This window comes from Eleutherodactylus coqui, chromosome 1 (assembly GCF_035609145.1).
Source record: "Eleutherodactylus coqui strain aEleCoq1 chromosome 1, aEleCoq1.hap1, whole genome shotgun sequence".
Classification (NCBI taxonomy): Eukaryota; Metazoa; Chordata; class Amphibia; order Anura; family Eleutherodactylidae; genus Eleutherodactylus; species Eleutherodactylus coqui.
Genome location: NC_089837.1, coordinates 329,629,585 through 329,773,763, shown reverse-complemented (window position 1 = coordinate 329,773,763; position 144,179 = coordinate 329,629,585). Strand labels below are relative to the sequence as shown.

At 44.0% G+C, this 144,179-nt stretch overlaps 1 protein-coding gene across 2 annotated transcripts; it reads left to right on the top strand.

Moving 5' to 3' along the window:
* Positions 1–38,010: 38,010 nt before the first annotated feature.
* Positions 38,011–136,128, top strand: RASL10B (RAS like family 10 member B). 2 transcript variants are annotated; one of them, XM_066592293.1, is made up of 5 exons: positions 38,011–38,056; positions 113,498–113,933; positions 116,174–116,520; positions 125,432–125,556; positions 134,919–136,128. In XM_066592293.1, the coding sequence occupies exons 3-5, from the start codon at positions 116,305–116,307 to the stop codon at positions 135,187–135,189; spliced, it is 612 nt and encodes a 203-aa protein (XP_066448390.1). In that variant the 5' UTR covers positions 38,011–38,056; positions 113,498–113,933; positions 116,174–116,304; the 3' UTR covers positions 135,190–136,128. The 2 variants fall into 2 exon arrangements, with proteins under 2 accessions (XP_066448390.1, XP_066448398.1); XM_066592301.1 differs by lacking the exon at positions 38,011–38,056 and adding an exon at positions 40,558–40,629.
* Positions 136,129–144,179: the final 8,051 nt, after the last annotated feature.

Here is a 144,179-nt window from a genome sequence, read left to right as displayed (position 1 = left end):
TGTCCGCAATTCAATTCCGCCCGTGGACATTGGGCCTTATGGTATCTAGTAACAATTCTGATATACACTATGTTATGGTGAATGTATTAAACAAACTGCAAGGTCAAATGATGGCACTTTACTGATTGCATCAATGTTAGTAAACTCTCAGAGGTAGAGTTATCAGTTCATTTTAATTGAGTTCCATTTGCTCAACCTAATCACTCAAGCTGCAATTATCCCTAAATAAAGCTGTTGCGCTGTCATTTGTATCGTTACAGATTGTCTTGTACTGAGTGATTTTTATTGTCCCCAGATATATAAAGTAGAACGTATGTGATACATGTTATGGCTATATACAGTATATAATAGTACATTGCATATTTGCAGAGTATGCATGTAAAAACATGAGCCGTGAATAAACCCCTACTATATTGTAGTGGCCCAGAGTTGGGCCCTATAGCACTTTTCAGCTACTTCCTGTGGTTTATATGTTTGTATATGTGTATGTACGTTTACTCATGTTTTGTCTTTTTGTATTGGCTATTTCTGGTCACTAAACAGTTAATGTCTGGTATGTTTCTGCATGACTTTGCAGAATTTGTCCTGTCGTCTGTCCATCATCCCTGTAAAGCCCTGGGATTGGATAGAGAGATTTCCCAGGATTGGTCAGTGAGGATGATATAAGGGGCAGCGCCTGGGTGTAGAGGGGAGCTGGAGCCCAGATATGGAGGTAAGTGGGGGAGTCTATCCAGGGAAGGTCGCGTTGTCAGCAGGAAGGAATTCAGCTGCAATCGTGAGTTTAATCTGTCTCCATGCAGTCAAGAACCAGAGTGTGTGCAAGAGAGTCTGTGCTGCTCCCTCCATTTCTCCACCAATAACCTCCCGGTCTAGCCGCCAGATAACGTAGACTAGCCAGCTCATTTTTGTTTGCAGTAGAGAACTAAATAGTAAATGTCCAAAGTTTGTTGGACCTTAACCTGCTTTCCAAGTTGCCAGTAAACTGTATGCCTTCGGTTTGACTAAAGCACTTGGATTGGACTCTTTATTTCACCGTCGCATCACACTAACTTATTCAAAGGCACTGGCGTCACATCAGTTAAGACCTGAACCACTAATTGTTGTTTCCAAGAACTCAATTGCAATCCACCTGCTGCATAAGCCATTATCACAGAGTAGCCACGACAATTAGAATTGGTGCAAACACTCAAACTACCCTTTTGTCGACTTCTGCTCACTGCAATATCTTCATTGGTGTTTCACATCTGCGTTGGGGATTCTGCTTTCCTGCTCCGTTCGGGGAGCAGAAAATGGGAATCCCCATAGCCAAATGGTTCCGTCTCTGGACGGAAGCAAACAACGGGGCCCGTCTGCTTTCTTCCCAGATGGTCGACTTTTGGACAGAAGAAAAAGTGCAGCACAGCATTTTCATCCAGATCTGTGATGCAACCACCGGACAGAGGTTCTGACACAGATGTAAAACCTCCTGATTTGGTCAATATTAACCAATAGTGATTTCATACTGTCTATACTAATAATATGCATGTCCTTAGTAAGAAAATGATCAGCCAAATATACAGTACATCATATAGTCAGTTAAACCAACATGACAGTTTGATGTTTACGTGCATTTGAAATGTATTGATGCATTGAGAGCAGGGTTCTCTAGAAGTACAACTAAGATTAATAATAAATATCCTATATTGAACTAGCTCTGTCTATGTCAGTGTATGACGAACAAAGTACAATTGCAGTTTTTAGTGGGATTTGAAGAAAGCAATTGCAGCACGCAAAGCCATGAATATTAGTGAACTGGAGGCCATTGCCGGCGAGGAATGGGCTAAGATTCCTGGAGAATGCTGTTAGTAGCTGGTGTCTGGCTATGTATCATGTTAGCAGCAGGTCGTAACAACAAAAGGGTGCTCTGCTATGTACTAAAGATGCTTGTCTTGAAGAGGCTGAATTCTGAGACTGAAGTTGTTCCACACGGGCGATTGAGATTTTTCCATGAGAAAATCGTGGCAAAATCATGTCTTTGTTTCCACAATTTTTGAGCATCAGCGATGCTTTTTTTTCTTTATCCTGAAAGTCAATAGGACTTTCTAATGTTAAAATATGGGAGATAAAAAAATAAAATAAATCGCACATCACAGAAAGATAGAGCAATTTTTTTTGTTTTCGCAACATCACATCAGTGAAAACATTGCTAATGGGAAGGAAACCATTGAAATCATTAGTATCATAAATCTGATTTTTTGCTCTCGCATGGCGCGAAAATCGCACAATTTTATTCCCCGGGTGAAACCACCCTTAAAGTGGCTTTTGTGTTAAATTTGGAGAAACCGCTTATTATATTAGTTATGTTGAGCTATTACATTCTTCTTTGTTAATTGTTTCTGTGCAAAAAGGCTGAAAGGTTGTAAACTTGGCAAATAAACCTATTTTGCAATGGGGTTGAATTATTTTTACTGCAACTGCAATCATCAAAGTGCTAACAACCACTTGTCTGTCCATCCGTTAGTGACGTGTGAGTTGCTCTGCCCCTGATCACATGGTTGTGATGTCATTGCAGGTCCTACAGCATAATAAAACATGCAGAGTCTGAGAGCAGCCGTGTGCTCACAGAACCTGTGATGATGTCACAGTCATGGGATCAGTCACCTGGGCTCTGACCTCCACCGCTGATGATCACATGATGGTGACATCATCACAGGTCCGTCACTTTGCAGAGTCGTGCATGTAGCAGCAGAGCCGTGCACGTGACAGATGGAGGAGCAGGGCCATGCATGCAAATCCTGTGTGGGAGGAGTCCAGGGTCCCATGACAAGGAGGTGATCAGTGTATGCAGGACTCTGTTGTGTCAGTTATGATCCCTGTTGTGAAGGGTGAAGAATGTATGTAGCAGAGCTGTGTGTGTGTGACGTGCATGTAGCAGAGCTGTATGTGTGTGACATGCGCATGTAGCAGAGCTGTGCATTGTGTATGTGTGTATGGGACACACGCCCGTAGTAGAGCTATGTGTGTGGCGTGCATGTAGCAGAGCTGTATGTGTGACACGTGCATGTAGCAGAGCTGTGTGTGCATGATGTGCATGTAGCAGAGCTGTATGTGTGTGACATGCGCATGTAGCAGAGCTGTGTGTGGTGTATGGGACACACACACGTAGCAGAGCTATGTGTGTGTGTGACATGCATGTAGCAGAGTTGTGTGTGTGTGACACGTGCATGTAGCAGAGCTGTGTGTGTGTGATGTGCATGTAGCATAGCTGTGTGTGACATGCACATGTAGTAGAGCTGTTTGTGTGATGTGCATGTAGCAGAGCTGTGTGTGATGCACATGTAGCAGAGCTGTATTTGTGACGTGCATGTCAGAAAGCTGTGTGTGACATTCATGTAGATTAGCTGTGTGTGTGTAAGACGTGCATGTAGCAGAGTTGTCTGGATGTGTTAGACGTGCATGTAGCAGAGCTGTGTGTGACACATGCATGTAGCAGAGCTGTGTGTGTGATGTGCATATAGCAGAGCTGAGTGTGTGCAGTGCATATAGCAGAGCTGAGTGTGTGCATGTAGCGGAGCTGTGTGTATGTGATGTGCATGTAGCAGAGCTGTGTGTATGTGACGTGTGTGTAGCAGAGCTGTGTATATGTGACATGCACGTAGCAGAGCTATCTATTATCTATCAAACACCCTAGAGGTGCAATAATGGTGACATCATCACACGTCCTAAACCTGCAGCCATGTGTGCACTTACAACTCCAATCCCTTTTACTATATTATATCAGTCAGTGGCGCATTGTGCCACCATAAACACTGGTACCATAATTTCCCAATAATTACTAGTCAAACTGCTAATGACCACTTGTCTGTTCTTTTTTTGTGTGTGATGTGTGAGTTACATGCAGAGCCTGACAGCACCTGTGATGTCAGTTATTATCATTTAGCCCCGCCCCCTGATCACATGATGGTGATGTAATCACAGGTCCTTTATTCTCCTTCTGCAGCAAATGAGGAATTATGGGCAGACTACATCCCTCACAAACCCCTGCGGCCTCAGTTGCTATGGATACTGCACTACTCAGTCTGCCAGTTTGTGCCTGGTTGTCAGACTGTTGCACACCTCCAATAAATGACACCTCACAAATTTACATATACTGGCTCTTAACTCCACCCCCCGATCACATGAGGGTGATATAATCACAGATCCTTTACACATACATAGCTGGCGATGCATACTGACCAACAACATTGAAGCATTGTCCTTCACCACTATCTTTACTACTCCTGAACGTGATATCATGTCATCTCAGGTGCTAATGCTGCCAACACCAGTCCAGCCTTCATCTAATCTTCAACCGTTGGCCAGTGTTGGAACAAACAGTCGCTGTCTTACAAACATGTCACCACGTGGGATGTGATGACCTGTGATGACGATGATGTCATCACAGGTCCTTTATCTCAGACACATTTTCATCTCAGGGAGCAGCTGAATCACTGGAGCCCTGAGCTCTGCTCCTGATGACATAACAGTGACGTCATCACAGGTCCCTTAATATTTTGACCAACTTAAACCGTCATCACAGGTCCTTCAGTGAGTTACATGTGATGATGTCATTCACTATATTATATTATAAGTGGCGCATTGCGCCACCAGAAATACTGGTACTGTAATAATACTAATAACTAGTATGTATATATATATATATACATACAGTAGCAATCAAAATTATTCAACTCTCATTGCAAAATAGGTTTATTTGCTAAGTTTACCAACTGTCACACATGTTGTCAAAAAAATCAAGTACTTAAAAAGATTTGTAGGGCTTCAATACAACTTTGTGATAGTGACTTTAATATAAGTAACTGAGTACAATATCAGCAAAAAAGATGCTGCAAGTTTAAAAATTGCCGCATGTCCTATTTTTAAAATGCCTCCCATCCGTGTGTAAAACGCACATTGGCAAGTGCAGTATCAGGCGGAGATTGCCTAAGGCCTAATTCCCACGGGCGGATTTCCGTCGCATACTACGTCATATAACACTGCCGGCGCATCATGCGCTCTACTGCACATGCGAGCCGGAGCGTCATGAGGGACGTCGAACGGCAGATCCGGAGGTAAGTATGGGGTATCTCTGGGTTCGTCGTGACAGACTCTGCTGCAGAATTCCGCTTGCGGAGCCCATCACGGCCGTGGGCACTAGGGCTAAGTGAGGTAGTGCCCTATGTGTGGGATAGGCTATTTATTATTCCCATAGCTGCAATCATCTAAAGCTGATGTGGCAAATTGGAGTTATTCGCCTACAGATCGCCATCTTTCTGTCAGGATTGTTGGCACACGTGCATAAAGGCTCAGGAGACTTGCAGCTCCTTTATGTTCTGTCACAGCCCACAGGGTACCCATCACTATCCTCCAACCGGGGCGTCAAGAGGCCGTCTTCCTCTGTATGACTGTTGTGATGGGCCCAGACTACACAGTCTTTCACTCTGGCTGGCAACCAACTTCCCCCTGAGTGTGACAGAAACCCGTACTTTTATGTTACTTCCTGCCACACCCACAGGTGTTTTCCTTCATCTACAGCACCAGAATGCCTGTCTGCACTATACTGAATAAAGTAATTTCTGTTGGATTGCCATTGTTTTCTATGCTATTTAATTGACAGCCCACATCATAAAACCCCTCCATAGAGTTCTGGAAACTGCGATCCTAAATTACCCAAAATGTCGCTATATATAGATCCTTGCAAAGGTATTCAAACCTTAGGGCTCAGTCACACAGGCGTTTTGCCGCACAAAGTTTTGTGCGCATAACTGATTCAGTTATTATTCGAGCATGCTCGCTCATCTCTACCCAAAACCCCTTTGCTCTGAAGTTTAAACACTCAGTAGCCCCAATAAGGACAACATCATCAGCCTTTGCTATTTAAAACTCTCTCACAAAGAGAGGCTCTCATAAAGAGAGAGATTTCTCTCACTCTCCCCCCTGCTACTCCCCGCCACCCCCCGCCGCCCCCCGAGCCTGCTCGGACCAGTAAGCAGTTACTAGAGAAGAGCGATGCTCGCTCGAGTAACTGCTTTATCCGAGCGTACTCGCTCATCTCTACCCAAGACCCCTTTGCTCTAAAGTTTAAACACTCAGTAGTCGCATTAAGGACAACATCATCAGCCTTTGCTATTTAAAACTCTCTCACAAAGAGAGGCTCTCATAAAGAGAGAGATTTCTCTCACTCTCCCCCCTGCTACTCCCCGCCACCCCCCGCCGCCCCCCGAGCCTGCTCGGACCAGTAAGCAGTTACTAGAGAAGAGCGATGCTCGCTCGAGTAACTGCTTTATCCGAGCGTACTCGCTCATCTCTACCCAAGACCCCTTTGCTCTAAAGTTTAAACACTCAGTAGTCGCATTAAGGACAACATCATCAGCCTTTGCTATTTAAAACTCTCTCACAAAGAGAGGCTCTCATAAAGAGAGAGATTTCTCTCACTCTCCCCCCTGCTACTCCCCGCCACCCCCCGCCGCCCCCCGAGCCTGCTCGGACCAGTAAGCAGTTACTAGAGAAGAGCGATGCTCGCTCGAGTAACTGCTTTATCCGAGCGTACTCGCTCATCTCTACCCAAGACCCCTTTGCTCTAAAGTTTAAACACTCAGTAGTCGCATTAAGGACAACATCATCAGCCTTTGCTATTTAAAACACTTTCACAGCATAGAAGACTATGCACTTGTGCACATGACGGGAGTACAGTGCGGCGTGGTCGAAAATACACAATAGCAGGCAATTGCAATTTTGGTGTTTTAGCGCAACGTCCGTCAAAATGCAGAACACGTTCTGCGAATCGGTGACCTATCATTTTCGCTGCATGTGTTTGTGCGCATGTAAAATTCGCACATGTGACCACTCCCATTGAAAAGCATTGGTTCTATATAGATGCAGACCGCAAACGCAACTGACAGACGCGCACAAACGCCTGTGTGACTAAGCCCTTAGGCCGCTTTCACACAGCCAAAAAAATTGCGTAAGATTTATGCACTGCGAGGCGCATAAATATGAAACCCATTCGTGGCATGTCCTATCTTTGGGCGTTCCCTCAGAATGCATCGTCCATAGTTTTCAACCGGGCCAGAAAACACATCGCATGGCGTGCGATGCGAAATTTGATGGGAGTCATTTTTAATGAAAAACGCCTCGTATCCACGGGTAAATCGCACGTTGATGAGCGCGATAGTGATGTAACGCACACTGACCTGCAGGAAGGAGAATACAGAGAATGGACGCTACATAACAGGAAAAAGAGGATCCAGACAGCTACAGGTGAGGTGACCCAGGGGACTGGTGGAGCCAGGATAAGATCGGTAAGGAGAAGATGCATAAAGAAGACAGAGGAGGAATAGGGGAGCACAGAATTGTTTTTTTCTAGTTACAAAACCCCTTTAAAACTTTTCTGCTGTGGAATTTAATCTAGCGGCTTAGAACTTAGGGCGCCCACCCACTGGCGATTTTTTTTCCCTGCGAAATTCGCAGCATTTTTTTCTCTGCAGGGGTCTATGGGACTTGTAATGTTAAAATCGCGATCGCGCAAAATCGCAATTTACCGCGAAATCGCGATTTTGCGCGATCGCGATTTTAACATTACAAGTCCCATAGACCCCTGCAGAGAAAAAAATGCTGCGAATTTCGCAGGGAAAAAAATCGCCAGTGGGTGGGCGCCCTAACGGTGCATTGTTTTTAACAGGTGCGATAACATTGTCATACAAAAATATTCGCGCAAACTAATTCTGTCTTACCTGAAAGGTCCCTTTGGTATTTTTCCTGGTTTTCTGCATTACAACCACCACTAGAGATGAGCGAACGTACTCGTTTAGGGCGATTTCGCACTCGAGCACCGCTTTTTTCGAGTAACTGACTACTCGGGCGAAAAGATTCGGGTAGCAGTGGGGAACAGGGAGGAGCTTTCTCTCTCTCTCTCCCCCCCCACTCCCCTCTGCAACCCCCTGCTCACCCCCGAATCTTTTCGCCCGAGTAGTCAGTTACTCGAAAAAAGCGGTGCTCCAGTGCGAAATCACCCTAAACAAGTACGTTCGCTCATCTCTAACCACTACTCCTTGTGCAATTAAAGTGTCACATGACGTCAGTATAAATACACCTGTTCTGAAAAACAAACACTTAGCAAGTAAGGGCTCCATAAACAGGTCAGAATCAAAGTTGAGGAGATGTATAGACCAGGGTTGTGTTGTATAAAAATATAGCAAACTTTGAACATTCTGAGATAAAACAATAAATCCATTATAAAACAATGGAAAACTCACAGACTGGGCAAAGAGGGCATTAATCAGAGATTCAACAAATACACCATGTCTAAGCAAGAGCTTTGAAGCTCTATAGCAGAAAATTACGCCAATTGCTATAAACATATTTAAAAAAATTATTTTCACAGAATTTTGAAAATATTTAGAAAAATACAATGAAATTAGGGATGAACGAACATATTATATTATTACTTATAGTATATTATAACTTCGTCGCGTGGTTAACACAGTGACTCTACCTAAGGTATCAAACAAGAAGATGCTGGGTTTGACTGGTTTGCCTCTATTGATGCAGGTAATTTCAGTCATAGACTACTGAACAACATTCCATTGCAAAGGGAATTTCTGGTCTTATGTTAGTAAAAATTATGTGTTAGAATTCCTCATCATTGTAGACAACTAGTAAAAACCACCTTTACCAGCAGCACATCCCATAAGATCCAGAACGGCGAGTATAAAAATAACTTTCATTTACACTCAATAGGATTGAAGACAACAGAAAAACCCATTTAGGACCAGTAAGTGATCCTTCCTCAGTAAGTTGTCACCAGGATATTCGTCATCAGGATCTGCTACCGAGCAATACAATCCAGAACTACCATGTTTCCCCAAAAATAAGCCCTACCCTGATATTAAGCCCTAACCCGATTTTTAGGGAATTGAAATATAAGCACTCCCGGAAAATAAGCCCTAGCTAAACTATATGAATAAAAAAAAGCAATACTCACCCACCTAGCTGGCGGCGTCTGAGTCCCTTGTGCTGGTCCCCGGCGCTGTGGTAGGCTGCCGTGTCATCAGCATTAACATAGCACTCTCTCCCTGGTGACGGGGCTTTGAATACCCTGCCTCCAGTATCTCTTTTCTTTGATGATCCTTGACATGAAGCGCTTCTTTTGATTTCTCTGTACATGCATACTTTGGTAATTTCTCATCATTATCGAGCATTTATTTTTAGGGGGTGTAAGAGTTGCGGCTGGTCCCATGCCATAGAGCCTTTGGAGATCGAAAAGTTCCATCATATGAGGAGACCACTATTATGAATTACATATGATAGTTCAGGATCCCTGTTGCATGTTTTGAATTGGGGCCCAGAATTTTCAAATTAGGCCTTTGATCTTTATCAAGATCTTGGTTGCCAGTACATGGGAACATCCAACAACCCGAAAACTCATCTTAACTAGTGCTAATTTATAAAGCTCAGGGTATAACAATCCAGTCAACTTCATAGAGCACAAGTCTCTTGTGTGTTCCGACACTAGCTTGAGTACTTGTGCCATGCCCCTCCTACTACGTAGGGTAATAATGATCGTTATGTACTCCATCTGTGTTTGTCTTATTTCTGTCCCTCATCAAGTATGTTTCATCCCCAACAAATTATACTATCTTTCTTACTGAGGAGTCAGACATTATATGTTAAACAGATATTGGGCTTAAAGGGGTTGGCAAGCATTAAACAGTCGTTGACCTATCGTCAGGATAAGACATCAATAGCTGATCGCCCGTGATCCGATGGCTGGGTCTCCTGCTGATTAGTTGTTCATCTGGGTCAGTGAATTTGTGCACTGATCTGCTTGCTCATACTGCTCCGTACACATTGTAGCAGCCCAGGATTGTTTTGCAGGCAGAATTCAATGACAACTTTTCCTTGTAAATGTTTGATAAGCTTGTATTTAAGGTGATGGTACAATAATCCAATAAATATATTATAACAGTTACACTGTAACAGATTTACAATGCATATCCTACAGGCTTCTGCAAACTCTGCATCTGTGATGATTGGCAAGACCAAAGAGAGAAGGAAGATTTTAAAGCTGCCACATTTCCATCTCAGTCTCACTACTCAAGAAGCTGTGTCATCTCGACTCTTTTGTTTTCAATGACATTTTTCTTTCAAAGAGTAAATGGTCCACCCCATGGCTTCTACAGACGATATCCAATGAGCTGCTTGCCAGATGTTTCTCTAGGATCTATAAAATGACTGCATTAGATGAAAAAAGCATAAAAGTTTGAAATGTAGGTATTGCTCAGAGAAATGGCAAAATATTAATGACGTTGCAAACACTGCCTGGTAATAACATAAAGTGTCATCCTTGTGACAACCCCAGCTTGCCATGTTGCCATAACAACAAAATTATAACACCTCATGGTTGTGAAGTGCTTGATTAAAATTACAGATCATATGCATAAAGTGTGACACTTCTGGCATCCTTAAATTTTCTTTTTACATAGCAGATATATATTTGTATGTGTGTGTGTGTATATATATATATATATATATATATATATATATATATATATATATATATATATATATATATATATATATATATATATTTATTTATTTATTTTATTAAAATTACAGGGAGAAAAAAAAAAGAAAATACTGATGGGGGTTTTCTACAGGCCACCAAAAGTAACAGAAGGAACTGAAATCTTATTATTAAGGCAGATAGAGGAGGCGTCAAACCGCAATGAAGTAATTATTATCGGGGACTTGAATTATCCAGATATATTATGGAAAAACAAAACCTGCAAATCTCACAGGGGTGATAACTTCTTAAGAACAATTAAAGATAACCTTACCCAACTTGTTCAGCAGCCAACTAGAAGGAGGGCCACTCTGTACTAACTAACAAACCCGACCAAATAATGGGGGTGCAGGTTGAGGGACATTTGGGAAATAGTGACCACAATATAATTAATTTCCAGCTGTCATTCAATAAGAAACCTTACCAGGGAGCAACGAAAAAACGAAACTTTAGTAAAGCAAAATTTGATCAGCTCACAACTACTATCGGTAACATTAATTGGGACAACATCCTCAGTACAGACAACAAATGGGAAAAGTTTAAAAACATCCTAATTTCCTCATGTGAACCGCAAGTAGAAGGAAACCAATGTGGCTTGACAAGACTATAAGGGGGGCAATAAAAAAAAGGAAAGTGTTTAAACTACTAAAACAAGAAAGCAGTGAAGAAGCACTAAAATCATACAGGGAAAAAAACTAAATATATAAAGAAAAGATCAAAATTGCGAAGGAGGAGGCAGAAAGACTGATGACCAAAGAGAGCAAAAACAACCCTAAACTATTCTTCAACTATATTAACAGCAAAAGGATTTGCCCTGAGAGCACTGGGGCTTTAACGAATAATACAGGAGAAATCATTGAAGATGATGGAGGGAAGGCAAATCTATTAAATGGGTTCTTTTCAAGTGTATTCACAAACGAAAAGGAAATGTCACATGAGATGCAGGGGAATAAAACAAAACCCCCGCTAAATATTGCATACCAAACACAGAAGGAAGTACGGAGATGGTTAAAGAAGATTAAAATCGATAAATCGCCGGGCCCAGAAAGAATACACCCAAGGGTTCTAAGGGAACTAAGTGATGTGATAGCTAGACTGCTATTTCTTAAATTTATGGACACTATCAAGACCGGGGTTGTACCATTGGATTGGCACATTGCCAACGTGGTTCCAATTTATAAAAAGGGGTCCAAAATAGAGCCTGGTAACTACAGGCCGGTAAGTCTCACTTCAATAACTGGAAAAATATTCGAGAGGTTTCTGAGAGACACCATCCTAGAATACCTCAAGGAGAACAACGGAATAACTTCTCACCAGCATAGGTTCATGAGGGGTCGATCATGTCAGACCAATCTGATCAGCTTCTATGATGAAGTAAGTTCTAAGCTGAACCCGGGAGAGTCTATTGATCTCATATATCTGGATTTCTCTAAGGCATTTGACACTGTGCCGCATAATAGGTTGATATATAAAATGAGACAGCTCGGACTGGGTGAAAAGGTGTGTATCTGGGTAAACAACTGGCTCAGAGATAGAAAGCAGAGGGTGGTAATAAATGATTTGCACTCTGATTGGGCCACCATCGCTAGTGGGGTGCCACAGGGTTCAGTACTAGGCCCCACTCTGTTCAACATATTTATCAATGACCTGATAGAGGGACTGCACAGTAAAATATCAATATTTGCAGACGATACAAAATGATGCAAAATAATTAATGCATCGGAGGACAATGTGCGGCTACAAAAGGACCTAGGTAAGCTGGGGGCTTGGGCAGAAAAATGGCAAATGAAGTTCAATGTTGATAAATGTAAGGTTATGCACATGGGCAGGAGAAACAGATGTCACCAATATACACTAAATGGGGTGCTGCTAGGGAAAAGTGATATGGAAAAAGACTTGGGGTACTAGTGGATTGTAGATTTAACTGGAGCAAACAATGCCAGTCAGCTGCTGCAAAAGCTATTAAAGTCTTGGGGTGCATTAACCCCTTAACGTCTGCCCCATCGGGAAACTACGTCCTCAGAAAGTGGGCTTTAATCTCAGAGGACGTAGTTTTATGCATCCTCTTTGGATTAATGCCCACTAGCCTCAGGACGTGACAGCTCCATGCTGTCGGTGCCCGCAGGTAGCCGACAGCATGGAGCTGTCATCCCAGGATGCGGGCAGTCACCCCCGGCATTGTGATCGGCACTGTCCAATGGATAGCGCCGATTGCAAAAAAGTAAATAAAACACTGTAAAAAAGTAAAGATCCAGCTGCCCTGATGGATCGGATCCATCAGAGCAGCTGAAAATACTCACCCGGCTTGTCGGCGGTGTCCCCCGGAGATATGGTCCTCCCGGACCCGCCGGCAGCCTTCTGTGCACGCGCGCCAGACGATGACATCATGCGCATGCGCAGAAGCCCGGGAGCCCCCGGCAAATTTAAAATCTTCTGGCTCCTGGCTCCTGAAGGTAGCCGGGGGTCAGGAGGTGTTACTGGGGCCCGCGGTGAGCGGTCCCCGGGCCCGCAATCCCGCTATCCACGATCGCGAAAAAGTTGGAAAAGTTAAAAAAAAAGTTAAGTTTCACCTCCCCTCATGGATCGGATCCATGAGGGGAGGTGAAAAAAATACTCACCCCCAGTCCTTGCGATGTCCCGATGTCCCGGGACCCGAAATCCCCGTCTGCGCATGCGCGCCCGATGATTGACATCGGGCGCGTGCACAGAGGGACTCGAGCCCCAGGAAATTCAAAATTCCTGTACTCCTGGCTGCCATGTGTAGCCTGGAGCAAAGGGATGTTACCAGGGACATGACCACTGTCATCCAATGGATGACAGTGATCATGTAAAGTTAAAAAAAAAATGCAAAAAGTAAGAATAAAAAATAAAAATGGGGTAAAAAGTAAAAAAAAAAAGTGCAAAAAGTAAAAAAAAAGGTTTAAAAAAGTTTTAAAAACTTTAAAAAACTTGCGTTTCATCTCCCCCCACGGATCATATCCGTGAGGGAGGATGAAATGACGTACCTAAGGCCCGCGGATTTATCCGTGGACCTTACCCCAGCTTCTGCGCACGCGCCCGTCGCCAATATGGCAGGCGCATGCGCAAAGCTGTGGTAATTTAAAATCTCCCTACTCCTGGCCACAAAACTTAGCCAAGAGCCTGGAGATTTCACGGAGAGCCGCGGTGAGAGGTTCGTCGTCACGTGTTCGCCGTTATCCAATGAATGATGGCGATCACGTAAAAGTAAAAAAAAGGTCGCCGAGAGCCTGGAGCAGTGACGGGTGGCCTCGTTGAGCGGTCCCCGGTCACGTGAAAAAAAGGTAGCGATCTACCTTTGGCCGGTCTCACATGACCAGATAGGAATTACGGATTCCGCATGCGTCTGATCCACGGTAATACGCAGATCAATCGCATTGGATTACACAATTCCGCTCACATTAGTGGGTCGGAATTGCGTAATCCACTCACAGAAAAGAGAACGCAGCAGGTTCTATTTTACCGCGGATATTCGCAACATAGAGCCCATTGTGCTCTGTGGTCGTGGATATACCTGCTGCCCATACGCAACTACGTTGTATATGGGCTGCGGCTACCCATGTCATCGCTAAGCGATGGTGCAGGAAATACAAACAAAAAAAAAAGTACTGCGAATGACTGCCTATGTGAGTAGGCAGTTATGCGCAGTAAATTACGCGGCCGTACGCAGGTTCACAGCCGGGATCCGCTGCGGGCCTCCGCAAGTGGATTCCACCTACGGCCATGTGAGCCCGGCGTTATTCAGACCGCTACCTGTAATACGCAATTTACAAGAAGCCCCGGGAACGCTCACCTTCCTGCAGTTCCAGGAGCAGCTTGCTGAGCGCCTTCTGTGTGAGACCGCCGCACCTCAGCAGGCTTACGGAGACTCACAGTGCGCCACTTTTTACACCCCATACCTGCCACTGAAGTCACGAAATACCCCCAAAAAGCATGAGAGGAGGGAGGATACCCGGTTTTATTGCCCCATGTACCCATCCCAACCAGCCTCCGTAATTACCCCTGTCTTTGGAAATATTACACAGTTCACATTATTACTTTTATCTAAGATTTGGGGAACGCCGAAAATGGTGGAGGAGGGGGGGGATTTTTTTAAGGTGTCAATTTTTATTCCGTACAAGTGGGCAATGGGTCTTGGAATTTATTCAGTTGTGCCCTGCAATCCAACGGCTGTTCCCTCCATTATAGGCCTTGCCATGTTTCCTGTAAGTAGATTAGGGCCACAATGGGTATGTTTTTGAACATTGGATAAACGGGGGTATCCATTTTGGGGTGAACGTCTTCATTCCTATGTACACTGTACAAAAAAAACAGTTTTTAAATTGACAAAATTGCCCAAAAAATGAAAATCGTAATTTTTTCCTTCTGCTTTGCTTAGATTTATTCAAATACTGTGGGGTCAAAATACGCAATACACCCCTAGATGAATTCGTTAAGGGGTCTAGTTTTTAAAATTGGGTCATTTGAGGGGGTTCTTTATTGTTTTAGATGCTCAATGGCTCTATAAGTGGGCAATGGGGCCTGGAATTTATTCCTTTGTATCCTGAAATCCAACGGGTGCTCCTTCCATTACAGGCCTAGCCATGTTTCCTGTAAGTAGATTAGGGCCATAATGGGTATGTTTTTGAACACGGGACAAACGGGGGTATCCATTTTGGGGTGAACGTCTTCATTCCTATGTACACTGTACAAAAAAAAAGTTTAAAAATTGACAAAATTGCCAAAAAAATGAAAATCGTAATTTTTTCCTTCTGCTTTGCTTAGATTTATTCAAATACTGTGGGGTCAAAATAAGCAGTACACCCCTAGATGAATTCGTTAAGGGGTCTAGTTTTTAGAATGGGGTCATTTGTGGGGGTTCTTTATCGTTTTGGACGCTCAATGGCTCTATAAGTGGGCAATGGGGCCTGGAATTTATTCCGTTGTACCCTGAAATCCAACGGGTGCTCCTTCCATTATAGGCCTAGCCATGTGTCCTTTAAGTAGATTAGGGCCACAAGGGGTATGGTTCTGAACACGGGACAAACAGGGGTATCAATTTTGGGGTGAAAGTCTTCATTCCTATGTGTGCTGTACAAAAAAAAAAAAAACTGTTTTTAAATTGATACAACTGCCAAAAAAATGAAAATTGTAATTTTTTTTCTACTGCTTTGCTTAGATTTATTCAAAAATTGTAGTGTAAAAATACACAGTACACCCCTAGATAAATTCGTTAGGGGGTCTAGTTTTCAAAATGGGATCATTTGTGGGGGTTCTCTGTCGTTTTGGGCTCGTCAAGGGCTCTACAAGTGGGCAATGGGGCCTAAATCACCTTCATGCTAAATTTCTGTTCTGAAAGCCACCGACTACTCCTTTCATTTTGGGCCCCGTTGTGCATCCAGGCAAAAGATTAGGACCACAATGGGTATGTCTCTGAACACGGGACAAACAGAGGTATCTATTTTGGGGTGCAAGTCTTCATTCATGTGTGTGCTGTACAAAAAAAGCTGTTTTTAAAATGACAGAATTGCCAAAAAAACGAAAATCACAATTTTTTCCTTTTGCTTTGCTTCAATTCATTCAAAAACTGTGGGGTCAAAATGAGGAGTACACCCCTAGATAAATTCTTTAAGGGGTCTAGTTTTCAAAATGGGGTCACTTGTGGGGGGTTCTCTTTGGTTTTGGCCGCTCAAGAGCTCTAAAAATGTGCTATGGGGCCTAAAACGCCTTCAAGGAAAATTTATGTTCTGAAAACCACCAACTACTCCTTTCGTTTTGGGCCCCATTGTGCATCCAGACATACGATTAGGGCACAATGGGTATGTCTCTGAACACGGGAGAAACAGGGGTATCCATTTTGGGGTCCAAGGCTTCATTCATGAGTGTGCTGTACAAAAAAAGCTGTTTTTAAAATGACAGAATTGACAAAAAACGAAAATCACAATTTTTTTCCTTTTGCTTTGCTTCAATTCATTCAAAAACTATGGGGTCAAAATGGGCAGTACACCCCTAGATAAATTCGATAAGGGGTCTAGTTTTCAAAATAGGGGCACTTGTGGGGGTTCTCTTTGATTTGGGCCGCTCAAGAGCTCTACAAATGTGCTATGGGGCCTAAAACGCCTTCAAGGAAAATTTATGTTCTGAAAACCACCAACTACTCCTTTCGTTTTGGGCCCCGTTGTGCATCCAGACATAAGATTAGGGCCACAATGGGTATGTCTCTGAACACGGGAGAAACAGGGGTATCCATTTTGGCATGCAAGGCTTCATTCATGTGTGTGCTGTACAAAAAAGGGTGTTTTTAAAATGACAGAATTGACAAAAAAACGAAAATCACAATTTTTTCCTTGTGCTTGGCTTGAATTCATTCAAAAACTGTGGTGTCAAAATGGGCAGTACACCCCTAGATAAATTCGTTAAGGGGTCTAGTTTTCAAAATGGGGTCACTTGTGGGGGCTCTCTTTGGTTTTGGCCGCTCAAGAGCTCTACAAAAGTGCTATGGGGCCTAAAACGCCTTCGAGCAAAATTTATGTTCTGAAAGACACCGACTACTCCTTTCATTTTGGGTCCCGTTGTGCATCCAGACATAAGATTAGGGCCAAAATGGGTATGTTTCTGAACACGGGAGAAATGGGGGTATTCATTTTGGGGTGTAAATCCTCATTTCCATGGGCTCTATAGGAAAAAAATATGTTTTTAAAATGACATATTTGCAAAAATATGAAATTTTATTTTTTCTCCTTTAAATTGAATTCCTGAAAAAAACTGGTAGGGTCAAAATACTCATGACCCCCCTCAGTGAATACATTAAGGGGTGTAGTTTTTAAAATGGGGTCATTTGTGGGGGTATCTATTCTTCTGATACTTATGAGCCTTTGCAAACTTGGCTTGGTGCAGGAAAACAAAGTGCTCCTGAAAATGCTGAAAAGTAATGTTAAATTTGTACGTCCTCTAAATGGTTAAAAAAACACAAATGTTTTTCAAGTGTGTATTCAGAATAAAGTAAACAGATAGAAATATATATCTTATCAAAAATTTGTACAGTATGTTTGGACATATTTGAGATATTACGGTTGAAATTGTGAAAAAATGACAATTTTTTCAAAATTTTTTCAATATTGGTACTTTTAATAAATATACACAAATTATATCGGTCTCTTTTTACAACCTAAATGAAGTACAACATGTGGCGAAAAAACAATGTCAGAATCACTTGAATATGTAAAGCCTTTACGGAGTTATGGTACGTTGAACGACGCATGTCAGATTTCCAAAATTTGGCTCCATCACTAAGGCGCAAACAGGCTTCGTCACTAAGGGGTTAAAAGAGGTATAGGGGCGAAGGAGTGAAACATTATTCTTCCACTATATAAGGCACTTGTCAGGCCTCACATGGAATACTGCATACAGTTCTGGTCACCGCTGCTCAGGAAACATGTTGCAGTGCTTGAGAGTGTTCAAAGAAGGATAACTAAATTGATAAATGGAATGGGAGGACTGGAATACCCAGAGAGGCTATCAAAATTAGGATTATTCACCCTGGAAAAAAGACGGTTAAGGGGCGATCAAATACCTATGTATAAATACATTAGGGGACAATACAAGGATCTCTCCCATGATCTGTTTATACCCAGGACTGTGATGGTAACAAGAGGACATCCGCTATGCCTAGAAGAAAGCAGGTTTCATCACCAACACAGAAAGTGGTTCTTTACCGTAAGAGCAGTGAGACTGTGGAACTCTCTGCCCGAGGACATGGTGATGGCAAAATCCATTGCGGAGTTTAAGAGGGGACTAGATTTCTTTCTTAAGCACTATGATATTACAGGATATGGATATTAGGTGACCAGCAGATTGTTGTTCTGGGTCTTGCATTTAGGTAGGAACTATCAAAGATTGATCCAAGGATTATTCTGACTGCCATTTTGGAGTCGGGAAGGAATTTTCCCCCGAACGGGGTGATTGGTTTCTGTCTCTTGGGGCCTTTTTCCTTCCTCTGGATCAACAAGGGTGTTAAAACAGGCTGAACTCACAGAACCTGTAAATAACACCTGTGTAGGGAACCGCTTAATACCTGGTTGTCTTCGTGATGCCAGTGCCCCTTTCAAATGGTCAATGTAAATAACAGAGTCCACAGTCAAAGGTATAATTTTCCAAAACCAAAGGCACACGGTTTTTCTCTTTACTTGTAAATCAAATCCATTACACAGCATTAATAGTCTTAAGCATAAAGATACAAACACTTGTTCTTAGATTCTTCCCTCAACTTGTTTGTATCCAGAAGTCACTCTTTCATTTTGTACATATGCAGTCAAAGTTATCTGATGGACCTTTGCTGGAGTCCTTCTGTTGCTAACTTGGCACATATCACAAAAACATTTTTCTTCTTCATTAAATCCACACTCTTTAACAGTAGTTACACAGTCTCTCTCACATGCACTTATTATTGGAGCAGATGTACGGAGGAACCATGTGCACACCACCGCTGACTCCAGGAAAACAGGATCTGCTCCCCGCACTCTCCCAAGGAAAGGCATTCCATTACTGCAGCAGTGAGCCCAGGACACGGCATGGGTAAGCTCTATATCTCCTGTCTACTCACATGGCCCTCTCCCTCCATTGCATCTCCACTCTCCAACCACCTCCTTTCACGTTCTTCTCCCGACTACCATTCTACTACTCAACTCCTCCCCCAGGCACCTGACTCATCCCACACATTTCACACACGCACATCAGGTTAAGAAAGACGAGAATACAAGTAAATTCAGGAAGCTTGGAGTTTGTGAAACAATCCTCTTGGCTTTATTACATAAACGTGCTCAATACATCATGGTTACTTCATACTAGTGGAGAACGCGTTTCAAACTCGTGTGAGATCTTGTTCACCTAAGAAAGACGAGACACATAACCAGACTAGACTGACACAACACCAGACATTAACCTTTTAGTGACCTGTCTGGACCAATACACATAACATCACACAGTCTACAACATTGAACAGTGCCAACGTTACAAACACATACACACTACAGAGACAAGTACAAATGCACTCTAACTCTGGGCCACCACATAAGCACCTAATTACCAGTTCATTCAGTAAAGCACATTTTTATACAAAACGAAATGCTGTCTCCACCTCCGTCTGTCATCGCTGTGCCATCCTGAACTTATGATCCACCACCATCTGCACAACAGCTGTATTTCTTGCAAGGAGCTATTTTAGCATTATTGACATTAAAATGTCATTGTGAAGATATCGCATCCCTCATGTGAGGATTGGTCATTCAACCTACTGGAAAAATTCCCACTGGGCCGGTCAAGTCCTGGGGCTAGTGGGGGGGGGGGGGCAAAAAATTTTTAACATTTATTTTGCTGAAATGTCAAAAAGTGTGATCATGGGACAAACATGTAATCGCTCAGCAAGGAACTTATCACATGATCGCTCTACCGGAAGTCAGTGGGTGAAAAGTGTGACACCGGACGTGGACTGCAGGGGCACTAAGTTGGAGGAGTGACATAGGTGAGTATAAGATTTTTTTTATTTTACTATATATAAAGGTCATTTTTACTGAGTTAAGGGATGAAGACTATGAGGGGCATCAGGGTCTAAATGGGCACTATTACAAGTGGGGGACCCTGTTGGACATTATGACAATGTGGGTCCGTGAGGAGCATTATCACTGGGTGTAGGCCTATATGGGGCATTATTACTGAATAAGGGCCAATATGGGGCATTATTACTGAATAAGGGCCAATATGGGGCATTATTACTGGGTGGGGACATGTGGGGGCATTATTACTGAGTAGGGGCCATAAGAGGCATTATTACTGAGTGGGCGCATTACTAATGAGTTGAGGCCTATATGGGTATTATGACCGAGTGGTGGCCTGTCAGGGGTATTATTACTGAGTGGGGGATATGAGGAGCATTATTACTAAGTTGGTATCATAAGAGTAGAACACTCACTTTTGCTGTGTGTGGGGCGTAAAAAGTGGAACTTACTGTGTGGGGCCTACAGGGAGCACAAAGAAGGGATACTATTACTGTGTGGGTCACTTCAGGTGGCATAACTACTATCTTGGGCACTATGGATGGGGTGATTATGTAGAAGTTTGGAAAACAAAGCCAGGTCCCTGGAAAATCAAGGAGTCAAAGATGTCTGTGTCAAATTTTACAGAGACAAAGTTGTGACAGTGAGAAGTTGTTATGGCAGTCTGGGCCAGATAAAAAAAAAGGGAAAATCCAGTCAGAGGTGATGTGATCTATGATCACTGCATATAATGGTACTGTAATCATTTATAAGATCTGCAGTGTGCCTAAACTACGGTAATACTGCTAAATAGTCACTGTTTTTTACAGCAACACTGGTGGTTTTATGTGGTCACGGTCTGGGGGTATTATTTGGCCCTCATATAGTGTTCTTATTGGTAATATTTATCTCTGTAGTGGTTATTCAGTGCAGTATGTTGGTATTAATCCCTATCTGGTGGTATTATGCAGTCACGATGTCGGGTAATATGTGGTCATGATGTGGCGATATTATTTGGCCCTTATATGGTGTTGTTATCGGTAGTATTGATCTTGGTATAGTGGATTTTGTGCAGTGATAATATGGGGATAATTATACAGGCCATGATGATTACAATGATACTATATGTGTGGTTTATTTTTCTTCCCTTCTACAAAACAGGAAAAAAAAAGTTTTTTTAAAACTGTGTTCATTTATTTTTATTATTTTATTAACATTTACCATATTTTTTGTTCTATTTGACGCACCGGTCTATAGGAAGCACGTCTTATAAAGCGAAAAATACGGTACTTCATTACCTATTTAGTCTCACTAGGGACGTCACAAAGTGATCTTTGGTATACTCAGTATAGTTATATAGCTGTGTCATGCCTGGGGCCTCTGGCTGCCATTGTTACCCATCAGCATACCGCAATTGCATTTGTGTGGGGCGGTGGGGACAGACGGAGCTCCCTCTATCTAATCACCTAGATACCATGGCATCTAGGGAGTTAAATGAGAGTGATCAGCGTTTTTCTGATCCTGGCCATTACAGTGAGAGCTCGGCTGACATAACACAGTGATCATGAGGATGCAGGGCACAAGATAAATGTCTGTCATAGAAGCTAAACACAAGCCAGTCTATGATGTTCATTTATGTCATTGCGGCTTAATGGGTTAGAAATAGGCGGCCCCCTAATATATACAGTACTTCCAGTTCTAACATGTTCCAATTTACCGCATAGACTCCCCCCTCCTACCACCTTTATGGCTGCTGGTGATTTTCTGACCCCCACCTACTTGTTTGTGCACTTGCTGCTGGTTGGGCCTAACTACAACATGGGGCCACCTTGTTTTTTTTTCCAGGTCCACTCTGATTTCTCAATCCACCCCTGCCAGGACTGAACCGATGTCCATTGTTTGTATTATGGTCTGCCTGTGTCTGATAAAGGACACGTTGGATTAAGCTGTCATATAATGGCAAAGATGCAAAATGTGTGGTACATTATCAAAAGGCCAAAACTACAAGGAGTTTTAGATCGAGAGCAATGCCCAACCAGGGCTTTTGGAAATCTGAATGATATCATCTAGGGCAGTGATGTCCACAAATTTTACCCAGGGGGCCCAACTTAAGGGTGGCAGATTCAATGCAGATTTTTTGCAACAAATCTGCACCACAGTATGATATTATGCCCTTTTTTTTCTGAACATGCCATGCTTGTGGTGAAACGTTCCGAGAGGGGATCTGTTTATCTTTTAACTGCAGAGGCTTTCTAGGTGACTCTTGTGCTGCAGACTTGAGCCGTGTTCTTACACCTCTAGTTTGGGATACTAGTAACATACTAACCAGACGTATGAATACATTGCAGAATCTAACCATTCTATTTGGCACTTGTTGGACACTTGAACAGTGCAGCGTTTGAAGAGCAGGAGACAGAGCGGTAGAGAGATAACCTTGTCATGGGGCTGTACCGTCTTCCACTCGTTACTGCTGGGGGAGTTTATGGGTAACTGTGGTAACCTGAAGTCCCGTTTGTCATTGGTGACGCCAATGTTCCATCCTCTCCGGTGAATCTCCCGGATGTAATTAAGTAGTCCACACACACAGAGTGTCTTTTCTGGATGAGAACCGGGAACGTTCAGTTCTGTCCGTTTACTGGAAGGGACCCCTAACTCTGGACCACTACAACAGCACATGTATGCCTGGTAGTTCATTTTATAATATTTACAATAGAGTTTTATGTTTCATGCTAGGATAGACAATAATTCTGGGTATTTGTTGCCCTCTAGGCAAGCTTGGTATAACCTTTTGAAGTCCTGTCTCTCTAAGCATCCTCTTTTCTTTTTGTTGTGTGACAGTACAGAAATGTAGCACCAGAAGCAAGTTCATAACATGAAAACGGCACCAGATCCAAGCTCATAACATAAATACAGCACCAGAACCAAGCTCAAAACATAAAAACAGCATCAGATACAAGCTCATAACATAAACATAGCACCAGATAACCAAAGTCTGTGGAACAAATATAGAACCAAAGTCTGTGGAACAGTTATAGGGACAGCAACCACCATGAGCCCTGACAACATGAGGGTGAAGGTGAACAACTAGCCGCATCCTTGTGGTGAAGCATCCCACAGCGCATGGGAGGAGAGAGAGTCCCTCCCTGCATGGCTGGTCTCCGCGGCAGAAGAATCACAATGGACGCTGCAGCTGGGAATCAAAATGGACAGAGACTACTACCCCTGGTACTGTTTGAGATGAAATCCCTGGCCAGGGTGGGGGGTTAGTGGATTCATGGGACTTATTAATCTATAAAGGTTTAATGACGACAGTGTAATATACCTGATGTCATGTAATAGAGTGAAATAATGATGAGGTGTAATGTTGCAGTTAGACACATGGCATAAAGTATATGGAGTCGGGTAATGACTTCTGGACTTAAGTCCATTTATGATGTGTGATACGTTTAATGGCCAATTTGTATAACAACACCTCTGCACAGTAGCTGTATTGAAACAAGTGTAATTAAAGACCGATTTTTAAGACAAAAATTAAACATGAGTTATAAGTGTTTCACATCAGGAAGATAATTTGTAATAATCTTGTTAATATACGTATACTGATATAACACATATTTATATAATAAGACTATTCATTTCTAATTTTTCTAAGGATAGATAGATAATTATCTATATATTATAATGGATAGATCTCATTTGAGAAATTAGAAATGAATAGAGTATGCAGGACAGCTCACCGATGTCGGAGGCTGTTCTGCATATCTATATTACACTATGGAGGACAGCACAGCTCCAATGTTGGAGGCAGTTCTGCTTGTTTATAGTACACTATTCAGGACAGTGCTGCAGCGCTATCCTGCCTAGTGTTAGAAACATATGTCAGACCTAGTCCGATATCAGAGAAATTCAGGGAAATCTGAATGTCAGATGAGGTCCGACACTGGATTGGAAAGAGTTAAAAGACATCGCATGGCACTCACATGCTGTGCGATGTAATGTTTCCCATTAAAAATCAATGAAAAACTTTTGTGATCTTTTGATGCACGTGAAACACGCACCTAAGAATTGCTATTTCACAGAAGTGATGCAAGCCATTTTTAAATTAAAAGTCCTCGCATCTGCGTGAAAAAGGGCCGCGTCCTTAAAGGGTTAAAGCCAAAATAGGCTATGTCCTTAACCCCTTAGTGACCACCCCATAGTGTTTTTATGTTCTGGCTTGCTAGCCTTTAATCCCCAAAGATGTAAAAAAAACATGCTCCCTGCGGGGATTAAAACCCTGCAAGCTGTGGACATCACAGCTCCATGCTGTCAGTTACCAGAGGTAGTCGATAGCCTGGAGCTGTCATCCCCGGCCATGGGACCATCCCCCCCGGTCACATGATTGATGGCATTTACTGATGCCGGCGATCATATGAAACTCCATTAGTTTAGTTAAGTACATAAAGATTCAGCTGCCCTGATGGATCCATCAGGGCAGCTGAAAGCACTCACCCCCATCCCCCATGATGTCCCACGGAGTTCTGGCCTCCCGGTCCCGACAGTGCCTTCTTCGCATGCGCATCAGATGTTATACGTCGGGTGCATGCACAGAAGGGCGCGCGACCCAAGAAATTTAAAATCTCTCTGGCTCCCGGCTAAGATGTGGAGCGAGGAGCAGAGAGATATCACCAAGAGCCGCTGTATGAGCCGGTCACATGATCGCTGCTATCCCCTCATATCCATAAGGGGAGATGAAATTAAGTACCTAAGGCCCCCTGAAATTATCCACAGACCTCACCATGGCTTCTGCGTACGCACCCGCGCCAAAGTGGCGGACGCATGTGGAAAAATCACGGACTGCCAGGGTAATTAAAAATCTCCCTGCTCCTGGCTACCGAACATAGCCAAGAGCCTGAAGATTTCACTGGAGCCATGGTACTTGGTCCCTGGTCACGTGATCGCCGTTTTCCAATAGAAAACAGCGATCACATAAAAGTAAAAAAAAGTTAAAGTTTCATCTCCTTTCATGGATCCGATCCGTGAGGGGAGGTGAAATTACTTACCTAAGGCCTCCGGCGATGTCTCTCGATGGAATCTTTATCCGTGGACCTTTCACCTTTCCCCAACTTCGGCGTATGCGCTCATCGACAAAATGGCGGACGCAAGCACAGAAGCTCGGGGTGGCCTGGGAAACTTAAAGTCACCTTGCTCCTGGCTACTAAAGGTAGCCGAGAGCCTGCAGCAGTAACTGAGGGCCGCGGGGAGCTGTCCCCAGTCACGTGATCACTATTATCCAATGGATAATGGCAATCACGTAAAAGTTAAAATACAGTTGAAGTTTAATGTTTCTTTTAGTTTGGGCCCCGCTGTGCTTACAGACATAATATTAGGGCCACAATAGGTATGTTTCTGAACACAAGACAAACGGGAGTATCCATTTTGGGGTGAAAGTCTTCATTCCTATATGTGCTGTAAAAAAAAACCTGTTTTTAAAATGACAATTGCCAAAAAATAATTTTTTCCATCTGCTTTGCTTAGATTCATTCAAAAACTGTGGGGTAAAAATATGCAGTACACCCCTAGATGAATTCGTTAAGGGGTCTAGTTTTCAAAATTGGGTCATTTGTGGGGTTCTCCATTGTTTTGGCCGCTCAAGGGCTCTACAAGTGGGCAATGGGGCCTAAATCACCTTCAAGTAAAATGTTTTCTTTGAAAGCCACCAGCTGCTCTTTTCGGTTTCGGCCCCGAAGTGCATAGAGGCACAAGATATGGGCCACAATGAGTATGTTTCGGAACACAGGACAAACAGGGGTATCTATTTTGAGTGCAAATTCTCATTATCATTTGCACTACAGAAAAAAGTCCTGTCTTTTAAATTACATATTTGCAAAAATATGAAATTTTATTTTTTTCTTCTCCAAATTGCATTAATTCCTGAAATGCTATCATCCTGACACCTATGAGACTTTGTAATCTTGGCTTGGTGCAGTGTGGGGTCCCAGCAGCTACCTAGACACAAGGCCCATGCTGAGGAGTTGGAAGGGTAGAGTTTGCACTTGTCAAGGTGGCTCTTACCAGACTCCTCCCCAGAGGGGTGCATGCAACCTCAGCCTAAGTACCACTAGGCCTCTTCCTTGCAATGCTGGGGTAGCGATTACCTATATAAGTGTGGTGGACTCTAGACTTGTCACGTGTGACGCCACAGTTCCTTACAGACCGGTATGATCCTTGGTGGAGAAATAAAGGGAGTCCACACACAATTAAATTTTAGTACCTCAGTCCCTGGGAATGAACAAGGGCTGGAAAACTTGACTTGCAGCTTCACAGTATACACTCCAGTGCAGGTAGGACAGTAGACTTTAGGTCAGGGAGGAGACTCAGGATGATATAGGTCCTACAGTCCACATTATCTGTATGGAACAGCTCCTGGAAGGGGAACTCTCCAGGGGAGTCACTCACTTGACTCAGGACTTAGATCTCTGCACGGTGGACTCCTCTCTTCTCTCTCACTCTTGCTCTCACAAATGGTTCCTGGCATTGGGGACCTCAGGATACCTCTCTTTCTCCTCCATCACTCTTCACCACATGAGGGTTGAAGGTACCCTCATGTGGCCAGCACTCCACTCCGCTCACTACCGTTGGAAGATGATAGACTGACTGAAGAAGACCCACACCTTGCTTTCAAACACTCATACTTAAAGTGTCTAGCATACCACGTGACAGGACATAAATTGATACTTTTCCAGACATATCCCAGTCACATTCAGACATTAACCTCTCAGATGCTGCAGCCGTGTAATATACATAACAAGAGACTAGACAGTTTACACAGTGCATCTACACAAAAGACATGACATGTATGACAATTATGGAGGGGCCAGAAATATAGACTTCGGCCCACTACAGTTGCAAAACAAAATGTTCCTCAAAATGTTAACAATCAATGTTAAATTTGCACATCTTCTAAATAGTTACAAAAAGTGAAGTTTTTCAAATGTGTGCACAGAATAGAGTAAACAGATGGAAATATATATCTCATCAAAGATTTGTACAGTATGTTTGCACATATTTGAGATATTGCATTTGAAAATGTGAAAAAATGACAGTTTTTAAAAAATGTTTCCAATTTTGACACTTTTAATAAATATACGCAAATTTTATAGGTCTATTTTTACCACCTGAATGAAGTACAACATGTGGCGAAAAAACAATGTCAGAAGCACTTGGATATGCAAAACCTTTACAGAGTTATGCTATATTGAACGACACATGTCAGATTTCCAAAATTTGGCCTGGTCATTAGGGTGCAAACAGGCTTGGCCACTAAGGGGTTAAGGGGAAAAATATAAGCAGTTCAGTAGAAGAGGGGTTCCATATCATTTCATGTGCAATAGTTTGTGATGTGCAGGAGTCACAAGGGGGATATATAGGAGATATTTATATCTTCCAGTGCTTGTGGTGTGTGTAACTGTGTATGTGTGTATGAACATATGAAATTGTACATAGAGTATTATGTGAGTGCGGAGGGTCACATACATCTCTTTCATTGGCAGAGATGAGAAAGATAGGCTGCTTAATTAGGATGTGCCAGACAAGGTTCTGAAGAAGAAGAGAGAGGAAATGTCATGAACTTTCTTTGCATCTATCATGTTCTGTGTGATAGATCTCATATCTGTGGAGTAAACAAGAGGTGTATTAGTTTCCGAATGCTCAAGCGGGGGTCCAGGGTATTTTATATCCTGTATCATCACCTGATATAATGTGTGTAGTAACAATTGGGTGGGGCAACTAACCAGAATTTATTTTTTATAGTATAGGCCAATACTATAAGTAGATTGTATAATTTAAATGGATTTTTAAATCATAGACAATGACACCACACTGACTGAAATGAACTGCCAAAGTGTTGGCATAGATAACTGTCCCATCAATCACGCATATTTGATCGCTATACCATAAATATTTATGACAAGAAAATACACTTTTATCTTCTCATACTTCCCAAATAGTATTTCTCAGGAATATATTGTCATCAGTTTGGGCCAAAAATGGAATTTTAAGAGTGAACTCATCACTGTGTTAAATGTGACTATGCTGGGAACAAATATAACATGTGAGTGGATCAGAACTGAAGAGGATTAAGGGAGCTGTATCTCAAACATATAAGGCTGCTTTCACATTTGCGTTAAGGCTCAGTAAGACTGCGCTATTTCTTAATTTTGCCTATGTTTACAATGATATGTCCTCTATCAGGTCCCATTCTATGGCTGCTGCCAGGGAAAAGCCTTTGAGAATATGTTAACATGTATTTTGTTGCATTTGGACAATGTTTAATTGCAGTTCTATATTGAAAAACAAATAAATAAAGAATTTGAAAAAAGACTGGAGCAATTTTTAGGTCCTAAATAGGAAAAGTAAATTGGTCACAACTTAAAAATTCAATGCTAAGTGCAAAATTATTGGCGCCCCTGTGTAATGTACCAAATCTAATTCTCTAACTTCCCGATGTCGTGCGAACATGAAATTTGAGATGATCATTCTTTAGGTCCTAAATAGGAAAAGTAGAGGGGTCACAACTTAAAAAAATTTAATGCTAAGTGCAAAAGTATTAGCACCTTTGTGTAATGTACCAAATCTAATTCTCTAACTTCCTAATGTCGTACAAACATGAAATTTGGGATGATCATTCTTTAGGTCCTAAATAGGAAAAGTAAAGGGGTCACAACTCAAAAATCCAATGCTAAGCGCAAAAGTATTGGCACCCCTGTGTAATGTACAAAATCTAATTCTTTAACTTCCCGATGTCGTACAAATATGAAATTTGGGATGATCATGCTTTAGGTCCTAAATAGGAAAAGTAAAGGGGTAACAACTCGAAAATTCAATGCTAAGTGCAAAAGTATTAGCACCCTTATGTAATGTACCAAATCTAATTCTCTAATTTCCCCATGTCGTACAAACATAAATATTGGCACAAGAATTTTTAGGTCCTAAATAGGAAACGTAAAGTGGTCACAACTTGATTACTCAATGCTAAGTGCAAAAGTATTGGCACCGCTATGTAATGTAACTTCCCGGTGTCGTACAAACATGAAATTTGGCAGGAGCACTCTTTAGGTCCTAAATAGGAAAAGTAAAGGGGTCACGACTAGAGATGAGTGAGCGTACTTGCTAAGGCAAACTACTCGAGCGAGTAGTGCCTTATGCGAGTACCTGCCCGCTCATCTCAAAAGATTCGGGTGCCGGCGGGGGAGAGCAGTGAGTTGCGGGAGTGAGCAGGGGGGAGTGGGGGGGAGAGAGTGAGAGAGATCATCCCCCCATTCCTCCCCGCTCTCCCCGCCGCTCCCTGCCCACTGCCGGCACCCAAATCTTTTGAGACGAGCGGGCAGGTACTCGCATAAAGCACTACTCGCTCGAGTATTTGCCTTAGCCAGTATGCTCGCTCATCTCTAGTCATAACTCAAAAATTCCCTGCTAAGTGCAAAAGTATTGGCACCCCTTTGTAATGCAACTTCTCAGTGTTGTACAAACATGAAATTTGGTGCAAGCATTTTTTAGGTCCTAAATGAGGAGACTGGGAGGGGTGGCACTTTCTGCAGAGGGACATCTGTACATGCAGCCTGAGGAGAATCTAACACTTCACTATGTGTATACATATTTTATTCTTCGGTCACTCTAAAGTAACCTTGACTTTATCTGGTTTTTCTTTGTCTGTTTTTCTCTCTGTTTGTTTGTCTCTCTGTCTGTCTGCCTCTCTGTTTGTCTCTCTCTCGGTATCGCTCTGTCTCTCTGTCTCTTTTGTTCTCTTTCTGTCTCTCTCTCTATCACTCTATCTTTCTGTCTTTATCGCTCTCTCTATGTCTCTCTATTGCTCTCTCTATGTCTCTCTATCGTTCTCTCTGTCTGTCTATCACTCTCTCTCTGTCTGTTTCTCTCTGTCTCTCAATTGCTATCCCTCTTTATTTGTCTGTCTATCACTCTCTGTCTTTCTCCGCTTTCCCTCTATGTTTCTCTGTCTCTCTATCACTCTCTGTCTCTATCGTTCTCTTTCTGTCTGTCTATTGCTCTCTTTGTTTCTCTATCACTCTCTGTCTGTTTCTCTATCGCTCTCTTTATCACTCTGTCTGTCTCTCTATTGCTCTCTCTCACTGTCTGTCTCACTATCTATCTCTTTCTGTCTATCGCTCTCTCTCTATCTCTCTAACGCTTTCTCTCTGTGTTTCTATCGCTCTTGCTCTCACTGCCTCTCTCTCTCCATCGCTCTCTCTGTCTCTATTGCTCTCTCACTCTGTCTCTCTATTGCTCTCTCTCTCTGTCTCTTTCTCTATCACTGTCTATCACTTTTTTCTCACTATCTCTCTATCACTCTCTCACTCTGTCTCTCTATTGCTCTCTCTCTGTCTATCTCTCTACTGTTGTCTCTCTCTCTATCGCTCTTTCTCTCACTGTCTCTCTATCTCTTTTTCTCCCACTGTCTCTATCGCTCTCTCACTCTGTCTCTCTATTGCTCTATGTCTTCCTATCGCTGTCTCTCTCTCTGTCTCTCTATTGCTCTTGGTTGGGCAGTGTATGGTGCAGCTTAGCAGTGTATGCTGCATTGCTTAGCAACGCTTCACTCATTCCAGTGCATGCCTGAAGCATAGCAGCGCGTGCCAATACACTTAACATTATAACTTTCAACCCGGCTGACAGGTCCCTGAATGAATTAAACTCACATTTGATGTTTTTTCAGCATCGGTGACATGTGTGTCATCTAATGACACCAACATCATACACCAAAGTTACCTCAAAGGGGTCAACGTGTGGTGCAAGAAAAAGCATGTAGGCTTATTTATATTAGATTTACTATTAGCTGCAGGTACATCTGTGTGAGTCTTTCCCTCTACTGCTCACTGCCCACCTCTTCAAAGACTTCTAGGGACGAGATGACAGGATCAGTAATACCTCTCCTCCACTTTTGTTCTCCATCTTGTCTCTTACTAGAGACGGGCATCACTTGAAAACAGGCATTGGACAAATTAGAAGGAAGTGATACCAGTGGCATGCTGCCAATAGAGGCAAACCATGCAACTGGTATAGGGGGTCCATGGGGCAGGGAGGTCCTGCAGCCCCATCCGACCCCCAGTAGTACATCTTCTTCAGAACTTAGACACTATTAAACCTGATACTGGCTGCATGCTCAATGTGTGCAGGAGATGGGGAAGGAAATGGATTATGCACAGAACATGCATCTGATAAGATTCTTGTAGTGGTGGCTGGAAGATTGGAAGCAGGGGCTAATAGCTCATTGTGTAGGAAGGGGGCAATGGGGAATGGGGAGCTATCTTACTAAGTGAGGCCACACAAAGGAGGGCAATATTACTAAGTGGGGCAACAGAGGGTGGCACTATTAGTAAGTGGATCCACAAAGGAGGCACTATTCGTAAGTCAAGTCCCAGAAAGAACACTATTAGTAAGTGGGGCCACATAGGGGGCACTATTGCATTGTGGAGTTACAAATAGGGCACAAATACTTTGTGAAGCTAGGGAGGGGGCGCAATTGCTTTGTGGGGCCATGGAGGGAAAAATATTAGTGGGGGGGGGGGGGGGGGGCAAAGAGGTAGCACTGCTAGATTGTAGGGCCAAAGAGGGAGCACTGTTACTTTATGGGGCCATAAAGAGGGGCACTCGTACCATGGGGGAGCTCTAAAAGGGGCATTGAGGGTAGCAGCAACATAGCAAGAGTTTGTAGAGATGAGAGTCTTCATGGTGGTCTGGATCCAGATAGCAAACAAAAAAATCATAGAATCAAAGAGTTAGAAAAGACCTCCAGGGTCATCTGTTCCAACCCCCTGCTCAATGCAGGATTCACTAAATCAATTACTTCCACTATGTATATACTTTTTCATTTTTCTTGCCCAGATGTAGGACTTTGCATTTACCCTTGCTAAATACCATTTTGTTAGTCACTGCTCACTGTTCAAGCTTTTCAAGATCTTTTTGAATCCTCTCTCTCTCTTCTCTTCTCTTGTGTTAGCTATCCCTCCTAGCTTTGTGTCGTCTGCAAATTTGATCAGTTTCCCCTTGAAGGGGTTGTCTCGCGAAAGCAAGCGGGTCTATACACTTCTGTATGGCCATATTAATGCACTTTGTAATGTACATCGTGCATTAAATATGAGCCATACAGAAGTTATTCACTTACCTGCTCCATTGCTAGCGTCCCCGTCGCCATGGATCCGTCTAATTCTGATGTCTTCTTGCTTTTTTAGACGCGCTTGCGCTGTGCGGTCTTCTGCCTGGTGAATGGGGCCGCTCGTGCCGGAGAGCTGGTCACCGCATCGTCATCGTAGCTCCGCCCCGTCACGTGTGCCGATTCCAGCCAATCAGGAGGCTGGAATCGGCAATGGACCGCACAGAGCCCATGGTGCACCATGGGAGAAGACCCGCGGTGCACCATGGGAGAAAACCGCAGTGCATCCCTGGGAAAGGACCGGCGGCCATCTTTGGGAGAAGATTTTTTAAAGTCTTTATTTCATTGGATCGGTGAGTAGCAAGCGGTTTAAAAACCGCTTTAATTTGCTATTTTATGCCAGGGGGGTGACAGGGGGAATGAGGTAAGGTAAAATTTTGAGGTTTGCCGTGAGACAACCCCTTTAACTCTCTTCTCCATATCATTTATAAAATGTTGAACAACGCTGGGCCTAGGACAGAGCCTTGTGGTACCCCACGTGACACATTCTGCCACTTGGATGTGCAGCCATTTATGACCACTCTTTGAGTACGATCACTCAGCCAGTTGTGAATCCACCTAACAGTTGCCTTGTCAATCCCATATTTGGTCACTGTTTCAATACGTATGGTATGAAATACTTTGTCTATTACTATACTTTACTAAAGTCAAGATATACTATATCCACCACATTTCTCTGATCAACCCAATCAGTGATTCTGTTGAAAAATGAAAGCGGATGGCTTCAATCAGAGGAGAAGCCACTCGTGATTACTGGAGGTAACTGCACTGTAGCCACTATCACTATGTAGAATTGGAATCTGACTACGTTATACAAGTGAGGAAAAACAAATTCTGTATCCTTAGGGCACTCTTTTCAGCGTGGCACTCCTGGCTATGGGTTACTATAGGGATTACACAGAGCTTATTCATGATTGCAGTTATTATCCCTCCTGCTGGATTTACTGAATAGTATGTGCTCTTTGCAAACATTTTTGGAACATGTAATATTGTTACTCCCCTATTCTAGAGAATGTCACTAAAATAGAATTTTTTAGATAGAGAACTATTACTAAGCCAACCATAATACAGAATTAGTGCTTGAAGATATCCAGAAATCTTTGGCAGATCTAGTGCAGAATACTGTGACCAGATATCCCGATTTAGGAGGGAAAGTCCCGATTTGGGACCCCAGCGAGACAGGCATTTGTTCCGCTTTCTGGTGACGTTGGGGTGCCACGGTTCCCCAGCCGGTAATCACTCTGCAGTGCCACGGGGCGGATGCACACACTGATGGCAGTGTGTGCATCCGTGATCTTCCACCCCCTTCCCCTCCCCCCTCCCTCCTCTTTGGTTCCGCAAGAGAGAAGAGGAGCAGGGAGGAGACGCTGCGGGCGCACACACTTCCAGCCGCTGGAAGCAGTGCTGAGAGGAGTGTCGGCGTTGTGAAGACCGGGTGGAGGGTAAGTATATGGGTCACTGTGGGGAGTCACTATTATTGCTGGGCTGGTATAGGGGAGCTCTAATACTATGGGGCTACTGTGGGGGTCACAATTATTGTTGGTCTGCTATAGGGGAGCACTAATACTGAAACACTAATACTATGGGACTACTGTAAGAGGCACTATTATTTCTGGGCTAGTATAGGGGAGCACTAATACCATGGGGCTACTGCGGGGGTCACAATTACAGCTGGCTTGGAATAGGGGAGCGCTAATACTATGCGGCTATTGTGGAGGTCACTATTATTTCTGGTCTGGTATAGGGGAGCACTAATACTATTGGAGCTACTGTGGAGGTCACTATTACTGCTGGCCTGGAATAGTGGAGCGCTAATTCTATGGGACTACTATGGGGGTCACTATTATTTCTGGTCTGGTGTAGCGGAGCCCTAATACTATGGGGCTACTGTGGGGGCACTCTTATTTCTGGGTTGGCATAGGGGAGCATTAATACTATTGGGGCTACTGTGGGGGGTCACTATTATTGCTGACCTGGAATACAGGAGCGCTAATACTATGAGACTACTGTGGGGTAACTATTATTCCTGGGCTGGCATAGGGGAGTGCTAAAACTATGGTGCTACTTTCGGGGGTCACTATTATTGCTAGCCTGGAATAGGGGAGCGCTAATACTATTGGGACTATTGTTGGGTTTACTATTACTGCTGCAGCTACTGTGGGGGGGGGTCACTATTATTGCTGGGGCTACTGTGGGGGGGTCACTATTACTACTGGGGCTACTGTGGGGGTCACTATTATTGCTGGGACTACTGTGGGGGCCACTATTATTGCTGGGACTACTGTGGGGGCCACTATTACCACTGGGGCTGCTGTGAATGGTGATTATTATTGCTGGGGCTATTGTGGGGGTCACTATTATTGCTGGGGCTACTGTAAGGGGTCACTATTATTGCTGGGGCTACTGTGGGGGATCACTATTATTGATAGGGCTACTGTGGGGGATCACTATTATTGATGGGGCTACTGTGGGCGGTCACTATTATTTCTGGGGCTACTGTGGGGGTCACTATTACTACTGGGGCTACTGTGGGGATCACTATAATTGCTGGGGCTATTGTGGGGGGTCACTGTTACTACTGGGGCTGCTGTGGAGGGTCACTATTATTGCTGGGGCTACTGTGGGGGTCACTATTACTACTGGGGCTACTTTGGGGTCAATATTATTGCTGGGGCTACTGTCGCGAGGGTCACTATTACTACTGAGGCTATTATTGGGGTCACTATTACTACCACAGCCACTCTGCATGTGGCAGCATACCTCAAGCTGACTTAGATCTTTACTCATGACGGAAATACTGTGGAATGTCCTCAGCGAAAATTTATGCAGCAAATCCCGCATCTGAGAAAACTGTCAAAATCTGTACCATTGGTGCAGATTTTAACTCGAAATCAGCTGCATACCTATCAATAATAGTGACCCCCCACAGTAGCCCCAGCAATAATAGTGACCCCTTACAGTAGCCCCAGCAATAATAGTGACCCCCACAATAGCCCCAGCAATAATAATACCTGCAGCTGATTTCATACTGTTTGGCGCTCCTCCTCGCCTTTTCCGAAGGCTTCCCGCTGTCAGCGCTCCCCAGCTTCCAGTTCCATGCATCCTGGTCAGGTGATCAGGTGAGGCCACTACAGGTCGCATATTATTATATTCCACAACACGATTCGCAGCCTGATTGGTTGTTTGGGTTGGCTAATTCACAGTGATTGGTTGTTTGGGTTGAGGGATTCACAGTGATTGGTTGTTTGGGTTGGGTGATTCACAGTGATTGGTTGTTTGGGTTGGGTGATTCACAGTGATTGGTTGTTTGGGTTGGGTGATTCACAGTGATTGGTTGGGTTGAGCAGAAGTGTTGTGGAATATTAAAATATGCCTACAGGTCGCTGGGAACCGGAAGCCAGGGAGCGCTGATAGCGGGACGTCTACGGAGGAGGGGAAGGAAGTGCCGCATAGTATGAAATCAGCTGTGGAAACACAGCTTACTTCTAGTCAAAATCAGCACCAATGGTACATATTTCAGGTACTATTGTATCTTGTCTCTACCACAAGTATGGGTGGAGACCCAGTGATGGGTTGTATCCGCCCAGTGTACGCCCACAATCTACTGATTGGCTGCCTGGAGCAAAGTCGTAACAGCGTGGGGATTGAGTTTTGCCTTGGATGGATGGCTAGAGCTCCTTCACACGGCCGTAGGCGTTTTTACATGTGCCCACCAGCGCCGTAAAAAGACGTGAACGGGTGCACAAATCTAACATTTGTGCACCCGTTTAGACAGCACCGGCCTTGCGCATACACGCAGAGCCCGCAATGCTGTTGGGCCTCCCCTCCCTCACCAGCTCACCTCATCTCTCCTTCCGCCCAGCTATGTGCAATGGGAGGGGGCAGGGCAGAACTAAGCTCCCATCCCTCCCTGCCTCTTGTCTGCAGCCAGCAATGGGTGGGGGTGGGAGGGGGCAGAACTTAGCTCCACCGCGCCCCCTCCCATTTCAAACAGCCGGAGGGGAGGAGAGAGGAGAAGAGAAGAGGGAGGGAGTTTAGCATTCATGCTGCTAAACTCCCTTCCATCTCCCTTCTCCGGGCCGCTGTCATTGGCTCCCATAGGAGCCCATGCAGCAGCCAACGTATTCCGACCTGGAAGATAGTTCCAGGACTATTTTTGTGGGCCAGTGTGAAAGGGGTCGGTGCCATATTGGCCGGCCAGGAGCTTTCACGCAGCGGGAATATGGCCATGTGATCTGATGCATTGGAATCCAATGCATCAGATCATAGCGTATATCGGCCGACCGTGAGAACGGCATATGCTTGTGTGACAGAGAGGCCTTAGGGTTAATTTAAGTGTTAGGCTTACATGATTAGCTGTAAATGTTTCCATTTGAGAGTGGGGCGGCATTCACATCAAAGCATTATCAGCTAATCATGTAAGCCTAACACTTTAACTAACCCTAGCCCTCCGTCCAAGGGAAACCTCAGTCCCCACGCTGCTAAGACCTTGCTCCAGGGGACAGTGACCGGGTGCCCTGTGATGGGACTGCTTACAGCGGTGCATGCTGTGGCAGACAAGGAAACTGCACGCTGCGGCTGTGTCCTCCCTGCTTGCCCTGGTGGCTTCTCATCTCAGCTCCCGGATGCAGTGTTTTTGTTTGTGGTCTCAGTGCCCCTACCATGTGCGGTTGCTAAGGTGCTGTGACTGTCCTGTGCGCTGCTACGTGATCTCAGCTGTTCCCGAGCCAGCTGCAACTTTGTCCAGAAGCCAATCGCAATTCTCCTGGCCGCCACAGCAATCCCAGCTCTGCTGCTTCTGGCACGGATGTCCGTGTCTCCGGCAGCCGCACATCACCACAGCAGTTGCAGCGGCTGCGGGAGGACCTGCTGTGGAAATCTCCTGCAGCCAATCAGGACCTTTGCGGGTTTTACCAAGCCTTTACCTGTCACTCAAGGTCTCCACCCATAATTCTGGTGGAGACATAATACAATAGTACCTGTATTTCGACTTTTTTTTGAATGCAGAATTGCTGCGGAATTTTCTCCCTGTCTTTTTCTGAAACTGCCCTGTCCTTTTTATAATGACGGTGGTAAAATCATATGCTGTGATAAGCCCCGCCCCTGACCACACCCCTTTGTCCCACTTTGACCATGGGAAAATCTGGTCACCTTGGCGCAGAAACTTCCTTTGAAGACAAAGTCTTTTTCATAGCTTGAATGGGGTTGGCAGAAATCCATGCAGCTGCTGCAGAAGCAGTGTGTCAGTCCCTAATACGTGCACAAGAAAGCTGCAGGGTGAGAACATTGTTCAAGGGAGAGCAGGAACCAGGTTGGTAATCAGTTCCGAGGTGGAGGAAATCAATGTGCACACATCAGTCCTGTGCTGGACTACTGGGCACAGCCCTACAGAGAGGAAGCTGGAATACACCATGGTATGATGAAAACTGCCATCCAAGCAGTGTTGCCCAGCCACCATTGGCAATGCGACGAGAGGGCACTGTAATGTAATGATACCACTGCCAACATAGGAGGCGATGTGACCTTGGAGTAACTTGCCCTGACGCTTCCCATGTGCTCTCAGATGCTAACTAGTTGTCAGGAAAGCAGCGCCTCTATAGGACCCCGCGGAGCGCTAGTGGAGGCTTTTGAGACCACGCCCACTTGCCCGCCTCTTACTCGGGGGTGGGCGGAGACTCGGCTCAGATGGCTGAGGACACAGAGGCGGCAGGTGCAGCGGTGCTGATGTGACGGCTGCAGGTAAGAGCGGGCTTAACCCCTTCGTGCCCTGACAGAATGGAAGCATAGAGCAGGATTCGCGTGAGCTCATCCAGCAGTGGCTATGTATGTACTAGCTAGAGTGGCGCTTATTCTTGGGCGCTGCAGTGCGAGTAACCCTTGCGGTGCTGGAGGCACACATTGCCGCGCTGCGCTGGAGCAGGACATGTGCAGCTTGGTGTCGTTCTACCGAAGCTCCAGGATCGCTACAACCTTCATCATCGCCATCACTTGAGAACCTGCTGGGTGTCGTTGTCCTTCTCTTGCTACGTGCATGCGTATGCTGCCTGTATTGTTTACATGGGGCTGACATGGCATCGCAGATTGCTGTTATAGGGTCTGCTGCTGGCCCATGCTTGCTGATGAGCCTACAAGCCTCAGCTCATCCATACATTACAGATGATGTCCTGTGAGAAGGAGATTATATTATATCCTATCCAGTAGATCCATTTGTCTCACCAGATATCTACATTGTCTGTGGATGGCTGCCCCCATGGCAAAGTGTCACCTTATGAGATGTGGTGCCCCCACTCCTGGGGGGGGGGGGTCTCACTTATGATCATGATTAAATATACTTAAATTGATGTTCTGCAAGTGGGTGTGTTATGTGCACGAAAATACCTTCAGCAGCAAAATGGTTAAATACAATCGGGTAAAATTCTGGGTCCAGCAGAAGTCAATGCCCCTTTTCATGAGCTGCTAAGCTATACCATATCTTGTATTACAAAATCCTGAGCATGTAATGCTGTGACATAACCACATCACACTAAAGCACAGTGTAAGACAATTTAAGGGAAATGTTCAAATCGCTGCCCGTCTCGTGCTAGATATTCACCCACCCTACCAACCCCACGCAAGCAAGCCTTACAGTGTAATTCGACAGGAAGGTCAGCAAATTTGTCCCAAATTCTGTCAGTTCATCAGTGTTGCAGTTTTGGTCGTATGGTATACACAAGATCTTTAAAGGGGTTTAACCATAATAACAAATTAGACCCTCTCCGCAGAAGAGGGGATACCTTGCTGGGCGGTGGGAGTCTCATCACTGAGACCCCTGGCAATCTCAAGAACTGAACTCTTGTGTCCCGTTCTCCTGTTGCTGTGGGGTTGCTTCTTCCCCAGCAGTGATGTCACTCTGAATGGAGCGCTGGTTGAGCATGTGCGGTCAGCGCCCCATTAATTTCAGTGGGAGTGATGGAAATACCCGAGCGGGTGAGACTCCCACAGATCAGCAAGTTATCACCTATCCTGTGTATAGGGAATAACTTGTTCTGGTAAACCGTCTTTAAGGAGCCCTCACTGAAAGAAATTGAGTTAGGTCCAGGGATTGAGCCAGCTACTCTAGTGGCCCTTGTTGCCCTATCCGTCTTCCCTTTGAAATGCATGTCCAACCATTCTCTGCTACATAATGCATAATGTGGTGGAGCGCCGTCCTGCTGGAAGTAAACTCCAAAGACAATGGAGCGTTATATCTCCCAGACCCTGTATATTTCTCTTTTTATAGCATTTCTGGATATAACATGTATGCTCTCCACTATATCATTCTTCTATCTGCAGTAGGCGGTCAGTAATATTTTCTGTTGTCAAGTCCTAGGTCTGCTATAGTTATACAGTAAAAAATTGTGCATTACATTCTGAATGATCTCTTAATCTGATGTGATGTAGATGGTTAATGTAGCATTCTAACACTCTGCAGCAGCTGTGATCCAGTACAGTAATTAGTACATAAACCTTTCCATCTGAATATACATCAACATTCATTAATAATAATCTACACTCCTATCTGCAGCCATCATCACATGTCTATACAGCAACATATGAACGTGCTCATGTACATGTGTAGAGCTCTGCTTTAATCCTGGTTAAAAAGAATATTCAATGAAGAGGATGTGCTAATGATAAGTCAATGGATAAATCAGGTTACATGAGTTCATTTATGTAGCTTCCAAGAATGTCATTGTTTTTCTCATTAGTCAGACGTTTACAGTTATGTCGCTACACCTAATATGTTATTTCTATATTGCACATATGTAACACAGCCATAAACAGCAGTTACTACCATCCATATGTATTCCTTGCTAAAACCAAATAGTCCTGTGAAACCACATAAGGTTTTGTACCATTTTTAAAAAAATGAAGCAAAAAACCCTTGTTGAACTTTCCCAAAGAAACTCTGAGTTCCCTGTACGTGGTGCCTTTATGTAATACATGTAGTATGCTGTGTATCTACTATGTGCTTGTATTATGTAATCAGATTGCCCAAAATGAAACATTGACAAAGAAATACAAAATATTTACAGAATTCAGATTCCTGTGATTTCTCTCTGGACTTCATGCTGCCATGTGGCTGCTAGAATCCAGATGCAGTAATTAAAGTTTATTTGGTCATACTGTGAATGCTCACTATGATATATAATCTGCATTCTGGGCTGAGTAAGGAGATCTTTGCTATTCCGTACTCTGTCCAATGTCTTTATTGGATGAAAGTTCTGCGTACGAAGTCAGTGATTCACATGCTGACTGCTGGAGAGGAGCTGACTCACCACCAGGTTCTCCAGGTAAAAGAAGTCTGTGTAATTGCTCAGGTAGTATCCGCTGGTAAGACAATGAAGGTTTAGTGTCTTTCAGAGTGTATTTGAGTCGAAGTATTGCTATGAAGACACAGGGAGACAAAAGCAACTAAAGGATTCTGCAGCTACAGACTGCAGAGATTAAAAGCTGCATGCAGAACGGACTGCTGCCTTGCCTCTTTTTGGTTTCAGCGAAACAATATGTGCATGAATGGCAGTGATAGAAATGTATTGGTCCCTAATCACTGTACTGTAAGACAGTCTTCTTTCACCTCGCATAACTTGCTTGATCAAAAACTTAAATCTTCCCTGACAAGTTGTGCTATGGATCATAACATGCTGAACTGTGATCAATGAATAATTCACCTCCCATCCCTGTATTTAAAAGACAGAGCCTTGGCGCCGTCCCAGGGGGCCCATTGTTTCTCTGCTGCATCGGGTTATGCAGCGTGGTTGTCATCTATAAATGTTATGTTATGTATTGATCTATCAAGGACTGCTTACTTTATTATTTCTCTGAAGGTCTGCAAAAGGTGGACCTGTAGCAGACAAAACCTTTGGTTTCTATTCATTTAAAATGTAACCTTGAATATGTTCAGCCACTGCCCTCTGTACATCAGTGAGCTAACTCAAGCTATTGCCGCACATGGCAGGGGTTGCTAATGACTTGTCAGTTAAGACTTATTAATTTCTAAATCTTTTCCTGACAACATAGATTTTTTTTCACACTTGTCAGGGGTACTGTATAGCTAAATCCTCATGGACATTGGTGTAAAAGTTAAGCTTGGATGCCTATCCTTTCAAACTCTTCAAAACAACTTCACTTCACAGTTCACAGCCATAGCTCTAAACATACTGTATATAAGACAACTATTATAACACAACAGGCTTGGATACAGCAAATCATAGAAGGGTAGAGTTGGAAGGGACCTCTAGGGCCATCGGGTCCAACCCCCTGCTCAGTGCAGGATTCACTAAATCATCCCCAAAAAAATGTCTGTCCAGCCTTTGTTCGAAGACTTCCATTGAAGGAGAACAAGCCACCTCCCGTGGTAACCTGTTCCACTCATTGATCGCCCTCACTGTCAGACATTTTTTTTTTTAAATATCTAATCTGTGTCTCCTCCCTTTCAGTTTCATCCCATTGCTTCTAGTTTTTTTTTGTCCAAATGGGAATAGGGCTGATCCCTCTGCACTATGACAGCCCCTCAGATATTTGCAGACAGCTATTAAGTTTCCTCTGAGCCTTCTTTTTTGCAAGCTAAACCATCCCAGATCCTTTAACCGTTCCTCCCAGGACAAAATTTGCAGACCGCTCACCATCTTGGTAGGTCTACTCTGAACTTGCTCCAGTTTCTCGATGTCACCGTTAAACTGGGGACAGTATTCTAGATGAGGTCTCTGTTATCCACAACATAATAATTTCCCCATTGTTTCCACCACAAAATGATAATAGTAATAATAATCCTCTTTATTTGTATAGTGCCAACTTATTCCGCAGTGCTTACGAGCACGGGGGAACAGTGACAACACAACAAATTACGTGTGGTATACAGTCAGCTTGAAACAAATGGGTGGGGTTGATATAGGAGGTACAAGGGAGGGGGGAGATGAGGCATGGGAGAACACATACAGTCCAGGAATTACATGTGGAAATCAGTTATTAGGAAGAAAACTGGGTGGGGTGGTAAGGAGGTGCAGGAGTAGAGGTCATATTTGATAGGCAGGGTGGAAGGGAGCCATAGGGAGGGGTGGGGGACTAGGTCGGATTTGGTATGCCTCCTTGAAGAAGTGCATTTTTAACGCTCGTCTGAAGTTTTGTGCATCAGTGATTGTCCGGATCACTTAGGGTAGAGCGTTAAAGAGGATGGGTGCTGCTCTGGTGAAGCCCTGGAGGCGAGCATGTGAGGTTCGTATTAGAGGGGTGTTTAGTCGGAGTGTGTGGCGTACAGACAGGAGGGAAGCGATGAACAGTGGTGCGGCGCCATGGAGAGCTTTCTGAGTGGGGTGAGGAGTTAAAATTTAGTTCTGCAGTGGATGGGCAGCCAATGCAGTGACTGGCATAGTATAGGGGCGTCTGAGTGACGGCTGGATAGGAAGATGAGGCTAGCTGCTGCATTTAGTATGGATTGGAGAGGGGAGAGTCTGGTGCGGGGAAGGGCGATGAGCAGCGAGTTGCAGTAGTCGAGTCGGGAGTGGATGAGGGCGACAACGAGTGTCTTTAGTGTGTCCATGGTGAGGAATGGCCAGATTTTAGCAATAAATCTGAGGTGCAGGTGCCACATTCCGGACAGAGATTGGATGTGGGCGGTAAAGTAGAGATCAGAGTCCAGTAACATTTCCTTTGTACCTTTGCTGTAAAATATTACCCTCTTTTGTGCCCCCATGAAGTGGTAGCTGCCCTCTTTGTGCTTATACACAGCAAAAATGTCTTCCTTTATGCTCCCCACAAAGTAATAATGCCCTGCTTGTGTCCCACAGTAGGGCCTCCCTTACACACCTGTTTTTTTCAGTGCTTAGCTGTCAGAGGCTCCCATTATTTTCAGTGGAGCCTCAGACGGCCGCTTGATCGCTGCGATTTCCACTGCTGTGATCTTTGTGTGGAGTCTGTTATATTTTGGACGTTTAGCGCACCTCATCATTGAGGTATGCTAAACTCCGCTATCGGCCGCAGGGAGGTCTAAGTGTCTGTATTTTTTTTTTTCTCTCACACAGTAGTAATACCCACTTTGTGCACTAAAGTAATAAGCTCCCTTTGTGCACCTGACAAAGTAACAATGTTCCTCAAAGTAATGTTTGTCCATCTGTGTCCTCCAAAATAATATTGATTTCTCTATACCTCACTGAGATCCGTTTTTACTCTAAAGTAATAGTGCATCCCCCAATAATGGTGCACCTCCGAGCCTCTAATTTCCTCCCCCCAATAACATAGTGATCCTCTGTGCTCCTGTTGTACCTCCCAAATAATAATGAGGCTTCGTACTTCTACTTCCCCCTACCCTAAAGTAATAGTGGTCCTCCATATCGTTGCTTCCCCATTCCCCAGTAATACTGGTCCTATGAGCTTCTGCTTCTTCTATCTCCAGTGATAATAGTGCAGTATGCCCCTGCTTCCCCCTAGTGGTTCACTGTGCCACCACTTTATATGGCAGTGATACCTGAAGAACATTCTCGTTCCTCACACAGTGTGACGCTGGTGCACAGCATTGTTTGTGACCTGCCTCCTCTTAAACCCTAGCGGAACCAAAGAGGAACAGTCAGGGGAAGACGATACAAGATGTGCACAGTACCGTCTCCCACCGTCAGCAGCGCACTGAAGAACATGTGACGAACAGGAGTGTACACTATTATTGTGGTAAAGGGAGGTCTCTGTGCCCCCCAGGCTTAACCTTTTGCAATCCAATTTTGGATTCAGGATTTCCTAGGGGGCTTCCTCTTTCTGCTATTTTACAATGGCGCCATATGCTGGCTAGAGCCAGTACTGCAGTATGTGACATGCCAGAGAAGCCCCCGACAACAGAGCGGCCAGCAACATACAGTAAGAATACCCTGCCGGATGTCTTCCAACATCAGAGCTGTACAGCCCTCAATCAGAATCTTGGGAGACGTCAGACAGTGGATTCAAAAGGGTTAGGGGTCCAGTTGCAATTGTGACCGCTGTGACTCCTATAGCTTTGCCACTGGAATTTGTTGTAATGCCAGTATTTTGGCATAACTCATTGTCTACTATATATTTCGATGTGATACACCACATTAGATATTCTTTTTATTTATTGACCTGGAAGTGCATGCATACCTTGGAGTACTAGCATAGCGCTGTGTGGACTGGTGGGCAGGTGCTCCAGGTTCTGGATGTCGCGGTGTGTGTGCTGTAACATGACTCTGTTTTACACAGGATATTCATATAGAGAGCTAGTGCAATGAACTGAATATTTGCTCCAGGTGAAGGTAGCTTAGCTACAACTGCCCTAGAGGCTAGGTAATGCAGCAGATTTGAGGCTTGTGCCAATTTATGCAGTTGTTATCCTCTTCTTCACCTTATCTCTCACTTTGCCTCTTTTTCTTTCATTTTTTTTCTCTTTACTCTGTAGAACATGTCTTGAAGAGTAATACTGCCAGAGCTGTGGAGTTGATAAGCCAAACCTCCGACTCCTGAAATTACCCAGACTCCGACTCCTTCATATATGACTCATGTTAAAGTGATAAATTTACTGTATTAAAATGGTAACATCATGCTTTTCATCATCATTATGATAAAATAAGCTATTTAGAACATAAAATATATTTATTGGAATACAATTTCAGAACACAAAACCTTTCTAAATTGTAAATCTGCAATACACTATGCAGAATTTGTTATACATTTCCTTTCAATGCAGAATTTTTTTTTTTGCATATTTCATTTCATAGGAATTTAGGAAAGTTTTTTTGAATTGTCCTATAAATGTTCTTTTTGTTTAATAGAACATATATTTATAGCACAGTTCAAAACTTTCCTATGAAAGGAAATATGCAAAAAATTCTGCATTGAATTAATTATACCAGATTTATAATATACATATTTTTAGAAGTTGGTATTTTTCAACTGACTCCGCCTCCATCAAAATGGGACTCTAACTCCAATTCCAACTCCACAGCTCTGAATATTGCGCTGGTAGTTTATGTCTGTAGTTTCAGTAAATCAAAAAATAGCACAATTATATGTGTCTGTGACAAATATTCAAGACCTGACCTGTTGGGTTTCTTTAGGACAGGACTTTAAACACTGCTTTAGTTCATTCAGGTGTGCTGTTTCTAGCAAGACTGACTACGTGAAAGTGAAGTCCTATCTAAGGGTGGCTTTATACAGGACAACTATCATCCGAAAAATTGCTTAAACAGGCACTGAGCAAGAAATTGATCCCCAAAACAAAGCAGCTAGTAAGTTCTCACTCAGTCAGTATAAACAGCTGTTCATCTTTGCCAGTTTTCACACAGTGAATGGAGGAATGTAGTGAATGAAGGCGGGTAGAGATCTCCAGTACGCTCCACCTCCATTCTTTGAACGATCAGTCATTATATAAACAGTGAAGACTGTAGGTAGGTAAATATGAAAAGATCTGCAGCAATCCAAGTGGATATAGACATATATTAAATGGGTTGTAGCAAGATTACAAGTTAGCTCCCATCCTCAGGGGAATGGGGATAACTTGCTAATCGGGGGGGGGGGGGTCTCACTGCTAAGATCCCCTCCAATTTCCAGAATGGGACTCCCGTGTCTCATTCTGTCTGACACACAGTGATGTTAGCATGAAGGAGGTGCTGGCTGAGTATGCACGGTTGGCGCTCTATTCTTTTCAATGGGGCTTACGGAAATACCCAAGTGGGTGCTGTTCGGGTATCTCTACAGCCACATTGAAAGTATATGTAGTGCTGGTGCCCTTGCGTATCTAGTGCTTCATTCAGGCTCAGGGGACTTAGGACCCCTAATATCAAGATCGGCAGGGGTTTTTGCAGTGAGACCTCCACTGATCCGCAAGTTATGCCCTATCCTTTGGAGATGTTGAATTTCAATGCCCAATCCTTTTGTTCCCCGGGAAATAAGCTGGTGTCAAGGTACTGGTATATCTTGTCTCCACCGGAGCTAGGGGCTGACCTGCCTTTGTTGGAGTTTACGCCCCCTGTCATGCCCCTAGCTTCCGATAGGCTGCTGGTGTGTGTGGTATCCCATCCTCACAGCTTAGGACTCCATGGATTCTTGTATCTGCAAGACAGCGCTGGCGCCTGACACCGGGCACCCACTAGTGGTGGGGGCAGCAGAAGATAGCGGGAGAGAGACTGCCCCCACACCTGTAGGGGGAAAAAGAAGTGGACATCTGTGAGGTCACTCCTGCCGTGACAAAGCATCACAAGTGAGGGCAGAGAAAAGCAGCCGTCCAGGAGCTTCAGGAAAGGCAGAGAGGAGCAGTCTAGCAGCGACATGTGTGAGAGCAGCGTCGGCGGGGATTCCGGCAGGAGAACACATGTCAGCGCTTCTCGGGGGATCGTCGGCGTACCCAGTGGCAGGCGTGGATAGGACTGGAGCGCCGGAGCATGGAGGGGAAACCCCGGGGAGACAGTTGACGGAGCGAGGACCACCGGAGCATGGATGGAGGGGGAGCCCAGGGAAGACAGGTGATGAAGCAAGGAGCGCCGGAACATGTAGGGGGAGACTAGTCACAGCAGGCATGGGAGAGGGGGCCTGGCTTCAGTGGCGATGACAGCATGGCATCCAGAAGGCGGTGAGTGGACATGCCACCCCGCCAGGGGAAGAGAGTGACAGGGTCGGCAGAACTGGAGATTGCAGTCCAGCCGGGAGCGTACATGCCAGAGGGGCGTCTACTGCTGTCAGCCTGGCCCTTCCCTACTACTCTAAAGGACAAACCCTTGTCTCCACCCACAGTTCTGGTGGAGGCAAGATACACCAGTAGCGGTGTCAGAGTTGTCTGATTGCATCTTATCTCCCTAAACACATGAACCTTCATGTGTATGGAGCAGCCAGGAAGAACAGCTGTCAGCTGAATTGTCCAGAGGTTGGTGAATGTAAATGGGCAACTTAAGTAGTTCGACCAAAAGTGATTTATTTGCTTTTTTAACATTAAGGGTGGCTTGATGCAACTATCAAAGGGTCCCGTTTGTCAACACTGGATGGGTCTGCTGTGGTTTTTCCACAGCAAAAATTCTGAAAATCTGCAGCTGTAAAAATGACACCAGATGCTGTGGAATTCATAGTCTAATTGCTGTGGGTTTGTATTTTTTATGCAATGTGTAGATGAGATTTGTTTAAATCTCCTCCACTTTACTGTTACTATAAATGTTGCAGATTTTCTGCATGGGGAAATCTGCAATCGACCCGTCCCATGTAGACATACCAAAAAGAAAAATTTTGTTGCTCATAGTTACCAATCACAAGGGCAACATGTCTCGTTCAAGAACACTTTAAGAAATGAAAACTGCACTGTGATTGGTTGCTATGGGAAACAAAGCTATTTCAATAATTTGGCCCTTATTCTAGAAACTGATAATCAGAATAGCCAAGTCAGATTTTTTTTTCAAATTTGTATTTTAGATATACCTAAAATGTGCCCATTTTCCTTTGCGCTACTGATATATATTTGTATGCACAAAACAGCCATTTTACTTGTTGGAGTATCATGTTGGTATACAAAAGCAGCTCCCAGCAGGAGTGAGAACAGCTATGCTCTGTATCTCAAGGAGGCTGACACAGCATGTAACAAGCTTGTGAGGAAAACTTTTGTCATGTACAATGCAAGTGTACATATCCTGCAAATGCACATTATTAGCTCAATGCCAATTTCTGATTTTCTGAAATGCACTTCATGTGACTTTAGAGAAAAGATATGAATAATGTTGCAAAGCTATAAGCTAAATATATGCACTTTCCTACGCAAAAGTTTGGAGTCACAAAATGAATCCTATATTACCAGCAATTATAGCTGCAGATTTTTGACATTTGGCATAGTCCGTTTATATTCCTATAGGTTTGGCTTAACCCCCCCCCCCCTTTTTTCCCCAAATATTTTAGTCACTTTCTAAGTATTAAGGAACCGTTTATTTCAATAAGATTTTATAGCCTAATAATTAACAATAGATTCATACCATAGGCTATCTATCTAAGACCACATTTATCTATAAAATGTAATAAGACAAATATTCATCCTACGTTCAATATAAAACGTTAATACAATCAAGGCTCCTTCTAAAAAGGAAGAAAACACAAGGTCTAAAGGGGGAAAGAACTAGTGGTAAACAAGGGGAAAAACATCAAATCAACTTATCTCATTCATACGTAGACTGGGGGGACTCTACTAAACCTTTGGCAAGCTCTCATCCCAATAAAACGAATTGAAACGCTTTGCTGGCTTTACATTGTGGGTAGGCCACAACTTTATTAACAAACTATTTTAATCATCCACTTTTCTCCTTTCCATGCTTCTTGAAAATCTGACTTGATGAAAACTTGAAAATTGTAGAACCAAAACATCAAAAAAACTGGCGTGAGAAAGCCCCAGAATGGGCCTGAACAGCCACCTTCTACTCCATTGCTGGCATGGAAAGTCCTGAAATTACGCTGCACTGCATCCCCCACCTGCCAGTAAAAAAGCCGCCTAAACCCTATCCTGTAACCTTGATAAAAAAGTGTCTATACCGATGTCGCTAAGGTATACCCCATCACTCCTGAGCATTCCCCGCTCTCTTCTCTCTAGCTCCCAATGCCGTATGTCCCCCCCCCCCCCCAAGGACTGTACATACTTAGAAATTTTAAAGTTTACGCTCTTTCTAACCCTTTCAATGGCTTCTATGTCCCTGGCCCCCTCCAAACCCTTCTTGCTTCTATATCTGACCAGACTATAACCATGTTTTAAAAAAAACTTTTGACAACTAAGCAGGTCCTCCTTCATCAATGCTGTAAGTTCCCCCACATTCACCTTACCAAGGTCGTTTCCTCCTGTGTGGTTGAGTCCAGCTGCTGATTTTCAGCACTTCATGGAGCAGCCTGGTCCACTGCAGTCCTCCTGACCCCGTTCCACCGGACCTGCACGTTCTTTAGCCCCAGGTCTGCTCCAATTGGCCTGGCCCACGCTCTTTTTTTCAGCCCAATATATGTATGAGTGGCTTACCAACCAGACCGTCCAATCAGAATCTGTCGTAAAGGAAAACCAAAACCAAGAAAACAAAAAGGGGAGAGAATGAAATAGTGATAACACTTAAAACCGAAAGCTCCCACTATAGAACTCTCAAATCTGGCCTGATGTATGACCGATACACCTCAGATTTCCATCTACCAACTCGTTTGACTTCCTTTCCTTTTAGACCGCAAGCAAAAGCCGACGTTGCTGCGCCTATTCTGAGCGAGTGCATACCAAACTCGCTCGGCATAAGGCCTAGCTTCCTCAGACACGACCGCATAACCGCCGCAACCTGAAATTCTGTAACCGGAGAACCCGACGCGTGCGCTAATAACGTGCCCGTCCCGCTATGCTTTGCCATGAAACTACTGGTTAATTGGACCAGGCACCATTGAAACCCCAAGGCCCCTATCCGCAGCCATTCCCCTGCACCGTACACGTCTGTTTTTGACTTACGAATGCAAATTTTTAGGCCGTCGTTGTCAACTGGAACATCCGAAAAAAGGATCCCTCCAGGCTTTTGACCAACTCTCAAGATCTGAGGGCCGCAAAAAACGCCAATGAAAAAACTAACCGAAAAAGCACCGTCTCCACCTCATCCACGCAGAATACCTCCAAAATTTTTAAGATTGGGCAAAGCAATTCAAACGTGATAGGGTGCCTGCTGTCACGAACACCCCTCTCTTTCTTCCAGCCCTTGAGGATTTGACTAAAAACGAAATCCTTAGTGACAGCCCACACGCCGTGGAGTCGCAACAAAAACGCAATGGCCGAAATGTATTTTCTTGCCACGGCCGCCAGTGCCCCTTTTTTGCGTAAACCTGCCAGTGTGCTTAGGGTTACTGACCGTGCCCGCTCCCCTTCTGGAAAAATCCCCCCGGCAGCCGCGAGCTATTCCGCCCAACTGCTGTTATAACTAGAGACGAGAGAGCACCCAAATGCTCGAGTACGCGTTATTCGAGTTGAGCTTTTCGGAAAATTCGAGAGCTCTACTCGAGTAACAAACCCCATTGACTACAATGGGAGACTCAAGCATTTTTGTATGTGGGACGCCGAGTCCCGAGCTTTTTTTTTTTTTTTTTACTTGGTTTCTTTCTATCTTGAACACGGCTTGATGCTCGTTCGAGTAACGAGCACCATAGAGTACGCTAATACTTGGAACGATCATCAAGTTCGGCAGAGTACGTTCGCTCAACTCTAGTTATAACGCTTCCAAGTTGATTCCGCTACTTACGTCCGTACCAAGGCTAGGAGCTCTCTTCTATCATCTCCCATAAGAAAGCAGGGCAACATACCCCTTCGACGTCCGCCGTCGGGTGCAGCTCCCTGAAATTCTCAATCTGAAATCGAGAAAGAGCGTCAGCCATCCTGTTCTGATATCCTGGGGCATGTCTAGCCTTGAACTTTACATTGTATTGCAAGCATCGTAGGACCAAATGGCATAACGCCGCCAGCACCAACAAGGAGGAGGCCGATTGTTTATTCACTACCTGCACCACCGTCTCATTATCTGACCAAAAACAGAAGCTCCTGTTTGCCAGACTTGCGCCCTACACCTCCATGGCGACCATGAGGGGAAAAATCTCCAGCAGCGCAATGTTTTTTACCCATTGCCTCTCAAACCAAGCCCTCAGCATGGAGCACCGCACCAGCTGTCCCCAAAAATCACGCCAAAACCCCACGATCCAGACGGATTTGCGAAAAGACATAGCTCCCTACTTCCCACCTCTTCGGCTTGGCAAATGACCTGCCTGTTAAAAGTTTTGAGGAAAACATTCCACATATGCAGGTCCGCCGCATCGCCCGGACAAAGTAATGCAGCTCGCTTGCCTCTCTCGTCGCTAGGGACAGGCGTCGAGCAAAGGCTCGGGCCCATTGGAATGACTCGACACGCGAAATTTAGGAGCCATAGGAGCATCTGCATCTGATGCAGTGTAACATTCCATGAACTGGGGATCGTCTCCACTGTTTGCCACAACCGTGTGATTTTTATTTTTTTATTTTTATTTTTTTATTTTTTTATTCTTATGTAGACAAAAAACCATGCTCTGTGAATCGATTTCGATGCCTAAGAAAACCAAACGCGATGACGTGCCAACCGTTTTCTCTGCTGATAGCGAGACCCCCGCTTTCTGCATTAACAATCGAAAAGAGGTTAGTAAAAAACCACAAACTCCAGACTCCGGAGGCCCAATGAACAAAAAAATCATTCAAATAGTGTAACACTGACGTAATGCCCGTCTCGTATATAAGCGTCCACTCCAGAAAGGAGCTGAACAATTCAAAATAGTAGCACGAGATCGAGCACCCCATGGGCAAACACATATCCACGAAGTATTGGCCTTCTACGCGGCAGCCCAATAAGTGGAAACAATCGGGATGCACCGGTAGCAAGCAGAACGCCGATTCAATACATGCTTTCGGCAAATGGGCACCGACACCCGCCTGCCGAACCAGAAAAACGGCCTGATCGAAAGAAGCATACAAGACTGCCGCCTGCTCCTTGGAAATCCCGTCGTTGACCGAATCACCCACCAGGAAGGAGAAGGGATGGATAAGCCGATACTTGGCTGGTTCCTTCTTCGGGACCAGGCCCAAAGGTGAAACCCGCAAATTCTCGTAAATTGATAAAGTAGAAAATGATAAAGTAGAACGCGGAGCCCGGGCACCTGCCGCCCGGTTGCGAAGCCTATCGCCTCTGGGCACCGCTTTGGCGCGCCCGTGATTGTCGAAAAACGTGCTCCTCCGACCTTGTCTGCTGCCCGCTATCGCTGCTGACAAAGAAGAACTCGCAGCCCTGAAAGCTCTCCTATAAGATCTAGGGCTACCTGAAACAACTAGCTGCCTGCCCTCAGCTAGCACCTTGTCCCCCTCCCCCCCCCCCCGATGCTTCCGAGCCTGCTGCGCTAGTCCCTAAACTGCAACCTGCCAAAAATAGTTCCCCTCCACCCTCCTGCCTTCAGAAAGCCCGAGGGGCCCCTCCCCTAAAAAAAACCCTGCTGACCCACCCTTGCGATAAGCCTGGCCTGGCCCCCGCACTGCCAGCTCCTCTGCTGCATCCCAGGTAATGCCAGGTGTTTTTGTATCAAAAATGTCTTGCATCAAAAGAATGGGGTTCATATTCGTGCATCTCGCAAACTCACAAATTTCACACAGAATTCTCAACCGTGTGAAACTGGCCTAAGTGTTTGATTAGTCGCATTTTTTAGCCAAGCTGTACACAATGTGAATGTGGACGTATTACGCAACCAGTCCACCGATACTTGCAGCAAGTGGCTATAATATATTTTCTAATATTAGGCACATTCAAACCTCTATTTGCTCTGCTTTAATAATAGAAGCTTCTGCGCATAAGAAAGAAAGTGAGATGTAGAAGGTGTCTTGCACCTATTGTCCTAGGAAGGAAGGTCCAGTTCCGAGCCAGAGTCTGGATGAAATGCAACTTTCTAACACAAGTCTAAATTTGTGTCAAAGTATTGAACTCCTTCCAATCACTTTCTGGTATTAAAAGAAACTGTGTAGTAAAAGACAACTGTCCCAGCAAGGACACATTAACAAGCAGCCAGTTTGCAGTGTGTCTTAACTCGTATAATATGCTTGGTCCTTGCAATGTCCTGTCAGACTCATTTCGCTAACTAGCACACATATTTGGAGAGTTGCCTAGTGTGGCGCAGAATAAATCTTTCTGCATGCCATTTTTAAGCTCCCAATCAAAGAAAAATGACCTTGCCAATAATCTGAAGTTATGCACCTGGTCTGTCAATGAAAGTAATAGGCGTTGTAAATTCTCTTTTCCATGGCAGCATAGTCACAAGGAACATACAATGTGACAGCAGAAAAAAATGTTAGCTTGTAGATTAGCGTTCTCACAGAAGCCCATTAACAAAGTGGCTCAAATTATAGGTCTTCTACCAAAATTGTGTTATGATATCATATTAAATGTATGTGATGGTTTTATAATTAGTTCTAAACTGCTGCTTGAATAGAAATGAACTGACCTATGCTGTACTGTGAGCTTGGCAGTTGGAAGTATTTCGGATTCTTTCAAGCAATTACCATTATGTGAAATACCCAGACTCCTGAACAACTTTAGATGATATGACCTGTAATGTTTAAACAATCACGATGGGAACAATTTCATTAAAAAGTGGTTTAAGGGTTTATACATTTCATTTGTATTAAAGGACAATTAAATATGTAACAGAGGTTATCACACAGAAAAGATCTAATAGAAGCATAGAAAATTGACAACAGAAAAAGACCCCCTGGTCCATCCAGTCTGCCATTTATATTATTCCCTATTTAGCTTTCTCTAAGGATAGGTCTATGCTTACCCCTGGCAGCTTGAATTCATTTATTGTTGATTTTGCAACCACATCTACTGGACGTTTGTTCCAAGCATTTACCTCTTTCAATAAAATAATATTCTGACATTGCTTTTGACTAGAGATGAGCGAGCGTACTCGTTTAGGCAAATTGCTCGAGTGAGTATTGCCATTTTCGAGTACATGCCTGCTCGTCCGAAAAGATTCGGGGACCGGCAGGGGTGAGCGGTGAGTTGCAGGAGTGAGCATGAGGGAGGGGGGGGGGAAAGAGATCTCCCCTCCCCCCCCCCCCCCGAATCTTTTCAGGCAAGCAGGCATGTACTCAAAAATGCCCATACTTTCCCTTAACGAGTACGCTCGCTCATCTCTACTTTTGACCCCCCCCCCACCCCTCAACTAATCTCAAACCGTGCCCCCTTCTTTTACTTTCCCTCTTAATTCCTATTTACACATGTAACATATGTAAAAGTCTCTATATCGCCCCTCTACCTTCATTCCTCCAGGCTGTACAAATTTCAGTTCTCTAAGTCTTTCTTGATTATACATTTTGTTCTTCAGACCTTCCACCGTCTTTGGACTTGTTCTATTTTATGATTGTTCAGTTCTGGAGAGCTGATCTATAGGTGGACACAGTGTTTCAGATGTGGTCTCACCAGAGCTCTATACAGCAGGATCACAATCTCACCCTTTCTACTGGTTATACCTCTAGCTATGCAGCTGAGCATCCTACTTGCTTTCCCTGCTCTTACCACATTGTCAACTTATTTTGAGGCAATTAGAAATCAGAGCCCCCAAATCCTTCTCATCTGAAGTGTTGGATAACACAGGACAGCCAATAGGATAATCAGTCAAAGGATTTTTTCTTCCAAAGTGTATTTTATATTTGGAAACCCTGAACTGCTGCTTCCATTGTTTTGACCATTTTATCAAACAAAGCCAATTCGTTCTCCAGGTTTAAGACCCCACCTGGAGTATCAACCCTATTGCACACTTTTGTATCGGCAAACAAACCGTATCTATTTAACCTTCTCCTATGCCACTTGCCAGCATATTAAAATGAACAGGACTGTGGATAAATAATTGTATTCACCACTTTTAATTCATTCCTGTTCAGAATACAGCAGCAGAAGCCTTTATAGAAGTAGGCATGCCTAGCATGTGGCTCTATGTAGCATGGCGCCATTTTTTTCTGATGGATTCTGTATAAACTCAAAGTATGGCTCTATTATATAGATCTGCAGCCCAACTCTGCGTAAGACCTCAAAATGTGTTAAAGCTTGGGTTTTCTTCCATGCAGGAAGAACTGATCATGACACATCTGTTTCCACATCTTTATCGCTAGGATATGATATCCTTGTTAAAAGAAACCTGTGACCTCCAAACAGCGGGTGTCTAATGCATCCCTATGAGGCGCGGATATGTGTGCACGAAAAACGCTGCGGATTTTAAATCCGAATTTGCCCGTGGACATGAGGCCATAGTCTTCCACAGTGCACATGTCTGAAGCTCTCAGACACACACACCACACCCTGCTCTGCAGACTGACTCCTTTTGCATCTAGCAAGTTCCTGAGCTCCACCTGGTTCCTTGGCTCAGGTGAAAACCTGTGCTGGAGAGAGTATGCGAGGCCTACATGACCTAGCTGAGCTACCTCTGTGACACATACCTTCCAACCCTGACTTCTCCTTTCACCCTGCTACTATATATATATATATATATATATATATATATATATATATATATATATATATATATATATATATATATATATATATATATATATATATATATATGTATATAAAATAGAAAAGGGTATCCACAATCTCCTTGTTGCCTCCCCAAATGGCATCATATCTTAATTTTATAGTGTTTTAAGGTGACAGGTTCCCTTTAGGCTGGATTCAGACAAACGTATATCGGCTCGGTTTTCACGCCGAGCCGATATATGTCATCTCTCTCTGCAGGGAGGGGGGGAGCCTGGAAGAGCCAGGAACAGTGTTCTGAGCTCCCGCCCCCTCTCTGCCTCCTCTCCGCCCCTCTGCACTATTTGCAATGGGGAGAGGCGGGACGGGGGCAGGGCTAATTGGTGTAATTTAGCCCCGCCCCGCCTCCTTTCATTGTAAATAGTGGAGAGGAGGCAGAGAGGGGGCGGTAGCTCAGTTCCTGCTCCTGGCTCTTCCATCCTCCCCCCGCCCCCCCCCCCCCCTGTAGATGAGGACACCGTATATCGGCTTGGCGTGAAAACCGAGCCGATATACGTTCGTCTGAATCGAGGCTTAATCTGTTGGGGTCTGACTTCCAAGACCCCCAACAAATGCTCCAAATGAAAGAGCTGCAGAGCTAGTTTAGTTCTACTACTCCTTCAAAGTTTCGCCTCCACAGTGGGTGATCTGGGTTTGACGTCGGGGACTTCTGGAAACTCTTGGGATTGATGGTGATCAAACTCATTTATATTAATGTACTGGCAATAATGAGATTAGTGATTGCAAAAAGAAGCTGATGTAAACTGATCCTATAGCTGCAGTGAATTTAGCCTGAGCTTGTACACATGGGATTTTGGTGTTTTTTCCCCTCCTCTGTGCACAGAATTCTCTTGAATGAAAGTTCCTTTTGAAACTATATTGTAGAAAATAGCAGAAAAATAAGGTATTTTTGGAATTGTTCAGATTCATAGGCATGGGTATGATCAAAGTCTACTGTAGAGTTGTAGTGGGATTTTAAGTTTACTTCTATTTCCCTCAGGAAGACTTTTAAGTGTTTTTTGTTTTGTTTTTGTGTTTTTTTGTTGGCTCCTATTCTGGACCCAATCTACTCGGTGAACAAAGCTATAGATGTTCTAGATGTATAAAAATGTAGAAAAAGATTGTAGTTGCAGTCTGTTTGGTAAGGTATATAAAGTTACATTAAGACATACATTTGTTAGCAGCTATTTTAGTTTTTTTCTAGTTGTATATGTATTTTTTTTACTATTCATTGTAGCTTTCGTTCTCTTTACAATGTGGACATATAGATCTGGTTAATCATGGAATGACAATACGGCCACATGGACATTACTATAGAATACTGGGAATGTTGAGTTTATGGACTTGGTTTAGCTGAAACTGTTTTCCTCTTGGGCTTGAAGTCTCTGGAGGACAGGTACGTATGGGGTCAAAAGAACTGGATTGTTAGGTCTAAATTTTGTAAACTACTGCAAGTCCCTGCTCCAGTCATGAGAGAATATTTCCTAGTCACCATGGAAACTGGGTAACTGCAGTTGGCCAGCTCTCATTAAAACTATAAAACAAGTGCTATTTTTTAACATCATGTTTTTTGAAGAATACACAATCGGAGATGGGCCTGAATACAAAATCAAATGCATTATATGACGGTATTATTTATAAGCACGGCATTCACAAAGTTTTTTTTTTCTCTTTTTGGATTACACAATTCAGCTCATATTAGCCAGTCAAAGTTGCGTAATCTGCTTGCGGGGAAAAAAAACCTATGTTCTTTTTTACCTCCGAATCTGTGGCATAGAGCCCGTTGTGGCTGAGAGTTCCTGAGTCATCGCTAAGCGATGGTGTGGTAAATTTAAACTAACAGGAAAAAAGTGTACTGCGTGTGAACATGGCCATATATAGGGTCACGGCCAGGCTCACAGCTGGAATCTGCTGTGGGCCTCTGCAAGCAGATTGTGCATACGGCTGTGTGAGTCCGGACTTGGTCCTACAGACCTCTAGTCAATGTTTAGAAGACTTTCTACTATTTCATATTACTTGTCGAGCATATTGTGGACTTGGTTGTCCTGCGTGGAACATAAAGGTCACCTGCACACGGGCAGATTTTTGCTGTGGAATCGCAAATCAATTGCGATTTCCGCTAGTGGAGGAAAAATTGTAGCATGCTCTATTTTTGCGCGGATTCCACGGAAATATTGTGGATACCCACGTCATCGCCTAGTGTTGGCGTAGGGAAAAAAAAAGTTGAAAAAAAAATCTATACTGCACATGTCCAATGACTCGCCGTCCGCAACATCCGCAATACAGATAATGAAGAAAGATGGGTATACAGGGTCGCCGGCTGTGGTCAGAGCCAGAATCCACTGTGCGAATCGGCATGTGATACCCGGCTCTGCCGTGTGCAGGTGGCCAAGCTGTTGGAAATGAATAGCGGTCTGTATCATGACAACTACCTACTAAGTAGTATTCCCTTCCTATTTTAATGTGAAATACTGTGTACAATGCATCTGTATGTAACATATTAACTACTGAAAAAAGAGCCATAAACCATTTCAGTACATTTTTAGAAGCTGCATTATGTTTTAGAGCTTGGCAGATGACAATTCAGAAAAACTAGGGCAAACCGACTAAAATGCTGCTACACAAGTAATCCTCTTATATTTTTCCGCTGTGTTATGTGGAGTTGGCCGCAACACAAAAGGTTGATTGAAGGATAAATAGACAACATTAGTGGTTGTATTTATGAAAGAATTCTGATGTTCTCAGCTGCGTTCAAGAGAAGTATTGCTGACAGAACAAACATTCACAACATCTTTAAGAATGTAAATACTTATGATCTGGGGATAGCTGGAGATGTCTCCGAGCTCTAAACTCCAGCCTGTACAGTCAGTCTAGCATTGTGCCTTCTACACAGGTTTGTCCTCTTCAAGTGCTGAAGCCGGGCTACTGTAGCTTACTGGGCAAGAAGGGTAAATGGGGCAGTTCCTGTTAGGCCTCCACCACCTTTTGGGTCCCCGCCACTTTTATATAAAATGATTCAATGAGTTGTTAACATGATATCCAGCCATTTTGTTAAAATTACTACGTCTTGCAGACAGTGTTTATGGGCCAATTCAGACCGTTGTATTTTCAGGCTATATTTTTTACAGACTTCATACGGACCGCCTACAACACCATTGGTGTATTTAGATGTGTATTTTATGTACGGGGAAAAAAAGCGGCATGCCCTATTTTCGTTTATATTTACGGACTGAAATCGTCCATCACAGCTGGTGGGAACATGCAAAAAGGCAGCAAATATGCCTTTTTTTGTGTGTGTGTGTGTGTGTGTGTTTTTGTTTATTGCTCCCATAGAAAATTATTGCTGTTTTTTTTTTTTTCTCCTTGAAGAATCACACAAAAATATGACGTACTGTAAATTTTTTAACTCACACTACTGATCTGAGTGAAAAATCTCTTGTGTGAATTAGCCCATTCAAATCAATGGGTCCTTTTTCTCGTGCAGGCTCTGTCCATCTCAGAATTGGCCAGAACTTGCACAGGAAAATCGCCGCTGTGATTACAGACTTTCAGGATTATCTTACACCACTGAGGAATAAGATACGTCCCCATGATTATAACAGTTATAGGAGTTATATCTTCAAAAAAATGTGACGAGCTACCCACCTAAAATAAGACCGGAGCACTCGCCCAATATTTTGTCTAGGGGTCTCTACCAACATTATTCTGAATTTGCCTGGTTATACTCCACACATTGAAGATATTTGCAGTATAAGGGTCCTTTCACCTGGATGGAATAGGACACAGTGCAAGCCGGGGTAAATTGTGCATCAAAATCTGCAGTTAGACTTGAAGATTCTGTTCTGGAATTCCGCAGCTGTGGGTTTGGCTGCACCTTGCGTAATTGCATCCCGTGTGAAAGGTCCCTCACTATAGTGGTCAGATACGCAAAGTTCCATTAGAGTATATTCATGCTGCGAGTTTACCTGTGAAATACACACAGCATATTATATACAAGCCAAGTTTATGAAAATGCCAAAAATCTCATCCACTAACTGCGAAAACAATCCACAGCGTACGTTGACCTGCGTCGTGGTTGCTAACTGCAGCATGTCATTTTATGCTGCAGTGTTTAAAGGAGATGTCCCGAGGCAGCAAGTGGGTCTGTACACTTCTGCATGGCCATAATAATGCACTTTGTAATGTACATTGTGCATTAATTATGAGCCATGCAGAAGTTATAAGAAGTTTTTCACTTACCTGCTCCGTTGCTGGCGTCCTCGTCTCCATGGTGCCGACTAATTTTCGCCCTCCGATGGCCAAATTAGCCGCGCTTGCGCAGTCCGGGTCTTCTGCAGTCTTCTATGGGGCTCCGTGTAGCTCCGTGTAGCTCCGCCCCGTCACGTGCCGATTCCAGCCAATCAGGAGGCTGGAATCGGCAATGGACCGCACAGAAGAGCTGCGGTCCACGGAGGAAGAGGCCATCTTCAGCGGTGAGTAGAGAAGTCACCGGAGCGCGGGGATTCAGGTAAGCGCTCCGGTGAGCTTTCTTTACCTCCCTGCATCGGGGTTGTCTCGCGCCGAACGGGGGGGGGGTTGAAAAAAAAAAAAACCCGTTTCGGCGCGGGACAACCCCTTTAACTGCGGGTTTCACCTCTTGAATGGAGAGGGTAAAATCAGTGCAAATCTGCACATTTGGAGAAATATTATGTGGCCAATCGCGGAATTAGCGGCCGCAGGCGGATTTGCGGCGGCGATATTCCGCACGGAATTTCCACGGCAAATCTGCCCTGTGTGAACCCAGCCTATTGACTACAGACTGCAGCTTATGAACATATGGCATTTTTTTAAAACTGTAGTTGTTTCTAGTTTTGTTTTTAATGTTTTTCTGCCGTACTTTCAGGCATAAATTACCCTTGACGGGTACAGGGGAAGTACCTGGCAAGCCAAGAATGAGGACAATTAGCAAGCATAGATCTACATCCACACTGAGCAGATTTTACACAGCCAAACATCCGCTTCAGATTTTTGCTTTAAAATTTATGCTATACTGCAGGTCAGTTTATGCTGCTGATTTTTCTGCAGCATGTGGTTGAGATTTCTTGAAAACTCATACGCACTGCTGGTACTGTACAATACTGCAGATATTCTGCAGCCAATCGCAGAGCAGATAATCTGTAACATTTCTGCTACATGTGAACATACTCTTAAAGTCTTTGTTCCCCCGATTTTTGAGTATCCGCAATGCTTTTTCTGGCATTGCTGCCGCCCCCATAATAAAATCGCACAATTTTTTTATTGCGAAAGTCAATAGGGCTTTCTAATGTTAAAAATGCATCACATCGCACGAAAAACGCAAGTTTGTGCATTGCGATGCGATAAAAAGGATTCTTCATAGGGCAACATGGGAGATAAAAAAAAACCGCACATCGCAGAAAGACAGGTCATGCTGCGTTTATTTTCTTCTTGCAACATCGCATCAGTAGAAACATCGCTAATGTGGAGGAAAACATTGAAAATCATTGGCTTCATAATTCAGTTTTTTTTTTTACTCTATTGCCCGTGTGAAGACAACCTTAGAATATGGCAAAGTCTCTCTGGCAATTTTGGTTTGGCTATAGAACAGCAATCATAATGTCAGTCACTTCTTGCACCACGTACCCTTACTCTGTTAGGCTGCTACAAATCGCATGGGTTCGTTCACTTTAGCTGTGTTTTTTGTATGCTGCTACACTGTGAGAAAAAAAATCACAGTATGCTGAATATTGCCGCAACTTGCAATGTTTTGTAGCCCATGTTTCCCTGGAGCCTTTACTTTGTGTTGCATCGCTCGAAATCATGATTTTCGTATGGTGCAACTTTTAGAGTAGTAAGTCCTACTGTTTGTCCCTAAAATAAGCCATTGCTGCATTAAAAAAAACAAAAAACAATATATCACCTAACAGGCACTGTCCGCTCCTCCGCACTTCTCCGGCAGTTCCGCAGCACTTGTTGTCTAGTTTTCAGCCACCGCTTCCTGGTCATGGGGTTCAAATATCCCGCCTCTAGGAAGCACTGGCTCTGATTGGCTGAGCCGTAGTGTTCGAGAACAAATCAGAGCCAGTGCTCGATGAACCAATCACAGCCATCGTATTGACACACTCTCTTTTAGACCCACTTTTGCTAAACACCAAGTCCTGTCTGAGTTGCTTCCCTGGCCGTTTTGACTCTGCCACCCTCTACTGTACAATGCAAAGCAAGGTTGTATGTGAAGCACTTCGGCCGCCTGCACACAAGCGAAAATTCCGCGCCGGGATTTCCCGCGGAATTTCCGCCGCTGGAAGCCTACATAGGATTGCGTTAACAAACGCAATCCTATGCAGCGGCCGCGATTTGGCCGCGCAAAATATTGCGCGGCAAACAAATCGCGGCCTGCTCTATTTCTGTGTGGGGCTCTGCGAGCCCTGCACTGAAATGTCACTCACCCGCCGTCGGCTCCGGTCTGCACATGCGCCGGCAAGCCGGCACATCAAACAGCCGGAGACGGCGGGCGCGGGTGAGTATGCGCTGGTCCCTGCAGGCGCTCGGGTCGGGTCTGCAGTGAGAATCCTCGTAGCCGGATCTGACCCGCCCGTCTGCAGGCGGCCTTCTACTGAGTCACTGGCTATACCCCTCATACTTTACTTTAAAGTCCACCGCCAAACTAGTGGGAAACACTGGACTGACCGTGATCAAGTGATGATGTGCTGGTCTGATATGTGATTGCTGTTGCCAGTGATTGTCTTAAGCAATCAAGTGCAAGTACATCCCGCCATGACTGCTGCGGCAGTCGCCTGTTACATCATCACTTCAGCAGTGTAAATGCATATCCTAGAGCAAACCCAACCAACCCAGTGCACCACAATATCTAAAATTTGCTACTTCCTTTTAGGTTTTGTTAGCTGTAACAATGTTTTATTTTTGTATAGAGACTGAATTTCTACTGGCACTTACATTTAACTGCTTGGCTCCTGCCACGTTCTTCTAGCTTTGGTGCTGCACAATAAATGTTTGCCCAGGCAATGCCTAGCAGTGTTAGGACTCATAAGACTGTGTGTGTGTCGGTGTGCCGTCAATCCCCATGCACTATCCCGGCATGTATGCATGTGTAATACGTGCCAAGATGCAAAATGCTGTGATACATATCAATGGGTTGTTGGCTTCACATGTTGCATGCAGGATTATTGCCGACGCCATGCGCAATGACAATACACCCATGTGAGACCGTACTAAGGCCTTATGTCCACTTGAATCCTGCAGTGGTATCCGTGCATACCCGTGGCCATGGAGAGGAAAAGAATGCCTCTTACCTCTCTGGATCCAGCACGGATCTCCTGTGAGCCCACCGGATCTTCTTTCGTCAGCACGGCGGATTTTGGTTTTTTGAATCCCCTGCTTTCCAGTGGATCTGCGGCACCTCCACAGTGACAGCTGCGGGTGTGCTGCAGCAGGAACGCTTTCCATTGACTTCAATAGAAGACGTCGCTGTGGAACCCACAGGAAAATGGAGCATGCTGCGATTTCTTTCCGTGCGCGCCACCCACATGCCAGGAAAAAAATCACATCCACATGCTTTTACTTGCCGTGCGGATGCTAATGCATCCCTATGGGCGGCAAGACGTGCGGATCTCCCACGCAGGAGACCCGCTCCAATTTTATAATTAAAATCCGCACGTGGACATTGAGCCTTAGTGCAGATTTATCTTGTGGAGTTTCCTGCAGATTGCAGATCTGCTTCTTGAATTTTGTATGGTATAGATATTACTCATGTTAATCCAAGAAGATATTCAATTTGTAATCAACTGCATCAATTTGTAAGCAACTTCAATACCGGATACAACCCATGAACAGGTGGTGTGCTTGTAAGAAAGCGGCCCTGGTCTTATAAGGGTGCTTTCACACGGGACGGAATATTCTGCACAGCATTGCGGAATATGCTGGCCTGTAATTCCACACCAAACTCCACATGCCTGTGGATTTTGAGGCAGAATTGCAGCTAGATTTCTGCTGTTTTTCAATTCTGCATCAAAATCCTCACGTTGGCACTGCGGATTTTGGTGCTGAATGTTCTGCAGGAGAGCCTATGTTTTACTAACATTGCAGACAGGATTGCACTGAAAGGTAAATGCCTGTCGATAACACAGGATCGAACAATCACAATAAATGACCTCTGCACAGGTCACAGAGCATGTCTAGAACCGTATCCCATATAAGTCAATGGGTCCCCTCCTGTCTAATGTGTGAATGGCCCATGAGGCTGCTGAAAAGAATCTCTCAATCCTTTAAATGCCGTTAAATGCAGCTCAGGAAAGATGGCAGCCCCCCCCCCCCCTCCTTACTTTCCCGTAGTCATGTACGTACAAAAGATTTAAAAATTCTACCGTCGAAAAATAAAAGCGTTTCACTATCTGGTTTTAAGTAATTCTAAAACATTTTGGCGATATAGTCCTTTTACGTTCCCTTATGTACTGGGTGCCCCAAAAACACTTGCCCATGTTTTTCATACCCTTCCATTTTACTTGGCAGATTGGAAGACATGCTTTGATTTGAGTATAGTAAAGCATCAAGAAGATAATTGTGCCATGGTATAATGTATGTTATTAATCCCTGACTAATTTGACCTTGGTGACTTGAGTATCTTGTCATGTGTGGGCAGCTTGATTCAGATGTCATGTCTGAAGCAAAGCTGCCTGTTAACTATTTTAATTTTGTGCCTTTTTTGCTCAGTAGGTCCCTGATTACTGATGTGAAATATTCATTAAGGCAAAAACTGGGTACAGGTGGTATCAAGTGTAAATAGATTGGTCGAAAACATCCAGCTGACTTATTGGTTATATCAAATCTTGCATGAAAAGCAATTACGTATGTTAGGGTGCTTTCACATCTGTGTTGGGGTTCTATTTTCCTGCTCCGTTCAGAGAGCAGGAAAGGAAAATTCCCTGGCCGAACCGGTTCGTCATGTGACGGAACCAAACGGACCCCATTGACTATAATGGGGTCCGCCCGGTTTTTACTCATCTGCCTGGCATTTTACCAGAAGAAAAAGCGCTGCATGCAGTGCTATTTCTTCCAGTATTTTGTGTCTGATCTGCGATAGAACCTCCAAATAGAGGTTCCCGCGCAAATGTGAACCCGTCCTTACACTCCCTTTTAATATTGACTGACTACGTCTTGCTCACCCACTGATGTACTGTAAGTTTGACTTTAATTGTATATCTAGTTTTGGGAATGACCAAGCATGTTCGTCTGCTGCGTGCAAATAAACCTGCCCTGCGAGCGCAAAAAGTACAGTAAAACTCGTCGATACCTGCGCAAAAAAGACTCATTTACAGCACAGACACATTGGGCTAAGGGCTTATTTAGACGAGCGTATATTGGCTCGGTTTTCACGCTGAGCCGATATACGGTGTCCTTGTCTGCTGGAGGGAGGAGGATGGAAGAGCCAGGAGCAGAAACTGAGCCCTCGCCCCTTCCCCGCCCCTTGCCACTATTTGCAATGGAAGGGGTGGGACGGGGCAGAGCTAAGTGGCGGGACTTAGCTCCACCCCATCTCGCCCCCTCCTATTGCAAATAGTGGCAAGGGGCGGAGAAGGGGCGGGAGCTCAGTTCCTGCTCCTGGCTCTTCCATCCTCCATCCCTCTGCAGACAAGGACACTGTATATTGGCTTGGCGTGAAAACCGAGCCAATATACGCTCGTCTAAATAAGTCCTAAGGCGCATGCAAAAATCCCCTTGCCAGTGTGAGGGAGCCCTTAGGGTGCTTTCACACTGCTGGAATTTGGCCATAAGACACATAGTAACACGTGGAAAATTCCACACCACAATCTGCATGTAGATTTTGATCCAGAATTGAAAATTATTTCTTTTTGCTGGTAAGTCTGTATTAAAATCCGCATTTAGATATGCAAGTTTTGGTGCAGAATTCCGCAGCAGCAGATTGACCAGCGTGTTGCGGTGCATGTTGCAGCACACTTCTGGCCCATCTGAAAGCCCCCTAAATGACCTATTAAACAATTGCATTACCGGCTGTTAGCAAATTCGCTGTCAATAGCATGCTCCAAAGCTTGAATCTGAAACTAGAGCAGAGAATTCACAGACAAATCTTAATTCCCCGGGGGTTCCTTGCAGCACGTCAACAGGCTGTAGACTATTTTATAACGGTCACTAGACTGCATCCCAGGTATAATGTGGATTGCTACAGCATCCTGTAGTTTGTCAACTCAAGGGCAGCTGCATGGAATTTGATTTCCCAGTGGCTGTCCTTTTTAGTTTGGGATCATTCCAGCTTGCTGCAGAAGCAATTCTGCTAGAAAGATAATGCTGTTCCCTGATATATAGCCCATGACTTGCAAAACCAGAGGCACTCTTTAACCCCACGGGAAATATCACCCCAAGCATCACAAACACTAATTACAACACTTGGTTTGTTTTTGTGCTTTTTTGCTTTATTCACGTGGCTTTTTTTGCTGTGGTTTTTGTGGCCAGATGTAAAGGCTTTTTCACATCTCTATTTGGCTTCCTGTTTGAACTCCATTTGTCTGTTACATTTTTTGAGGAGAAAAATAGAATTCAGACAATTAAGCTTTTGTATTTTTCCTCATTGATTTCAATAGGTCTTCACAATAAAAGGAACGCTTTGTTTGATTCCATTCTATTATGGTTCCTTTTTTCAACAGAACAATTAGCACTGCAGAAATCTGTAACACAGATGTGAGTGAGCCCTTAGCTGTATGTCAATAGAGAGTTATGAAACGTGCTAAAGACAGTACATTTTTGTGGCATTTTCCCTCATTTCTGGGTGTGCGTTTTGGTGTGGCAGTATGCAAAGTCCGGCCAGAACCGTGTAAGCAAAAAAAGCCAGCAAAAAATTATGTCCGTGGGAAAATGCTTGCAAAAACACCACACTTAGAGCATGTTGCATTTGAAAAAATGCCATGGACCTCAAAAATTTACAAATAGTATGGAAAATCGCTTCTAAAGTGTTACTACTATATTTCGTGAATTCGAATTGACCTAAAGTGGATATGTGACTGCATTTTTGCTGCAAAAAATAGTACAAAAATTATTAAATTTATTAAAACCCACATTTTCAACGCTGCTCCCACGTCCCGTCCCGAGAAGCCATGCCCTTCTCTATTGGGAAAGTGGCAAAGAGCAGTGTACTACTCCATTTTTGGACAAAAGTGTCTTGCTCCAAACTGTGACTTTTTTATGCCATTAAGCATTGAATAAATCTCCACCGATTTGTGAAACCAGCTGTCACAGTGCCGACAAGGATCGGGTGCATGTGTAGGTCTAGTGTGATGTCACAGCCTCAGAGCATGTGCAGTGGCATTTGGCTTCCTTCTGTTGTTGGACTGATGGACCACTCAGCCAATGTATCTTCTCAGTCAGCCTATGAAGGGCACACTTAGAGTATTTGTTGTGGCTCCTGCTCAACTGTATGGCATATTTGCTTTGTGGTTCTACTTCTGCGTGCTTATTTTTGTGTCTTCCTTTTAATGGACTTGGGACTACGACTGGCTGTTTCTCTCTGTGGAAATAACTGGTACTCTAATCTTGGTTTATTTATTCATTTGTTCTGTCACGCCCTGTCTTATATATTCTGTCTCCTCCATATTATACCTAGGGATGATTAGGGAATCGACTTTTAGGTTCCAGCCATGGGGTTGCCCTTTTTGGGGAGGGTACTCTACTTTATTGGCAGGTCCAATCAGGGCTGATCTAGGGGAAGACCCTAGGCCTTATCTCCATTTCTACCACCACCGGTTATACTTTTTCGCACTTCTAGCAACCCTGCCCTCTGTTTCCGTATCTGGTTGGTTTCTTCAACAGGACTGAACGAACATGACATCACCCTAAGAGTAGTGCAACAAATTGTTCTGTTTTAGCAGGCAGTTATTTTTCTACATGGTAATATGCCTGTACTTTGAACAAATGAAATAATAATTTACAGGGGTTTTCTGTGGCCATACATTTTTCTCTTTTTCGAAAACTTGCCCAGCCTGCTGAAGTAGAGTAACACAACATATACTCCTTCTCTGCACCACACTGCTGCCATTGTGCTGGTGCCTGGTCCCCGCTGCTCTTCACTTCAATGCAGGGAGCTGGCGATGATGTCCCTAACAAAAAGGTCATCTGACCAGGCATCCCATCACCGACTCCCTTCAGTCAGTGAATAGCTGCAGTGCTCACGTGACCTACTGTCATCATCAGTCCCATCCCGGTAGGGAAGTCCAGCGGGGACCGAGTAGCAGTGAAATGGCAACGGGGAAGGTGAATATGTATTGTATTATTTTACTACAGTAGACTGAGCAAGTTTTTGAAAAATTTTTGAAAAAAAAGTCTGTCCCAGGATAACCCTTTTAACATTAGTTTCCTGGGGTCATTTTAGGTCAAGACCTGTGCAGCCTTGTATATGCTCTTTGCAATGATAGAATCTAGAAGGGATCATTGTTACAAACAGACAGTTCAGCTTCACTCAGGTATGAACCACACAGCTGTTCCGTTACTGAGCTTATGCCTTCTGCGGAGTTGTGTATCAAACTTCACTTATATAATAGAACAGACAAGAGTGTTTTCTAAAAACTCCACAAATCTAGGCCACTGTATTTAAACACAATTCCTGCTCAACATTGAGATGTCACATGGCATATCCCAGTTATGTAACTAATTCTCTTGGATTCTAATCTTATGAGGAAAAGCTGTTGTATATTGAGAAGAAAAGCTCCTTTCTTCCTTTTTATGGGCAATTTTTACTAAGTGTATCGAACCGTTTTATATGTTTGTATGCTAAATATTTATGTACTTGATTTATCACTCCAGGGAAGTCCTGTATTTTCAGCGTTGTCTGTGATTTTACAGGTCATTTAAAGAAAGTCATTGTTACAGGATTTCCATGTCCAACATGCATGGAAGTTGATTATGCACTTTGCAGGGGAGGTAAACACGGTGCTTGCATTGCAATAGAAGATGATGGTGGGCTTCGCTTGGCAGAGAGAAAATCCTAAGTGCTAGAGGGAAAGTGAGAGCAGCAAGTAGTGGTTTAAAGTCCCCCATACACATTAGGGAAAGGTCAGCTGGTCTATCACAAGGCCAACAAAAATATCCCCCAAAATACCACACTGCATTGTAATACAGCAAAGAAGGCCACAGTCTTTTTTTTCCAAAGACAAGAAAACGCAATGTTTCACTATGTGTGTTGGCACCCTGAAGGGGTTTTCCATTTTTGTACAGTAAATACAGCTGGAAGGCTATATTCAACTTACAAAAAAACAACCTTTTTCTTATTGCCCTAAGACATGAAGCAACTTTGAAAATAAAGTAATCAAAGGATTGTCCAAGTTGTAATATTTCCTTGGGGTCCCAGGTTCCAAATTTGAACTTGGGACTCCAGTGCTGCAAGACAACAGCACTAACCACTGAGCTTTTTCTTCCTTTTTTTCCCTTTTCCTCTGTAATATGTATATGCTATACAAAAATGTGATTTTTATGAAGAATCCCACACAAACTCTATGCTGATTTTCTTTGGCCAGATTTGAACTTGGGACCCCACTGCTGTAAAGCAACAGTGCCACTGTCCCCCTTCTTCCTCCTTGAATCTTGAACTGGAAGAATCTCAATATGACACGTCTAACCTTGCATGCAAAGTATGGTAGTCAAAGATCCCAAATTTGACTGTGACCGTACTGGTCTGCACAGTTTAAGGTGGCACTCCAATAGGACTCCTGTGAATAGGAAGGGGGAAGGTGGATAGAATGAAAAAATATATAGGTCCATCAAGTCAAACTTTTTAGATTAAAGGAGATGTCTCGAGGAAGCAGTTAATTATTTTTTTTGCCCAGTCCCCCCCATTAAACATACATTACAAAGCCCCCCTGTAAATGACATTTCTAGCTGGTTCGTACTTACCGTTCCAGCGTTTCAGCAACTTATAAAAGTTTCCTCAAGATGGCCGCCGGCTCTTTCCCCGTCGCTCGCTGCAGCCCGACGTGCGCGCTCCCGAGACGCCGCCAGCTGTGTCTCCATGGCAACCGGACGCATCGCAGCCGCCGACCAGACGCCCCGCAGCCGCCGACCAGACAGCAGGTAACCAGCGCTAGCCCCCGGCTCCCCAGCGCTAGACCCTCAGCCCAGGTGAAGGCCCCGGAGCCCAGCGCTAGGTTCCGGAGCCCAGCGCTAGTTCCCCCGGCCTAGCGACAGCCCCCCCGGCGCAGCCCGGCGCAGCGGCAGCCCCCCCCCGGCCTAGCGACAGCCCCCCCATCACAGCGGCAGCCCCCCCCGGCCTAGCGACAGCCCCCCCGGCGCAGCCCGGCGCAGCGGCAGCCCCCCCCGACCCATCACTTACCTGGGAGGCTTCTCGGGGCTGCTGGGCTGGGCTTCTCCGCTGGGCAGCTCCAGTTTCTGCACCTTCCTCTAACAGAGGATGGTGCAGAATGGCCGCTTCAGCGCGCTCCCGAGCAGTGACAGCTCGTCTGCGCATGCGCAGAAGAGCTGTAGCGGGGAGCACACTGAAGCGGCTCGTGCTGAATGGAGAAGACCGGACTGCGCAAGCGCGTCTAAAAAAGCAAGCTGCCAGCGAATTTAGACGGAACCATGGAGACGAGGACGCTAGCAACGGAGCAGGTAAGTGGAATAACTTCTGTATGGCTCATATTTAATGCACGATGTACATTACAAAGTGCATTAATATGGCCATACGGAAGTGTATAACCCCACTTGGTTTCGCGAGACCACCCCTTTAATTAATTCCTGAATACCATTTTTTAAAATTAGATAAGCGTTGTGTTCATTTTCAAATGCTGGCATTCATTGGTGTATATCCTGCAAATGGTATGGGTAGAAGCTTCAGTCAAAAAAAGGAAAAATGTGCAACGATTTTTTCAAGTATGGAAAAGTTTTATTGACATACTGCCCCATCGAGTAGGAAAAAATATTTGTGAGATTTTTAACTTCAAATTTTCTGGATAAATCGATGATGGGAAATCCACTGATTGCTTTAACATAACCTATAGCATTAAAGTAAGGCTGGAGGTTCTGTGTGCCACCATTATCACTTAGATTAGTTGAGGGATGTCTTCACCCAGTCTGCTTCATGCAAGGTGGAAAGGCAGGAGAGAACCGCTCAGATTTAAAGTTGGTGTCTAAAAAGTTTACTGGTAAAGTTTAACGGGTCTAGGTAGAGGACCCTTTTAGGTATGTTATCTGTTCCCCAGAAGTACTACTACCTTACAGAATGGAACATTTCTTTGCTATTATTATATCTTGACGCCACCAGAAGTGGTGGGTGGAGACAACGGTTAGGCTGCTTGACAGCCAGGTGACGCCCCAAGTGCTCGATTGGATCCCTTTGGCTCGAGGGGACATTGACCGGCAGCCATGCTGTGTAGCAGGTTAGAGCGGTGCGTATAACACCTCACTTATCCCTGCTTGCCCCCTACCATCTGCAGCCCTTCACACTGTGCTGTCCCCTGGCAGGTGATAGCAGCTGCTCACCCCTCCTCTCTGGCTGCAGGGCATATTCACTGGGTGCCGTGCAGGTAATAGCGGTGCGTGCAGCGGCTGAGTTTTCCCTGGTTGCCCCCTACCATTTCCAGTGCAGTTGTCGGCATTGGTGCTGTAGTAGGAGTGCAGCAGCTGCCACCGTACAAAATCCACGCAGGGAAATTAAAGTGTGTTCACCAGCAGAGGGTCCACTCACCGCTGCCGCCCGGCACTCTCCACAATAACTGCTGGGAAATTGAAGTGCGGTTGGCGGCGGAGGGGACACTCACTGCAGCAGACAAAAAGCCAATGCTGCCTAGGGAAAGAGGGAGGGAAGCGCTGAGAAAGGGAAGCAAGGGAGTCGCTCGCAATCATACCTGTCCAGCGTCCGCTACACAGTGGAAACTCCCCGCCTACAGTCACAGTCACACGCTCCTGCAGCCAATCATCACCTGGGGGCGTGACCTGGCTATCAAACAGCCTAAGGCTGGGTTCACACAGGGCGGATTTGCCGTGGAATTTTGCTGCAGCAAATCCGCCCGCGGGCGCTAATCTCGGGATTAGCCAGTCATGTGGATGAGATTTCTGAGAAATCTCGTCCACATGGGACGGCCAATCCGCTGCGGTAAGTCAGGCTGGAACGGCGGCCGCTGCAGCCGCGGTTTTCGAATATGCAGCATGTCTATTTATCTTTTCTTTCCGCCGCGGCCGCACTCTCCTCTATGGGAGCGCCGGCCGCAACGGAAAAGCGAGCGGCCGGGCCGCTTCAAAGCCGCCGCGGGTTTTTCCGCGGCGGTCTTCCCGGCAGAAATCTCGTGGTTTTTGCTGCGGCCAAACCGCTGGATTTCCGCCGGGAATACGCCCAGTGTGAACCCAGCCTAAGCCTTGTCTCAACCCATCAGTTCCGGTGGCATCAAGATGCAATAATACCAATTTCTTTATGGGTTATCCCTTATGTCTGGCAATGGTTATTTCTAATCTAGATTCCCTTTGCAGGGTAAAGACAATCCTCTATTGTGTTCCTCTTATATTACTATATGTGAGTGAAATCTGGATTGGACATTTTACACTGAGATGTACTTTGTGGTGTCTTTCATACAATATGTTCATTTCACTTCTCAGATGGAATAAGATTTCATCACTTGATATATGTAAACACAGCTTTCATTCACACTGCCACTACTATCTCTTGAATTAGCGCATTCCATAGTTTGACTACTGTAACTGAACCCTGTCCTACATATGTGCCTAAACTGCTTCTCCTCCTCACGTAATGAATGTCCCCTCGTTCTTTGTACTTTGGTCCTTGGGTAGAATAAATCCTGTAGACTCTGTGGACTGACCTGCCACTTTTAGTTATACATGTAAATGAGATCACTTCTAAGCCGTCTCTTTTCCAAAATGAACAACTTTTTTTTTTCTTCTTTTTTTCTTCTCTCGTCTCTCTCGTCTCTCTCATCCCATTTGCGCATCCTTGAACGCTCTCCTGCTGTCCTATCATTTTTAAAATATAAAGCCCCAAACTGGATTTCATACTCTAGAGCTCTATAAGCTGTTTAATTAGGTTTTGCCATGGGGGCAAACTTGACTCTGAGAACCCCTCTAGACTCTTAAAGGGGTTGTCCCGCGCCGAAACGTTTTTTTTTTTTTCAATAGGCCCCCCCGTTCGGCGCGAGACAAACACAAGGGATGGGTTAAAAAAAACAAAAAACAGTTTAGTACTTACCCGAATCCCCGCTCTGCGGCGACTTCTTTCTTACCTTAGCAAGATGGCCGCCGGGATCTTCACCCACGATGCACCGCGGGTCTTCTCCCATGGTGCACCGTGGGCTCTGTGCGGTCCATTGCCGATTCCAGCCTCCTGATTGGCTGGAATCGGCACACGTGACGAGGCGGAGCTACGAGGACCAGCTCTCCGGCACGAGCGGCCCCATTCACCAGGGAGAAGACCGGACTGCGCAAGCGCGTCTAATCGGGCGATTAGACGCTGAAATTAGACGGCACCGTGGCGACGGGGACGCTAGCAACGGAACAGGTAAGTGAATAACTTCTGTATGGCTCATAATTAATGCACGATGTACATTACAAAGTGCATTAATATGGCCATACAGAAGTGCTGAACCCCACTTGCTTTCGCGGGACAACCCCTTTAACTGTGTCATTCCACTAAAATGTATCTGGTAGAGGCAGACTTCTCAGTGGGTGGGAGGGGGTCAAGGGCATTTTGCTGCACTGTTAATTCATGAGGCACATTGAGGGGCATATTTTTAGTTTATATTATGGGTCACAGTGAGGGTTATGTTTTAGTCCACGAGCACAGCAATGCAGTATTTTTTATTCAGCAGGTATAGCATGGGACATGTATTGTTACAAGCTTGGTTCTGCCACTATCATTATCTAATAAACTGAGCTATGGTGCAATATTTATGTTAGAGGCTTGGTTCTAGTGCTGTGTTCATATTATGAGCCTGGTTCTTGGGTTGTATTGATGTTGCAATCTCACTTCTGGAGCTGTATTTATGGTATGGGCTTGGTTTGGGGACTGTCTTTAATGTAATGTAATGAGCTTGGTTCTGACGCTATATCTGCTATGAGCTTGGTTCTGCTGTTGTATTTGTTATGAGCTTGGTTTCGATGTCATATTTATGGTATGAGCATGGTTCTGAGTTTGGCTCAGATTATGCGTTTTATTATAAGCTTCTGGTACTGTTTTTTTTTTTTTTTTTTTTTTTTTACGGTGAATGGGCTAGGGATGGCCTGCTACCAGAGGCAGTACTTAAAGTTGCTGAGCCACGATGCCGAATCTGTAACTGTGCCCCCCCCTCACCCCCAAACTATAATGAGGAATGTGAGATTAGTGGCGCTCCAATATTATTGGTGGAGAGAGAGAAAAACAAATGCAAACAAGAAATGTTGGAAAAAGAAAAGGGGGGGGGGGGGGAGGATGGACTCAACCCAGACCTAACCGGACCTTACAGGGAAGGTCCCAGTCCGTCTAATGATCCTGGAAAACAGATGGTATCAGATGTGGGTCCAATTCACTGGTCTGGGTGACATCCCAAAAGGGAAGGGAGAGCGTCACGGGGTAGCTCTAGGTATAAATACCAGAGAAAGCAAGGGACAATATGGTGCAAGAAAAAAGCCCTGATGCTCCAGTGTTTTGGATGTAAAAGTAAAGATAAAGAAGAACTTACTTCGTAGGGGTGTCAGTGGAAGTGACGCCGGCCGGGATTTTAGGGCTGTCACTTCCACTGACACCCCTACGAAGTAAGTTCTTCTTTATCTTTACTTTTACATCCAAAACACTGGAGCATCAGGGCTTTTTTCTTGCACCATATTGTTCCCCAAACTATAATGCTTCATTTATAATACTGATCTTCTCGTGGGACCTTTTAAGATCCTACGGCTCAAGGAGAGGCGTAACTTGAAGCTCCTGGGCCCCAGTGCAAAACCTGTAACAGTGGCCCCCAACTGTAATGCTAGGTGGAGAAGAGAAGGCTTACAGGCCCCCTAAGGCTCCTGAGCCTGGGTGCAACTGCATCCCCTATAGTTACGCCAGTGGGCCCAAGTGCAACCCCAGTATAGTTTCATATCTGTAGCAAATGAAGTTTTTGGCCACAAATGCACAAACAGAAAATGGTTACACAAAATAGACCCATGTGAAGCTGAGTAATTATGCTAGTTTTAGTATAAAAGATGGTTGGACCATTGTACAGAACAAGCATTTACACCTCTTGTCATCCCTATTTCCTCACAGATTGTAAGCTCTTGTGAGCGGGACCCTTACCTTTTTATTGTTCAGATGGTTTATAAGTTTAATGCTGTATGTGAAGTTTGATTTTGTTCATGTACCCTAAGATTTGTAAAGTGCTATGCAATATCCTGGCCCTATATAAATACTGATTATTATTTGGTGCGGCTTTTGCCACAGCTGATTCACTGCAGACTTTTTCCGCTGTGGAAAATCTAATCAGTCTGGCGGGGACATACCCTTAGGCTGGGTTCACACAGGGCAGACTACCGCCGGAAATCTTGCGGTTTTGCTGCAGCAAGAAAACTCAAGATTTCCGCTGGGAAAGCGCAGCTTTCAAACCCGCGGTACTTAGCCGCATGCTTTGCCGTGGCCACGGAAAAAAGTAGACGCTGCGGCCGGGGAATCCGCGCCACAGCGCCAGCTAATGCCGGCTTTGCCGCGACCGATTGGCTGCCCCATGTGGACGAGATTTTTGACAAATCTCATCCACATGGCTGGCTAATCCTGGAATTGGCGGCTGCAAGCGGACCTGCCGCAGTGAAATTCCGCACGTAATTTTGGCGGCAAATCCGCCCTGTGTGAACCCAGCCTTAGGGCTCTCTCACACGAATGTATGATCACTGAGCATCACACATAAAGTATGCAGCAAATATGCATGTGATATATGTATTTTATGCGTATTTTAGGCTTCCATAGTCTACAGTGGGTGTATTATGCGCCAAAATAGGACATACTGTATTTTTTTAATGCACAATATGCCCGTGACAGAAACACAGGTGTGAGTGGCACAATGTAAATCAATGGGCTTTTAACATTGCGTATTACGTGCTTATTACGCAGTGACAATATGCCCATGTGAGTGAGCTCTTAGAAGAACAATCTCAATGAAAAATGAATCTTGGTTTCTTGGTACAAATGTCTCAAATCTTTAAACACACGCTGCTCTTTATAAACCAGTAATGTATCTCAGCTCATGTCTTATTTTTGGGTGTTCGTTATAATGACTAGTAAAGAATGCGCCCACCTCTCTGCATGACTCATGATTTCTTTACCTACGATGAATATAAGCCAATGCTGGTATCTGCTTGAGCAGTTCCCCCTTCTATTCTCTATTGGCTTGTCCTGGAGAGTGTTGGTTTTACAATACACCCGTGTGATAACAGGAGTGCCTCACGTTGAAACATTCCAGTCCTAACATTTGTGCCTCCATTTTTAGTTGTACATAGGTCCCATACACATTAGACTGCATCTGCACCGGCTACAAAATCATCACTACAGTGGGAAGTCCATGGTTTCCAATGGGCTCTTTCACATGAGCAATGTTTTATAGTAAGATTTTGTAGCTCGTGTGGATGCAGCCTCAGTCAACAGCAGGACAGAATGATTCTCATTCGTCTATGGGGCCTACCAAATTCCCCTTGTTGTTAGATATAGGAAAGATTGGGCAGATTTACTAATACTGTGTAATAATTAGACAAGAATTGTGGGAAGACAGGCGGCCAAATGTCAGCGTTGTGGAAGAAGCAAAGACCACAGAATTGAAGAGATGATCCTTCGCCTTCAACCTCGCTGGACTGCCCATATTGTGCGAATGCCCGATTACTGTCTACCAAAGCAGTTGCTATACTCTCAACTCACGAACGGAAAATGGAATGTTGGTGGACAGTAAAAGAGATTTAAGGATGGACTTAAAGCTAAACTTAAAACTGTGGCATAGAATCGAAAACTCGGAAATCCTGGCCCTCGAGCACTCTATTTTGGAGTCAGCCATTACCACCAGCCCTGTGAATTTCAAAGAGGCACAAATGGATGGTGAAAGGGAGAAACGTATCAAGAGAAAAGCATGCAAACCAACCCTTGTCGGGAACATCTTCCAATCGGAAACCGATGTCCCCACTGCGAAAGAACCTGCCTACCAAGAATAGGTCTCTATAGTCCTCTACAGACCCACCGCAAAGCCCCCGTACTTGGAAGACAATTGTGCTCATCCACGAGTTAGGGCCTACGATGATGAGTCATAAGTCCTTGAATATGTATATTACAGTCAACCATAACATGAATGATCATTCTGTGTAAGAATGTACCCATAGTGGAAGATCATTCATCCAGTGAAAGTTTATTCATCTTTCACCCAGTGTAATTGAGTATGTATGGGCACATACAGTCGTATGTATTAAACGACTGTGATGGCCAATTTATACAAAAATGTTACACAAACACAGCCTTACACAATCATTTAACAATCACTTGTTTAGCAGCTGTTCAGTCATCAACCTACTTCTGTCTAATGTATATGACAACCTTAGTAAGGCCTCTGGCACACTACTATGTTTGGGTCCGTGTGCTGTACATGACAACACATGGACCCACTATATAGCCTATTGGGCTATACACATGGTGTTCTCGCAAACTGATGGTCTACGTGGAAAAAAACATTGCATTCTCTATTCTTGTCTGTATCACACCAACCTGTTCATGTGGTGTCCGATACCAGTTGCACCCGAGCCTCTAGGGTGCAACTCGGATACACTGCAAGTGTGTGACTTGGGTAGGCCCCCTTAGGGTGGTTTCACACCTGCACCCGGGGGTCCGCTTTTCTGCTTCGTTCAGGGAGCAGACAAGGAAAGGGGAATCCGCATGGCCGAACGTCTCTGTCTCAGGACAGAACCAAACAGTGCAGAACGGACCCCATTGACTATAATTGGGTCTATTCAGTTTTAGCTCATCCGCCCGGAAGAAAAAGTGCTGTATGCAGGGCTTTTTTTGAGCCGGAACATCCGACCAGAGGTTGCAATGCAGATGTGAAACCACCCTCCCCTACCTGGTGTTGTATAGTCGCAACTCTGGTAGCTTCACCAATGGGTTAAATTGTTGTTTTCTGTAGCAAATGGCAGATTTATAATCTAAGAATGATCCATGTGTTTAACCTTCTTGTCTTAATTAGCATAGTGTTATTTCAGGAAGGCTAGCAAGTAATGAATTTTACCTTCCTAAAATAGCTTCTTTTAATGCCTCCACTTCATTGCAAAAACAGTGTTCCAGATTGTAAATGAGTGTAACACCAAATGTTTGAAAATAGGTATTTACACATAATGGAACGATTCTACTTTCAACATAAACTTATTTTCAGTCATTTTCTAATGAGCTCATTCTGCAGTTATTCCTTTTCATAGAAATATTTTAGTGAACACAACATTAATTTGAGATCATTATAATGGACCTATTTTAGGAAATCTGGTTTATCCCTGATTAGTGAAGTCTAATGATGCCAGCACAAATCTTTCCTAATTCACATTCTATCTCCCTCTCTCAGCCTTGTCTCTATTATGTAACTCTGTCCTTTTTTTTATTATGTTTCTTCATTTCCTTTCTGTTTATCACACCGTTGTTTGTTTTTAATTTTGAATTGCATCCATCTATTCTATCAGATTAGTAAGCATGATTCATAAAGCATTCTTTTGACTTTCTTGGGCAGTCTGCACTTTGGCAAAAGTTTACAGATCTAATTATAAATAATATATATCTTCTACTTCTGTGTGTATTGTCACATGAAGTTGCTTGATATTCATTGGGGAGGGGGTCCAGAATTGACATTTATCACCTTTCTATTGAACTGCTGAATAGAAGCGGAGTACAAGCTCTTGGCTATCTCTATCAATCCCATAGAGTTAAATGGAGCAGCAGCATGCTTGCTTGACCACCACTCCATTCAAGCTCTTCCCCAGTGGGGGAGGAGTGCAGTAAGGAGGAAAGGGGTTCTCATGATCAATGGGATGGGCACCTGTGTGACCCCAGCAATTGAAGATTTATCACTTATCCTGTGGAAAGGTTAAATGTCAATGCTGGAAATTAGAGATGAGCGAACGCACTCGTCCGAGCTTGATACTCGTTCGAGTATTAGCGTGTTCGAGATGCTCGTTACTAGAGGCGAGCACCACGCGAGGTTCGAGTTACTTTCACTTTCATCTCTGAGACGTTAGCGCGCTTTTCTGGCCAATAGAAAGACAGGGAAGGCATTACAACTTCCCCCTGCGACGTTCAAGCCCTATACCACCCCCCTGCAGTGAGTGGCTGGCGAGATCAGGTGTCACCCGAGTATATAAATCGGCCCCTCCCGCGGCTCGCCACAGATGCATTCTGACATAGCTCAGGGAAAGTGCTGCTGATGGTGGAGCTGCTATAGGGAGAGTGTTAGGAGTGATTTTAGGCTTCAAGAACCCCAACGGTCCTTCTTAGGGCCACATCTGACTGTGTGCAGTACTGTTGTGGCTGCTTTTTGCAGTGTTGCACATTTTTTTTTTCTTTTTGTATATCGGCCGTGCAGAGCATTGCGTCCTCAGTCTGCAGTAATTTTACATAGTCCAGGGCCAGTAGTGGTGAGCCAGGGACAGTGAAAGAGATATACTGTGTATGTAGGCAGTGGGCTTTTCCAAAAAAAATTGGGAAAAAACATTCTTTTTGGGCTGCCTGTGACCGTCCTGAGTGTACTGCGTCTCTGCTGGGGGTAGTAGTCCTAATTAATACGCAGCCAGCTAAGTGTTACAGCAGGCTTGCGCAAAATTCTTTCCTGGCTCTGCTGTGCGTTCCGTAAGCGAAGTCAGCCTCCAACCACAGGCCAATAAGCGGCACATTTAATTACAGCGTTCTGTTTCTGCACTACTGGTAATACAGCATGCTGAGGGGTAGGGGTAGGCCTAGAGGACGTGGACGCGGGCGAGGACGCGGAGGCCCAAGTCAGGGTGTGGGCACAGGCCGAGCTCCTGATCCAGGTGTATCGCAGCCGACTGCTGCAGGATTAGGAGAGAGGCACGTTTCTGGCGTCCCCACATTCATCTCACAATTAATGGGTCCACACGGTAGACCTTTATTAGAAACTGAGCAGTGTGAGCAGGTCCTGTCGTGGATGGCAGAAAGTGCATCCAGCAATCTATCGACCACCCAGAATTCTGCGCCGTCCACTGCTGCAACTCTGAATCCTCTGGCTGCTGCTCCTCCTTCCTCCCAGCCTCCTCACTCCATTACAATGACACATTCTGAGGAGCAGGCAGACTCCCAGGAACTGTTCTCGGGCCCCTGCCCAGAATGGGCAGCAATGGTTCCGAATCCTCTCCCACTGGAGGAGTTTGTCGTGACCGATGCCCAACCTTTGGAAAGTTCCCGGGGTCCGGGGGATGAGGCTGGGGACTTCCGGCAACTGTCTCAAGAGCTTTCAGTGGGTGAGGATGACGATGAGACACAGTTGTCTATCACTCAGGTAGTAGTAATTGAAGTAAGACCGAGGAAGGAGCACACAGAGGATTCGGAGGAAGAGCAGCAGGACGATGAGGTGACTGACCCCACCTGGTTTGCAACGCCTACTGAGGACAGGTCTTCAGAGGGGGAGGCAAGGGCAGCAGCAGGGCAGGTTGGAAGAGGCAGTGCGGTGGCCAGGGGTAGAGGCAGGGCCAGACCGAATAATCCACCAACTGTTTCCCAAAGCGCCCCCTCGCGCCATGCCACCCTGCAGAGGCCGAGGTGCTCAAAGGTCTGGCAGTTTTTCACTGAGAGTGCAGACGACCGACGAACAGTGGTGTGCAACCTTTGTCGCGCCAAGATCAGCCGGGGAGCCACCACCACCAGCATGCGCAGACATATGATGGCCAAGCACCCCACAAGGTGGGACAAAGGCCGTTCACCGCCTCCGGTTTGCACCGCTGCCTCTCCCCCTGTGCCCCAACCTGCCACTGAGATCCAACCCCCCTCTCAGGACACAGGCACCTACCGTCTCCTGGCCTGCACCCACACCCTCACCTCCGCTGTCCTCGGCCCCATCCACCAATGTCTCTCAGCGCACCGTCCAGCCGTCGCTAGCGCAAGTGTTGGAGCGCAAGCGCAAGTACGCCGCCACGCACCCGCACGCTCAAGCGTTAAACGTGCACATAGCCAAATTTATCAGCCTGGAGATACTGCCATATAGGGTTGTGGAAACGGAGGCTTTCAAAGGTATGATGGCGGCGGTGGCCCCGCGCTACTCAGTTCCCAGTCGCCACTACTTTTCTCGATGTGCCGTCCCAGCCCTGCACGACCACGTCTCCCGCAACATTGTACGCGCCCTCACCAACGCGGTTACTGCCAAGGTCCACTTAACAACGGACACGTGGACAAGCACAGGCGGGCAGGGCCACTATATCTCCCAGACAGCACATTGGGTGAATTTAGTGGAGGCTGGGACAGAGTCAGAGCCTGGGCCCGCTCACGTCCTACCCACCCCCAGAATTGCGGGGCGCAGCTCGGTGGTGGTATCTGCGGCGGTGTATGCTTCCTCCACTAAACCACCACCCTCCTCCTCCTACGCAACCTCTGTCTCGCAATCAAGATGTGTCAGCAGCACATCGCCAGCAGTCGATGTCGCGCGGCGTGGCAGCACAGCGGTGGGCAAGCGTCAGCAGGCCGTGCTAAAACTACTCAGCTTAGGAGAGAAGAGGCACACGGCCCACGAACTGCTGCAGGGTCTGACAGAGCAGACCGACCGCTGGCTTGCGCCGCTCAGCCTCCAACCGGGCATGGTCGTGTGTGACAACGGCCGTAACCTGGTGGCGGCTCTGCAGCTCGGCAGCCTCACGCACGTGCCATGCCTGGCCCACGTCTTTAATTTGGTGGTTCAGCGCTTTCTGAAAAGCTACCCACGCTTGTCAGACCTGCTCGGAAAGGTGCGCCGGCTTTGCCTTGTCCACCAAAAACAAAAACCGAAAGGCCTCAATAGAGAATTGTTTTTTTTCTGTTTGACAACCGAATTTGGTGGAGAATTCGGACATGAATATTCTTGCAGTATATTTTTTTGCTATGAATGGAAAGGTTTTGTCTTTATCAACGGCATGTGATGTCATCAGCAGCATGGCCTTATGAGTTCAGTAGCCTACCCTGATCTCGTCGGTGTGTGATTGATGTTACTTATGTACTCAGCAGTTGATAAAGGCTTTGGATGGACTGAAAGGCACTCTGTATTGACGCACATGTCTTTTGCTTAAGTGAAGAACAACATTCACAGGAAACAGGAGTGCTGATATTTATTATACTTTTTGGTATTTCGTTCTTCTACATCAGGCCTGCACAACATACAAGTGTCCTGGCAAAGGATTTCTGGCAGCCCACTGTGACATAACTATGATGTCAAGAAGCTAGTCACTAGCCTCTTGCCGTCGTAGTCATGTCATGCTAGCTGCTTATAGCCACTAGCAATAAAGTTTCCCTAAACATCCGAGTCTAAACTTTTTACCACTAGCACGACATGACTGTGCAGGGTAAAGGACCTCCAGTGAATGACCGTCATGTCGCCAGCTATGGTGCGTGGTGTGCGGCCGGTCCCATGACTATCATTAAATTCAAGGGAGGTCCTTGAGGTTCGGAAGCAGTGGTGTGACAGAATCTTTCTATTTGCAGCCATGTGTATATGCCACGTATAGGTAATTTGCTGTTCCTACCAGACTAGAGTAACCAGATAGATGCTATATTATGGATCAGACATCTATTGAATAATGAATGAACTATCTACCCCGAACTAACGTTTTAAAATAAACGCACATAATCCCTTCCCATTGCCCGCTCCTCTCCGATCCCTGTTTCTGTTGGCTGCAGCGGTTACGTGAGTCAACAGCCCGCGTCACCACTGCAGCCAAGAGGAGGCTGTTAGAGATGTCATCAGTGACGTCCTTTAATCCTGCCTCTGGGCTTCTACACGTTAAAAGCCCACATGATAGGTGTACAGGCAACGTTACCAGGTCTGGGTGACGTCACCTGTCAGATGCCACAGCACTGGACTGCTAAAAAGGCGGCCATGGGGTGCCCAGAACTAAATAGAAGAAATAACTCAGGAAAACCCCTTTTAATTAAACTTTTTTGTTTCCCTCTTTCCCTGCCATACGGCTTCCTCCACACGGGCGGATTTGCATTGCGGAGTCCGTGGCGGGCATCCACCTCCGGACTCTGTGGCAAATACCCCCTTATAGCATGCTATGGCAAATGGTAATTTCATTTCTGCTTGCGAAAAAAAAAATGCTACGGTTCTGTGCAGGCTTCGCAGAGACTACTTCCATGGAAGTCAATGGAAGCTGTCCGTCTCGCGACACTTCCGCAGTAAGCACTGCAGAAGTATCGCAGGATCCACGTTATCGCCTAAACTGGAGTCAACGGACGGCACTGGGTCGAACTCTGCTGCGGGAATCCCGCATGCAGAGTCCGACCCGCCCGTGTGCAGGAGGCCTTTAGTATCACCTGGAGCAGCAGTGAGAAAGTTAAAACCTGTCAATAGCCCCAAGAGGTTTGCTGATTTTTAATCTTGGCCCCTACCTACTTAAAAGTTGTCCAGTTCTGCTCTTCATGTACCAGACATACAGTGAAGTATTCGCCACTAGTGCATATAGTTAGTCATTTCCATCAGGAACTAATCATTGAGGGTATTGACAAAGATGCTGAAATGACTGTCAAAATGATGGAAGGTTGGAACTGGCTCTACATGGTTAACGCTTAAGAATTTTCTAGCCGTTTTTCTATTGAAAATGCATTTAGTGTATTTTCTGAAAATGTTCTGTCCCTCACTAGCTCCAGCTCTTTTGTTTGTGCATACATACAGATGTAGTACATCAATCTAGCCCTGTCCTCTAGTATGTTTTTGGACTGGACAAAACCAAAGTCTTCATTGACGCACTGCCTCAGTTGACAGTGAACTGGTACCCGAGTTTTACAAGCTAGCAGTCCTGACCAAGCAGTTACTCTATTTCAAGATTGTCATATTTCTGTAGATAAATAATAATGAAAGTTAATGCCAATGCTATTATTATACTCGGGAACGTGTTGTTCTGGATGGGATTGATTGATCACTAGCATGTACACATTAACAATGTGCTGTCTTTAGCTGATGTGGAACGTATGCTTTTACTGTTGAAGCGTTCAAAGACACAGAGGTGACTGCAAATGAATATGACTAAGTATAATGAGAGTGACAGTGAAACAGAAAGAAGATAACCATTTGGGATAGCAAATCTATTAAATAGGTTTTTTTTTTCCTCCACTGTATTCACAGAGGAAAATGAAATGTCAGATGAGATGCAGAGTGATAAATGTCACCAGTGTAACCCAGGAAGAAGTGCAGAACAACCTTAAAAAGATTAAAATGGACAAATCACTGGGTCCTGTGGCATACACCCCCGGGTTCTAAGAAAATTAAGTTATGTGATAGACCGTTGTTTCTTATGTTTAAGGACTCTATAGTGAAGGGGTTTGTTCCACTAGGTTGCTGCATAGCCAATGGGGAGCCTATATTCAGAAATGGGGTCAAAAAGTGAATCTGGAAACTACAGACTGGTAAGTCTTACTCCAATTATTATATTAAGATGAGCACAAGAGGGCTTCAATTGCATTGCTAAATTACTTCAGCCAGAAACAGGACTGTGCCACGTTTGAAGGATTTCTAAGAGACTTTATGCTGGAGTACCTCCGGGAAAATGGCTGTATTCCCTCATAGATTGTTCCTGTCCAAACCAATCTGATCAGCATCTATGAGGAAAGCTCTAGACTAGACTGGGGAGAGCCCTTGGATCTTGTGTATCTGGACTTTTCCGAAGATTGGATACTGTGACGCATAAAGTGTTGGTTAGTAAAGTGAGAGTGCTTGGTCTGGGTGAGAATGTGTGTTAGTGGGTAAGTAACTGGCTCAGTGATAGAAAGCAGAGGGTGTTTTTTATTTGGCGAATACTCTGATTGATTGGGTCACCTCTACTTGTAGGGTACCACAGGAGTCAGTATTGGGTCCTATTCTTTTTAATATATTATTGACCTGGTAGAGGGATTGCACAGTAAAATATCAATATTTGCAGATGATACAAAACTATGTAAAGTAATTAACACAAGAGGACAAAATGTGGTTGCAAATGGATCTGGATAAGTTGGAAGCTTGGGCAGAAAAGTGGCAAATGAGATTTAACACTGATAAATGTAAGCTTCTGCATATGGGCAAGAAAAAAGGAATGTCACCATTACACTGACAGGGAAAAGGACTCGGGGATTTTAGTTAAGTGTAATCTTAACCGAGCAACCAGTATTGGGCAGCTGCTGCCAAGGCAAATAGGATCATGGGGTGCATCAAAAGAGGTATAATGGCACATGACAAGAACATTGTTTTTCCTTTTTACAAATCACTGGTCAGACCACACATGGAATATTGTGTACAGTTTTGGGCATCGGTACTCAAAAAGGACATATCGGCGTGGGTTCAGAGGTGAGCACGTAGAAGTAATCAATAGAATGGGCGAATTACAATTTCCAGAGAGATCAAAATTGGGGTTATTTAGTTTAGAAAGAGGACGACTGTGGAGCGACCTAATAACTATGCATAAACATATTAGGGGACAATACTTTGATATTTTCCCCAATCTATTTATGACAAGGACTGTAACAGGGGGGGCATCCTCTACATCTAGAGGAAAGAAGGTTTCTACACCCGCATAGAAGGGGGTTCTTTACTGTAAGAACAGTGAGACTATGGAACTCTGCTTGAGGACGTGACGATGGCGAATTCGATAAAAGTTCAAGAGGGTCCTGGACGCCTTTCTTGAGTGTAACAATATTACATGTTATAGTCAGTAATTACTTCACAGGGGTTGTGGATCCAGGGATATTCTGTCTGCCAGATTGGAGTTGGAAAGGAATTTTTCTCTCTTTTTAAATGAAGAAAATTGGCTTCTACCTCCATTGGGGTTTTTGAATTCCTTTGGATCAACATTGGGGGTGGGGAAGGGGGCATAATAGGCTGAACTGGATGGACATATGTCTTTTTTCAGCCTAACATACTATGTTACATGCCTGGAGTATTTCACTCGTTTATAGAAATGTATAGGATGAACATCTATTTTCTTTTTCTTTTTTTCTATTTATATGTTTTAATACTGATGAATCTGAAAGTGTTTTTGTTAGAGTAAGAATTCTGAGACCCTAATAATAATAATAATCTTGATTTGTATATTGCCAGCTTATTCCACAGCGCTTTCAAAGCATGGGGGAACACGAACAATCTGACAATTACACAGAAATGGGGCATGCCGCGATTTTGTTACCTCACGGATTTTCCATGATCAAAAATGCATCTGTCTGCGTAGAGAGTTGCGCGCACGCATGCAATCCTATAGCAGTTTGCAATGGTGGAAATATCGCGCGGAATCTCGCTGCAGAATTTCCGTCCGTCCGCATATTCATAGTAAAGAAGGGTACTTATTCTTGTGGTCTATCATCTATTAATCATTGTCAAGATATCCTTATCTAAACAGGTCCTGTCACACTTTCCTCCTGGGCCTCACGAGCCAGAACATTAGGCTGCCAGAGCCTCACCACCAGTGGTAAAAGCCTAGACCAGTATACAAAATATTACTTCGTTTACCTTTCATTTGTCTCCTGAACCAATTACTATATTAAGATGAGCACAAATGGACTCGATTATATTGCTAAACCAGAGATTACTTCAGCCAGAAAAAGGACTGCGCCATGGTCACTCCTGTCAAAAGTACCTACCCAACCGTTCGTCACAAACAGCTAGGGGACATTTCACTTATGAGACCTGCCACAGTCTGAGAAGCACTTGTCTAATATTCACTATAAATTATAAGTTCTATGGAATAGTTTGAGAAAACCATTTGATTATTGAAGTACAGTAGTATTCTGACAGCAGGATCGTATTAACAGGGCAGTTTTGGCTCTTTTTTAAAATACTGTATATACAGTAAAATCTCCTCAAAAACCACATCTTAGAAAAGATCCCCAGTTTTCTGTTTGTTTTTTTTTTAGACCAGATTTTCAGTTGCATTTATACAGGGTGTTTCAAAACAATGTATTCCACTTTAAGGCTGGATTCACACGAACGTATATCGGCACGGTTTTCACGCCGAGCCGATATACGTTGTCTCTCTCTGCAGGGAGGGGGGAGCCTGGAAGAGCCAGGAGCAGTTCTCTGAGCTCCTGCCCCCTCTCTGCCTCCTCTCCGCCCCTCTGCACTATTTGCAATGGGGAGAGGTGGGACGGGGGCGGGGCTAATTCGTGGAACTTAGCCCTGCCCCCGTCCCGGCTCCTTTCATTGCAAATAGTGCAGAGGGGCGGAGAGGGGGTGGAGAGGAGGCAGAGAGAGGGCCGGAGCTCAGTTCCTGCTCCTGGCTCTTCCATCCTATCCCCCTGCAGATGAGGACAACGTATATCGGCTCGGCGTGAAAACCGAGCCGATACACGGTCGTCTGAATCCAGCCTTAAACAGTATATTTCATAATGGCAACTTGTTACAATTAAGCTTCGCTCACACGAGCGTGTGTGAGTGCATATTATGTGAGTATGCAGCACGTGCACCTGTACAATGTAGGATTATGACTTTTTAACTTTTTTCAAAATATTAATTTTCCTGATGTTGCATTTCATGATCTTTTTCCTATATGTTAGTTTTCCGGTGTTATTTTCTTTTGGCCATGTAAAAACCTCCCGCACCCAATATCATTTCATTTTTGCCATATACGGCAAATAACACATAATAGGAGTTTATAAGTTTTAAAACATAATAAAGAAAAGCACCCTATCCACTAGGAAAGGGTTAATGCAAGCTTGAATACAAGAATTTCTGCCAGCAAGGTTACTAGGCCATGAGCAAAGTTTAAATAACAAGTCACAGAGGATGGATAGGTGCTGGATTGTGAGGCTCGAAATCCGGTTTATTATTTAAAATTGGCTTAAATATTGTTAGCATCGTCAATTCACAATTCTCATGTCTATTATTTTCAGATTTCATGCTTCAAGCTAAAACAACATCTTGTTAGGTGCAGGTTTTTTTTTTACAATTTAACAAAATGAAAATCGTTTTTGAGATATATGCTAAAAGTCATCGTTTACCACCACAGGCTTTCAAATTTGAAAAAATTTGAAAAAAGCCATAACCCTATGACACATTTGCTGCGTACATTTCATCCCCATAGCTTCTCTTGGCATATATTAACACGTAATACGCACCAAGATAGGGCATGCATGGTTTGGAACACCCTGTATACTATGCACGTTTTTGAGAGGGCTAGCCCTTTAGGCCTCATGTCCACGGGGACAGATCCACAGCGGGTCACCCGCACGAGTGATCCGCGCCCCATAGAGATGCATTGAACACCCACAGGTATTTAAATACCTGCGGATGTCATTTTCCCTTGAGGCGCGGATTGTGTGTGCGGGAAAACACCCGCAGCATGCTCCATTTTAGTTTGGGTCTCCCGCGGGGACAGCTCCCCCAGGCTTCTATTGGAGCCTATGGAAGCCGTCCGGATCCGCGGCACACCCGCAGCTGAATTTCTGCTCTCCAGCGCGGGAGACCCCCCAAAAAAAAGAGTGCACAGCACACTGCCGGTGTGCCAAGCACATCCGCCGGGCCGAAGAAAGTAGATCCGGACGCGACTGAGGGCAGATCTGCAACGTCCGGACAGGTAAGTAATTCTTCTTTTTAGGCCTTATGTCTGCGGGAAAGGAGGGACCTGCTGCGGGATTCTGCATGAAGAATCCACGGCGGGCCTGATTTTCCCCGTGGACATGAGGCCTTAGAGGACCATTTTTAATCCTATTTTAGGTAGTCCTCTTAAAGAGGCTTGACTGTATTCTCAATTGCAGCCGAATATACAGAAGATATAGTGTTCATAAATGTTTATTTTTTTCTGCTGCTTCTAATAGGATTGCACAGTATAGTTGAAATTAATACACAAGTCGAAGTTCAGCCAAACTACATGCATATATTTAGTGTGTAAATGGGAAAATGTTGTCTCATACACTATCAGGATGCATTCAGACAACCGTATATCGGCTGGGTTTTCACGCCCTGCCGATATACGGCGCCTCTCTCTGCAGGGGGAGGAGGCTGGTAGAGACGGGAGCAGTGCTCTGAGCTCCCGCCCCCTCTCTGCCTCCTCTCCAACCCCCTACACTATTTTCAATGAGGAGAGGCGGGTCAGGGGTGGAGCTAATTCCCAGAACTTAGCCCCACCCCCGTTCCACCTCCTCTCATTGCAAATAGTGCAGAGGGGCGGAGAGGAGGCAGAGAGTGGGCGGGAGCTCAGAGCACTGCTCCCGGCTCTACCAGCCTCCTCCCCCTGCAGAGAGAGACGCCGTATATCGGCCGGCGTGAAAACCTAACGGATATACGATCGTCTGAATGCACCCTCAAGCAGTTATTTATCAGTGAATGCATATGTACTTGGATTCCTGATTTTACAGTTACTTGGTTGGATGTAGACTAGAGAAATGTGAACCCCCTCAGATTGAATTAGAGGGTGTTTATCTATTGGGTTTTTTTTTCAACCGTTTTTTATGTAGCAATACAAAATGTCTAATGTCTTAAATACAGGCACCTGTTTTCTTTGCTGAGTGTTGGACGCTCCGATAGATGGCTAAAATTCCTGCATGAACGTTTCCATAGGAAACCAATGGTTCTAATAGTCACAGTTTTTTCTTGGGGTGTGTAATTTAGCTGCGCAAATTCCCTCGTGTGAATGAGGCCTCATACTCTTACTTGTTTCTTATGTGCTTTATTAATCCACACAGAATTTTAGGGGATTGGGGGGGGGGGGGTCTGAACATTTTGCAATACGTTTTGCAGGGAAGATAAACTGCAGCTGGATGGGAAGTAAGATGTCACTTCTCTGTAATAAAATATATTACTAAGTTGAATGCATTCACAAGCTATGCTTTAATAGATTCTTTTCTGCACTATACAATTCAGCAAGAAGTTAAATTCCCCACAGCCCTGTATTAAACAGATTTTAAAATCATAGCACATAATGCCAAAGTAGGAACTTAATGCCACTATGTCTGTATTACTTTTATGAAGACTCCTTTAAGAATCCTTGTCACTGATTGCTAACAATATAGCTTTGCACTAGCTGTTTAAATGTGAAATAGAAAAAAACTTTCATCGTAAAGAAACCCAAAACCTAAAAAAATGAAGACCTCCGTTAACACCTAGGCTTGCCCTTACTGATTTACAGCAGGTAGGTTTTCCTACATGCTCCTGAAAAGTTTTACAGAACAATTGTAGGAAATGCAAGGGTTAAAATCGCTGTTAATTTGTTTAATTTTCAGCTGGTGAGGGGTCTGTAATGCAGTGGAAGAGAACCTTCTATGCAAATAAGGAAGATGGAGCAATACCTCTGCAGCACTACCTATTGGATGGCAGCATTCTTCGAAATCAATGTATGACTTTTTATCAAGTCTGTAAAACAATGATTGCTAATAGGAAACCAAGCCAGAATCCATACATGGACAGCTGTTTCAGGGTGTTTGCCTCTCATCCGTGTGCAGTAGGTTTCTGGCTTGGCTGGTGAGAGGCTTGTGATGTGGGTCAAGAGGGGTGTTGTCTCTTCTAAAAGAGAGCACCCAGAAGAGGTGTGAGAAGACACCTGAAAAATGAGTGAGGACACTTATAAGGCCATGCATGCTCCTATGGGTAATTTATGCAAATAAGGAAGATGGAACAATACCTCTGCAGGGCCACCTATTGGCAGGCAGCGTTCCTCCAAGTCAATGTTAGACTCTTTATACAAGCCTTGTAACAATGGTTGGGAATTGAAAACCAAGTCAGAATTCATACACAGACAGCTGTTTCAGGGTGTTTGCTCTTCATCAGTGTGCAGTAGGTTTCTGGCTTGGCTATTGAAAGGCCTGAGACGTGGAGCCTTCTATGGGATACTGTTATTTTAACCCTCTGTGCGCATTGAAAATTTATTATGCTACTGCAAAACATGATGCTTCGTTGTGTCCAGTGTTATCAGTTGTGATGGTTGAAAAGAAGGGGGTCACCAAGATGACTGGGCAGCGTGGAGATGCAAGATTGATGCACACCTCAGGTGTCACTGGGGAGTAATATATTGCATGTCCAGTTCCTGATTTGTTTGTTGGGGCTCTGTAGTGTGACCTGCTGTGGAAAGGCTAGCATAGTGGTGCAGAGTAGCCTGCGGCTGGGCTTTGGATATCAGACCTGATACACACTTCCATTTGAGACGGACTGTAGAGAGAGAGAAGAATTAGGTTGTGCTGTCCGAAGTGAGTTGTGCCTGAGAATCAACTCGCATAAGCCTTTGTGGATGGGCCCTTAGGGCTCTCTGACATGAGTGTTTTGCTATGCACCATGGGCATATCTCTTGCGGGTCAGTATGCAATGACATGCATGCTTATTGCGTGCCAACAATCCCCATACACTATCTTGGCATGTATAATATACATCAAGATGGTGCATGTCGTGATCTTTTTTGTATGTACAGTTCACATGCGGTGTATGAGGTGCACAATTGAAAGTCAATGTGAGATTGATACTGCGTATTTTGCGCACAAAAACTGCGTGTGTAATAAGCAGTAGCATACGCTCATATAAAAGAGCCCTTCTGTGTGGACCAGTTTCCGTGTAAAGAATCATGTTTGCAAGTTACCAGGGATATTTCTTTAAGCCAGTGGTCCACAACCTTTTTCAGCCCAGCGCCCCCTTTAGGTATTGGGATGGTAGCCAGTGCCCCCCAAGCCTTATTAGTTTAAACCCAGTCAAAGTTTACCCTGTTTGCGAGTTAAAAAAATTAAATACCAAATGCTCTTTTTTTTTTTCCACGAAAGTTTGATAGCGTTTAACAGATTAGCATTAATTGTGAAAACATGTCTCTAAAAATTACCAACAAAGTATTTTAGTCAGCTAAATTTCAGCTGCTAAAATGTAGGCGCTAAATATTTAAAAACAGGTTCATTGTGGATACAGTAAGAGGTTTTATTGCAGAAGATATTTTTTTGGGGGGGGGGGGGGGAACAAGTAATAATACCATCTTTAATTATTCAATGGAGACATACAACGTATAAAGAAAATGCAAGACACACATTAATCCTTGATGGTCAGAAGACTAATTAAAATGCAAGAACAATGAAATTTGATGAATTATTAGTCGCATTTTATTGTTCTTGCATTTTAATGAATAATAATAATGTTTGCTACAATCAATCTGTGTCACTAATGGTTGCCTTGGGCCTCATGAGCAGACACCCATTTCGCGATATCTGATTCTATCTTCGTCAACCTCAGTCTCAAGTCACCCCTTACACATATCTGAAGTTTGTTTCTCGCTTTTGTCAGGAGCTGATAAACTGCTCTGAAGCTCCTCTCCACTAAGTACGTAAATGGAAAAGCTAACATGAGCAACTTAACTTCCTGCCATAGGATAGGAATTCACTTTCACCCAAAAACATTCATAGCCACATTGTTGTAAAACTGCTTTGGCTACGCTATTGTGTTTCAAGTCGATCAACTGCTCTTGTAATCTGGGATGAAATTCTTCTGTGTCTCCTGAAAATGGATTGAGTACCCACATTGGTATTTAAAGGGTACATAGATCATGAAACCTAGTTAGCATGTCTTCTTTGGCTTGTTTGAGGTGTGAGCAGAAAACATCTAAGTCTGCATCATGAAGTTTGTCTCTATTTTCATGTGCAATTTCTCGACGACTCGGAAACTGACAGAGCTCGGGTCGACTCAGGTTATTGGTATGAAGGTCCAGTTTGGCAATGGAGGAAGAGATTCTACCTTTAGCCTTATTGAAATTCATTTTGCCTCCTTGTAGCTTTGTGTTCACCTCTTTGAGTTTGTCAAATATGTCTGCGAGATGGGCAATGTTAAGATGTTGTAGTTCGATTGCATCACAAAGGCTGGGGTCATTCGGCTGAAGAAACTTGACTACTGTGTTAAAAAGTTCGTAGAAGCGTCATAAGCACTTTCCTCTTGACAGCCACCTCGGTTCGGTTTGTAGGAGTAGACTTCAAATTCTTCATCGTGGTCTTGACAGAGCTTGTGGAAAAGTAGTTCGTTCAAAGAGTGCGCTTTTATCTTGTTAACCGCATTAATTACATAGCGTATAGAATCATGCAATCCCTTACATAAATGTTTAGCAGCAAGGTGCTACCGATGGCTCACACAGTGGACTGACATTATTCCAGGTATAGCAGATTTTAAATGGGCTATAGATCCGCGATATCGATCGATCATGGATGCAGCTCCGTCGGTTGCACAAGCAAGTACAATGGTTAAAGGGATGGGTTTTTTTTCTTGGAAAAATTCTTCCACTTTTTTGTATATAAAGGAGCCTTTCATGTCTGTGGTTACATTTCTGGTAAACAGTTCCTCCAATACCTCTTCATTTCGATTAATGAAACGAATGTAAGCTAGCAGCAATGCTTCACTGTTGACGAGGAACCTTCCTTTGCGGAACCACGCCTTACTCAATTTGGAATGTTTACAGCCCTCCATATTAATTCTGAATTGATAATGCGCATAAGAAGTTCCCACACTGACACGATGTTCAGCATGCATAGCTTCCTCAATTCTAACTTTAATGATCGGCGTGTAGCCTATTTTAAGAGTTTAACAAATCCGCCCATCTGGGCAGGTCAAAAATTACATGCATACAACGTATTGTTTAATTATTGGATAAGCATCTTGCAATTCTTCCATCCTCCGGTCATCTGTGATTGGCCATCAGGGTCAGGATGAAATGAGTGGGTTGTCTTGGAGCCACGTGGGGTTCCTTCGATATGATTGGATGTTACATCATGAACTATAAATTGCACAAACCTCCCATGTTATTTGCATACGTTTCCAGTAAAGTCGCTGGGGAAATTTCTGCGGTTGTCCATGTCTGATTCCTAGTTCCGTATTAGTGCATGCAGCTGGACAGTCAAATATATTTATACATGTTGGTTACGGGCTAAATTGCTAAATTCAATCTTTGTCAGCAGAGTTTTATAAAACAGATATTTCATATAAGCGGAAGTACCTATTGCATAACTTGTAGCAAGACATTATATTTGTAGCAAGACAGAAATATGTATACAGAATGTTCAATTGACAACTGTCTACTGCCAAAGCCCACCGATCCATAATATAGGAATACTGGACTTCCACCACAGACCCCCCTTGAAACTATCTGTTTCACTAAACTCGCCCTGCTCCGTCCCACCCCAATCCCCCACCGCTGACCCTAGACTCGCATTGCGTTGTAGACGACTAGGCCTACTACTGCCATGGGGGTATAGGATGGTTCGACATCATCACATTCTGGATCCATGATGACGACGGTTGCGCTGACAGTGGGCTTTTTGTTGGACATCGTAGTGGGACAGGTGGACCAGGCAGTCATCAGGGTCGGAATACACTGTATGCAACGACAAACAGAAATTAGAATGATTCCTATAAAGGTGACAAATATAATCAGGTTAGGAGAGGTGCGACTTTTACTATCTCAGGTAAACACTGCATAACTTGTATAGAACCCCGCCTTCTTGACGTTACCTCGATTCATCAACAAGAGTGCAAAATCAGGACTATCTAATTACTGATCAATATGACTGAACCCCTGTCTCATTAGTAAGTGCATTATCATATATATTAGTCTGGAAGGAAAGAGCTACAAGGTGATTATTCCCACTTCCCTTTTCCAGAGGCGGCAAGGTAACAGGACCAGGGGCGTTGTAACACCGGCATGTTGTGTGGACATAAGCAGAGTGCACTGCAGATAAAATAAAGCAAAGTCTTAGCAAAACCCTATCACAGTGTTCTAAATACACAATGTTCCAAAACTTATTTTCCTATATTTTTTCCTTCTCCTGTTAGGTACCTAACTGAGGAAAACAGACTAAGGTTAGCTCTTTTTAGTTAGTGCGGTCAGCTTCTTAATGGCAACTGCGTTTTTACCTGTGGGTCACGTTTTGTCTGGAATGTAGGTACATGTCTCCCCTATCATCTTACAGACACTCCCTTTTTTGGCTAAAATCGTACCTAGTGCCATTCTATTTTGGAAAGTCGTAGTCGAGGTAGGTTCTATTGGTCGACTAGTCCCTATAAGGCGTCTCTAGTATAATTTATAAACCGCTGTTAATTATAATAAACATAATTAATCCAGTCAACATTTATTTACCCTAATGATCGGGAAAATGGACTCGAATCTAGTTTTAACTTGGTCTCTAATTTTTAAAACTTGTCAGGTACCCCCCTTGGCTATCCTATGATGTCAATGTATACGTGTAGATCAAAACTATCACCAGGAGCCTCTCTTCTCGCTCTAGCATAATGTTACAATACTAATAGCGTGCACAGGTACGCACGGCGTGGGACTCCTTAATCTTCACCCACACCAATGTCCCTCCTGGAGATAGTCCTAATGGTGAACACGTCCAGTTCGCCTCACCCTTGCGTCAGGGTTTTCCCACTGCCCGTAAGTCCCTACTCCTAAAAGGGGAGGGATCCCTACCTCACCTCAGAAGGAGGCCATGGATTCCCTGGGCTTATTTCCGGGCATCCATACCCTCTATCTGTACGAGTTAACACCCCACAGGGTGTGCCCTCGCCGGAACCTAAGGTCTTCTGCACTTTCCCTAGGCAAATGGGAAGTCCACTGACAGTCCATCTTATGAGACTGAGGCAGGCGCAGTGCAGTACTGGTACATTTCTCCATTCTTCTGGTAACGTACCTGGTTGGCATTATCGGAACTGGCTCTTCATCTTTTTCAAACAAGGGAAACATTGGTCACATTAAAGGGAGAATACACGTACAGGAAATTACATACCCCACCTCTTCCTGCGAAAATCATATCCACGGCCACTCTATTCTGGAACGCCATGGATGCAGTGGGCCCTAACTGGTTAGCTAACCCTTGCAAAGCATCTCTGGTGTAGTTTACAAACCTCTGCTCATTGTAAGAGATATAATTCATCCAATCTACATTATTATTAACAGTGACAAAAGCAAATGAGGAATCAAAACCTGCTTTAACCTGATCTCTAGAATTAAATTAATCTGTAGACACTCATCTGTAGGACCTGGGGAAAGCAGAGACTGCAGAATGCATTACTAACAATTCCTTTGGAGAGGCCTATGACAAAATTAACAAGAAAATCATTCCCCAAATTCAGCTTCTGTGGCATGTATCCTCCTAAGAAAAAGAAAAAGTAATGAAAGACACTCAATTCAAAATTTACCCATTTTCTCTATTGCCTTTTGTATCTACTTTCCCCCTACTCCGTGGATGGTAGGGTGTGTGAAAAGCCTGGAATATACCCCAAAACAGACATGATGTGTTGCATTATTTCACCTGTGAAGTGTGTACCTTTGTTCGACTCAATTACTTCTGGTACCCCATATCTGCAGATTACCTCATTCATGAATTTCTGTGTGGTTATCTGCTCATTTACCTTAGTATCCGGGTGGGCCTCCAACCTGAAAAAGACTCGAGCAACAACAAGCACATATTCATACTCCCCAACAGGTGTGAGCTGAATGTGGTCAAATTGGCAATCTCTGAAATGGGTAGAGTGGTCAAGGCAAGTGTTATATGGCCACCTTACTTCTGTCCGGACTCGCATATGGCAAAGATCATGCTAACTGGACAAATGATGCAGCAGCTACAGAGAACCCAGGTGTCACCCATTCTTGTTCAGTGTCGCCGTCATCGCTGCTTTTGATTCTGTATACCAGCTGGGCCATCATGGGGAACAGGGACCTCTGTAGGCAAGTTCTGTTGATTGTTCGCCATACGCCGTCCTGTGCTGTCGCTCCCGTATTTTAGCCCATCTGCTTTCTTTCCTCGTTGACTTGTAACTGTAAAGTCCTTGACATATCAAAGTCCAAAGTCTTATCAAAGTCCAAAGTCTTATCACTGACTCATGCTGTCAGTATCTATTCTTCTTTCTTCCACGGCTTGAGGGCCGCTGCCTTTGCTGTGTTGTCGGCGAGGGTGTCATCTCTCGCTTCTCCGTTGTAGAAATCGGTGTGGATTCTCCATTGCCAGGTAGTAGTAGTAGGGTTTCCATGAGACCCTGCACCGCTGCACCATTCTTAATTGGCTGTCCTACTGAGATAACAAGCTGTCTGGCCTTCCATATTGGGCCATAATCATGAGCTATGCCAAATGCATTCCAGGAGTCAGTGTAAAAAGTTGCCGACTTACCTTCTACCACTCCACACGCCCCAGTGAGGGCCTCCGGTTCCGCTTCTTGCCCTGAGACATGCGGAGGCAGAGCTTCTGCGTTTAGGACATCTTGTTGTGTGACCTCTGCATATCTGGTTCGGAATCATCAATCCTCACCCTGATACCATCTACAAAAGAAAACTCAAAATATGCATCATTAACAGTGTGTACATCACTACAATAATGCTATTTAAAAAAATAGCTGATCTGCCATACTCAGATCACCTATGCCTCCCCTCCCCCGTTTGAACCTGAATACCTGATTAAAAGAAGAGTGGCCGGATTCAAGGTATTACAACATTGGGAAGCCCAGAGCAATATTGGGGGAGGCATAGGAAAGAGCACATTGTAGTCGGATCTAATAGGCCAGAGATAAGTGCTTGGGTTGCACTTGCATGAGTATGTTCTGGGTGTCATTTGGGGTGTGGACCACTAGGGGGTAGTCCAATACCAACTTAGAAGATTTGTCAACCATTGCCTGTACTGCTGCCACCGCAAAAGCAGATGAGGGAGCTCCTCAAGTCACTGGATCCACCCTCATGGCTGTGGTTGTCCTTCGTGCTTTTGTGTCAATACTGTCATATAGGCGGCAGTATGAAACAAGGCCCAGAAAGGTGCGGAATTTGGCAACGGGTGTAAGTACAGGTATGGCCTGCAGAACTTGGTTAGTCTTTGGAGGCCTCCAGGCCTTACAGCCTTCTGCAAGAGAAATTAACAGTGAAATTGTGGCCGGTTGGCAGTTTTTTCCAAAGCATCAGCACACAGCACCTAACATGCTGTGGCTGACCCTTCACCCCTTTTTTTTTTTTTTTTTTTTCCATCTAGGGGGATACTGCTTGACCCAGGGGTGTGTATCTGGGTCTCGTATATATTATCATGGTCGATACATTCAATTTCCCTATGCCTGTCTTGTAGGTGTCCCATAATTTGTCAGGATCCGTGGAAAGCTGAGTTTGGGACAGGAGAAAAAACAAAACTTTTCCTTCTGGCTATCTATGATTCTTACCCCCTCCTTGGATTAGAGACGTGTTCTTGCATCATCAAGCTCCACCCCTCTGAGTGTGGCTAATCACTTACTTCCTTATTCCCTCATTCAATGTTTGGCAGTCCTTGGGTACACATCACAACTCAATAAAGATAAAGTCTTATGCATCACACAATTTACATTTTACAAATTACGGGTCAATCTGCCCCGTTCCTCCTGTGGATACCTGGCCTTATCGTTACCTGCTTGTTTCCTATTCCTTGGCTTCTCTACCGTCTCTCTTTCTCCCTGTAGTTTATTTATTCTATATTGTCTGTGAATATACGTTACTTGTGCTGGGACTACCGGGCAAGTAACTTCCTCTTTTTAGGTCTCTTACTCATGTGACAGCCCAGCGACAGGATTATAAGGGAGATAACGGGAGTACGTGGCTAATTTTCACTTTTACAACAATTTTTGTCAGACTTCCGGCGACCGGGCAGATGCAGTATTAGATGCCGGGCATCTCCATCTGATTGGTAATGTACTGCAATTCTCTCTATTCACTAAGCTGGTGTCTTTGTATATTAATACAGACGCCATTGCAGCCCACCTTCACTTCCTCTTTTCTGACACTTAGAGAAATTCTAACGTCTAATGCATAAATCACATATATTATGTTGTAACTTCTGTCACAGCGGTGGTTACAATTGAATTGGGGACTAAACACCTATTGGGGACTTGGCAAACATAGACGTATTTTCTTGTGGGCACGGTGTATTGGGATTTGGTGGGCTACGCAGTCTGTATTCTTAAGAGCCCCCTCAGGATGTGCGTGGCATACAACTTTTTACATTTGTATGACGGATGTATTTGTCTGAAGGATTAGGTTACATAACAAGCCATCCGCAGTAGTTTTAACATCCAACAGTAGTTATTCATTACAGCACAGGAATTGCTCCGCTTCTATTAAGAGTTCCACTTCCTCTTTTTAAATGTAGTTAGCAGCTCTTTTTTTTCCTTTCTCCAAACACACTTACGGGCACAAGCCTATGCTTCTATGCTATTATTAACGTTTAACAATTCGAAAGCAATATAGTTTAGTAGTCTGTCTTTTACTAGAAGGGATCCAATAACGCAACCTAACCTATAAAGTCCAAACCCACAGCGCGCCGCTGTGTACGGTGCATTATCTTGGCTATAACCCAGCCAATGCATTCTCATTGCTAACAATCCCTTCCTACAGTTACTGATGCTAATTCTATATGACCAACAAACAAACTATTCCTATATAACAACTCAGCAGGATTAGCTCTACACAACAAACAAGCACACTAACTTTATATAGGTAGGACACACAGAAAGATTGCTTGATTAATCAATGATAACTTGACTCTCCACCCCTTCCACACTTTCCTGGAGGGTGTAAGAATTAACCTTGGTACATTGTTTGCTGCCTTTCAATTTCAATCATGGCTGCCAGATTTATGATTATAGAAGTCTCCTCAGACGCCGGACACAGTATGCCCCGCCCTAGAGTCTCTAGCATTTCTGTCAATACACAGTTTATTGATCTACCCTCAGATGGAGGGATCTACTCATGAACGTTCAAACAATAAACAAATATTTGTAGACACACTCAAATAGACAGAGCACCAGTACAACTGGCTTAGTCTCACTGCCCCTCGGGATACTGTCTGATAGCTCCCTTCTCCCGGACCCTACAAGCAGGCCTAGCAGGAGCGGAAATCCCATATCAGACTTATCTCTGGCAGTCTCCCACTGATGGGTCTCTGCAACAGGCCACCTGAACGGCTCCCTCCTCCCTCAGGAGTGGAAACACCCCGTACAGGTCCTCCCTCGAGGCAGCTATTGATATCGCCACTCGACCAGTACTCTCAAGACATGGGTGGCAAGACAGACAAATAGACGGAGCACCAGTACGGCTGGTTTGGTCTAAACTGCCCCTCGGGATACTGTCTGGCAGGCCCCCCTCCTAGGTCTATTACCAGACTCTAACGGAGCAGCGTTGCCTGTCCAGACGTTTGACCGTTTCCTGACTCCAAGGCTGTAGACTGCAAACCTGACCAGAGCAGGACCACCTAGTCAAACTACCCCGACAGGCCCCCCTGACTCTGAGGCTTTATCTCCAAACCTGACCCGAGCAGGGGGCCCCCGCGGGGACTTCCTCTCCCTTAAAGCAATTCACTGACCTTGCCAACCAACCAGTACTCTCAAAACGACAGGCATGTAAACATTCCTTTATATCTTATGACAGGTTCTTATCGAGTGATCGAGACTTAAAGAAGTACCTGTCGTCGTGCGGATCCAAATAATTCGGCCTGGCACGGCACATAGGCGAGCCTGAACTTAGCCACACAGGTATAGATAATTAATTTATCTCACCGTGTTCTGATGATATTTTGGGCCCACCAAGTCCAAGGTCGCATATGTCCGTGTCTTCTGTCCGAATTCTATGGAACCTATCGATCACTCCCCGTACGGGCCACCAGCTGACGAGGAACCTTCCTTTGCGGAACCACGCCTTACTCAATTTGGAATGTTTACAGCCCTCCATATTAATTCTGAATTGATAATGCGCATAAGAAGTTCCCACACTGACACGATGTTCAGCATGCATAGCTTCCTCAATTCTAACTTTAATGATCGGCGTGTAGCCTATTTTAAGAGTTTAACAAATCCGCCCATCTGGGCAGGTCAAAAATTACATGCATACAACGTATTGTTTAATTATTGGATAAGCATCTTGCAATTCTTCCATCCTCCGGTCATCTGTGATTGGCCATCAGGGTCAGGATGAAATGAGTGGGTTGTCTTGGAGCCACGTGGGGTTCCTTCGATATGATTGGATGTTACATCATGAACTATAAATTGCACAAACCTCCCATGTTATTTGCATACGTTTCCAGTAAAGTCGCTGGGGAAATTTCTGCGGTTGTCCATGTCTGATTCCTAGTTCCGTATTAGTGCATGCAGCTGGACAGTCAAATATATTTATACATGTTGGTTACGGGCTAAATTGCTAAATTCAATCTTTGTCAGCAGAGTTTTATAAAACAGATATTTCATATAAGCGGAAGTACCTATTGCATAACTTGTAGCAAGACATTATATTTGTAGCAAGACAGAAATATGTATACAGAATGTTCAATTGACAACTGTCTACTGCCAAAGCCCACCGATCCATAATATAGGAATACTGGACTTCCACCACACTGTCTCTAACTGTTGACTTGTCAATATGCATTACAAAGTCTGTGTTCTTTAACACAACGTTTTTTCCACATCAGCAGCCATCTTGTCAATTCTTCTTGAAATGGCGTCATTACTCAAAGGAATAGATTTCACTATGGCACGTGCATAGTACTGACAATCTCTTTAACTGCGGGGTAACACAAGTGTTTCCCCAACAGTATGTGATTTGCCACATTGCACTATTAATAAAGACTTTATAGGAAGAAAGGAGGCCTTTGTCAGCATTGAGAGCAGATTTTCCAAATGGCTTGCCTACAGTGCTGCGGTTCTCAAACTTTGACTTTGAACCTTGTCTGAATGCATTTTTGCAAGTTGATCACTCAGTCTCAAAGGCTTCATAGCTTCATTCGAAAATGCCTTTTCACAAACAAAGCACAAGGCATGAATTCGTATTTCAAGTATTCATTTGAATATTGACGGCACTTCTATTTTTCATCGTTTTTTTTTTTTTATTATAAAGTATGCGTCATGAATTCACTGCTTATGTCTCTCTATCATAAAAAAGATGTATGACTTTTATAACTCTATGACTACGCTACAGATCAACCACACTGGATAACCTAAAGAACAACCTAACCCGCTGTATTCCATAATGCCACTGATTGGCTGGATCTTTCAATTGTGTGGGTCTCTGGGAGTTGTAGTTTATATCAGTGTTCTGAAAAGACACTTGGCGTCCACTAAGACTACTCCCAAAGACCCACACAAGTGATACTTTGAAGCAGCTCCAGCCAATGAACAGCATTATGGTATACAGTGAGTTAGGTTGTGCTGTAGGTTATCCATTGTTATGAAGTGTGATTGATCTGTAGTGGAGTCATGGAGTTATAAAAGTCATACATTGTATGATAGAGGCGTGCAGGCTGCACACAACTCCCATTACATGTAAGTGATTCATACGGAAATAATTGCCTCGGTTTCAGATTTCACCAAATTGTTTTTGAACGGATTATCGACGAAAACCGAGGTATCCTTACTAATTTTTAGAAAAATGTAGTTACTAGACGAAAAAAAAAATCAACAAAGTGCAAACAGAACAGCCCCCCACCCCCACCGCCCCCTTGAGAAGTAAAAACTCCCCCCAGGGGGCAACAACGCTCACGTTGAGAACCACTGCTTTAAACAATAACCCTGTGCCCAGCTAGTCCCACAGCTATCTAGGGTTAGGGCTAATGTCCACAGACATTTTTTCTCCGCGTATTACACGTGCCTGACACTCAGTGTATGGAGGCGATGAAAGTCAATGGACTTTCATTCTTCCATTCACATCAGTGTGTGGACATGAAATTTATATATGCAACAGAAATAAATTGCAGCATGCCCTATTTCTCTGCGCATGATACGGAGCCCTACTATGGGCTCCATGTGAAAAATTGACCCTACGCAGGGATTGCAAGAGGGCAGCGTGTCAATACGCATCCCTGCTCTGAACAGAGCAGGGAATTTGGGGGGAAAAATAATTTTACACCCTTACAGCCAAATACAAATAGTGAGGAGGAGGGAAACTGGTAATATATTGGGACAAATGTAGAATAATTATATCTTTCCTTTTTTTTTTATTTGAATTTGGGACAATGCAAAATAAACAAGAGGTAGAGATTGAAGAGGGAATTGTTGAGATTGCTCTTTAGTTTTCAAACTTTTTAGTATAGTGTTTTTTATTTTAGTATTTTAAAGACTAACTGCTTGATTGCTAGCTAACATTGAAATAACTTCAGTTCAGAAAGTATGTTTATGTGACTGATGTTCCTTTATGCCAAAAGCAATTGTGAGAGGATAGGATGCAGTCACACTTACCCTGTTTCCCCAAAAATAAGCCCTACCCTGATTTTTTGGGATTTTCGGGGAGGCTTGAAATATAAGCCCTACCTCAAAAATAAGCCCTAGCTGCATTACATATGTAGTGGCCCAGCGGGTCCTACATGACACTCACACCAACACTTGTCATGTCTCGCCTGTCTATGTGCCGTCCATGACCATAGAAGGTGCCATCTGTAGGAAAGACCCTGTTTCTCCCCCTCCCCACTAAGCTTAGAGCTTAGCTCTGACGTCAGCTGGTGTCCTATTTGCTGATAACCAGCTTCAATCTCATTGGTGCAGAGTCCAAGGGCAGGAAAGCAACAGCACAAGTCCCTGTGCAAGAGTGAAAGGAGTCCAGAAAGTGTGGGAAAGAAAGGGGGTTAATAAAAAGAGGAGTCAGTGAGCAGTTTGGCAGACTCAGCCAGGAGGGAGACATGAGCGGTTGCAGTCAGGTTGTGTCGGACAAGCAAGAGCAGACAGTTGCAGCACTTTGTTTTCCCAGGGTCGAGCAAGGTTTCATTCCGCTCCCTTCAGGTTCTAGAGCAGAAAGGAGAAGCACCTTTCCGAGCTCGGTCTTCTGCTAAACAGTGAGTCTAAAACTACCTGGTGAACTCAAAGCCAGGATGTATCTATCAGCCACTTTAAACTCTGCTTCCTCTACACTTCACTAAACTTAAGTTATCCCTTCAGTGAGAATAACTAGGGCGGAAATTGCCTCTCAGATTGGTTCAAAGAGAGTAAAGGAGAGAGAGTTGAAGTCAGTTTCTTAAGCAAGTCAATATTGCTGTGTTTCACACAGTGTTTAATCTGCTGCATGCTGCTGCACCTCCTTGTACCATTTCAAGCACCGTTTTAGAAATTGTATATTCAACTGTTCTGCTAAATACCAGCTTCAGTAAATCTGCGTACTCCCAGATTACTATTCCAAGCTATTGGACTTGTCTCGATTATTTCAACGGCAACCATCCTGAGGGTCCAATTGGAATACTGGCGTTACATGTGACAAAACAGGCCTTCCTGTAAGCGTACCACGGTACAGCCCCTGGGTGGCTGCACAACCCCCGACCAGAGCACTTTTGGCGCCATTGTAGGGCAAGACCATATAGCCACCTGTGACAATCCTTTTGCAAAACCTCATGGTCTCCCTCGCTTTGGCTCGACCATTGCACATAAAAAAAAAAAAAAAGCAATGGATTACCTAGTAGGCTCAGTCTACATCCCTCCCGCTGTTCTTGGGAACTTCGGCAGGCTTCCTGCAGTCCTCGGCTATGCATAGAAGATCGCTTTCTGGCCAACAAATGCCATGGCTCAGCCAATTCATAAATCCTGCCTCCACAATGCAATGGCTGTGATTGGTTCATCCAGCGCTACGTTAATTGGCTGAGCAGCGCTTGAGAACCAATCAGAGCCATCGCATTGGTTCATCGAGTGCTGCATTGATTGGCTGAGCAGCGCTCGAGAACTAATCAGAGCCATCGCTTCCTGGAGGCGGGATTTATGAATCCCGTAACCAGAAAACGATCTTCTGTGGGTGGCGGAGGACTACAGGAAGCCTGCCGGAGCTCCGGAGAGCAGCGGGGGGAATGTGGGCACCGTAGTAATGGAATCTGACCTCAAGGGGGATGGAGTTGTTGGTATAACACAAGTGACAGCCATTAATCTAGAATTAAAAGCTCCACGAAACAGTAATATGGAGCCATTCTATCCCACTTGTTACAAGATCATGAATCGAATACATAATTAATTTCTTTTACCTCATTCACAAATATTCAGTGGCACTTGCAAAAGGATGTTAGAATTGCACAGGATCCAACAATATGTAATGCCATTTACAATGATCTTCGAACGTCACTTATAATCAGTGCAGATTATGAATTTCAGTACAGCGCCAATCCATATAATCTGTTATTACTCAATACAGTATGGATTCAAATGTATGTGAACATGTAGGGACTAAATGTATCACTTGCTATTGCTCATTAGTATCACTTTGCAAATCACATTGGCCAGAGTGGCATTTAAGTACCGGTATGTAATTCTTATTACTGTGATATTTCCTTATTGCTTTCTTAAACATAAATCTAAAATGCTAAAAAAGCACCCTGGTGATTGTAAATCCTAGTCAGGTAGTTTAATAAAACAATAGCATTTTTCAATGATTCTTGCAGTGCTTATGTCTACCACTGCCTCCAGACTTTCTCCATCAGCGGTCATGTTGGGACCATCTTCTGTATAAACAGACATGCTCCATCTAGCATCCTGCCACAGTAAATCACGCCGCCCTGGAGTTAGTTGCCTGGGAGAGTTGCATTCATGCGGTGCGTCTTGGAAAATGAAAGTTTTTAGAAGCTTCAGGAAGTGGGTCACACGGGCTGATTGTGACCCCCAGCTGCTACAGAAAAATGTGACCCAACAGAATGGAAGAAAAGCACTTTTTTGGGTATGAAGGAACATTTAAAAATTGTAATAACGTCAGATCTCATGATTATTAGACGTATCTATGGATACAAAAACATTTTCTTTAAAGCTGATTTTACAATTTAGGGCTCCCACACACTTGTGTTTGCGTTTTTTGTTAATGTGTTGTCAATAGGACTTTCTAATGTTAAAAACGTAACGCAATGCACCAAAAACGCAAGTTGCATTGCGTTGTGTTGCGTTTTTAACATTAGAAAGTCCCATTGACAATTGCCTTAACAAAAAACGCAAACGCAAGTGTGTGGGAGCCCTTAGATATAAATTTATTTCACATGACTTCTAAAGCTGCCATGATAGAAACGTCTACTCAACTAGAGAAAACTAGTGCATTGCTTAAAATAGTTTTCTCTTGCAATGACCAGCCAGGATATGTACCAGATCTGTATGTCTCAAGGAGCGAATGTTCTTCAGTATCTCAATCAGCTGTAATTCAGGGTAGAAGAGTAATAAAGAAGAGTGCCTGGAAATGATACGATGAGGAGAAATAATCTTTTCTAATTCATCAGCGAGGTTCTACTAACGTCATATAGCAGTTAAGCCATGAATTATTTTGTCCTTTAGCATCTCTATCAAGCGTAGCAGCATATTTCTTGCCAAGAGCAACTCAGTTCATTCACTTTTCTGGTGGGCTAGATGTAGATGAGCTGATACGTTGTGTATCTAATGGTGCAGTAATTGTTTAAACCCCGTCGGTATACTAGTAATAGGGATTTTTTCCCCTGCGTGATAAGTTCAGCTCTGCAGCAAACGGATGTGAGACGTTGTAATATGTCTATTCTGACCTCGTAATCTTGTGTTCTTTTCTGTGTCAAGTGTTCTACACTCTTATCATTTTGTTGCTCTCATAGTCATATTCACTGATAATGTTTTGGGATGTCTTGCTGAGATTTTTATTATTTTCATCACTTCACAAAAAAGTCTATTACAATTTACAATACTAAAGTGAGGGGGGGGGGGTCGGGGCCTTGTCCATATAATTAAGAAAAAGGAACTGTTACCTTCACAATAGGGCTTATGCAATTTCACTTCAAAAATGAATGGGGCCATAACATTGCAGTTTTGAAGCATGGCAACATTTGTTTACCTAATTACAAGGCCGAGAAGGAGATCAGAGTAAGAGGAGAAAGGCTAATCACCCTCCCAATAATACACTACTAGTAATTATTAGGAAATAGTACAAGTGTTTCTGGCGGCGCAATGCGTCACACAGCTGTGCCACATGGTACATCCATTATGATCCCCATACATCACACACAGCTCTATTACATGCATCCTGATTTACACACATCACACACACAGCTGTGATACATACATGCTGATTTACAGACATCACCAGCTTAGCAGACTCCTGGATACAGTAATCAGCCCTTGGTCATGTGATCCAAGACTCCACCCCCACACGTGATCACATGACTGTGATGTCATCACAGCTCCTGGTGGCTGCTGTCTGCTTATCCAGTATGCAGTACTTTCTACCAAACTGCACAATGGCTCCTCCCACAGCAGTGACCTCACCGCAGGTCCTTCAGCCCACCAGATCTGTCATGCCAGTAGGTCAGTGTCTTCTCTCAGGACCACTGAGTTTTGTCTGAGATAATAATGTCTTAGTTGTATTCTCATTTTTTTTTTATCCACCCCTTTCAAGAGCCCTAACTGTGTTGTTTTTCTGTCGGTCAGGCTCTGTGTTTTATATATGTTGTAGGGCCTGCAATGATGTCACCAGGGGGCGGAGCATAAGCAGCACCCACACACAAACATACATACTCACGGCCAAGTGGTCGTTAGTAGTTTGATTGGCTGCTACTTACAAGGATCGGGGGAATTCATGTCCAATAGGGTTGTAGGTGGAGAAAGTAGAGTTAAAGGGAGAGGAGGTTAGAAAGTCTTGTCTGTTTGCCCACTGTTGCTGCTGAAGTATACAGCAATAGCTATTTCTTTGTTTTCATGCCATAGTTTCCTTTCATCTTTACTTACCGTATATACTCGAGTATTAGCCGACCCGAGTATAAGCCGAGACAATAAGTTTCCCCACAAAAAACTGGGAAAACTTTATTGACTCGAGTATAAGCCGAGCTATACTCAAGTATATACTAGGTAAAAAAAAAACCTTCCATACTCACCTCCCAGTCTGTGTCTGTGCGACAAGCTGCTTGAATCCTCCCTGCTGTCATCCCCTGCCGTCCTCTCTGCTTGGTTCTGTCAGTGCTGTGTAAGTAAGCACTGTGATTGGATTGAGCGCCAGCCAATCACAGCACTTACTTACACAGCACTGATGGCATGGGATTTGAAAGACGAGCAGGGAAAATTCTAAAGCAGCTGGATTGGCTGTGAATGATTGAGCACCAGCTGTGATTGGCCAGCGCTCGATCCAGTCAGAGCTCTTACTTACACAGCGCTGACGGCGGGGGATGACATAGCTGAGTGAAGAGAATGGCGGGGGATGACAGCAGAGAGAATTCAAGCAGCCTGCCTTCCCTGACTCAAGTATAAGCCGAGGGAGGCTTTTTCAGCACAAAAGAATGTGCTGAAAAACTAGGCTTATACTCTAGTATATACAGTAAATTAAAAATGGTACAAAACTACAAAAATGGAAAGTTTTACCGTAAGTTTTTCTGTTCTGGTAGGTTTCTGTTTTTTAATGAAACAAAAAGTACAGTCTACAGCATTATGTTTCCATTTTTTTTCTTAATGACTAAATAACGGAACAGAAGCAAACTGAATCCTTTCCGTTTATTTAAAAATCTATTGAAATGAGGGAGAGAAATATAGAAACGTTTATTTCCATTTATTTTCTCTGCTCCAAAAACCGAAAAGAGACACTGAGTTATGACCTAATGCAGACGTGAACCCACCCGCAGTGGATTGACCAGAAGATTTAGTCAAACCATTCGGCTGAGATTAGAAGTAGAAAAAGAGGGGGGGGGGGGGGGGGGAGAGGTGGAGGACTTGAGGGGAAAAAGAGTGAGCAAAGGGTGTGGGTCAATGTGTGTGATCTCTCCCTAGTCTGTTGATATTTTGCGGAGTCCTGGAAAATAATCCAGTAATACAAAGTTCTATCAAATTTATCCTACGTGTTATGTACAGTCGCCTTGAGATCGTCCATCCGCATCACTTCTTATATTTTGGTGAGCTGCTGTCTTATGGATGATAATTTCATCTGACACCATAGGATAAGGATGCATGCATGGGCTGCATTAAATAATGAGAGATAACAGATTGTTACATAATATGAGAAGGGAACATCACAGAGGTGAAAGAGGAATCAGGCAGGTGAGACTTGTAAGGGATGATCCTAAAATTTGGAGGTTGTGTGTCTAACCTCTGACTAAAATGTATCCAACATGGGACATTCCCAAGAAATGTATAATGACATACCTGTATCAGACCCACATTTCCAGCCTAACTGTTTGAACATGAAGGAGTTGTACAAGTCCTGCACCCAATCCACAATATATTGAAGCATGAATGTATTTGAGGGAGAGACAAGAATGTTGTATGTAAAGTGTAAGGGCTTCTACCCACTAGCTTTTTTTTTCTGTACTTATCTATTTCTCCCCAGGCAGTCTACTTGCGTCATCTTCTCCTGCAGTCTCGGGAGGAGCGGGGTGTCATCTCGCCTCCAGCTGGCTGATTCTTCTGCTTCCTGCCCGGCAATGTACGCTACTTTACAGCTCACAGCCTTGTAGGGAGTGCCGAGCTATTGCAGAGATTGCGCATGTCCGCTGTCTCTGCAATAGATTAGCATTACTTCCTAGCCAGTGAACGCTATGTCACAGGGATGTGACCTTCACTGACCTGCAGGAAGAAGAATGCAAGGAATGCACACTTCATAGCAAGGAGAAGAGGATCTAGACGGCTTGTGGTAAACTGACCTGGGGGACTGGAGAAGATTAGCAAGGAGAAAATGCGGTAAGGAGCCTACCTGCGAAGGAATAGGGGAGTATAGATTTTTATTATTATTTTATTTTTTTTTATGACAAAACTTCTTTTAAGGAGGTGTGAGAACTGCGTCACTTGCCATGAAGAAAGGAGACTTGGCTTTGTGTATCCCATCAAGGCAGAAGCATGTTTCCAGGAAGATCCATCTAGAATCAGAGGCTCTACCTTGGTCAATTTAAGTTTTTTTTTGTTTTTTTTTTACATGGGACGACTGTCAGGCAAACAATGCCCAACACTCGTCCCTGTGTTTCCTTGCTCCCATGCTACTGCTAGCAGAGCTGTCTTGCTCATGGAGCGTCCAGCAGTGGGGCGGGGCAGTGCATGAGATTTCTCTCCCCTTACTCCCCCGCCCTCTCCATTGAGATACCCAGCGACCATTCACTACTAAATGTCCGCTGTTTAAACTGAATTATAGACGATCAGCTGATCATCCATCGTTTATGCAGCATAAAAGATCAACGATGAAGCTCATCGTTCAGTTTAAACAGTGGCCGTTCAGTAGCGAACGTCCGCTGTGTTATCCCAATGGAGGGGGGCGGGGGAGCGAGAGGAGAGAAATCTGCGCTGCCCCGCCCCCCTGCTGGCCGCCTTGTGAGCCAGACAGCTCCTGTGCAAGAGTGCGGAAACACAGGGACGAGTTTCGGGCATCGTTTGCCCAACATTCGTCCCTTGTAAATGGACCTTAACAGCTATTGATTACATGGACCTTTGTCTAGTCCTAGGGAGAAAGCTGGATTGCCTAGTATAGGATACTCGTATGGAGTATAGTGAAGAGAGATGTGATGAGACCTCAATATGATTGGACGTGCACTTTGCAACTTGAACATTTAGGAGATGATAGGATGAGACAGAAGATGGATTAGAAGGCTAGACTGTACTCAGGGTACAGCGAGTAATGGAATATAGGGAAATATCTCCTCAACCTGTGTTCATTGCTTAAGGTCTCTCTGCCTGCACCAATCCACAATGCATAAAAGGTGGTTAGTGTTGTAGTAAGATCTAATGTCGGGCAAACTGAGTTCATCAGCAGACTTGGACAGTCTCAAAATACTGTAGATGTGGCAATTCTAGTGGGCTTACCCGTCTATATAGATTTGGTGAACTCCGATGACCGTGAAGGAAAGTGGTGTTTGGTGGTGTGTTTTCATTTGTGTGTTTTCAGGCCAGTAGCATCTTTTTGCAATCGTAGCAGGCTTTACGTTTGGCTTTTTTTATGGTGTTTTTGCATACACATCTCTGTGGAAGAAAAATGCTAGAAAAAAAATGCATATAAAAATTGTGTGGGGAAAAAAAAATTGCAATATTTCTGTAATGAACGCCTGTGCAAGTTTAAAAAATAAATAAATCACTGGCCTCTTGCATTTTTTAGGGGCAAATTCACACCATAATCTGTGTACAAAAATATAATCACCATTTGGTGCAGGTTTGTTGCGCATTTTGTCATTGTGGAAGATCTAATATGCGAATGTAGCTCTAAAGTAGACAAATGTGGCGCAGATCTAGTAGAGCTGAATATATCTGTCAATGCTTGTTATTTGTCTAGGATTCTGCATTGTGTTAGATACGCGGACTATATATTGATGGGAAATGGGTATGTATTGTGGCGAGTGGCATCAGCATTTATATAACGTTAAGAAAGTGTCGTCTGTACTCTGTCACGTATTGATCTTGTCCGAGCTACTGTGAGAATAAAAGTTATTTCCAAACGCAGGAGTGTAAGATGACATCAGTGAATGAGGTTAACATCCAGCAGGCGTCCTATTAGTAGTAAAAGCTAGAAAATGTCAGTTCACCAAAATCCAATTAAGAATTACAGACCAACTGTTGTGTACTTCCTGTTTGTGTTCCATTTTGGCTCTTCTTTGGTCTGTAATGAAATCATCCTGTTCCTAAGTTTACGTGGGTTTGAGCTGTGACTGTGAAAAGCTGTTACGTCTCGCTTTAAGTGACCTGGCATCGGGCAGCGGTGACCCAACGCCATTCTTTGCCAGCAAGTTAGAGCCCAGAATGTGATGTTTACTGGATGACAAAGCTGTACATGGAATTTCTAACGTATTAATATCCAACTCAGCACAGTGTTTCTAGTGATTAAAAATCTTCAGCCATATTACACCACACACACAGATGATGAATTATAAAAATGAGTCTGGCTAATGGCTTAAAGCTCTGCTCTCCAATCCATAAATACAGATTACGTGGGTCTTGTTTACTGTGTGATTGTATTATATGTAATATTTCAGATTGTTGTTCTCATTTTTCTATCAGATCTAAAACAATTGCACTTAAAGTTTAACCTGTCATGTATTTTTATTTTTTCACATACAGAGCATTTTTGCAATATATTTAGCCTATTATGTACCCTTTTAGTAGAAATACCTTTTAGAAACTCTGCCCCTAACCATATTCTGCTATGCAGCTGAGGAGTGCTGCTTAGGAAAATCCATATTAAGCCAATGCATAACTGAATGGGAGTAATGAGTACACATTAATTGTAATGGAGCAGAGCCTTGGGCAAGGCAGGCCAATGTACGCAATTTCGGTCCATGAAAAACAGACCAATTTTTACTCTGCATGTTGCATGCGTTTTTGTTGTAGTCTCAAGATGTACCTGCAATGACCGTGTGCAATAAATTACCAGCAATGATGCACTAACTAGAATTGGGTGTAAAGCCTATAAATAAAACGTAACGTTTTATTTAAGTATGAATCAAAACCATTGAATATAAAAATTTTGCCACATAAATATTATCAATAAGTGTGTGCATCAATGCATTAAACCATTCTGGGTAAATATGTAAAGATTTTTTTTTTTTTTTTTAAATCAAACTGTCTCACTGGTCTTGAAGATGAACCCAAAATACAGATGTCACTGAGAATCCATGTTTTAAGTCTTGATGACTATGATGATAGTATTCCAACAAATGCAGCAGTAAAGGTCAATATACAGGTGTTAACTAACCCTATTGCACTCTGACACCTTACGCCCTACACCGATGGGGCAACTGCCCTGATTAGAGCTACGCCATAAAGAGACCCTGTTGTGGAGATCCTAATATGTCTACAAAGCTAGGTCAATCAGAATAAAGTTCCTATGTGTTGTGCCTGGATGATGTGTAGCAAGATCATCAAATGGGGACAAATGCATAATATCATTTCAGATGGAAGCACAAACATTTGCTCCATTTGACTAAATACAGCGATTATGGACCAAGTAGTGGCACCATATCCAGAACTGCCAAATTTTAAAAAAAAATTCATTTTTAGGATACGACATGTATCTACACCTCTAGTACTGCTTATAGCAGATAAGTCTCGGCAAAGTCAGATGCTATAACCGAACAAGGGCGCTGCATATGGCTGACACTCTATATGTTAGCTGGCAGACCTGATTCCTCTGTCCCCCGAAGCGTCCCTTACGGGAGGTCCAGGATGACCTAGGTAACTACAAGCTGAAACACATGACTGCAGCACTCAAATACATTTTTTAATCAGAAAAATACATTACTCTAATGCATATACAACCACATTAGAAAATGCAAGCTTTTTGGTATATAGTTTGACAAAGTATATTGGCCCATCCACAATTGTCCACGTGATCATGCTTTCGATGGGTCTTGACACTTATAACAGGCGGTTTAATTATAACCTGCGAAAGATGGGTCCCTACTAGGGATGACCGAGTATACTCGCTAAGGCACTACTCGCTCGAGTAATGTGCCTTAGCCGAGTATCTCCCCGCTCATCTCGAAAGATTCGGGGGCTGGCGCGGGGTGGGGAGCTGCAGGGGAGAGCGGGCAGGAACAGAGGGGAGATCTCTCTCTCCCTCTCTCCCGCCCGCTCTCCCCTGCTCGCCGCTGCAACTCACCTGTCAGCTGCAGCTGCTCCCGAATCTTCAGGGACGAGCAGGGAGATACTCGGCTAAGGCACATTACTCAAGCGAGTAGTGCCTTAGCGAGTATACTCGCTCATCCCTAGTTCCTACCACTTAGCATACATCTGTCTTGGGCCTAAGCCTACAAATAAAACTAGAGAAAATAGGATAGCAATTTCTAAGGACCGGAGGCAGATAGGTAGGTACGTACTTACCGCTGGTTCCATCCATGGAGACTACAAATACTGATGATCACAGCATAGAAATGAAAAAAGCCTAACTCATCACAAGTGATTTACAGAAAATGGCTAAAATGCAACAGGTCATTGAAGCCCCCTATCTGAATGCACAAATGTACTTTAATGGGTTCTCGTGGTGTCTGTATTCCGTCAGAGAACAAGACAGAAAATACGCCGTTGTGAATGGACCCTAAGTATCAGTGATGGATACTTACACATATACCATGACTTCCATTAAGAAAAATAACCAAATGAATGACTCTGGTTTGAAATATTTCTTTTCTCTTTCGCAGAACAGTTGGTGCTCCACCATTTCTGGACCCTTTCCTATTCCAAGGATATGCATGAAGTATTAAATCGTCTGATACATCTGGATGTGAAGATCAGCTTGCCTGATACAAAAGGAACAAATCTACATGAGAATCAATGTCAGAGCTTTGATTATACCCTGAAAAGGTACTTCGGCAAGATGCTGAGAAATATCACGAAGCCTACACCACTATGCATAGAGTAGTGGTAGAAAAGTCTTTTCCTTTACGCTTTCTGATCATTTGAGAGACATACTGAAAGACTCCCGTATGAGACATTGCATTGTTTGCAAAACTATAGGAAATTGTGCTCTTTTTTGACTGCAAGATCCTTTAACGCGTTGGATAGGAATTTTCCATTCTTTAAAATTCATTCATCGGCTGACAATCTTGGATTATTATTACAGTAGTATTTGCAATGGTGAGTTTCCCTTTTACCTTATTTGTATTTTGTGTCACTTGAATACATTTCATCTTCGATTGGGGACATACACAGAAGTCATAGTGGCCACAAAACTCAGAATAGATCCCAGTACTTACTGAGAGCTCCATCCATTGTACATTGTCGCTATTAAAGGCAACGTTCACTGTATGGGTTTTATGTCAAAAACCGTCTGTGTTGATTAATAATATATAAATAAAATATAGGTTGCGGAGCTCTATTATTCTGATTTGAAGGGGTTGTGTCAAGTTTTAAACTTACACTTATCTATCCTATGGGTAGGGTATATGCTCAGTGGGGTTAGACCACTATGACCCCCACAGATCACAACAGGGTTCCTGTGTCCTCCTGTATAACTGGAACGGCGATCGAGCATATGCGCTGCCATTCTGTTCACCTCTGTGGGACTGTCAAAGATAGCCAAGTACAGTTTAAAACTTTGTACAACTCTTTTTAACCCTTTGCAATCCAATTTTGGATTCAGGGTTTCCTAGGGGGTTTCCTCTTTCTGCTATTATACAATGCGCCATCTGCTGGCTACAGCCAGTACTGTGGCATGTGACATGCTTGAGAGGCCCCCAACAACAGAGCGGCCAGTAATATACAGTAAGAATACACTGCCAGACGTCTTTAGACATCGGAGCTGTACAGCCTTCAATCAGGATGTCTGAAGACCTAAGACAGTGAATTTGAAAGAGTTAATAAATGAATATAGTTTTGCCTGCATGTAACCTATTGAGAGAAGCCAACTGCACATGGATTTATACAGCTGGTAGGTACCAGACTCAATGTGAGGTGAATGAATTCCCTATGCAGTAAACTAAGCCCAATGGTGACTACAGGTAGTCACTAAGGCAGTATTACAGCAAGCAGAGGAAGCAGTTTTGTGGGTCCCATAGCATTTATGTGCCCTGAATGTCATATTTTTGCAGTACAGTTATTTATTGTGTTCTCCTACTTGAAACTGTTTGAGAACCTAGAACTTATTGCACCTAACTGAAAACCGTACTTTTACTTTAAAGAGAATCTGTCATGTCCCTTTAAGGAAGTCTGTCAGCTACTTTCTTCCCAGTAAGCTAAGCTTATGGGCTGAAAGTAAGTGAACCGCTGAGTCCGGGGCTGTAAGTTTTTGGTTTTTTTTGTTTTATACTTTTCTTCCCCTGATGTCAACACTGAAAACCGCTTCTGAATTCATTGAGTGGCACCTTAAGTTAACTTACAGCCCCAGACTCAGCGGCCCAGCTACTTTCAGCCCATAAGTTTAGCTTATGGGGCTAAAAGTAGCTGGCAGATTCCCCTTTAGGCTGCCCAATGGTAGTCTGAATTTATGGGCCATGTGTTCTATCTACTCAGAGTTTGGGTTTGTGGCCACAACAAAAGCATGGGACATGCATCACAATCTTCAGCTATCTATGACCTCTGGCTCAGTCATGATGTGTCTTCAATACTGATGGCCATTGTAGGCAGGTGATGTGCTGAGTGTGGTATGCAATACTAATGTCACTATGGATGATGCCACCACCACGGTTTGGTGGTGTGTTAACATATGGAGAATGGGTTAGCGTTCCACAGGGAGGTTTCTAGCTTTTGGCTTTCCTTGACCTGTTTGAACTAAACGTAGCAGAAGTGCTAATGTCTCTCTTGTCGTTCGCTCCAGGTGCATTGTTCTTACATACTCTGAAACACTGTAAATACTGCAGCAGTGTGAAAGTAGGTCAAGCCAGGTTGTCATGAATGTAAGCAAGAATATTTCCATTCACAAACAACAATCCTGCTTGAATCTCGAAAAATGGGGAGAAATTGTATTCTATTAAATACGTGGCTATAGTCACAATGGTTTAAAGTTTGATTTCAGTCAAGTGAAGGAAGACGTTGTGTTCTATTCTTGGATTCTATCTGTGAATTATTCAGTTACTGGTTTTTGTTGGGCTTCTTTCTTATACCGTTTAGAAGCAACTCCCCACTAAAGATTACTCTTAACGCTTTACGATTAATACATCACATTAGAGTAATGTAGGAACCAAAGCTAATAAAGCCAGTAAATCTTGTCTTCTTTTTAAATGGAACATATTTAGAGATTTCCTCACTTATGAGGTACTTTTTACTATGAAAGGTTGTACATAATACTGCAGTAGTTCCACACTAATGTATTTTAGGAATTTGATTAATACATTTAGTATCTGCTCTTTAGTATAATGATGTTTTTGCTTATTATACAGCCTCCTTTTCTCCAAGGAGATGCTTCCTGAATGTGGCTGAGCCTGCAGCCTCTGGAATATGCCGCAGTGCAACTATCTTGCCAACGCCACGGACCGTGTGAGGGAATTGCCCACCACCGGCCCAGGGAGGCATGGTGACGACCTTCAAGATTGCGGTACTTGGGGCCCAAGGAGTGGGGAAAAGCGCAATTGTGCGTCAGTTCATGTACAACGAGTTCAGCGAGACCTGTATCCCCACCAAATCTCGTCGTGTCTTCCTACCAGCTGTTGTCATGAATGGCCATGTTCACGAACTTCAAATCATGGACTTCCCTCCCATATCATCTTTTCCAGTCAACACCCTACAAGTAAGTTTTGGTTACAAGAGTTGGTAATAGTTCTACCTAACTTTTTAGATTCCTTATTGTCATTAGCAGAAATGTAAATGACATTAGGGAAACACAGTGGTAATTGAAATCCGGTTAATTAATCAATCAAAATATCTATGCAAGTGGCTCAAATAGTTATTCCCATCTTATAAAAGGGATGGCATAATGCTTTTTAAGATAAGGTCCAACCTCTTATCTGATCAGCTGTTTTTGAGAAAGGGACTACAGTGCTTATTGACTTGAATGGGGGTCTTTCTATAACAGCTTGCTAAGATTACCACTGTGCAGGAAAAAAAAGGGTACCTGTTGCGGCATGCCACTCAAAATTTGGAACTTGACGTTACAACACGTTACAACATCAGCCTCAGCTCAAGTGATCATGGTTCTGGTGCTTGAGTCTCGTCATTCGGCCTTGGGTGCCGACGTGAACACTTTTATTTGCTGGTGTGGGGCTTGATTGGTTGATGAGTGAGTGTTACTCCGGCCGGCCAATCAACCATAAATGGGGTGTATGTATACCAGCCCCCCACTCTCAGAGGGCACCTGTTGTTTATCTGCATGTTGGAAATTCTGGTCTGGTCCGTGTCCTCCTACAGTTGTCATACCGTCAGATAAGTCTGTGGGGTTTTGCTTATTGACTGGTTTAGTAACATCTGCTTCCTAGTACTGCTGTGGCATTTGTGAATTTCATATAGCAATTATCACCCCGCCCCCCCCCCCCCTTCCCCTTTAATCCTCCCTCCCATGAATGGATGACCCAAGTTGCACCAAGGTCCCTCGTTGGGGCAGTCTCCCCGCTTTTAGATAGGGTTTACTCTTATTCGTATCGTAGGATGAGATTTCAATTTTTCCAACTTCTTAGTTTCATTATCAATAGTTTTGTGCTCTGTGTTTACAAACGTTGTAGACATCCATCCTTTTTGGACAACTTTTACGTTCAATCCGAATGAGGTGTTTGGCGTCTGGCTTGGACATAACATCACCTAATACAATATTAGCATCTTGGCCCTTTTATGCTCAAAATAGTGGGTGTCCCATCGATCATAAAGTGGTGGCACATTCTATGCCATTGTATAAAGAACAGAGAAAGCAGGTCGCCAGCAGCACAAATTGTATATCCCTCCAAGGGCTGGGCATAGATCATGCAGTAGCCAAAGAAACAGGTGAATGGATCCTTTTCACCAAATCACATGCAGCAATGAAAAAAAGACTTTGGCAGCATCCAGGGTGCAAATTGATATCCAAAATTTTATTCCCCCATCACAGAAAAACAGGCAACGTTTCGGCCATGTTGGCCTTTGTCAAGCTATGTCAATGGCTATGCCATTGTATAAGATGGGAGCATCCCTTTACTTGTTTGTTCCATTTTTGTTAGTGTATTTTATATTAATATAGTCATTCATTTTGTCTGATTTTACTCAATTATTAAATTCTTCTTACTATTAAAGTGTACTTCCAATTGCATTCTCTAATCCTACATTGGCTAGTGCACAATTGTACAATATCTAGAGAATATCCTGCAAAGTTTAACTAGACTAGGTCCCATGCATGATTCCCTAGAGGGGTAGAGAAAAAATAAACAGCACTTCATAGTGTAGATCTCTCAGTGCGCAATGGGAAGCAGAAAAGGAATAATGGTACCTGAATGCCGAAGGGGCAAGCAATTGAATGTGGGCTGATAGCAGCCTACCCAATTCGGATAGGCAACGCATCCGTATCAATGCAGAGAAGAAGGAAAAGGAGGGCAATGGTGCACGTGGACAGAGAAATCGGACAAGAGGATGCCTTGTAGACAAAGCGTTTTAGCTCTGCGCCAGTGTTTTCATCTGGCCTTTAATTGTAATCCTGCCTGTGATGATAATGAGATGACTGCTGAAAAGTTTTCTATGGAAAGCATACATGAAAGCATATGAAAAAAAAAAGCAATGAGTTTTTTTTTTTTTTGTACAGCTCAGCTCCTAAAAATGCAATTAAATCAAACAAAAAGTTGTCTGCACCCCAAAATAGGGCAGATGAAAATGTCAACTCATCCTGCAAATAGCTGGCCTCTTCACCGCTCCAAACTTATGGCGATCGAAAAAATATTTTTATTGAGCGAAAGTAGTAAAACATAAGTTTTATATAGTTGTCTTTTATCATCATAATTACACTGGCTGAATAAAATTTAACATGTTATTTATACCACATTAAGCCAAATGTACACAGCAGTTGAGAACCGTATGGGTGCACGTCCAAAGCTCCAAAAAGTCCAATCTGAATAAGGCAGAGGGAGACTGCATATCCCACAATGGAATAGCTTTCGTGAAATAAAAGGTCTTCACTTGCTGGATGTGCTGTTTCCCTCTACTTGATTGGATTTTGTTTTTTCATTTATACCACATAGTGAATGCTGTAAAAACCAAACCTACAATAATGATGGAATTGTTGTTTGTTTTTTTTTCCCCCTCCTCCCTCTCAGAAGCAATTATTAAGCTCTGATGTACTCCACACAGCTCACATCTGTCCGCACATTATAAAATGATATACCAGTAAGACTCCAAACAAAACTGTTGCTGCTTATAACTCCAGATTAAAATGCTGAAGGGTGATTTCCAAAATGGGGCCACGTTTTCTCCACTGTACTGGGTAGTTAAGGGGCTCTTCAAATGTGACATGGCACCCGAAAATTGTTTCAGCAAAATCAGTGCCCTTTTCCTTTGTCATGTCATGGGCTCAGTCAGCAGATTAAATGGTTTATTATGTTTTGTTTGGTTGTTTTTATGTTATGGGATAGTTGTGTACTTGGGAGAAATTGTTTTCCAAAATGGAGTCCCTTTTTGGGTGTTCTCAGGGTGTTCTGCAAATGTGACGTAATATTCCAAAAATTATTCCAGCAAAATCCGCACTTCCTCCCTTCTGAGCCCTTTTGCATGCCTAAACAGCAGTTTGTCCACATGTGGGACATTCCGTACTCCGGAGAAACTGGTTAACAAATTTTGTGGTGCATCATCTTACGTGGACCCTCCTGAAAATAAAAAAAATGAATCTAAACCTATTTGTTTTAAAAAAAATTGTAATTTATAATGGCCCAATGTTACCAACTACCACCAAACATTTAAACATCTGTTAGGCTTAAACCCTCACTACACCACTTCATGAAATCATTGAAGCCTCTAGTTTCTAAAATGGGAGTCCTTTTTGGGTGTTTTCTACTGTTTTGATTTCTTCATGTCATCCAAAAGCCAAATGGCTCTCCCTCCTCTTCTGAGTTCTCTCATGTTGCCCACATATGGGACATTTCATACTAGGGAGAAATTTGGTTGCAAATTGTGGGGTGCATTTTCACCCATTGCCCCTTGTCAAAATGAAAAATTTGGTGCCAAACCTATTGGTTTTTTAAAAAATAGGAATACCCTTTTTAGAGCCCAATTTTAAAACACCTAGGGATATAAAAACAGTCAGTATATCCTCTTATGAATTTTTTAATATCTTGGCAATTGGTTTCTGCTCATGTGCATGAAGAATCACTTTTACATTGCATGCTATGGGCGGTATTTGCTGCGGAATTCGGAGGCGGTCTCCCATGTGCACTCACCCTTACAAGCACGAAAATTCAGTGTTTGAAAATTCTGAATTTTTCTTACATTTCTGTAAATTTAACATTTTTTAAAATAAACACAAAACGTATCGATCAAAAATCACAACTAACAAAGTACAATGTATCACAAAAAATCGCTCTCAGAATCACTTAGTGATAACTTTGTAATGCTTTTGCTTATCTAAGTTAAGTGATACATGTCGGGTCCGAAAAACGGGCTGTCAGAATGGCCAAAACAAGCTGCATGGGGAAAGGGTTAAGGAAATACAAAAAATAGGACCTGTTGGAGGGGGGGGGGGGTACTTGAGGACTGGAGCTGTCAATCTCACACATTGTGCAAAATATGCGAGCAATAAAGATCACAGAATGTTCTATCTTGGTGCGTATTACACTCCAAGATAGTGCATGGCCATCGATGGCCCACCGCAAGTACTTGCTGCCTGTCGCACGACTGTCACATGCGGGCGGCACACAGCGAATTACATTCATGTGCAGCTGATCTAAAGACATATACACAGAGCTGATAGTGAGTTGTGCCTGAGTTTTGCACAACACATGGATACTACTTCCGCGTGATTTCTGATGTGCGGGACACAATACATTACATGTCCTATTCTTTGGCAAGACTCACAGAAGAATAGGAAATGCAGCGATTTTTCAAACTTGGACTATTGATCTGAGTGAGAAATTGCTTTTCCGAAGCGAGTTCTGTCCATATCGCAATCGGACGGAACTTGTACAGGAATATTGCCTGTGTGAATAAACCTTTTAATATGTGAGATTTTTTTTACGTATTTGAATCAAGTGAAGCTAAAAATGCCCTTATTGCTTTAATAGTTGCCAACCAAATACTCATTTGGCTGACTGCTATTTCTGCTGGGTCCCCATACATATTAAGGCTGCGGTCACATGAAAAAATCTCGCTGAATGACTGCAGCGGGACCGCACGGAAATTCCACAACATTTCCGCAGCAGGGAGGCGGCTTCAAAACCTACGGGTTTTAAAGCGGCTTCGCCTCCTATATTCTACTGCGACTATCTCCTCCATAGAGAGGGGGGTGGCCACAGCGGAAACAGCAATACAATCGACATGCTGCAGCTTTGAATTCCGTGCGGGATGTCTCTGTCAGTGCGGATTAGTCGCAGCGTGTGGACGAGATTTTTGCAAATCTCGTCCACTTTGCTGCTTGGGCTCGGGGTTAAGATTGCCAGCAGAATTTCCCTGGAAAGTCCACACGGAAATTCCACAGCAATTCTCCCCCATGTGAACCCAGCCTAACACTCATTTTTGCGGCAAGCTCATGTGTTTTACATGGGGGGAAAGGGAGAAAGTCCCAGCTAGACCTCTCTGGCAGCGGCTTACAGTATCTCCAAAAAGAGCAAAATGATGAGGCCTCAAAAATCAACTTGTTCAATTCTTTTCTTCCCCCAACATTCTCTATCAGGAGGTCAAACACACATGCAACAGTCTTCCTGTCTCTCCGAAATTGTTATCCGATTCGGATGTCTTTTTCCCTAATGGGGGGGGGGGGGGTTAAGGGGTTAGAACTCTAGAAAAAGAAAATACTACTTTAGTAACATATAAAATAATATATCTTACTTACAATAGAGACCCAGAGATAAAGAAGATATGCTAACATGCTAAAGGATTATGGCCATTAATGTAGCATTGTGAAACGTTGCAGTGTCAGGTCATTAAGAACCAAAACACAGTGATCATTAGAAGTTGTTATATAAAGATGGTGACATTTCTGTTATATGATGTGATAATGGTCACAGTGCTAGTGTCACCTGATAGAATTAGCTAAGTGTGTACATACAGATACAAATCACATCAGGTAGAAGAGCCCTTCCCTCCAATATGTATACACATACCACGCACCTCTATCTGCTCTGTTACAGTAAGCTTCACCCCTCCACATTCTCTTCTCTCTCCCGCCCCCTGGAATATTTTCCTAAGCTAGCTTGTCTGTGATCAGACTGGTTACATAACATTTGCAGATTCCGGCAGGGGGAATCCCGCCATAAGCATGTCGCATCGCACTCTTTGAAGTCACCACCCCCATTTCTCTATCCCTCAGCAACTTCCCACGCTGAGAGGTGTGTGCTATAAACCCCCGAGGCAGAAGGGATGACCCTTTCCCTCATCAGCATGCCTGTTAAGGAGGAGTGCGTGGGATATAGTGACAGGAGGAGTGAGTGAAGAAAAGAATGATGTAGGACACTTTCTGTGATTGCATTGCAGTTTAAGATGGGAAAAATGTAATAATCTGCTGTAGTAGAGCTTCCAGTATACTGCTCTGCCAGGAAAGTGATCCGGTCCAGGTAGCTCTTATGCCCTACAAATACCGGAAGACTGCAATCATTTAAAGTAGCTGTATATGTCAAGTACTCCTATCCAGTGTATTCATGAAGGTAGCGCTCAACCTGTTTCTTCCCGCCTCTCAGCAGTGATTGACAGTTGACTGTGTATATCTGTATACACTGCAGTCCGCCAATCACTTAGGAGGACGGTGGGGAGACATGCAGAGGCAGTGGGAGTGCTAGACTTATAAATCATGGGGCACAGTTAAAAATTGTCTTATGGCGTGTAAAAAATTGCAGCTTTCTGCGCAAGCGGGTATTTAAACAAAAGATTGCGACTTTTTCCCTTTTTTGGCGGCTTTTCTGAAAAGTGGACGGGGCTTGGTTAGGAGTAGAGCCGCCCTGGGCCAACAGATTTATGTATGATTTACGCTAGAAGCTGTTAGTCAGACCTGGTGTTTGTTTTTGAGAAGGTGCTTGGAGCTGCCGAGAGGCGCTGAATACATGAAGTATTAAGTGCAACGTGCGTCGGGGTAAATTAAAATATTTAGGCCTTATGTCCACGGGAAAAATCAGGCCCACCGCGGATTCTCCATGCAGAATCCCGCAGCGGGTCCCTCCTTTCCCGCGGACATGAGGCTAAAAAGAAGATTAAACTTTCCTGTCCGGTCGCGGCCGGGTCTTCTTTCTTTGGCCCGGCGGATGTGCTCAGCATGCTGGCAGCGTGCCGCATGCATGCGCCGGGCACTCCATTTTTTTTTGAACTCCTGCTCTCCCACGCTACCACGCCGGAGAGCAGAAATTCAGCTGCGGATCCGGACGGCTTCAATAGAAGCCTGCAGGAGCCGTCCCTGCGGGAGAACTGCACTAAAAATGGAGCATGACGCGGGTGTTTTTCCGCAGACGCAATCCGCGCCTCAGGGGAAAATGACATTCGCAGGTATTTAACTACCTGCGGGTCTCCAATGCATCCCTAGGGGGCGCGGAACACGCTGCAGGAAAAACGCTGCGGATTCTTAATTTTATTTTACCAGTGGACATGAGGTCTTACTGTGTTGGAAATGCCGGGCTTAGTAAATTTCCCCCTATGTTTTTGGTGTATTCTTTGATCACTCCTATCAGCCATATAGCACAATATTTATTTTTGCTATTTTGCATAATAGGAAAGTCGATCTGACCCCATACTAGGCTGCCTTTTACGTATGTCCTCATCTCATAACAGACCTGGCTTAAATACATTAAAGCTAGTAAAAGGAGACTTAACATACACTTAATATCCCTTTCACAACTGGAGCCTGCCTGTATGGAAATTAAACCAATGACCCCAGAGTGCAGCAAAAATCAAGTGAGGAAGTATTCCATGGATTAGTTTATAGAAATCCATACTAGAAGTGAAAATCAAGTGATCTGAGCGACTTTTAATGCCCACAAAAGGGGTCAGAGCAGGATGTCAGGAATTGTTCTGATGAACAGGCGGTGCCCAAACATGTAACCTGCTGTCCCTTAGCACAGATGAGCTATAACTGCAGACGACCAGTTCAAGTTCAATAGATGTTTAAGAGAAACCTATAGGCAGACTCCAGTGGACAAAAATTGCATCACTGCACACTGGAAAATTATCGCCTGGTCGGAAAAATCCAGACTATTAATGCACCATGCTAATGGGAGGGTCAAGGTTTGCCCGAAGCGGCATGAATCCGTGAAGTCTTCCGATCAGCTGTTCAGAACATGTCAGCACCTCCATTTAGTTTGCAGCAACTGCAAGAGGCTCTCCTGTCCACTTGGGCCAATGTTCCTGCAGAATGATTTTAACTCCTCGTGGAATCTACACTATAATGAATTGCTGCAGTTCTGAAGGCCAAAGGAGACCCCAAACACTAGTAGATGTTGTTTTTTTTTTTTTTAATAAAGTGGCCATTTAGTGTAGATAGCTGCAGAAATACAACAAAGGATAAATAAAGGTTTGTACTTTTCTCACAACATATGTAGTTCCTTTATGGCCCCGGATTTTGCAGCAATAACCCTCCATAAGCATGAAATGTAAAAGCGGGTCTTCATGCCCACGAACGAAAATCAATTGCAATTTTCTGCTCGGGCGGGGAAATTGCAGCATGCTCTGTTTTGAGCCCGATTTCTGTGTGGACGGCTTAATCGTTGCGCAAAGTCCATGGGATCCGCGTCATCGCCTAGAGACGGCGCAGCATTATCTGTATTGCACATGTGCGCCGGCCAGCACATCCTCAGCACAGAGAAGAAGAATTGGGTACGCAGGGGTCACTGGCCGGGCACAGGGTCGGATTCTGCTCCGGAATCCCGCATGCGGATTTTGGCCTAAATGTGATAGAGGCACTGATATGTATCATCTATAGAGCGTGAAAAAAACTAACGTTATTATAAAATAACATTATCTGTTTTGCCATACACAACCTATGTGTGTTATTAAAGCGTGCCTGAGTTTTCAAATGTATTCAACAGCAGCCCAAAATTCTTCATCAGCTGCTGCTTTGCACACACTTTGAGCTCTATCAACTCCTTTTCCATGTAGATTTTCCTTACACGCAGGGGTCATCTTCTAAGCCAGCCATGCTACCATTATTGTGTTGCCCGGGACTAGCTCTCCCACACATCCCATACTGCATTACATAGTCCTGCTCCAATCAGTTGCAAAGCAGCCTCTGAATATCCTCTCTTGTTGCATGCGGTAATTAGCAGTGTCCCCATGTCCCTGTTACTAGAGAAGCCAAATACCTAACAGTAGTGGATTATAAAGCTGCTGGAAGGGAGACCCCTAGTGGCAGCCACTTCAATTTTGATTTTCAGCGCTTAAACAAAAGCTTTTAATGTTCTCTAAGATTGATGATACACACGTAGCCTATTAGATGAGCAATAGGTTGTGTGAAAAGTTAGTCCATATAAACTATTTAACCCTTTTTCCTTATGTGAATGCAACTTAAAGGGGTAGCCTCATCTATGTAAAACTATTCAGGCTTGATGTTTTATATATTACAGGAGTGGGCAGATTCCTGTTGCCGAGGACTCAGAAGTGCACATGCTTACATCCTCGTCTATGACATCTGTTGCTTTGACAGCTTTGAATACATCAAAACCATAAGGCAGCAGATCTTGGAAACCAGGTGGGTCACAAACACTCAAAAAATCATTCATATATGTAATGACTGCGTTATGTAATAATATTTTGATATTATTATAGGACACATTTGGTTGGTTGTTCATGTCTAAAAAGCAATTTTATCCGTTCCTGTTAAGGTGCTTTCAGACAGTGCAACCAAGTTGCATTTGTTTAACGGCAAAGCTGCATCAGAATGCCACAGATTTAGTAAAATTGCACTATAAGTATTTGTGATATAAAAATGCACTTGATAGTCCTTAGGCCTCCTTCACACTGGCGACAGTCGCATTGCTACAATGGTACAAATCACATGTATGTGAAGCCCATTCTTTCCTATGGGTCCCTTCACACATGCGATGTTTTGTAGCATGCAACAACCCGACACATAAACCTCCCCGGTCCGGCGGTTTGCCTGCGACACGTGAGGTGCAGAAAAAAAAATTAAAAAAACACCTACATCACCTCGAAGCGCTCACCGCTGCAGCTTCTCCCCATGTCCCAGCACAGCTACTCTTCTTCATCTTCTGGCCGGGGATTGAAAAATCTCCACCTCCTGGAAGCGCTGGCTGTTATTGGCTGACACTTAGTTATTAATGACCTAATGATGACAATGAACCATCATTTATGCTTCAAAATTGCAATAATATCTAATACTGCACATGTAACATTAGTATAAGCATGTTTTTGGGGAACACACTCCCCAAACTTCCGGACAATCCTTGATGTACAGAAGTTCAGACGTGCCCTAAAGACTCACCTCTTCAAAGAAGCATACCAACTCTCCTGATTTAGTCCCCCACCCTCAAATCACCCCCAACATGCACAATCCTGATTGAGCTCCCCGTGCATCAAAAGCGCTACGGAATAAGTTGGTGCTATACAAATAAAGATGATTATTATTATAATCTGCTTGAACATGGACTCTCATTATATAAGAAATTAGACTTTGGCCTCATGCATACATCCATATTGACATATTTTGGCTCCGTTTTTTTTTATAAAGCAATAATAGGACTCCCATAGCAGTGCATGAGGCTTTTACTCTGCATCGGTATGTCTCCTGATTTCATATGGAGTTACACAAAGGTTATTTTTTTAATCCGATTCAGTCCGTATCCAATTGACATAAGTGTGGCATGTTCTATATTACAACACCAATCAGAGCCTGCTGCATGAGTCCTAGTGTGCTGCCACAGACAGAGTATACAGCAGGAAATTCAAAGTCTTTGGTCTGCCAGTATAGGACACTAGGTAGCAATGCAAACTCATGCAGGAAGACTGACTTCTCTATTTGCACAGTCCGTGAGTGCCAAGGTGATAAATGGGCAGATTGTCTGGATTTATTTTTCTTTTCCATGTACACGCTAATTTGTTGGCTAATTAAAAGCAGCTGTTACACAGCACCACCTAGAGGCATCAGCCAGTATGCGTTGTCTCTCAATCCTGTTTCAAAACGATTATTCTATTTGTGCACAAAATGTAATGATGCACAAGTCCTAATCGCCCAAGACTGATCCTACGTGAGGCTTAACTTCTGTTCCATAAGAAATGCTACATACTAGAAGAATTGCTTCCTTGTAAAATGGTTATTACCGTATTTTTCGGCCAATAAGACGCACTCCAAGTTTAGATAACAAAATGTAAAAGAAAAATATTTCACATTAATTAAAATTTCTCTAGTGGTCTAAGGAAGTGGAGGAGTCGATAACACCAACTTTGATGGCCTAGGACAGCACCTCCTTTTTTGGTATTCTAGTGGAAGTGAGGGGGTTAATGGCTCTAGCACCAGATCTCAGTTCACCCCCCTGTAGTCAACCTGTATACAGAACTTCACAGAGTGCTGCAGCCAATTGCAGATCTCAGAGGTGGATAACTGACATCTGTGAGTGGTTGCAGCAGTGGACAAGGAGAACAGAGATGCGGTGCTGGAGCTTTGAGGATCCAGTTGGGGTGAGTATGTCTTATCATTATTTTGGAGCATGGTCGCACGGTTTAACCCCTTAAAGGGGTTGTCTCGCGGCAAACATCAAAATTTTACATTAGCCCATTCCCCCTGTCACCCCCCTGGCATAAAATAGCATTTTAAAGCGGTTTTTAAACCGCTTGCTACTCACCGATGTGATGAAAGATGAACTTATAAAATTCTTCTCCCAAGATGGCCACCGGTCCTTTCCCAGGGATGCACTGCGGTTTTCTCCCATGGTGCACCGCGGGTCTTCTCCCATGGTGCACCATGGGCTCTGTGCGTTCCATTGCCGATTCCAGCCTCCTGATTGGCTGGAATCGGCACACGTGACGGGGTGGAGCTATGCGATGACGCGTAGAAGGGGGCGGAGCCAGAACGCCACTCGTGCCTGGACCGACCAGAAGCAGAAGACCGCACAGCACAAGCGCGTCTAAAAACGCCAGAAGACATCAGAATTAGACGGAACCATGGAGACGGGGACGCCAGCAACGGAGCAGGTAAGTGAATAACTTCTGTATGGCTCATATTTAATGCACGATGTATATTACAAAGTGCATTAATATGGCCATACAGAAGTGTATAACCCCACTTGCTTTCCGCAACGATTTATGGTGGATTTTCATATCCACTTTTCAAAAGCCGTAACTTTTTATTTTTCCGCCGACACTGCCATATGAGGGCTTGTTTTTTTGTGTGGCGAACTGTAGTTTTTATTGGTGCCATTTTTGGCTGCATATAATGTATTGTAAGACTTTTATAAAAAATTTTTACTGGTAGCAGGGAGAGAAAACACATCAATTGTGCCATTGCTTTGCTTTTTTTTGTTTGTTTGGTTTTTTAACCGCTTTAATCATGTAGCATAAATGACACAATACATTTTTTTCAGTGGGTCGGTACGATTACAATGATGCCAAAATGCTTTTTACTTTTTTTTTTTTTTTTAGGTTTTTCCACTTTTTAACAATACAAATCCTTTTTTGGAACTTATTTTTTTTCTAAATCGCTCCATTCAAAGTCCTATAACTTTTTAAAAATTTTTCCATAGATGGAGTTCTGTTAGTGCTTGTTTTTTGCGTGTTGAGCTGTAGTTTTTGGAATACAAACTGCTTTTTTGATCACTGTAGTTGCGTTTTTTGCGTGGCAAAATAAAAAAAATTAGCATTTTTAAATGGTTTTTCAATGTGTTTAATTTATTGTACAATGTTTTTTTATACTACCGTAATAGGGGGAAAAATGCACAAAAGATTGGGGTTTTTTGCATTATTATTTTTTTACTTACACTATTTTTATATTTATTTTTTTTAAACTTTTTATATCCCTGTAGGGCACTTGAACCATAGCTGCTATAATCGCTGTGATAAAGCATTGCAGGACTTCTGTCCTACAATGCCTTATCGCTTGTAATAGCGATCGTAGGCAATGGCAAAGCAGGACGCCTGTGTCTGGCATCCTGTTGCTGTGGCAACCAGTTAGTCCTCCGCAATTACATCGGGGGTCCGGTGACGTCACAGAGGGAGCGCAATCCCTATGTGAACCATTTACATGCTGCAATCTACATATATTGTGGCATGTAAGGAGTTAACAGCAGGGGTCAGTGTCCTTATGCACCCCCACTGTTGCAACTGTAACAGCTAGCTCCCGCTGCCGAATGGCACAGGATTTGTTCTGATCTCGCGCCATCCACAGGGCGTAAGTGTATGTCCTACTGCATTACGTATCCTGCAGCGAGGATGTACACTTATGTCTTGTGGTGTTAGGGAGTAAAAAAGGACACGCTTTTTTATTGCTAAAAAAGTTTGTCTTATACTTTTTGAAAAATGCAGTAACTACAATATATACCAGATGAGAGCAGAGGAAAACCAAGCCGCCAGTTCAGCAGACTTGTAGCGACTGCAGCGTCTATATGCTGTGATAAGTAGTGGCTGCAGAAGACAAACAGTGCAAAATTTTTAGCTAAACCCTGGTGCAAAATGATTGTCAGACCAAAGTACATGCCTTTACATGAAAAAGAAAACATTTACTCACAGCAGAAAAAAATCTGCAGCAGAAGGCAGTCATACCGATCGTTTTCAAATCCGCAGGATGTTCTACGAGGTTATTACAAAGGATCTTCCTGACTTGAAACGCTCATAACTCAGGTTTATTGACATTGCGATACATAGGTTTGATGCACAACTTCAAACATGTTTTCCACATCAGAGGTGTTTAATGTGAGCCCCTTTGTCACCCGACACACATCGAGCCTGTGGTCAAGTTCCTGCCATACACGTTGCAGTGTATCATGATTGACTGACTGATGCAATGGCTTCTGTGATGTAGACTCTATATCTTTAATACTCCACCAGAAAAAAAAATCCAAGGCGTAAGGTCCAGAGAACATGGAGGCCAAGGAACTATTGTCACGACCGGCATGGCTAATCCATCTGTTTGTTAGTCACCTAGTCTCCTTTCGCTTCTGACTTCATCGTGATTTTCACTTCTAGATAAAACCTTTTTCTTTAAAATTTGTGTCCGATTTATAAATTGTGGGCCCACTGGGTGGATCGATTCGTCACCAAACTTTGTTCCAAAACGATGTTACACACTGATAACTGACTGCTAGTTGTGTAAATCAAGGGGACACAACGTTCTTCTGACTTCGTTGGCAGCCAATTTGTCTCACATTCCCCTAGCGACGACTTCGGCAGAATAATACTTTTTGGGGCCTCGTTTAGCAAAACTGTCTACCAGTAAGATGTCCTTGTTGCTTATATCAACCAATCACAGCACAGATTTCGTTTTACCTCAGCAGCTTGAGAAATGAAAGCTGTGCTGTGATTGGCTGCTATGGGCAACAAGGACAGTCTTCGGGTAGACAGTTTTGTGAAATGAAAATTTTAGAGTATCTGTGTCCATTGATATTAGGCTTGCGTATCTGAGTGTCGGTGAATGTAAGTTATGGGGGCTTCTAATCAGGAAGATCATGTGTAATAACCCTGTATTTGTGGAAATAAAGGCGGCAGCTTTTCACTGCAGAGTTAATTCATTGCAATGAAGTAAAAATCCAAACCAAATTCCACAGGCACATTTTGGTACAGATTTAGGCTGTCTGTCCACGCGCCAGTTGTCATTGCGAGATCCTCGCCTGACACACTTTCCATAGGCTAACTATGGAAAGCGCAGCCTGACATCCACAAGCGATTCCCCCCCTCATGGGATTGAAATCGTGCATGCTGCGATTTGCCATGGTGAGCCCATCTATAAAGCTGCCTGTTCACGGCCTTGACGGAATATCGCTGGCTATATTCCACCGTAGGGGAGGAGGGGTGAACACTGACAGGTCTCCGCAATGAGCCTATCTAATAGATATGCCGCAATTTCAATCCCGCAAGCGGAGAATCGCTATGGTTCTCCGCTCATGTACGCCGAGCTGCGCTTCCCATAGTTAGCCTATGGAAAGACTGTCATGTGAGGTCCGCTGGCAGTTTATCACCGCGGATCTTGTAATGACAAAACCTCCCCTGTGGACAGGCAGCCTAAGATAGGCTTATTGCAGAGACCTGTCAGTGCTCACTCCTCCTCCCCCGTGGCAGAATATAGTTCGCAATATTCCGGCACGGCCTTGGACAGGCAGCCTTACTCTGCGATGTTTGATCTTACCCTCCAAGACACATGGTAGGCGGAAGGCACAGATTGCAGGTGAGACATATTATAACAGGGCTTCTTTAACAAGGACTCTAAGCTTCCCCAAAGCCCCATTACAGTACTGCTTTGTGCTATAGATCCGATTTTTACTTTACATGGCGTTGATAATCTTATTCTATATTAGCGGACTGTCATTTAGGGTTCTTTATAGTTACACATTTCACATCTTTGCTTCAGTAGTACATAACATCAACTCCTGAAAATGGACGCAGGCATTTTAAATTAATACAAATTAAGTGGTTAATTAAGTATCTTACTGAGAAGCTGGCCAGATGGTGATCATACAATATTAGGCCGGGTTCCCAAACTGCATTTATCACATGCATGCAGAATTCTGCCCAACTGAAGTAGCCAATAGCCATCAACCTTGGCCACTGGCTCCAACAGATATGCGGGGTCTTGAACACATGTGGGGAACCCAGCCTTATATACTGATCAGTGGTGGTGTCTACCATTATTATTCTACATATATTTAAGTGTGTTTATGCATTGTGGCAACATGAAAGTGGAGCTTCATACTTTGTCCTTTGCTCATGCCTAAGAGTATAACAAAGCAACAAGTACAAGCAGCCATGTTGCTGGCTGCATACATATTAGCAATACCATAAGAAGAATCTATTTATCATTTTGTCATATTAAATAAAGAATTTTGCATGTTGAGACCCAGTTTGGAGACCCCACCACTTATATACATTCACTCCTGTCCTTCCATCAACTGTGTGTGTGTGTGTGTGTGTGTGTATATGTATGTGTGTGTATGTGTATATGTATATATATATGTGTGTGTGTGTGTGTGTGTGTGTATGTGTATGTATATATATATATATATATATATATATATATATATATATATATATATAATATATAGATAGTGTATGTATATATAATATACTGTATAGGCACATCTCACTGTAGAGCGGCACCTAGTTCTACCCTAATAAAGTGACAATTGTAATGATCAGCTCTCGCCAATATAAAGTGATGAACATAGCGGTCAAAGTAGGCCGAATTACCACCTAATGACAGGAGGTACCAAAAAGTAAATATGGGGATATTTGCTCCCAGGTATTCCAGTGATGTTGGGCAGGGGAGTAACTAAAGGCTCAGGGGCTGGGGTGCAAAAGTTCAGTTTGGGGGCCCCCATTCACACCTGTACCTGTACCCATACCTAAACCAAGCTGCATACAGCTGCAAAACGAATTTATATACATAATGTACCCCCTTGGCATAAGCTTTCCAAACATGACTAATTTCCCAGAAAACATGAAAATTTCTTTGTAGTCCATAAGGCTAATTTCACACGGATGAGTGTGATATTGGGCCATGAATCACGGCCTGATATCGCGCTCGCCAAAATGCGAATTCACCACATATGCAAAGCATTTTTGTTTCAAAAACGTCTTGCATCGTTCCGGGGAAGTAGTTTCAATGGAGAAACTTCGCATCTAGCACATGGTACAATGATGCCACCAGCCCCATTGAAATCAATGGAAGATGCGATGCGAGCGTACGTCCAAAGTTAGGGCTGCAGAGACTTCATATCTCCTGTATATAATTATATATGTATAGCTGGTATAAGTTACACATCTCCTGTATATTTTCCAGCAGGATAATGCTCGTCCGCACACATAAGGGGGACACAGCAATGCCTTCACAACATTGCCACACTTCTGTGGCTGCCCAGTCACCAGATTAATATATGGGACCATCGGGGATGCCAACTTCGACAGCCAACGAGTTTGGACGATTCAGAGGCTCAGTAACAGCAAATGTGAAGCGATATGCCGCAGGATGCCAGACGGAATCTGTATGCCTCCATGCCCAACTGTATCACATCTTGTATCCAAGCTAGAGGCAGTACAACAGGGTACTAGATAATCCTAGCCTGCCCATATCACATCTTGTATCCAAGCTAGAGGCAGTACAACAGGGTACTAGATAATCCTAGCCTGCCCATATCACATCTTGTATCCAAGCTAGAGGCAATACAACAACAGACCCAGGGACAGGAGCAGGATGATGACATCATAATCAGGCTACCCTCCCCCTCCTCCTTCTCCCAGAACAGGCGGCTGGCAGTGCGACGGGCCAGTAATGCACTCAATGTACATTCTGTATATGGCAGGAGGGCCTCTGGTCTCTCTCAGCGCTGAAGCCAGGTCACAATTGTGACCCCTGACGGTACACCTATGATGAGAGGCTGGCAGTGCGACAGGCCGGTAATGCACTTATTGTGCATTCTGTATACATACAGGTGGTCCCCGACTTGCGAACAGGTTCCGTTCCGGGAGCCCGTTCGCAAGTCCGTTTTGTTCGCAAGTCGAACAAATGGTATGGAGCGGGTGGATCCCGCTCCATACAACGTCGGTTGCCGGCTGTTCTTACAGCGGGCACCCGGCGGCAGCAGTTCCGACGAGCCGCGCCGCCTGTCAGAACTGTTAACACTTTAAATACCGCTCTGACAGCGGTATTTAGAGTGTTAACAGTTCCGCCGAGCGGCGCGGCTCGTCGGAACTGCTGCCGCCGGGTGCCCGCTGCACCCGACGTTCAGGGGGCCCGTACAGCGTCCCACGATGAGATCGCGGGACGCTGTGCGGTTGCTAGGCAGCCGGGGACCTCCTGAAAGGCCCCAGGGCTGTCTATGCAGAGTGACCATCAAGCGCACGGCTTGATAGGCGCTCTGCATAGACAGCCCTAGGGCCTTTCAGAAGGCCCCCGGCTGCCTAGCAACCGCGATCTGACCGGACAGGCTTCTATCAGGCTTGATAGAAGTTTGTCCGGTCCCTGCACAGCATGATGTAATGCCATAGCATTACATCATACTGTGCAGGACAGATAGTTCGTATCTAGCGAAATTCGTAAGTCGAATGTTCGCAAGTCGGGGACTATCTGTATTTGGTATTATGCATGAGAGGCTGGCAGTGCGACAGGCCGGTAATGCACTTAATGTGCATTCTGTACACATATTTGATATTATGCATGGGAGTATGAGAAGATTTGTATAAATGTGTTTTGGCAAGTTTATTACATTGAATTTGAAAAAAAAACAATGAATGAAAGTGGCAGGTGGTGCCAAGAGTACACAAACAAGAAGTGCCTGCCCAACTCCCTCGTAGCAGTCTGTGGATCTACACAGCCGTATGAAGCTTTTTTTTTTTTTTTTTTTTTAATAGGTTCCAATTAGTTCAACTCTTATATGGGGACGACTATTGAGTCTTAAAATGAAAATGAGTAGGTTTAGGTCAGTGTTTCCCAACTCCAGTCCTCACGGACCACCAACAGGTCATGTTTTCAGGATTTCCTCAGTGATGCACAGGTGATGTAATTATGGTCGGTGCCTCAGACACTCCTACAGGGGTTCTTACTATAGAATATCCTGAAAACATGACCTGTTGGTGGTCCCTGAGGACTCGAGTTGGGGACCCCTGGTTTAGGTGATTTGGTTCACTTTTAAGAACAACTGCTGTATTGCTATGATTTTTTTTCATTACTGTATCCAGTAGAGCATTGACTAGTATAGAATATAAGCCATTACGCACATTTCTGTAATCCTTGTTCAATTTTTAGTACCGGTCCTCTGCTTTAGGCTCATTAACAAATTATACTTTGAATTTTTTTGCTCCCTAAACTTAACTATGAATTTATTCTGAAATGCATCAACTTTAGTCGAAATTCTACCCATTTTCACACCGGTTCTTTTTTTTTTTCCCCTACAGAGTGATCGGTACATCTGAAACACCAATTATCATTGTTGGGAATAAGCGTGATTTGCAACGAGGCCGTGTTATCCCACGTTGGAATGTGTCCCATCTAGTGAAGAAGACTTGGAAATGTGGCTACATTGAATGCTCTGCCAAGTATAACTGGCACATACTGCTACTTTTCAGTGAACTACTTAAAAGTGTTGGCTGTGCAAGATGCAAGCATGTACATGCCGCAATACGCTTTCAAGGGGCACTACGCCGTAACCGGTGCTCTATCATGTGATGGCACAGCATTTACTTTTCATGGAATTACAGTAATAAGTGGTACAGGGTCATTGCTTCTGGGATTAAGTATGGACATGGAACATTTGCCCAACAAAATGACTTTGACTCCCTTCGCAGTGATGAAGACTTCCCACATTCTAAGCATTAATGTGATGTCATAGCATAGCAATCCCTTGCTTGTTTTCAGTGGGAAATGGGGATAATGACCTCTGCTGTGATTACCCAAATACCCGTTTTTAACCCTTTTGAGAATGAGATTAATAGTGGCATAATTCTTGTTTAGTTCTTCAGTTGACACTAGAAAACAGATGACCTTAGATGGAATGATCTGTGCTTGAATTCCTAATTGCTACCTTAAATTTAGAGAATCTCCGCTTAACTTCTGCTCTGGGCTCTTTGTCCTAATTTGTAAAGTTTCCAATATTGACTTCAAAGAAGTGGAGCCACTTGTAGCTAAATATTAAACCTCAGGCAGATAGGCCCTCATTCGTGGGTCTCTGTAATATCTCTGGCTACCTGTGCTGTTGTTTTGATCTCACTCTTCCATTTCTTCTTACAGGGTACAGTACATATCATGGTACAACAGTCGCTAAAATGACCCCATAGATGTCTCCAAGATGTCATGATTGGTTATAAGTTTTGCACTTTCCATCACATTTCTCATTTTATTGTTAATACATAGGCACATTGTTCATGGAAACCATCAACATTACCAAGTTAACTTTTATTCCAGTAGATGACCCTATTGTTATTGTATTTGTTATGGTCTTGTCTTTGCCAGAAGATCATGTAGAACATTGCTATGAGATGTTTTACAGTTCATTCTGGCAGCAGAGGGCTCATTTGTGGTGAACTTAATTGTATTTTGTTTCCTTTTCTTATGGTCACCTATAAAAATATATATATATATGTATAATAATTTGTATCAGCACAACAAAATAAAGCCACCTTTCAGAAATAGGCCTTGTAATTGACCTACAATGGCCTTGGTGATAGCAGTGAGTGCAATTCCTAGTGTTTTATGGAATGTATTGGTCTTGTATATCCTTTGTTTAACGTACCCGTGTCTAACATTTCAGCTCTTACATTCCAATTTTGCACATCGCGGATGGTTCAAGAATACATGTTATAATTACTCAGCTGTGATCCTGAGATGTACAAAACTAGCTCCACCTCTTCTGTTTCAGGTACATGGGGTGATTATCGCCCAAATTTTTGCTGTAAACACTGAATTTGAGCGATATAGTCCCCTGTACATGTGACTGCCAACGAGGCATTGAGCAAGAAATTGCTCACTTGTCGGAGTCTCTTGGCTTTCAGCAGTCATCCAGTAGAAGGTTTCACTCACATGAGCGTTGGTTTAGCGCAGCATAGGTGCACGGAAAAAATCACGCCTATACTGCACTAAAAAGCACATGAATGGGCAGCTGCTCCAGGAGGAGAGAGAGAAGCGACCCTGCAGGGCTTTGGGATTTCCCCATAGCAGAGAGAGAGACGCTCTGGGGGATAGAGAGAGGGGTGGGGTGATAGGGCTACTCTCAGAGATTCCCCATAGCAAATATAGATGGAGCGGGGATAGAAGGTGAATCCCTCTAGCTCCACCCCCTCCTTCCATGCCCTTGGGTCAAGGCCCCCCCTTCTCTCTCCCCACTATAGAGAAATTCCTTGGGGAGAGAGATGGAGGGAACCCCCTACTGTCCCCCGCTGTTGGGGAATTGCCCAGCAGCAGGTCTGAAGGAATACCTCGCTGCTTACAGCAGGATATTTAAAACGTGCTGCCCAGAAGCACTTTTTTAAATGTCCCGTTGTAAATTCCTGTTAGTCCCTGCAGGGATTAAGGGAACCTTCGGGGAGATGAACAGAACCCTCGGGGCCTCTCCTCATCCCCACGGGGACTAACAGTAGTTTACAGTAGGACATTTAAAATGTCCTTCTGGGCAGCAGGCTTTAAATGTCCTGCTGTAAGCAGCTGGGAATTCCCTTGGTCGGCATAAATCTTCTTTTCCTACAAAGGAGTTTCCATAGACTCCTGCTCCCATAGGAGTCAATGGAAACTCCTGCGCAGCTCGCACCAAAGATTGAACAGGTCTTATCTTTTCTTACAGCATGGATCATCTGTGAACGCTTCTATAGGAAACCATTGGTTCTTATAGAAGCGCTCTTTTCATGTGCCTCTAATGCACAAAAACAGCGCTCGTGTGAACGAGACCCAAAGGTACTTTTACTCCAAATATCTTCATCCTCTCGGTATTAATAGTGACTCAATCGCCTATCAGTGTGTTCACATATTAATATGTCTTCATTGTGATTGCTAGTCTGCTAATTGTTCTGCAGAACGTAAGGTTTCTATCAGCCTCCAGGTGTATGAAGTGCTGTAGAGTCTTAATCACAGTCCGTGCTTTTGCAAATCAAATAAATTGTAAAATTGAAAGCTTGATTAAGGATGATCTCGGCACTTCAGAAGCAGAGCCAAGATATTGTGGTGCCCTGTTAGGCAGAAAAATCTGTGATGTTAAATACTCTTAGAAAAAAAAGATAAAAGTATTTTTGAGATGATAATTTATTTTCTGGTTAGCTAAAAAAGATATTTGCAAGCTTTTGAGGAGGCTACTTTAGGCCTTTCATCAGGCTGGTATGACCAAATATTTTAGAAGAAACACACATACAATATACTGTATATACACAAAAGAGCAGAAGCGTGGTGTGATTAATGCACATTTTAAAAAGGCAGGTAACAAATGGAGCTCTGAACGCATTCAAACAATGATGAACCAGAATCTTGGAACTCAGGGTGCGTTCACACGAGCGCATAAACGGCGCGTTTTTGCGCCCAATCGTATATACGTGACCATCTGAGGCATTGGTTTCGAATGTATTCGTTCGCATGGGCGATTTTACGGCGCGTAAAAACGGCAACCCGAAAAAAACGGAACATACGCGACCGAAATACGCGCCAACGCATATTCGATGGCCGAAAAGATAGTTTGCAAAGTAGGAACAAACGATAATACGCTTTCTAGCTCTGGTCATGATCGCCGAAAAACGTTCTTTCCGGCGATTATACGCTGCGGACGTGCGAACGTAAATACGCCTACGCTCGTGTGAATGCACCCTCAGGTTTGGGAATAAGATGGTCAATGATGCAGCTTTAGTGACCTCTCCTTTGTCTCCTACCGTGCTCTCTATTCTTAGTGGCATTATTCTCTTCAGGACTATCTACATAAGATGCAATTTAATGTACTGTTTAGTGTAATGCTATATTTAAAAAAGTTTTTACAAGAATTAAAATTTTGCCTCATTTTTTCTATTTATAATCCCATTAGACTATGGATACAGTTTGAATTACAACGTTCACATGAAGAATTTCTGCAGCATTTCTGCATCCAAGACACCATTGGTGCAGATTTTGATTCGAAAGCAGCAGTATATCTGTAGGCAAATGCAGTGCAAAGAATTGGGAGATGAGCATTATAAGCGCACTCCTTCACTCTATACCCCGATGCCTCTAGTAAGTGCCACTGGATGGGCCATACCACTTTTGCATCAGTGGCGCTGTACTCACTGGGGCCACTGTGTGAGAGGCTGCTCTGATAGTGTGAAGAAATGGGTAGTGCGGGGAGCTTTTTATTTGCTGAAATCAGCAGTAGATAACCAGCTACGGTCGAGTAAATCTGCACCAGTGCAGTGGTTTTTGACTGTTCTGGATATAGAATTTGCCACAGAACTTTCCATGACAGAAATTCCACAGCATTTCCGCCCCGTTTGAACATACCCTAATAGGGGAGCACACTGTTTCCATAAAATAGCATGTTCGAGCAAGGGTGAGATTCAAATTTTTAACAGGTTTCTTACTTGAGTGATTAAAGTACATGTCTGAAGTGCCCACACCATAGCATGCCAAAGAAAACGTATACCTAAACTAATAATCAAATAAAATTGTTACAATTTTAGTCTTTAATGTTAGAAAAAATGTAATAACAAATATAGCACCAGAAACCTACTTGTAACGTAACTACCCTACCAGAAACAAGCTCAATACATAACTAGAGCACCAGAAAAAAAGTCATAGCATAAATACAACATCAGCATTAAACTTATAATGTGAATACCGCACTGGAACCAAGCTCCCAACCTAAATATGGTATCAAAACCAAGAGTAATAGAGAACATGCATCAAACTCTGTACAGAGACCAATTACAAAATCAGTTAGCCTTGCTCCGTGAAAGACTGTCCTGAAAAAAGCCATTACTTGAAAGAGAAACTTAAGAAAACACATTTGAAATTTGCCAAACAGCATGAAAGAGAATCCCCAACACATGGAAGAAGAAGCTCTGATTAGATGAGATTAAGACTGGATGTTTGGTCTTTATGGGAAACGCCATAAGTGGTGCAAACTCAACTCTTCCCATCACATCAAGAACACCATTCCCACAGTGAACCATGGTGAGGACACCATCATGCTGTGGGGCTGCTTTTCATCTGCAAGTACTGGAAGACTGCTCAGGATTGAAATAAAGATGGATGGCAGACAGAAACAGAAAGAGAATTGCCCTGTATTTACTATCAGACATTCAAGACTAGTATGGAGGTTTACCTTTTCAGCAGGACAATGCCCCTAAACATACTACTAAGACTACACTGGGAGGGTCCAAGGGGAAAGCTTTAAATGTCTTAGAATAGTCTAATCAAAGTCCAGGCCTCAATCCAATTGGCAATCTGTGGCATGACATGAAGACTGCTGTATACCAAATGACCTATCTAAATTGAAGAAATTGGGTCTGTTTTGCCTAGAAGAATGGGTAAAATTCCAATGCCTAGATTTATTATTCTACAGACCTACCTCAAGAGACTTGTATTTGTAAATGCAGCTAACAGTGGTTCCACAAAGTATTGACTTTCAGGTAATGAATATTTATGGGCATTAAAGCATTTTGCATCTTCGAAGTGGTAGGCTTGTGTAAAACAAACTCCCAAAAAACACTAAGGGTACAGGGGAATACTTTCATAAGGTATTGTAAGTTTGAGTCATGTAGCATGAACCATATGAAACTACACCTACCGGTATAACCCTAACTATGGTAAAGATATGCTAGTTGTTTCACAAACAAGAAGTTACCACCCATCTACACATTGTCAACCACACAGTTACTACTGTACTTACCAAACACTGAAGCAGAATAAGACAGAATAATACAGTAGGGTACAGGTGACGTGAATTTAGATGTTCTCTTACTTTTCTCCATCTTGCCCAGACCATCATAATGATTTCTGCCTGCAACCTTTCTCTGTTTAGGTTTGCTCATCCACACTTGAAGACTTTCTTGGTTCCCTGGGTGGGCAAGTTCTATGTGAAACGGCTATCATCTGTCCACAACAGCCACAAAAGTGATCGTGGCATCTAAGAATATCGCTACACAGTATGACTTTCAGGTGCATAACCACCTGGTTTCACAGGAGCATTAGTTGTGAATGGCGACAGAGCAGCTGGGCATTGTTCACAGCAAACAGGAGTTGCTTAAGTTTCAGTGCCTCCTGTTTACATGACTTGATAGACGCTCGTTTGCTAGTTCTGCTAAAAACCAAGCGACTCCAACAGTTGAGCGATTTCTCGCTCATTGCCCTGTTAGCCAGGTGTACATGGGACAATTATTGCCCGAATATGCTGTTTCCAGCAAGCATTCGTGATGATAATCGCCCCGCGTAAAGTTACCTTTAGAGTATCTTTACATGGGACGACTGTCGGGTGCATAAGTTGTTTGATCTACATTGAAAAAAACAACTAAGCTGTATGAAAAACAGGAATCAATGGTCTCTGATACAGTGGTAAAATACAACCTGTAGCAATACAAGCCTGGAGCACGTGTATTGCCTATTAAAGCTTCAATAGGGGAATGTAATGAATGCAGTCCAAGTGATCTATAAATGCCTGTCCTCTGGTCATTTAATCCTTGACACGTATTCAAAGTATCCAAATTGCAGACTAAAATCCGCCATAATCACATGCAGAAATGTGAACCACACGTGCTCAAACTAAATATTGTTTAGATCATATAAAGTAAGGGATAAGGGGTAAAGATGAGCGAACACCAAAATGCTCGGGTGTTCGTTATTCGAAACGAACTTCCCGCGATGTTCGAGGGTTCGTTTCGAATAACGAACCCCATTGAAGTCAATGGGCGACCGGAGCATTTTTGTATTTCGCCGATGCTCGCTAAGGTTTTCATGTGTGAAAATCTGGGCAATTCAAGAAAGTGATGGGAACGACACAGCAACGGATAGGGCAGGCGAGGGGCTACATGTTGGGCTGCATCTCAAGTTCACAGGTCCCACTATTAAACCACAATACCGGCAAGAGTGGGCCCCCTCCCAACAACTTTTACTTCTGAAAAGCCCTCATTAGCAATGCATACCTTAGCTAAGCACCACACTACCTCCAACAAAGCACAATCACTGCCTGCATGACACTCCGCTGCCACTTCTCCTGGGTTACATGCTGACCAACCCCCCCGCACGACCCAGTGTCCACAGCGCACACCAAGTTGTCCCTGCGCAGCCTTCAGCTGCCCTCATGCCACGCCACACTCATGTCTATTTATAAGTGCGTCTGCCATGAGGAGGAACCGCAGGCACACACTGCAGAGGGTTGGCACGGCTAGGCAGCGACCCTCTTTAAAAGGGGCGGGGCGATAGCCTACAATGCTGTACAGAAGCAATGAGAAATATAATCCTGTGCCACCGCCATCAGGAGCTGCACACGTGGGCATAGCAATGGGGAACCTATGTGCCACACACTATTCATTCTGTCAAGGTGTCTGCATGCCCCAGTCAGACCGGGCTTTTTAATTCATAGACACAGGCAGGTACAACCCCCTATTGTGAAGTCCCTGTGGACCGACAGCATGGGTGGCTCCCTGGAACCCACCGGCGGTACATAAAAATATCCCATTGCATTGCCCAACACAGCTGAGGTAGTAATGTCGTGCTTAATGCAGGTGGGCTTCGGCCCACACTGCATGCCCCAGTCAGACTGGGGTTCTTTACAAGTGGAAACAGATGCATTTACAACTCCCTGTGGACCAACAGCATGGGTGGGTGCCAGGAAGCCACCGGCGGTACATAAAAATATCCCATTGCATTGCCCAACACAGCTGAGGTAGTAATGTCGTGCTTAATGCAGGTGGGCTTCGGCCCACACTGCATGCCCCAGTCTGACTGGGGTTCTTTAGATGTGCTTTCAGATGCATTTATAATTCTCTGTGGACCCACAGCATGGGTGGGTGCCAGGAAGCCACCGGCGGTACATAAAAATATCCCATTGCATTGCCCAACACAGCTGAGGTAGTAATGTCGTGCTTAATGCAGGTGGGCTTCGGCCCACACTGCATGCCCCAGTCAGACTGGGGTTCTTTACAAGTGGACACATGTAGGTTACACTCCGTGTGCACCTACAGCATGGGTGGCTCCCTGGAACCCACCGGCGGTACATAAAAATATCCCATTGCATTGCCCAACACAGCTGAGGTAACGTCAGCTGTAATGCAGGTGGGCTAAAAATTAATTTGATTACACTGTAGGCGAGGGCCCACAAAAATTGCTGTATCAACAGTACTAATGTACATCCAAAAAATTGGCCATGGCCAGCCAAGAGGGCAGGTGAAACCCATTAATCGCTTTGGTTAATGTGGCTTAAGTGGTAACTAGGCCTGGAGGCAGCCCAGTTTAACGAAAAATTGGTTCAAGTTAAAGTTCCAACGCTTTTAAGCGCATTGAAACTTTTAAAAATTGTTCAGAAAAATTATTTGAGTGAGCCTTGTGGCCCTAAGAAAAATTGCCCGTTCAGCGTGATTACGTGAGGTTTCAGGAGGAGGAGCAGGAGGAGGAGGAGGAATATTAGACACAGATTGATGAAGCAGAAATGTCCCCATTTTGGATGGTGAGAGAGAACGTAGCTTCCATCCGCGGGTGCAGCCTACGTATTGCTTACGTATCCTTGCTGTCCGCTGGTGGAGAAGAGAAGTCTGGGGAAATCCAGGCTTTGTTCATCTTGATGAGTGTTAGCCTGTCGGCACTGTCGGTTGACAAGCGGGTACGCTTATCTGTGATGATTCCCCCAGCCGCACTAAACACCCTTTCCGACAAGACGCTAGCCGCAGGACAAGCAAGCACCTCCAGGGCATACAGCGCTAGTTCAGGCCACGTGTCCAGCTTCGACACCCAGTAGTTGTAGGTGGCAGAGGCGTCACGGAGGACGGTCGTGCGATCGGCTACGTACTCCCTCACCATCCTTTTACGGTTCTGAATAATAGGCGGATCGCAGCACACGTATCACCTGTCAATGTACAGGGAAGATTTTCCTCTCCAGATGGTGCCCGCTCACAGTGGTCCCGGATCCTGGACCGTGTATACAATAGCAGAAAAATACATTTAGCAGAGGCGTCACGGAGGACGGTCGTGCGATCGGCTACGTACTCCCTCACCATCCTTTTACAGTGCTCCCGCCGACTCAGCCTTGACTGGGGAGCAGTGGCACAGTCTTGGTGGGGAGCCATAAAGCTGTCCAGGCCCTTACGACTGTTGCACTGCCTGGGATGTACATGCTGCTCGATCTCCGCACCTCCCCTGCTACCTTGCCCTCAGTACTGCGCCTTCTGCCACTAGCGCTGTCGGCTGGGAATTTTACCATCAGCTTGTCCGCAAGGGTCCTGTGGTATAGCAACACTCTCGAACCCCTTTCCTCTTCGGGAATGAGAGTGGGCAGGTTCTCCTTATAGCGTGGGTCGAGCAGTGTGTACACCCAGTAATCCGTTGTGGCCAGAATGCGTGCAACGCGAGGGTCACGAGAAAGGCATCCTAACATGAAGTCAGCCATGTGTGCCAGGGTACCTGTACGCAACACATGGCTGTCTTCACTAGGAAGATCACTTGCAGGATCCTCCTCCTCCTCCTCCTCCTCCTCCTCAGGCCATACACGCTGAAAGGATGACAGG

Coding starts and splice junctions, on each gene's coding strand:
- RASL10B (XM_066592293.1), top strand. CDS start 116,305: ATGGTGACGACCTTCAAGATTGCGGTACTTGGGGCCCAAGGAGTGGGG. Junction 116,521..125,431: donor TTCCAGTCAACACCCTACAA/GTAAGTTTTGGT, acceptor TATATATTACAG/GAGTGGGCAGATTCCTGTTG. Junction 125,557..134,918: donor CAGCAGATCTTGGAAACCAG/GTGGGTCACAAA, acceptor TTTCCCCTACAG/AGTGATCGGTACATCTGAAA.